Genomic DNA, 144,179 nt, shown 5'->3' on the forward strand with positions numbered 1-144,179 from the left:
ACCAAATCCATTTTAAACATCTGAGCAGTTATATGGCTTGTTCTCGGGTTCTGTTGCTTCTTCGGAATTAACGTGCAACCTTCTAAACGCGTATGAAAAGGGAAAGTTTGCTTCAAAAATTTTCATTAATGAACGGCTTATACAAAAGTCAACCGATATCTTCAAAACAATTAAAAAATTATTATTGCTTACATTTTAAAAAAAGGAAATAAAAGACAAGCAGTGAATGGCTGTTAAGATCAACAAAACATTGAGAGCAGATAACAAAATTGTCGCCTGCTTGTCATAGCCCAGACAAGATAGTTGGTTGCGCAAAAGGCTCTCCAGTTTGAATTAAGTCCTCTTCCAATGTATCTTGCAAACTTTGACGGTACACATGTAATGAAAATTAAAATCTGTCCTGGATGGTCTTTTATAAAAATGGTAATTCCCAATGAAAGCATGTGGATATTTGATGACATGGCAGTTATTCAACCCATTACTAGGATACCAAGCACTTTTTTATTTGGCAATTGTTATTTTAAAAACCATCCTTTAAGTTTCGAAAAGAGGTCCCGCATTGATTTTGTCACTAATTAGTATCCCAAAATATCCATAAAAAAATAAAAAAGCAGGTCCTTGGCAGGGCAAATCATTACGATAAGTTCTAGACCATCACAATCGTGTTCTTTGGAATGGAAGAAATGTTTGTTAGTTGGGGAAAACAAAGTTGCTCTTGTTGAAGTCTTTGTTTCGGAAACGAGTAAATAATCCTATAGATTTACACTTAAATGTATTGGTTTATTTGTATTACATGGAAGTATGTGTCACAAAATAAATGTTGGAAATGAAAAAGCGTAGAATGGTTTTATCTTATAATCAAACAGGAAGAAGCCGATTACAAAATGTTTCTTAATGCAAAAATATGCAGCTGACGAAAGTTACGACTCCAATCTAACAAAACCTTTCTGACATTGATGTGGAAGTATTGGCTTACTATTTTCCCAGTTGCATATCAATTCTAAAATTGTTAGATTGGTGAGAATATTTGTAGAAAACTGCCAGGATTTCACAGCAGTACAGGTTGTGATTCAGTAAGTGTTTTGTCTGGTAAAGTATTCGGCTTTTTGACACGTTATGTGTTTTCGGAAGGTCTATTCCATCGTGGTGAAACCTTTGAAGAGGTTGACGAAGAGTTGGCAAAACACTCGAGAGGTTTTCGTATTCTATATATGGCTACGAAATTAAAAACATCGATGAAATTAAAATAAAGATCAGAACGTTTTGGAATGCAACCAAAACAAATGTATTGTCATCTACTGCCCCCAATAAAAGATGCAATGTTAAAGCACATTAAACAAGCTAACTTTCAGCCGAAGCTTTGGAAATCTGCTCTTAAACACAACACTGGTCTGTTGCTAAACAACTATAGTTGGATAGTTTAGAACGATTTGATCAGTATCAATTGGCTAGACCAATCACCAGCGTTAATTGCTTTAATAATTCTGAAGTGCTGTTCATTTAAAGCTGGTGTGTGTTCAACAAGGTTTATCCTGAACAGATACCTGTATGTTAATGCTCGAAAGCTTGTAGATATAAGGATTATCAAAACGTTGTTATTGCTAGCGATGACGACGAATATGATGGAAATGATGATAATGATAATTCGGTAGATGCAGGTGACCAAACTGATGATGATTCTATGGATTGACCTTCTGCGTGACCTTAAAATGTAGTGATTCGGTTGAAAAAAATTTAAAAAGAGAGATCTAGAAACCCTGACAGTTTTGTGTGTTTTAATATGTAAGTTATTTCATGAATATGATGTATAAATTTGTGCTATAATCGTGCATTTCTAGTTGCATATGTTTGTGTCTGTCGTTGATTCTATGTTTTTGTTTCTTACTTTTAAACATTTTTTTTCAACAGCCTTTACATTGTAGTTACATTATGCTCTATGTTTCAATATAAAAAATATACCATCTTATCAAGAAAATTAGTACTTTTGCTTCTTTTCATTCAAGATCATGAATTTTGGAAATTACCCTCCCCCTTTCTTCTTGGTCCTCTACGATTTAAAAATTAATTGTAAATTAGCCTGGGTTTTAATAAGATATGATTTATTCCATTTAATAAAAAGAATAGTACTTAATTATTGGTTATTTTTACATTTTTCTGCAAATATGTGCAAAACAAAATTTTTGATTTACCCTTAAAAAGGTCCCCTTTTAACCCCTTTTGGACACTTTTTCAAAAGTCTAACACCTCTTAAAATATTCATCATATATTACTCTTTAAATTTATACCAAAAAATTGCGGTATCCTGGGGTGTAACACAGAATTGAAATTTTGCCCTACCAGCTGATGGACTAACAGTGTAAAAATGAACTAACAACGACAACTGCAAGTTGAATTCGGGGCTTTGCTTTTGCGCCAATTGGCATTTCATTTGCGCCAATGATACAGATAAATATAATTAAATAGTATGAAAAAATTACAGACGCGTAAAATAGTGTTATTCCATATGCACTTTTAATAATAGTAATAACTTTATAACACAGTTTTCACGGATTGCATGATTTAACATATTCCTCCGAAATCAGTCATCATAATCACAATGAAAGAACTACTATAGTATATATCACTTATACGTTTTTAATAAGAAACATTTCGTAAGAATGTTAAAACACAGTTCGGTTATAAATTAACAAATTGATAAAACCAGAAAGAAAGTACTATACGCTAGAGATAAACTAATAGTTTTTTTCTGACAATAGACTTGTCAACAGCGGCTGTACATTGGATTACCGATATGTGTGGTAATAAAAACAATATGTTCTATATATAAAATAATGTTGTATGATTGCCAATGAGACAACCATCCACCATGCAAAGTTCATGATGAGGTGGATTAAAACAACCATGGGCCACAGTACGGCCTTCAAAATGAACATCAGGGCCTTTTATAGCTGACTATATGCGGTATGGGCTTTGCTCATTGTTGAAGACCGTACGGTGACCTATAATTGATAATGTTTGTGTCATTTTGGTCTTTTGTGGATAGTTGTCTCATTGGTAATCATACCACATCTTCTTTTTTATATGTTAATTCTTAAACTATATAATTTTGAATCTAAGTGAATCTAAGTGACTCTTAGTGACTCTTAGTGTTATATCTAATCATGCTAAGAAATCGTCGCTAAAAAATCAGGTCGATCTCCTACGGCACCCATTAGTAGTTATAGCTTTGGATTCATTCAACAAATTAATTTATGACCTTCATGTACGTGTCGTTTAGAATACGGCAATATACCAAATGGTCAATATTAATCATCCATGTAATTTGCTCCAGGGGATATTTGCAGAATTCCAATGGAGACAATTTCCGTTGGCATGACTTAATTACCCATGGTGAATACATTGCCAGGCTCTAAAAAAATCTTGTTCACGATGCAGAAATGAATATTTAAACTTGTTCGTTGTATATATATATATGTGTAAAATGGCTCTTGAAAATGTATTTTTTTTGGCGCAAATGAAATATTACCTTGTGGCGCAAATGAAAGATTATATATTGTATCAGAATTGGCGCAAATGCAATGCGCCTGTTGAATTTATATACGTAACTCATCAAAATTACAGGTAGACTACTAAAGGTAAAAAGCGCAAATGTCCGGTCAATTAACTTCAGGTGTATCAAATTTTATAGCGCAAATGTCCATAGTGTTTGTATTGCAAATGTTCTATCGTGTTACAGGTAAATAAGCGCAAACGGCACGTGTCCGTTATCATATAGTCTCCTGCGGTTAATTTCGTAGAACCTGCATGCAATTATATTTCACAGATATTATCATTTTTTTTTTTTTTAGGTAGACACAATTAGAGCAAACATCATGATCATACGTGAAGTCTATGGAATAAGTCTGCAGACCCCAGCCTGAGGGCTTATGCATGAGTTTCAGACAATAACAGAATGTCTTTATCCTGAAAATAATGCCGAATTAAAGTCTACTTGGTACTGACTAAAATATAGAACAGTTTAGTAATCAGATTAAAAAATATAAACGTAATAATGAGTCAATAATTTTTAAATATATAGTATACGGAAAACTGAACGTTTCCATACCGGTATCGGTGAAGAATTTAAAATACAAAATTCCAAAAATGGCTGCCATCATTAGAAACCAATGTAAACATTTTTACCAAAACCCCGTCCTTTTAAGCGAATAATGAATAATAATGGATGGAAAAGTGAAATCCAGAGGAACAACATCCGTACCAAGTTCTGTAGGTCGGCAGATTGGTGTTCTACCTGTTGGCAATCCACCGGTTCGTCCCAGAAAACCTAAATCGAGGTGTGTTACAGATTGAAATAAACAATTAATTTTCCCATAGTCGACAATGGTAGCCTTTTTCGAGATACAGACTTTAGAAAGTTGATTTTTTTAACGAAACCTTGCTAGAATCAAAGAAAAGTTATTAGGACAGTATTTTTTGGTCCCAAAAATATAGGTTCGCGTTGCTTTTCTTAGCGTATTTTGTACTTATCTCCCATGCCTATCAATTTTGGGATCTCACTAATTAGCGACAACAAGCGTCAAGTGTAGGATTTAATAATGTCCCCCAATCAAAAAGTGTCCACTGGACATTATTTCCTAGTAAATACGGTCTTGGGACATTATTAACTTATTTATATGTGTCCCGGACACATTTTTCTATGAAAAATTGTCCTCAGGTATGAAAAAGTGTCCCTGAAAGTGGACATAATTAAATACTATACTTCATTGATAAGATGTCCACCTGGACATTTTTTCACAGGACATTTTTGTCCTCCTGGACTATTTACTTACATGTTCTATAATGTTTGGAATGTAATATTTAGAAGTAATTTAACTAACTGTCTTCTTAACACCAAGATGGCATCCACTTTCATCATGACATAAGAATAAAACAGCACCTAGCTTGTCACAGTGTACCACTAGTTTTTCAACATTTTCTTTTGCCTTCTTGTCATACATAGTACACGTAATTCAGTTCTTCAAATTTAATTTTAAACTTTTTGCATTTCCTTCTTGTAGTTCTTCTTTTATTTAGATTTGTATTATCAGGATATTTCTTATAACTTATATAGTTGTAAATTTCCATCTATTTTTATTTTGTTTATATTAATCAATTTCTAATTAAACTTTCTTATTTTATTAAAATTCTAGCATAATAAAACATTATGATGACCATTGTATTACTTCCCTTGGATGACATAATTTGTTTATAATTATAGTAGAATTTGATAATGTCCACCATGAAATAATGTCCTCTATTTTTTAACATTCTGTAGTCAACATTGTCAAGTGGACACTTTTTCATAGATATTGCTATGATAATCTGTCCATTTAGGGGACAATAATCCATGGCAATGGACATTATTGAATACTTAAATTCTAGGAAATAGTGTCCATGTGGACACAATTTCCCAGGACACTATTTTGCCTTACAAAAAAGCAACAACAAGCGACAAGAAGACTATTAAGCGACAAGAAAACATTTTTTTTTATTAGATATAAAGAAATTTGAATGTAATGTTGTTTTTTTTAAATTTACGATCAGATATGTCTTATTCAAATGTTTTATTATATAGATAGACGAAGAAATGAAACATTTGTGAGGAAGAAAGAGATTGTGAAGTTTATATTAGTATATTGGTAGATGAAGAAATTTACATTTGTGAAGAAGAAAGAGATAAGGGGGGATAGGAGGGGTCCTGATTCTGAAATCCTGGGCTTAAAAACACGAAATCCCGAAATCCCAAATTTAAATAAAGTAAATCCCAAATTATAAGATAAATAATATGTTCTAAAACACAAGGAAAAGTAATATCATAATACAATAATTAAACGTTATACTGGCTGTTATACATTATAGATGATAAAATAAATATGTAAATAATGTTTCTTTTTTTTCTATCAATTTTAACTCTCTTGTCGCTAAAATTATTTTCTTTTGCATATTCTTTTAATATTTATTGCAATAATCAATTTTAATTAAAAAAAATATGTTTTCTTGTCGCTAAACAGTTTCTTGTCGCTTGTTGTCGCTAAAATAATTTTTGTTGACGCTTGTTGTCGCTAAAATTCTTGTTGTCCCTTATTAGTGAGACCGCAATTTTTGCGCTTAAAAATATGTGTCTTGTCCTGGCGTTGAAAAGTCATCTCAGTGCCTTTAGGGCTTCAGAATAATTTTTATTTTGCCTTTTGTATAAAGCAGAGTGCAGGAAGTCTCTAAAAATAAAAAAATTACGGGCGCAAATATCGACCAATCAGGATTAGCCATACTCTTAATTCTGAATACCATGTTATGCTCAAAAAATGGCTGCGCCCATAAAATCTAATGGTGTATTGTAACCTACACATGAAGTTGAACATGATTTTAAAATAATCTTTAAAAGTTTATTTAAAGTGGATAATGAATCAAAAAATATGTTTGATTAACAAACAAACCAATGATTGTGTCAATGAAACATCTATTCAGTAAAGATAAAAAGCCAAAGCTGTAAGAAATAACAGGTGCCAGACATTTTTTGTTTGTTTGTTAGGGTACTTTGTGTGGTCTCATTGGGGGTTCCGATCCCGGATCCAGCTTACTGTTTTGTCAGATTCCCGTATCCCACTTACACTCTGTGAGTAAGCAATTCTCATTTTTTTGGTCATTTCCCGGGTCCCACAAGTCCTCATTTCTTGTTTTAACGACAACAATAATTTGAATTTCACGTGTCACGCTTACAAAAAATCTGCAATCCTGTGTCACGCTTAGACCCCAATGAGACCCACTTTGTGTGATGCCGATGGGGTACACCTTTTTGCAATTTGGAAATCTGTCCATGGACCCAATAATATGTCCCGCTAGAACTATTGATGTGGTACTACAATAATTTTTTCGGCATCAGATATTATGTATTAGGCCAAAAACAATAATACATGTGTGATTTGTATGTCTTTAGAATCTTTACATCTTTGAAACAAATAGCGTAGATAGGTAGGAATGTTTTGTTATTTTTTTTTTTTACATTGAGTCAGTCTATGTGAGGGACACTAATTATAAGGTATAGGGCTAAGGCTATTGTTTATCTTTAAAATAGGGACGGTAGGGTAATTATTACAAATTGGAAACACACATTTTTTCATTTGGACTTGTGGTTGTGTACCATCAAAATTTTATGGGGAACCTTTGTGGTGTCCAGCAATGGCGTACAAATAGCTAGTGTATTGCTTTCCTTCAGTAGTAGATACTAAGCCAGCTGCTGAGTTAAAGAAAAGATTCTTTGAGCTCAGATCAGTTGCTTTTACACAGAGGCAGGATACAATTTAGTTTGTATTTAAAAACATGCCCTGTGGTTGTATTTGGCATGTTTGGAGCCCTTTAAACTAAAAAAAAGTAGGGTTAGTGAGGATTTCTAGCATGGATATATGTTGTTAAAAGTCGTGATGTTAAGATGACTCTTGAAGTGATTTACATTGTAAGTTGGTATAACAAATCTTTGTAAAATTTTGCATTGATAAATTTTTGAAATGGTTAGAAATGAAGGCATTAAAATATTCAGCTTTAAGCTTTCCTGATGAAGGTTATCTAACTAAAGAAAATCGTTCTAGAGACATGACATTATATTATTGTACTATTTTAATTTTGGGATACATCAGTCCCCAATTTAGACTTTTTAGATTTTTACAATCTTAAATAATAAAAACATTTTATTAAAGTTCTTAAAGTTACAGTATAAATATTTAATGTTTTTCAGCAATTCCTTTACTCTCCCTATTACTGATAGTGGAAGAACAAAAATAAGCCCTCCAAGTCCTCACAGTTCAAGAAGTCAGAGACTAAGTTATAGAGGACCAATTACTCAGGATGCTGCTTACAGTCAGGGTTTACAAGAAAATGATATCAAATTTGTCAATGTTCCAAACAGAAAAGTTAGTGCACAAAGACTACCACCTTCCAGTTTAGTACAAAAAGCCAGGCGTCCCCCGCTGAATTCAATTGAAACTGATCTTGACCATGTGGTAGACATCCCAAACAGAAAATTAAGTGGCAGTAAACGTCCCTCATCTGGATCTGCTAAAAGACGCAGTCGTCCTTCATCAGGCAATCAACAGACAGATGCACCGAAAGAACTTGATGATGATGATGAAATATCTCATAAGTTTAAGACTATATCTGAGCATGAAATTGTAAGTGATTCCATCAAATGTGTTTAAAGCACTATATGATAATATATTCTTGGGATCAGTTTACTACCATACTAATCTGCCCTTCAACAAAAGGGAAATTTCAATTTGAATGCTACATTTTGTATATTTTGAGCAGAATATACATGCACACAGAAGTTATACATTTAGTGTTTATATAATAAACGGTGCATTTTTTTTCAGAATTATTTGTTCTCAAATTGTATATAATTGAACTTAAATTAAATTTCTAAAAGTTAACATTATACTTGGGTTTTGAACTCTTTATAATATTTATAAAGAGGTAAAGTATCTAAGCTTGTCACCATTGAAGCAATTTAAGTATCAACTGATTTGAAATGTTGTAGCTTGAAGCCAACCATGAGAGAGATCCAGAGAAGATATATGAGATAAACCTGTATGCTGCTGACCTGACAAAGATCAACAATTTACAAAGAGTAAGGCCTAACATTCTTTTTACACTTATAATTACATCTTTTTCAGTATAATGTATTAAAAACATATATATGGAGGGGAGACAATGCAATAACATTAAATTGACACTGGTAAGTTTATATATAATTTAATCCCATCCTTCTTAAAGATGTTTGCTCCTCTTGTTTTATTATTCTTGCCAGATAATCAGAATCCTCTGGTTTTTATCAAGTTATACCATAAACAAAATTGTCCTATAACACCTAATTTTTCTTTTTCCTGCAACTTTTGTAGAGATAAAGATAAGATATAGTGATCCGACATTCTGTCAGTGTTGTCGCTATCTGCAAATATTCACTCTGTGGTTAAAGTTTTTGAAATTTTAATAACTTTCTTAAAATATCCTGGATTTCTACCAGACTTGACAGAAGCTTGTTAGTATGATCATAAGATAGTATCCAGAAGTAGATTTTGTAAAAAATAAATCCTGTTTATCCGTATTTTACTTATAAATGGACTTAGTTTTTCTGCCAGTTAACATTTAATACATGTACATTCACTCTGTGGTTAAAGTTTTTAAAACAAATTTAATAACTTTCTTAAACTATTTTGGATTTGTACCAAAATTGGACAGAAGCTTGTTTTTTTTTGTTTTTTTATCAAATAAAATTGAGAAAGGAAATGGTGAATATGTCAAAGCGACAACCACCCGACCATAGAGCAGACAACATCCCAAGGCAACCAATGGGTCTTCAATGTAGCGAGAATTCCCGCACCTGTAGGTGTCCTTCAGCTGGCCCCTTAAAATATGCATAATAGTACAGTGATAATGGACGTCATACTAAACTCCAGTATCCAGAAGGAAATGTAGTAAAAAAATTGATTTCTGTTTAACTTTTCCATACCACACTAGTCTTATAAATGGACTTAGTTTTTCTTTCATTTAATAGTACATACAGTCTGCAGTTAATGTTTTAAAAATATTTATTAGATTCATAAAGAAGACGAGACACTGGGTTCTGTGAAACCCTTAGGAATTTTATTACATATAGATTAAAAAGCCATATTGGAAAATCTTATTTAATCTATATACTATCAATGTATTAGTTGTTTAAAAAGCTTATTACTTGAAACAGAATAGCAAACAACCTATATTCTTATCAGTTTGAACCACAAACATGTCAGTTGAAAAATGAATATGTACTTATTCTTGATAAAGTTGATAGTCTTGAAACTTCATATTGATAATAGCAAGTTTTATATTATTTGATTCTTAATATTTACATCATTTTATTCTTATTCTCATTTTTTTCAGTTTAAGAAATTGAGAGTGCTTGATTTATCCTGCAATTATATTGAAAGAATTGAAAACCTAAGTGAAAATGTGGTAAGATGTGTATGATATATTAGTCTCTCATGGATTTGATTAACCCCCCCCCCCCCTCCCCCTGTCAAATGGTTGGAAAATACTTCAATGGAGAGGACATGCTGTTTCTTTAGTTATTTATACATACAAATTGAAAAGAAGTTAATGCAATAATTATTTAGATAAGAATACTAAATATATCATTTGCTTTTGCAGTTTCATAAGTTGAAATTTCAATAAAGTTTACCAAAAACTAATACATCAAAACCAAGAAGAAGAGAAAACATACAGCAAAACAAGACGAAAAAGTAAAAAAAATGGAATTTACTGGACGTTGTAAACCTACGTCATAGATATTGCCTTGGAAAATCTATATTTGGGTACACGGACGCTGTTCCAAATCTTATATTTACCTCTCGTGAGTTTTTGCTGCAGTGAATATAATGTTTTATCAAAAAGAATTTCCTATGCTTTTAGCCAATGAGGAAACAGAAAATTTAAAGTCATATAATAAAAGATTATATCATTTACAGATCATATTTGGAGTATCTAGTATTTTTTGCTCTTTTTCTCATATTTGTCTTAGTGAAATCTAAAAATTGAACAGTTTTAGTCAAGTTAGTGCCGATTCAAGGCATCAGAATTATACAATGTATAATATATAGATAAAAGTGGGTGTTTTTTTTTGCAGGATATCAGAGAGCTAAAAATGTATGGAAATAGGATACACCAGTTGGAAAATCTATATAGGTTTGTATTCAAAATACTTTATAACATCCTACTTAGGAGTCATCCATAATTGTCAACCATTTTCCAAAGTGTACAAAACATACACTTTTTCAGAACCCCCTTCCTCCGTCAAAAAGTGTACATCAACCATTTTCATATTTCAAGACAAGTATAAATTATTCTTTCTATTACAGTTTGGTTTAATATAGAAATTTACATTGCAAAATAAACTGAAACATATTTGACTTTTATTTGATGATTAAAAAAAAGTGTACAGTAAAAATGTTGATTTTTAACCCCCTCCCCCCCAAGTGTACATTTTGTACACTTTGGAAAATGGTTGACAATTATGGATGACCCCTTATGTCATTATAAATTAATATTGTCATAAAATATGTGGAATCAATAGTCTCATTGTCAATTGACCCTGTAATTAGCTTTTTGGTTATCTCTCTAATGAGGGACAGTAATTTCTACTTAAAATGGAGAGCTAGCAGAAAGAGCAAATTTACCTGTGTATAATCTTTAAAGTTTTCAAATCTTTTAATAACATTAATTTGTTGTTCAGCTGAATACTTTTGACAGCAGAATTTATTTCTCATGAGAAATAGTTAAAAAGCTGATACATCACTTTCAATTCATCATACTTTGCATTTTGTTCAGTATAGAACCAGTCTACGATTGACAAAGGGAAGTAGATTGTTTTAAAAGTGTGTAATAACAGAATCAAATCAGTAAAAGGCAAATGGATTATTCATGCATACAGTGATTTTCCAAAATTATTCTTAAAATTTTAGTTATCTCCCGTTTTGGTGATCAATGGAGATTATCCATTTAGCAGTTATAAGAAAGTATTGGACAGTGAATATGCTCAAATTTACCAGAAACTACATACATGTGGTTTTTTTTTAATTCTACATTTGCACTTGTAATCATAAAGTGAATTGAAACAATTTTCTAGAATGCTATAAAAATTTATACACAAAAACATGCTTTATTTTTATACAACCGCAAAAATTTTAATTTTTCGTCGTACATTTGTATATTGCTATCATATTGGAGTCGTTGTCGTCCGAATATTTTAGTTTTTGCACTCTAACTTTAGTAAAAGTGAATAGAAATTTATGAAATTTTAACACAAGGTTTATGACCAAAAAAGGAAGGTTGGGATTGATTTTGGAAGTTTTGATCCCAACATTTTAGGAATAAGGCCTAAAAAAAAAGATATGTGTTTCCGGTAACATCATTTTGAAAAATAGGGTCGGTAGGTTGGAAGATCCAATAAAAAAGTTAGGGTCAGGGCTAATAAACAGGGTCGGTCGGGTTACCGGAAACACAGATCTTTTTTTTCTCGGCTTAAGGGGCCAAAAAGGGCCCAAATAAGCATTTTCTCGGTTATCGCACAATAACTTAAGTTTAAGTAAATAGAAATCTATGAAATTTTGAATCAAGGTTTATGACTACAATAGGAAGGTTGGGATTGAGTTTCGGAGTTTTGGTTCTAACAGTTTAGGAATTAGGGGTTAAAAAAGGGCCTAAATAAGCATTGTTTTTGGTTCAATGACTTTAGTTTAAGTAAATAGAAATTAATTGGAGTTATCTTTCTTTGTATATAATAGTAGTTGAATCAACTTTAATCATTGTTTTATACAATATACAATGTATTATCATTTTTACCAGCTGATAAATTAAAACAATCTTTACCATTCAGTGATAAGATGTTCTTTTTACTACATTTTTATATTGTATGATGTATTTAAATGAGCAGTTATTGTCAAAAAGGGCCCAAATAAGCATTATTCTTGGTTTTTGCACAATAAGATAGTATAAGTAAATAGAAAACAATGAAATTTAAACACAAGGTTTATGAACACAAAAGGAAGGTTGGGATTGATTTTGGGAGTTGAGATCCCAACAGTTTCAGAATTAGGGGCCAAAAAGGGCCGAAATAAGCATTTTTCTTGGTTTTTGCACCATAACTTTAGTATAAGTAAATATAAATCTATGAAATTTAAATACAAGATTTATGACTGTAAAAGGAAGGTCAAGATTGATTTTTGGAGTTTTGGTCCCAACAGTTTGGGAATAAGGGGCCCAAAGGGTAAAAAAATAAACTTTATTTGATTTCATAAAAAAATGAATAATTGGGGTTCTTTGATATGTCAAATCCAACTGTGTATGTAGATTCTCAATTTTTGGTCCCGTTTTCAAAATTGGTCTATATTAAGGTCCAAAGGGTCCAAAATTAAACTTAGTTTGATTTTAACAAAAAATGAATCCTTGGGGTTCTTTGATATGCTGAATCTAAAAATGTACTTAGATTTTTGATTATTTACCCAGTTTTCAAGTTGGTCCAGATCGGGGTCCAAAATTAAACTTTGTTTGATTTCCTCAAAAATTGATTATTTGGGGTTCTTTGATATGCCAAATCTAACTGTGTTAGTAGATTCTTAATGTTTGGTCCCGTTTTCAAATTGTTCTTCATTAAGGTCCAAAGGTTCCAAAATTAAAGTAAGTTTGGTTTAAACAAAAATTGAATTCTTGGGCCTCTTTGATATGCTGTATCTTAACATGTACTTAGATTTCTGATTATGGGCCCAGTTTTCAAGTTGGTCCAAATCAGGATTCAAAATTATTATATTAAGTATTGTGCAATAACAAGAAATTTTCAATTGCCCAGTATTCAGCAATAGCATGAAATTTTCAATTGCACAGAATAGTTCAATAGCAAGAAATCTTCAATTGAAAGTATTGCGCAATAGCAAGAAATATCTAATTGCACAATATTGTGCAATAGCAATCAATTTTCAATTGGAGTTATCTTTCTTTGTCCAGAACAGATATTTGTGCAATAGAAAGATATTTTCAATATTCTTTGAAAATTTGAGTTATCTTTCTTTGTCCATTTTTCTCATTTCAGATTTCATAAATAAATAGAAAATCTCTTTAAACATTTTTTGAGAGGGTTAATATTCAACAGCATTGTGAATTGCTCATAGGCAATTTTTTTTAAAGTTCATTAGACCACATTCATTCTGTGTCAGAAACCTATGCTGTGTCAACTATTAATCACAATCCAAATTTAGAGCTGAATCCAGCTTGAATGTTGTGTCCATACTTTCCCCAACCGTTCAGGGTTCAACCTCTGCGGTCGTATAAAGCTGCCCTGCAGAGCATCTGGTTTATCCATTTATCAAAAAAAAAAACACACAAAAAGAGACAAAATCAATATTATCAGTACATTCTGAAGAGACAAGACTGTAATACAAAAATCTGGCGTAGAAAATCGAACTGTTTATAAAACAACAATAAAGGGTTTATACATGTATTAGTTTTGTTTCATCTTTTACAGTTTGAAGGAGTTGAGCAATTTACAGTTACAACACAATAAGATTAAAACTATAGGTGAGAATTAATTTAGTTTTAGTACACAAAAACTTTCACAGAGGAAATAAGATTTTTTTATGTATCTTTTTCATCATTTTTTATTCAAATTATTTTAAGGGTTAATTTTGGCATGTCATAGGCATTGTTATATACTACAGTATACATTTTTATCCGTTTCTCTACCTGAACCTCATATCAGAATTCAATGAAACTTATAATGTCATTGTGCACCTTCTATTTTGTTTTGAATCTTGATTATTTATTTTTTTCAATTAGCAAATCATGGACAAGTTTGCCTCTATTGTAGCAGGTTAAAGATAATTTTTGTGATAGATTGTTCTAAAAATGCTGTAATTCACTATGTATAAATGGTTGAATCTCTTTGTTTAGGATGTTGTAAATCAGCGACAATGTTTTGATGTATGTTTATGAAAATATTTCCCATAATGCTTCAGATTTAGAAGTATCATTTGATTGATAACATAACAAAAATATTTGAAATTAAAGTCTAAACTTTAAGAAGTTTTTTTTTTTTTACATACGAATAAGGTGTAACAAATAGCCTTCTACTTTCTGAAAAGTGAACATTTAAGCTTCACCTGCATAGTCAATATTATATCCATCATAAGGGGCCGATAAATAGCTGACCAGTGTTAAGAGAGAGCCATATCTCTTGCACATTAAAGACACCCTTGTAGTTATTGAAAAAGAGCAGGCGTATGCCACTACAAGGCAGCACTCGCACCCACAAAGAGGAAAGGGATTAATATAAGTTGCAAAACTTGTTTCCCAATCCACTATACATAAATATGTTTAAACTAATAATTAAGTATTTTGAAGCAATGCAATAAAGAATTTTAAACTTTTGTAGGAAAAAGTTTGAGTGGGTGTACAAAGATAAGGACATTGAACCTGAGCTCTAATCACTTGATGAGGATAGAATCTCCAGAACTGTCGTGTTGTTCACATCTCACTGTCCTTGACCTTAGTAGTAATATGTTAGATAACTTTTCTGTGAGTATGAATTAATGTAAGGAATACTGTCTGAACATACCATACAGACTAAAGATTTTTTGTGATTATGGTGGTTTGGTTCTTTGAATATAAGTTTACAAAATAAAATCATTGTTCTATGCAATATGAAATAAAAAGATTTAGTATGATTGCCGTTGAGACAAGTTTCCAACAGAGTTCAAATAAAGCATATTGAGGCAGTTAAAGGTCACTTTACTGCCTTCAAAATTGAGCAAAAACAATATGGTATTGTCAGCCATAAAAAGATTGACTCAACAAAATGTGAAACAATTCAAACTCAAATATAACGATCACCTGATTTATGACAAAACAATTGCTATGAAAAACAATTATGACAGACAGCAGCCATCCAGAAACACTGAATTACAGACTTCTTTCTTTGAAGAGAAACATATAAAATGTAACTAGGTTAACTTGTTTGAGAGCCCTCAATTCTCTCCTAACATTAGATAGTGTACACCAAAACATAAGAACAAACTAAAATTCAGCTTGAAATGGTTTCATTCAACAAACGCACAAAAGCAACTAAAACCAAGACAAAATTTCAATCTTAGAGATTTAATGGTGACGGAAAGGTAGTTTAATGCCAATAGCACAACTTATAGATAAATCTTGTTCTCCCAGACTAACTGGTCAGTTTTAATATTATTTTAATGTTTTTTCTCTTTCAGTTTGTAAACTACTTACCAAATTTAGAAGAATTAAATGCAAGTAATAATCGTTTGCGGACTGTGGATTTTAATCGGTGTAAAAAACTACAAGATATAGACTTGTCAGGAAATGATTTAAAAGATATAAATGGACTTAAAGGAATGGGGAACTTACAGATACTTAATATTTCTAATAATAGAATTACAACAATTAAACCGGTTGGAAAACTTAAGTAAGTAATTTTAAATAGAAGCACCAACATTCAGAAAAGGTTTTGGTTATTAGTTTTCCTTATTATCTTGTCTCAAATTGATATTGTTTCCTTTAAAGGATGATGTATATTTAATTGATTGGTTGATAACTGTTTTCTGAATATCTGATGACAGATTATTTCATGCATATTTAGGCAGAGACAACAAATTAAAATTGTATGATTTAAATGTATTATCTGTATTTAGCTGAAATATATGTGAAGTAGGAGACAGTCAATGGAATATAACAACATATTGGAATAGAAGATTTTAATTTTAGCCTTTCAACACGTCACTTAAGCCATTTAAGGACTCTGTCTGAAGAGTTGATGCAGTGGAGGATTCAACTGTGAAGGATTGGGAGTGTTTCCCCTGGGTCATGACATCGCACGACATGGCATTGAAAATATATACAATTTGAAATTTTAAGCAGTTGTAAACTAAACTTCACATTAACAATTATTTCAATTCCTGAAAAAGCACAAAAAGGGTACTCTTGAAAAAAATATATGATACATTATCATAATAAAAAAACACAATAAGTTGTAGAAAACAAGGCAAGCATAGATTTCACTATTGTTTTACAATTTCAGGTTATTAACAGAGTTATATGCTGCAGACAACCACATATCTGAGTTATCATATATACCACCTTCTTTTCCTGTGTTAGAAATTTTAAATATTAGCAGAAATAATATTTCTTCGTTTGAAGAAGTGGTGAGTACTCTTCTTCTTTTAAAATTTTGCAGATACTACTGTATAAATTCTAACCAATGTAATAAACATTAGTTTTCTGCACATTGAAGCACATGTCACATAAAAGCAACCACATGAAACTGAGCAGCAAGTATTTAGAACTAATGGCCTAAGATCACAATTAATTCCCTTTGTTCGTGGTCTAGGAATATAGTTCCTAATTATTATATGGGGTATTTCTTCCTAGGTAATATGTCTACTGTTATCTTTAAAATGTTTACTATTTAAGTGGTCCTCACAGCTGCATATATATTGAAATAAGTAAAACATGTGGAAAAAAATTATTGTTGAAAGTGAAAGTAGTGATTTGACCAAAATGAAAGTAGGGTAGAAATTAGCCTTCGTCATTTATTCAAGATTCAAATCCTACCATTGGCATGTCAAAACGGCTCTCAAAAGAAAAAGCACTTATGGATTGTCCTGGGACAAGCATATTTAATTGGAATAATAATGGTCTTTAAGAAGTTAAATTTATTTCATGTTTGTGGCGGTGCAAATTTTTTAATTCACTTTGACTTTAATAAAAAAATGCATTGTAGCCAAGGGGGAGAATAATTGTGTTCTGAGGCCTAATGTTAAGGTGGTACCTAACACTACAGGGAAATAACTCTATAAAACCAGCTAAATGTTTTAATTACATCGTGTTGTTAAGGGAATTTTAAGCTTCTCAATGATCAAAATTAGTGTTTGTCAAACTGCTATATAACCAGTGTAATTTTTCTGATAAATTGGTTGGTTCAAATTTTTTGAAATTTTTATATTTTTGTCAAAGGGTCAAAGTAAATACATACTTAAAATTTTATGAAAATTAAACTAGCCAAATTAACTTTAGTGAAAGTGTTGGGTACCACCTTAAGTAGATAGCAGTTCTAAAAGTAATCATCATTACATTACACATTGACATTGCGTTTATCATTCAGAAGAATTGTTTTATTACAATCTGGCTATTACTTGGATATTTGTGAAAATAAAGCATATTTTGTACTAGACCAATTAAATAAGCAGGATTTTAAACATTCTATATAAAAAGAAGATGTGGTATGATTGCAAATGAGACATCTTTGCACAAGATACCAAAATGACACAGAAATTAACAACTATTGGTCACCCTACGACCTTCAACAGTGAGCAAAGCCAATACCACATAGTAAGCTATAAAAGGTCCCAAAATGACAATGTAAAACAATTCAAAAGAGAAAACTAACGGCCTAATTTATTTATAAAAAATGAAAAAAAAAAAATATGTAACACATAAACAAAGATAACCATGCACTGAATCACAGGCTCCTGACTTGGGACAGGCACATACATAGAGAATGTGGTGGGGTTAAACATGTCAGTGGGATCCCAACCCCCCCCCCCTAACCTGGGACAGTGGTATAACAGTACTACATACAAATGACATAAGAACAAACTATAAAAATCATTTGAAAACGGCTTAACTCATCACTGATCAGATAGATAAAAATACAAGTGGATGTGGACGGGTACTTGTACATCCCAACAACAAAAAGACACTAGGTATAGATCTGAGGGTATTGCAGTTAACTGACAGCTAGTTCGAAGCCTCTAACAAATAATAAAAAAATCATGCATCCAATCTCACTGCAGGTAAAAGTCAGTAAGAAGATATGTCACCCTACATAAACTCACGTTTCTGAAACTAGTCCAAGCAGCCTTTACTAATCTTTACTTTGCACCTAAATACTGAGTGTGATGGGGGAGAAGCAGCTAATAACACGGTTAATGACTTAGGTTTTATCTGGTATAAAGGATGGAATCCATTAGCTCTTATGCTAGCAGAGAACAGAATAGCAAGAAAGATTATGCTAAATTACTGTGGATTCGTTTATTTACTTCGTCACCAATTTTTGTGGGTTGCAAAAATTACATTCTTGAGGATATTTGATTACGAGGTTTCGGCAAAGTCTGCATAATATTCCTTAAAGATATTTGTAATTTGTTTAGCATTAAAATTAGTGGTTCCCCTAATCCTATAAAATCCACGAAATATTGGTTTCCAACAAATATTAATGAATCCACATGGTTTCCAACAAATAATAATGAATCCACAGTGTTCAAGTCAAACAATCTCATTAGAAGTCATCTCGTCATTCCCAGATTGAAGTATACTTGATACTTGACTGCAATTTTAGTTTTACCTCTGTTTATTACATTGATATCAATGTTATTTATATTCTTTATTTCAGTGCTCCTTGAACAGTTTAGAAGAATTATCAGAATTATTTATATCTGGAAATCCGTTCTCCAACGATGATGATGGCATTCATATATCATATATGTCAGATATTCAGGCAGAATTTTCTAATCTGGATATTCTGGATGGGGTAGGTTATGAATTTTGTTAGTTATAGATTATCTTTGATCATCTCAACAAGATTGATTTTCTCGCTTGAGCCTGTACAGCCTAATTAAGAAAAGCAATGGAGTTGAGATGACCAATGATAATATGTTTATGATATAAATTATCACTATTTTACATATGACAAGGTTGACAAATTTTTTGACAATGCCATGAACACCCTTAGTTTCTAGCATAACATAACTTTTCATATGACTGTATTGTGCTGAGAAAGGAAATTATCAGTTCATAAGATCAAAGGAAAATTTCGTAAAATAGAGATAATAAATCATATTCTTTTAAAACAGATTCAGTTTTATTCTAACAATGAAACATAACATAATTTCGTATTTGGAGTTTTACAAATGTTGTTCATGAATCATTTTGCTGCATTGTTAATATCATCACCATGCAGTAAAACAAATGCTCTAATATACATGGTGAATAATGGGATTTATTTTTAAATCCAAACTTGCTAAAAATTAGATAAGATATTTTTTTTTATTTCATTAATTAGCACCTAGAAATAAAAAGTATTTAAAAAGTTTGGTAAATGAACTTACTTGAAAAGTTGAAAGTTCTGTAAGTTAGAAAACTATTAAACTCTAGCTCACCTAGTACAATGGAGAAAGTGATCTATGGTCACCAATATGCATTTATTTGTCAATGTATGAAATAGACTATGTTAATATTTTGTTTGTTTACTGTTGATCATTTGATGCTGATTTTTTTACATGCTTGCCATTATTTTTAGGCACATCTGAAAAGAGCTGCTCATAGAGGTGCTCCATTGATGAGGCCAATGACTGCTTCAACTAGTAAGTTTTAACCATAGCTCACATCTCTAGTTATCGGTATATAATATTCTAACACAATAAATTGGTAAAACAGGGACATGGTCTGAATGTATACGAGACAACAATAATCTGATTAAGATACCTTGTCTGACTGAGATTCAATGAAAAGTACACCAAAGATCTGACAAGACTGACTTACTTTTTATTCTGGTAACTATCACACCAGCTAATGAAGAAGGTCGTAAAGGGGGAACCTGCACGGAAGAAAGCGAAATAAAATTGCCATTTCATGATGAACTAACAATTAAAAAATTCTTGTATGTTGATCTCTTTACCGATTTCGGGAAACAAGGCGAATAAAAAACCTTTTTCATGACTGCACGTGAAATAAAAATGGCAAAACATGTTAGATGAAAATAACCTTTTACCACCCTCAATGAAATGTCAGCCTTCATATTTTTATTGGTGTGTATCATGACAAATCAGTTGATCCTACAGACCTTTGAAACAGAATATAGAACAGAGTTGTGTCAGATTCTTGTAAGTGAAGCATGGACACAGGGGCTGTATTTTAATAAGATTGTTCCCTAATAAAATAGGAATGATGTACTGGGATAACACTCTCGTTTCTAATATGTATTGATGATTCATGTACAAGTACTCACAACAAGTATGGCATTTGTGTAACTACTTACAGTTTACATCAATTCATAAAAAAATCTTTGAAATATACTCAGTTAAATAAAAAAAGTACAGGCTGTGAGACAGTGCTCAATCTAATAAAACTGAATCCATCATTGAAACTCTCTTTCAACTGCATGCAGTCAATAGTTCAAGCAACACAGATTCTAGAGTCAACTGGCACAGATTTCCAAATAGCGATACAAAGTATTGTAAAATTAATTGTCTTCATGTTTTGGTCTTTTTTTAACTTGAAATATTTGCTTTTACAGTAATAACAGTAAGGCAGGTAGAAACACAGATGAAACAAATGGACAGTGATATGAAATCTATAGAAAATGATTTTATGGAAAGGTAATATGGACACTAATATCTATCAACACTTTCTCAATATACACCAAGGTGCACTTTAGGCCAACTTTATCATAAAATTAACAAAATAGTCATAATTTAGTTCTTAAATTGTAGTTTTTCAAGAGCCTTACTACTATATTAAACAAATCTCTTCAATAGAGTACATTCAAAGTCAGCACATTATTGGTGTATTGTAAAAAAAACAATGAGTGTGTGCATTCTCAAACTGGAAAGCTTGAGGAAACCTTTGGCCACCATCTAGGAATGTAAATGTTTTGTAGCCAAAAGTTGCCAAAAATGACATTGAATCACTAGGCCTATAGACAAAAAAACTTTCTGGATCTTGTCCTTTTAAATGTAATTTGTAAAAAAAAGTTATTTTTTATTTAATCATTATGTCACAACTATTTCTACATGAAGTTTGTAGTATGGGACCTTTCCCTTTTACACATAACAACTTGCAATGACTATGTTATACACTATTTTAACAGTGTGACATGGAAAGAAACATTTACACAGCAATGACAAACTTTCCACTTGTATGGAAGTACAATATGTCAGTGGATCTTAGATAAACACAAATACCTTTTATTTTAATATTAAAATTTAAACTTCAAGTGTACAGATGATTTTGCTCACAAATATAAAAAAAGCAGAAATGACTATTCCTGAAATCAATTGTAATCACCATATTTAAAAAAGGACAAATAAAGAAATTTTTATAGTCAATTCTACACTATAAACAGAAATCTGCTAAAAGACCCAGTACACTTGTCATACAACAATAATAAATCCACTTGTTTTATTTCAGAATGGAACAGCTGAAGTCCACATTAGACAAATTACCATCACAACCTTCAGATTCTAGCAGATCACCTAAAAACAATGTATCACAGTCTATACACTTTACTAAAACATCAAGGTACTATATTTAGTCTCAGCCTGCCATAATAGTAGCCACTAAGTTTTCTGATGGGTGCATCTGTTCAATAGCAGGTTAAAGTTTTGGTGTAAAGAAGGTTAAGGTTGCATTTTAATATATAGTACATATATATGGCAAATATTTCATGCAAGTTCTAGATGAGAACAATTTAAAAATACATACTAAATGTAGGTTCTAAAATAGGGGCTGATGTCAAGTTAGCTCCACCGGTACCTAATTTGTTGCCACCTGCGTACCCCTCAAAGAGATGTTGCAAAGGTTCATAACACGCAGAGAGTGGCAATATAGAAGTGATAATTATCATAGCATATCACACATTCTTATATGACGTCCTTATTACGCTTTGTTAACAAAGCCGTGTTCTAATGAGCACGAAAAATACACATGCGCATGTACTTTTAATATTAACATTATTTCCATCGTTATCCTTTTAAATATTTGCATTTAAGAAGCTAATATAAACTTTTATTACATATTTTTATCAAACAACATATATTTACCCTGCTCGTAGTTTTTAAACTTATCAAATATGAAATGTAATATACAGACTCCTCAGAGAGGAAACGGGAACAGCCAAACATTCTTACGGTATTTTCGTATGCTCTTCGACCTATAAATATATTGTATTTGTCATGTTAGAATCGAAATAATTCCTTCATGTCATGCTCTATGCTCATTTTCACATGGGTAGGCATTATATTTGACCACATTTTACACCTTGCTAACACTCAGTGTAAAATATCGACAAATATAATGCCTACCCATGTTAAAATGAGCATAGAGCATGACATGAAGGAATTATTTCTTAAACAAGATAGTACTCAAACCATTGAATGGAAAAAAAAGGAACTTGACAGTTTGAAAAAAATGCTCAATAAAACTATTGTTGCTAATATGATCTAATAACTTTTGTAAATTGATAATTGAATGTATGTTGGGTTTTTTCCAGTCATTCCAGAATTAGAGATGCTTTAAAATTTGCTGCTGAAGGCCTTGATGGTGAAAGTACAGAAAACTGACCAAAGTTTTATTGCTAGTGCTTCAGATTAGCCAGTGCAGGTGTTAAACAATTAAAACTGTTGTGTGTATAACTCTTACCAAGAAAGTGTAACTGCCACTTTCATTTGGTTCACTCGGGGGTTTTCAGCATAGACTCCATAAAAAAGGTTGTGATGCAGATATACAGGTCAACTGCTATCAAAGACTCATTAAAAGTGTGTTATATAGGACATGATATTTTCAAATATAATTTATATGATATTATTCAGTCCTATCAGTTACATCTATGTATAAAATGATGTTTTTTTGCCAAGACAGTCTTCTAAAATCCCAATTTATGCTGGTTTTTTATTTCACTTTTGTTGTGCAAAATACTTTCATGTGTGAAGCTTCATGTAGTTCCATTTTTATGGATGCACTGTTCCTGACAAAGAAGGGAAAAGAAAACTGCCATTTTCTATGGAAAAGTATTCAAATAGTTTAGATTTTTTTGTCTGCAAAAAATATGAACCTATGAATTTTAATTAACAGAACTTAGAAAAAAAATCACTACAAAATATGTACAAACTAGTATACTTGTCAAGGGACTATGCATAGTAAATGAAGGAAATGTGATAGTGGTTTTTTAAACAGTCCTCCTAAAATTTAATCGATATCTTCACAGTTCAACTTCCTGATAACGATCAATAATTAATTCTACATTCTGATATTCAGAATATAAAATGTTTGCACATTTATTTAATATGTCATCTTGAAAAGATTGTTGTACATTCTTTTCTATTCACTCATATATATTTATTAATTTATTTTTGTATACAAGATGTATATTTACTGTTGCATTTGAAATAATTATAAATTTTGAAAAATTATTTATATGGGTTAAGTTTATATTTGTAGTGTGGAAATATTATTTATATCAAAAATATAATAATACAAATGTACTTAACAAATGCATAATTTTTTTATGAAAAACCAAAGTTATAACTTAATGTTTAGTGTTTATGTAAAAGTATTCAATTCACTGCCTTCTTATTTATATCCAACACAATATAATTTCAGTATTAGACCCCGTTCACACTAGGACATTTTTATCAATTTAAACTAGACCAGTTCACTTTATATCAATTTAAGGGGTAATGTGAACACTTTGAATCGATCTTCAATCGGTCTAAACTAAAACACCAAAAGAGGTAGTTTAGTTTGAATCGATCTAAAATAAACCGATCTTACTTTAAATGTGAACGCAGAGATCGGTTTAAACTTGTACGATTAAATCGAAATAACTTATGTGCATGTGTAGCGGTAAAACTTTCTCAGTTGGAAATCTTCTTGTATCAAAATATTTAATTCTTAGCTGATTTATACTGATGGTTTAATAGCCAATGCTTGTGGTTTGCTTGTCTCATATTTCCATTGGTCAAAATACTATTACAACCTTTTAAATTTCCCTGTTCGTTACTGGTTCTGCATCACAATTTGGTTGACAGATATGATGCATCTTTGTCCAAATTTGCTAGAGATTTGTTTAAGTCTTATATTCTTTGAATACTAGAATAGTCATCTGATCTATATTTCACTAGTCATTTAATCATAATTTTAACAGGGTTGGTAGGGGTTATCATACATAGCAAGACACACCTACATGTTTGAAGTTCATGGTATTTCCACAGTTATAGTATTGTTCACATTCATTTATTTCTTCTAAAGGGATTTTATGATATTTAAACATGGGTAAACTACTATGACCTCTAATCTGACAAGAACAATGTATAATAATAATAATAATTATATTAATAATTCTTTATCTAAAGAGGGTTACTCTGTTAGCTATTCCACTAATCTTCCCATATACAAGGAAATGTTTTTTCTACCATAACTACCAGTATAAAAAAATCACTGATTCTTTATATTTTTGGAAAATATTTTTAAGACAGATTTCACCTCTTTTTCTAGTGCAATGTGATTTTACAAGTAGTGCTTTTACAGTAATTTGAGTTACAAGTGATGTTATAATTTCAATTTACATGTTATATACATGTAGTACATGTTAGTGGAATTAGCATCATTCTAGAATAGCCTGTCATGTTTAATTTCATTCCTGTTCCATAGATTTTGATACATGTATGACATGTTTTGTTTGTGCTATTATTGTGTATTTTGTTGATTGTAAATGAACATTGCTGTATAATTTAGAGAATAAATAACAGTTTTTAATTTCTTTTGATTTTCATTATACATTGTATTGATTGTAAGAAAGCATGATTAATCTTGAGTGAACTACTAACTTATTACACATTTTGCAGTGTCCAATCAAAGTTTTTTTTTATGAAATACCAAAAGCAGTCTTTTCTTTTGTCAGTAAAATCATGAGTTATCTACCCTTTTCAACAGTATGTTTTATTATTCACAGTATGAAGAAATTTTTTGCTTTTGAGAATTTTCTCTTTATTTCTGAGTAGTTATAATAGTAATAATTTTGGTTCATAAAATATAGATTGACTAGATAGAGACAAACTGGTTCTAGCAGTGTGGTGAGAGTTTTTTTGCTCCATGTTGAAGTCTGTGACCGAGTTAAGAACAGCTGTTTTGTTGTGCATATACTGATTGTGTGTCATGGATGGTTTCCCATACCTTTTTTTTTTTAAATAAGTCTTAAACATTTTTCAATTTATCATTTTGGTCTCTTGTGGACAGTTGTCTCATTGGCAATCATACAACATCTTCTTTTTTTTATATTTTGTGTTTCATTATTAAGAGATACATAATTATAATACCTTCCAAAAGCCAACTGGATAAATTAGCTGACCAAGCTTTTGATCGTCTGTTTTAAGAATGTTATCAATGGTACAGCCATGTTCCCGTAACCTTGACATTGCTGCTGATGTAACCTGGTCCCTGGTTTGACTGGACAACATCAAGGACAACAACACTTGGTATCTGTACACCTTAAATTGAACAACAAGAAATATAAACTTTGGTTTGAATTGATAACATCAAAGAGAAAAAAACTTGGTATCTGTACATGCTGTACACCTTAAATCAAACAGCAAGCAATAAAATATGAGAAACTTCTTATATAGAAAAGTAATGTTAGCAATGACAGACTAGAATGAATTTATATCGATACAGAAAGTTCAGGGGGAGATCTAGCCATTTTAAAAAGGGGGTTCCTAACCAAGGGTAAAAAAGGGGGGGGGGGGGTTCCAGCTTCCAGCTACATGTATATGCTTCCATTCAAATTCATTGATGGGCCAAAAAAAGGGGGTTCCAACCCCCCGACCCCCCCCCCCCTTTGGATCTGCCAATGAATGTCAATTTGTATAAACATGATAAACACTCTATGACAAATGAAAGAAGGAAGATGAATTAAAAGTAATTCCTTGTACATGCTAAAGTTGGATGTCCCTGTTAATTTTAAACAATTGATGTGAAGAATTTTAAAAATTTTAATCATGCAAAGTATACAATGTATAGTTTTTGGCACCATGAATCTTTAAGTACCATGAGCATGAAGAGTACCACTTTAACTTAAGCCACTTTGACATTTGGTTTTCATATTAATTATTTGATCATTATTGATATTTTTTTTGGAATAAATTTTAATAACAAAGTAGCTTTTTGTATGATTATACAACATGTACAATGTATGATAGTTTAAGAAAAAACAAAAAAAACTTTTTTTAAATTAGTGTCTTCTTGTTTAAAGAAAAATAATCTCTGAACTAAATTGTGACGGTTTGTCCATGGCATTTTGTCTATGGCATTTTGTCCTGTGGCTTTTTGTCTTACATTCTTAGATTTCTGAGAATATTATCTAATGCATAATTTTTTTATGAAAAACCAAAGTTATAACTTAATGTTTAGTGTTTATGTAAAAGTATTCAATTCACTGCCTTCTTATTTATATCCAACACAATATAATTTCAGTATTAGACCCCGTTCACACTAGGACATTTTTATCAATTTAAACTAGACCAGTTCACTTTATATCAATTTAAGGGGTAATGTGAACACTTTGAATCGATCTTCAATCGGTCTAAACTAAAACACCAAAAGAGGTAGTTTAGTTTGAATCGATCTAAAATAAACCGATCTTACTTTAAATGTGAACGCAGAGATCGGTTTAAACTTGTACGATTAAATCGAAATAACTTATGTGCATGTGTAGCGGTAAAACTTTCTCAGTTGGAAATCTTCTTGTATCAAAATATTTAATTCTTAGCTGATTTATACTGATGGTTTAATAGCCAATGCTTGTGGTTTGCTTGTCTCATATTTCCATTGGTCAAAATACTATTACAACCTTTTAAATTTCCCTGTTCGTTACTGGTTCTGCATCACAATTTGGTTGACAGATATGATGCATCTTTGTCCAAATTTGCTAGAGATTTGTTTAAGTCTTATATTCTTTGAATACTAGAATAGTCATCTGATCTATATTTCACTAGTCATTTAATCATAATTTTAACAGGGTTGGTAGGGGTTATCATACATAGCAAGACACACCTACATGTTTGAAGTTCATGGTATTTCCACAGTTATAGTATTGTTCACATTCATTTATTTCTTCTAAAGGGATTTTATGATATTTAAACATGGGTAAACTACTATGACCTCTAATCTGACAAGAACAATGTATAATAATAATAATAATTATATTAATAATTCTTTATCTAAAGAGGGTTACTCTGTTAGCTATTCCACTAATCTTCCCATATACAAGGAAATGTTTTTTCTACCATAACTACCAGTATAAAAAAATCACTGATTCTTTATATTTTTGGAAAATATTTTTAAGACAGATTTCACCTCTTTTTCTAGTGCAATGTGATTTTACAAGTAGTGCTTTTACAGTAATTTGAGTTACAAGTGATGTTATAATTTCAATTTACATGTTATATACATGTAGTACATGTTAGTGGAATTAGCATCATTCTAGAATAGCCTGTCATGTTTAATTTCATTCCTGTTCCATAGATTTTGATACATGTATGACATGTTTTGTTTGTGCTATTATTGTGTATTTTGTTGATTGTAAATGAACATTGCTGTATAATTTAGAGAATAAATAACAGTTTTTAATTTCTTTTGATTTTCATTATACATTGTATTGATTGTAAGAAAGCATGATTAATCTTGAGTGAACTACTAACTTATTACACATTTTGCAGTGTCCAATCAAAGTTTTTTTTTATGAAATACCAAAAGCAGTCTTTTCTTTTGTCAGTAAAATCATGAGTTATCTACCCTTTTCAACAGTATGTTTTATTATTCACAGTATGAAGAAATTTTTTGCTTTTGAGAATTTTCTCTTTATTTCTGAGTAGTTATAATAGTAATAATTTTGGTTCATAAAATATAGATTGACTAGATAGAGACAAACTGGTTCTAGCAGTGTGGTGAGAGTTTTTTTGCTCCATGTTGAAGTCTGTGACCGAGTTAAGAACAGCTGTTTTGTTGTGCATATACTGATTGTGTGTCATGGATGGTTTCCCATACCTTTTTTTTTTTAAATAAGTCTTAAACATTTTTCAATTTATTTATACACAAAATATACATTTCAAACAGGTTCTTCTTTTTTGATTTCTGTCTTTGGAAGTTTCTTAGGTGACTTCTTAGGAGATTTGTAACTTCTCCCATACGGACATATCTGTTTATTTAAGCACTCAGAACATTTTGGATACACAGGAAGACAAGTCTGTTGCCCAAATCCAACTAACAAGTGATTTATCTCCGACCATAATTCTCTGTAAATAGATTCATTGGGAAGTTAATTTATGGTAATGATATACTATGAATCAATTGAAAGAAGTATGTACAGCATGTTTATAGGTATTAAATATGTTTTTTTTTTTATGAAAACATGAATGAAAGTAACTCAATTTTCATGATGATAATGAACGTCATGTACAGGTCAGTTGATGTTTCATCCAGTGGCAAATATTTCATACATGATCATGTACGGTACAAGTCTATATAAACAACCCCTGTGTAACCTGAATAACAGTCTAAATGTAACTCTTGTAATGTTTGTTGTATTAACCTGTCTTAACAAACAAAATAATGTTCAGTCCAAAAGGGCTTTGGTGACGACTGGTTCCCTAGCATTTAGTTAAGAAAATATGCCTACATAACAGTGAGTTTATCATATTTTATATGAAATCATTAACCTGATGAAACAGTCCTTGGTAGGATTTCCATTAAAGAAATTCATATTGGAGTTGCATGCAAACAATGTGTTTATGTGGTTGGCCTTAACAACAATATAATAAGTATAAGAAAATATGACATTTCCATTAGCTATTCATTCAATGTTGACTTTAAAATTTTACGTAGAACTTGTCAACTTTGGCTATTGGAATATGTGCTAGCTTCAATATCATTTACAAAAAAGTTGTCATTCTCAAATTTGATTTCTTTCTAAATAGATATAAGAAGATGTGGTATGAGTGCCAATGACACAGCTCTCCATTCAAATCACACTTGGAAAAAACAGTATAGATCAAAGCATGGTCTTCAACACGGAACCTTGGTTCACACGGAACAGCAATTACTGAAATTAAAAATATCTGATGTAAAATTTTATTTAAAAAAATGTTGGAAGAGGACCTCTATGTACATGTACATGTATGACCATGATGACTTCAAACCAGAGACCAGAGATGAAGTTGTGGAGGCATAAACAATTACCTTGGCAACCAATCCTCCAAGCTTTTTCTTGTATCTTCTGGTTGTTTTGTAGGTTTTTGATGCCATCCTAATCTGTTAGAGATCCTATGTACATGTGTATCCACTCCTATCCCCTGTATTTCATTCCAAGCACACTTCATCACTAGATAGGCCATTTTAGGTCCAACTCCTGTTAGTTTACAAAGGTCTCCCACAGTTTTAGGGATATCACCATTGTATTGGTCTAACAGTGTTTGACTAGTCTTTTTAATGTACTCTACTTTTCTCTAAAATAAAAATGTAGATTTAATCATGTACCTGTTATATTCAGTAGATGACCAATTAATTGATTAAATAGTATCTGATACTATCATACTTGACCATGTTGACCAAGAGGAATATTTTTGATCAGTTACATGTATGTCGTTTTATTATACAACTTGCATTTCTTGCATAAAATCTAGTAGCAATATTGCCATCAGTTCAAAACAAGCTGAATTTATAGCAATATTCACATAATCACTTTTTCATAATATATACATGAAGACCCCTAAGAACCTGATTTAATTTAGTATTCAGATAACCATTAAAATCATTGATGAAAAGTATAAAGATTAAGTTTTATGCACCCACCACTAAATGGTCGAGACATATATATGTAGTATGTTACCCAAGTCTGCTATCCGTCCTTTTGGAATCAATTTTTTCACAAGACTTTTTACTTTATATTTGCAAAAATGTAGCAAGAGTCCGTAATTCAGTGGTTGTCGTTTGTTTATGTGTTACATATTTGTTTTTCATTAATTTTTTTATATAAATAAGGCTGTTAATTTTCTTGTTTGAATTGTTTTATACTGTCTTATCGGGGCCTTTTATAGCTGACTATGCCATGTATGTGGTATGGGCATGCCTGTACATGTCTGTATCATTTTGGTCTCTTGTGGACAGTTGTCTCATTGGCAATCATACAACATCTTCTTTTTTTTATATTTTGTGTTTCATTATTAAGAGATACATAATTATAATACCTTCCAAAAGCCAACTGGATAAATTAGCTGACCAAGCTTTTGATCGTCTGTTTTAAGAATGTTATCAATGGTACAGCCATGTTCCCGTAACCTTGACATTGCTGCTGATGTAACCTGGTCCCTGGTTTGACTGGACAACATCAAGGACAACAACACTTGGTATCTGTACACCTTAAATTGAACAACAAGAAATATAAACTTTGGTTTGAATTGATAACATCAAAGAGAAAAAAACTTGGTATCTGTACATGCTGTACACCTTAAATCAAACAGCAAGCAATAAAATATGAGAAACTTCTTATATAGAAAAGTAATGTTAGCAATGACAGACTAGAATGAATTTATATCGATACAGAAAGTTCAGGGGGAGATCTAGCCATTTTAAAAAGGGGGTTCCTAACCAAGGGTAAAAAAGGGGGGGGGGTTCCAGCTTCCAGCTACATGTATATGCTTCCATTCAAATTCATTGATGGGCCAAAAAAAGGGGGTTCCAACCCCCCGACCCCCCCCCCCCCTTTGGATCTGCCAATGAATGTCAATTTGTATAAACATGATAAACACTCTATGACAAATGAAAGAAGGAAGATGAATTAAAAGTAATTCCTTGTACATGCTAAAGTTGGATGTCCCTGTTAATTTTAAACAATTGATGTGAAGAATTTTAAAAATTTTAATCATGCAAAGTATACAATGTATAGTTTTTGGCACCATGAATCTTTAAGTACCATGAGCATGAAGAGTACCACTTTAACTTAAGCCACTTTGACATTTGGTTTTCATATTAATTATTTGATCATTATTGATATTTTTTTTGGAATAAATTTTAATAACAAAGTAGCTTTTTGTATGATTATACAACATGTACAATGTATGATAGTTTAAGAAAAAACAAAAAAAACTTTTTTTAAATTAGTGTCTTCTTGTTTAAAGAAAAATAATCTCTGAACTAAATTGTGACGGTTTGTCCATGGCATTTTGTCTATGGCATTTTGTCCTGTGGCTTTTTGTCTTACATTCTTAGATTTCTGAGAATATTATCTAGTCCTAGGTAAATTATGTAATGTCCATATAGAGACAACAACCCAGAATGCATGTACATATACAATACATATACGTAAAATGAGTATAATTTTGTGTTTGCATAACACACAAGACATAATAATAAGAGTACTTAATAAGTAAGTCTCACTCATTATATGACCCTTTTAATATAATAACAGATGAAATAAATTGCTTTGCCAAGCACAGCTGGATACAACCGCAGATGTCCAACCCTGAAAAGTTTGGGCCAAATGGACACAATATTCACGCTTGATACAGGTATGAATTTGGATTGTGATCAAATTTTTGACACATAATAGGTTTCTGACACAGAATAACTGTAGTCAAAGAACTTAAAATTGTTTATATGATTTGAATTTTTATTTAATGTTTTGCTTTTGTGCAATACACTATTGCATGCTATGATGTTGTGAATTCAAATTTCTAATGGAGTTTGCAACCATAATTACCCATTTAAATACATCATAAAAGTTTTAAAATATAAAAAGACATACATAGTCTTGGCTAAAATTAATATTAATTAATAGTAACTGTTAAATTTAATTGACACTCAGACAGCTATAAATCACCTCAAAACAATCATGATGCCATTTCTTAATACATATTTTACAAGCAGTGTAAGGGAGTAAATCAAATATTGTTTTTTAAACTGATTAGGAATACCTCCCTTACACTGCTTTTAAATTGTTTCAATTGTCCTTAACCAGTGTCCCTTATTCCAAAATGGTTTAAGTCCCAACCTCCCTTTAGTTGTTACTGAGACTACTTTAACACATATATGTGTTATAGTAGTCTCAGGTTATTATAAACCTTGTGTTAAAATTTTATTGATTTCAATTTATTATAGTAAAGTTATTATCCGGAAACCACCTGTTTTCAGACAATGCTGACAACACAACGCTGATGATACATGTAGCTACATTGTATAAACCACTGAAACACTTTTAATTTTTGCGGTTGTATAAATAGTGCAAAATATTGTGTTGTTTTATCCTACAATGTCCTTGAGTGTTATAGAGACGAATCCATTGCTTGTGATGTAACTGACAAAATCAATAATCAAACCTCTGGTTTAGCTGTTACATCGCTTATAACATCACATCCCATGGAATCAACTGGTGCATCTCTGTTTTTTCTCATTTCATGTATATTTTTTAACTGATCTCTCCAAGTAGATGGTTCCCATTTCTCTTTCTTGATTGCTCCTACGTTATTATAACTGGTATCAGTCTCATATTTGATCTCTACTTTCTCCTTCTTCACTTTTCGTTTAAGCGTTTTGATCGCATCATTTGCCTCTTTGTTGCATTTTTGGGAGCTCTCAGTCCTTTTGAAAAGTTGGGATCTGGTAACACTAGGTGAATTGAAATACTTCGATTCATGTGTGTCAGTCATAATAAAACGAATTGTCCTTGTGCTCTGCAAAATTTTGAAGTTTCTAACTGTAAACATGCAGAGAAAGCGAAAATAAATATTGCACGTGTTAATGTTTGTTTACATAATAAAAAAAATATCCCGCGGTAATTTCAGCTCCACTTCCGGTTTTACTTTCACTTTGCGAATTGTTCAAAACCCACATTTGGAGAACAAATTTCCCGAATGCATCTATGAAAACTAAAACTACTCCATCGACTACATAAAATGTGTGATTTGTTTGATTTATGATCACAGTAATTGTTTCTGTTATTCTCCTTAGAATGTCAAGGTCATTCAGAGTTTAGTCTAAGGGGAGATAATTACTAAACCAAGAAAACATGGCATCTTCTGGACCTGGTATAAAATGTCCAATGTTGCTTCTAGCGGGAAATTCTCACCCAGAGCTTGTGCAATTAATAGCAAAGTATGATATTTTAAAGAAGCTGCTTCTAATATGTTTTGTTGTCATCCATTTTCTAATCTAAACAAACACAAAATTATAGCATCTAGATTTTTTTTTTGTGTCTTTGCCTTTGGGCAAGGATTTGTATACAAATCCTTGCTTTGGGTATCTGACTCATTATAGGACATACTTAAAACATTCAAACTACAAGAAGCATGACTAAAATAGAAAACACAACAAATCTTAGAAAAAAAAATGTCAGACCAGGACAATTTGACCAAGTTGATGCTACAGACATGATACAGATAGAATATCATGAACAGCCCATCAGGGCTAAAGGTAGCTGCTGACCCATAGCTCTTAGGTTCTTATTATATATTTTGACTATGTGTGGTTCTGTAACTAGGCTCATGGAAGCCAGCGACTGGACCAAAAATGCCCCTAAAGTGACAGATGCTCCAGAAAAAAATAAGTCCGAATAATTATGATGTCTTGAAAGGAGCTATTTTAATTCTGATGTCACAGAAAAAAAATTGAGTAGCCTTTCTAGAAGTCATTATTATTTAGACTGGGCCATAATATTTTAAAGTATTAAAGGGAAAATTCGCGATTTTTTACTTATGGTTTAAATATGTTCATTATGACAAAATATATATATTCACAAAGTTTTATCGCTATATGTCCAGTAATAAAGGAGAAATTCAACAATTAATGAAAAATTATTAACTACTTCCTGTAGGTCGTGACGTTTTCTCCTGGTTTTTGCATGCCGGGAATTAAAATACAATCAGTAAAAGTCTTGGTTTTTAATGATATTTAAACGTAATCGTAAGCGCGCCGATGACTTATGGTTTATCTAATAAACATCCGATAATAAGAAGATAAGACGCACAGACGTGCAATTGTACACATTCATGAAATAAATTTTCTATGTTAAACGTATATATTCGAATTATTTCTGTAGACAACCAAAAAAGTTATAAATTTATTAATTAATGCATTTTCGGACTGATATATGAGGTGAACAAATTAAAGTACAATAATCTGTAAAGACAATATGTTGGTGTACTCTTATTGACCTTTTACTATCTCTGCTATGACTAGATGTATACGATGTGTGTATTCACGGTTCTGTGGCAAATTGAATACTCGTAGATGGCTTGTTGAAAGGTAAATTGTTATTTGCACTTCGGTATTTAACCACGCCTCTAGGGCACACCTTGCCAGGTGTGACTGTCTATTCGGATCAGTGGATTATAAAACAAGGGAGCATTCAATAAACAATTCTATAATACAAATTCAAGTTTGTGACAAATAAAAATAGATCGCCGTGGAATTATTTAATTATATTTGCTGTATCATTTATTTCAATTCAAATATATTAATTTACTAAGTAATAAACAATTTTCGGTTAAAGACGGGAAACTTAATTCATGTGTCAGAATGAAATGATATACACCTCTTGTCCTTGATTTATGTCTCATTAAAAAGGGGAAATTAGAAATAGCTTTACCAAAGCATTTTGATTTTCTTTATTAGGCAAAAAATGTACGAGAACACTTACATTTAGACTTTTGAAAGCCATGTTTTAATAGATATCTGAAACTATCTGAAGATAAGTAGATAACTCTACCGAAGCGGAGTATAATATGTACGAACAAAGAAAAAAATTGTTTTTAAATCTTTGCACATTTATGATTAATTATTGTTATCTATTACTCATTCAACTACTTAATTGGTACCCAAAATATTTCTACCGCTTGGCATTAAAACTCGGTGTAGTAGGAAGGGGTTATTACATATACTAGATTATATTATTTGGATGAGGATTTGAGCTATCCTATAAAACACATTTATTAGTTAACTACATTCGAGACCAAAGGATATTAACTTAAATGATTCAATTAACTTTACTCACATAGTACTTATATTTCTATCTTATGATTTTTGCGTGCTTGTTTTTATAGAGCAGTTTATAAAATGGTCCAAAAATTTATCATAAAATCATAACTAAAAATGTCTTGTTCGGAGAATGATAGTACTATAACAGTTGTTCCAGTCAGTCAAAAGAGTCAGATTTTGACGAGTATGGTCATTTTGGGTACGCACTAGAGCCAGAGTATACCGAAGAAGAGCTCCATGAAATGGAAGCTGCAGAAAGTTCCCGAAATCAAGATATCCTTAGCAACCATCGCTAGTTTTTAAAACACAGATTGGTGTTCGTGTACTAAATGCATACTTATGCCGTTATTAACGGAATGTCTTTGTTGCCACGAATTTACTCTCTTTGATGGTAATATTGAATTGGGTGAATGCATTAGTAACCGCATCGATTTCAGAACAGTTTGTCTGAACCCGGTTGTTCTTGAAACTAACTATATAATTTTTTTTAAGTACAATCGTATTCATATTATACATGTTAAATGAATGAACAAATATTAAACCTATCTGTTTATTGTTTTCCGCCCATGTCTGCTCATCGCCAGAAATAAAGTTTGTCGCACGAAAAAATGGTGTTAATTCCAGAGTCAAAATTTAAAGAACTTATTTTCCATGTTTTCTGGTATTGTTCGAAAGAGAATTGACCTAACAGAAGAATTACTATCTTAGGCTGTCAGTAACACATGTAGAGCAGTGGGTCGTTGTTGAACATGTAAATCTTAATAAAGTGTATCATCTGTTAAATTTGCAGGTCACTGAAAGGAGAAGTTCCATACGGAAGTAGGTTTTGAGATTGATATTTTTTTAAATCCAGTGACACATTTTACATGCGTATTCTTGAACGTTTGATACATCATTTACTCTCAAATTGCAAAAAAACGAAAACTTCCACTTGTATTTAGAGTATTTGTTGATATAGTCCTCGTCTCACAACGTATAATACTCTATCTATTTGACCAACGATGTTCAAAAACAAAAGACAACGAATTTTATGTCATCCTTCCCTATTTTTGAATGTACTTATAAGGCTGTTCAACTGGCAAGAATATAGCTAAAGCGGACAAGCAGTTTTAAATTGCTATCATATCACGGCAAGAAAGAAAATAAATCCCGAAATTGATTTGAAACTTTAATACTCAATAGTTTTCCTAGAAAATACTCACACCCCTTTGGGATTATTAGTGTACGTCCAGTTGCATATATTTTACTTGAATGTCGGAACAATTGTGATGATGACGAATTTCTTCCTTTATTCGAGAAAAATTTAATTGATATATAAAACTGGGATTTTACTATGTTCATACCTTCGATGAACCAAAGCAAGATATATATCGACCTGTATTTAAATCAACCTGGTTCTCTTCTTCTTTTGGTATACAATATAGTCTGATACATGTATATATTTTAAATTGCACTATAGTTCCGTAACTTTCTATCCAGGCGTATAAGCCAACATCGACAAGTGCGTACATTTTTTAAATCAATATTTTTGGTATGTTCCAGTCTGTCCTTTACTATTGACAAATTACATTTTCCCAAATTAACCCTCGGAAAAAATATGTATATAGATTTTTATTTCTTCAAATCTTTTTTTTTGGTGGTATTTTTTATATTTTCATAAATAATATTCTTTACACCAGAAATGTTATTTATAAACAAGCGTACGAGTTAAGTTATTGGCATCATATCACTTTCGGACACACAAGACAGATCTGATGTGTATTATACACCTGATAGTTCAAAATGGAAAGTTATAAGTCTCCCGTGTACACTGATCAATACCTACAGAAGTGAAACGATGCATGAACTTGCAAGCCCGACAGGAAATCGCTTGTCTGAATACCTGGACGTGTCACCTGAGTCCTCACACCCCTCACAATACCTTTGGGAGTAATACCTTTAGCGATGGTGGTGATCAGATGAGGAAAGATCCGAATTTATTTGAATAAAGTTTATTACTTTAAAGAATTATGAACGAATTAGATTTTTGAAAACAATTTTCACGGAACACTTATTTATTATTTGAACTTTGACTTTTTAACTAATTCCAATATTAACAGTTTAAAAATAACAGATATATAATAATGGTCATTTAAAAAAAAATAAGAACATTTTCCGTATCAAGTTTATAGTTAGTCAGATAAAACGATCGTACGATTGACAAGATATCGACACGCAATTACGACTACATCGGTTACTGTAGTTTTGGTCCTTTGTGTTTTATAGACATATCGTGATTATAATTGTAGAAGGTTACAAAATGGCGGAGCGTAGAATATTGATACTCAAAATTTAAAATCGATGTTGATCTCTTATCTAGCGGAATAAAATTTAATATATATAAATTTGAGCCTTTTTATACAGAATGGACATAATATCAATTTTTGATTTTTTTGCGAAGTTTCCCTTTAAGTTGAAAGATGAAGAGCTATTTACTTAAAAGTATTAAAAAAAAAGTATAGCCAAATTCAGGCAAGTGATCAAGGCTTTGCATGAGGGAGATATATAATATGAATCATATTTTGTTTTATTTTGTTTAGGTTAATATTCATATTGTTTCTAAACATGTATTTATGTTTTGTCTATTATGATTTATTTGTTTGTAATTGATATGCCTATAAGGGCCTTTTGATTAGAAAATAAACATATTTGATTTGATTTGATTTGATATCCATTTTTAATTTATAAGTCCCCCACCAAAGAAGTCAGTTTTCCATACTTTTTTCTTGATGATTGAAGCTATTGATTTGATATTCTGTGTATTATTTTATCATGACAAGTTATAGGTCAATTCTAATTTTCATGAGTCTAGCCTTTGCCCCTGTTCAGTTAAAGCCTTTTTTTCTAGAATCAAAGATTTTGTGCAGAGTTATGGTCTTTGGACATTAGAAAATTCACTAAAATAATCAATTTTCAACAATTTTTCCATCATGTTTGGAGAAATTGACTTGATATTTTTGTGAAGTTTGCATATGACAATTTATCTAGATCAAAGTAGAATTTCATTCTATACAAAGAATGTTTAACCATTAGGGGACTATGTATTGCCATGCAATACTCTCAGAATGCTTGTTTAAAATAATTTTCTAAAAAAATTTAAATACCAAGTTTTAATAACACAAAATCTTTAAATTCATGCAATTACCGAAGTACTGGATACTTGGCTGTTGATACCTTCTAGGGTTTATCAGTCCACCAATATTCTGGGTAATATTTTTCATAAGCAAACACCAAAATAGTGAATCATGGTAATAAACACTCTCAAACATTGTTGTCAAAAAATGAAGTTCAACCCATGTATCTATTTTAAATACTGGGGTACAGAAAATATAAAGATTATCCATAATCCTGTACATTCCTAAACAGCCAATTTAAAGACAACTCTGACATTTCTGACCACTTTTGAAGATGAATCTGATGTCAGAGATTTTTCTCTTTTTACCTAATTTATGTTTTTAATATAAAACTGTGTTCACCATACTTTTAAGGTTTACCTCCTCCTGAAAAAAATTACAATGCCATTCTGCAAAAAAATATTTTGTTGTAGAAAGGTGTATATTGGTGAGATAAGCACATCCTTAAATAAAAAAAAATCTTATGGTGATTCATACAAGTGGCCAATGTCATATGAATCAAAAAACTATTAATATGTTTCCGAACATAAGTTGAAATGAAGATTTTTATTGTAAGAATGCAGTCATGACAGTTGTGCCATTATAAAGACATCATAACTGTTTCACCTGAAGTTCTCTCTAGCCAAACACACAGCAATTTTTTTTTTAAATTAATGGAATTTTATTTAAAGGCTATAAAAAATATTTAAAAAATCTGTTTTGAAAAAAATAGGTGCGGGTGGGTCCATCGAACAAGGAATAAAATTGGTGTGGCCTAATGAAATTTTATTTAAAGGCTAATACTGACCCTTTGTGAACCCCCTCTCCTTTACTTTTTGTAAGCCTTTTATGTAACAATATCTTATGGTTATATACACCTTTAGGAAAAATATGTGCTGTGGTGTTGAATTGATGTTCATGTATTTACACATACTTCATGTCTTTTTATTCACAATCAATACTGTCATGACTGTATCATAGAAGTCCCAAATCAGCTGATGAAGCTTTTTCACACACTTTTATTTTTTTCCAGACGTTTAGGTATCAAGTTATCTGAGATCACAGTTTTTCACAAGACAAACAGAGGTAAGAGAGAGCAGTTATACTGATAGATATCATTTAAGATTTCTACATGACATTGTTGTTTTTAAAAGAACCTAAAATTTCTAAAAAAAAAAAAGTAATGCCTAATGGTTCTAATATAAGTAATAATATTTGAAGCAATTTGTAAAAGCTAATGAGATGATATTAGTGATTATCCTAAAATATTTTTAAATATTCTGAACATGCACGCATCTATTGAAAAAGCAACATAAATTTCATGAGATTTAGAAATTGAATTTGCCTTTAATTTCAAATATTGCAATACAAAGGTAAAATTAAGCTTCTCTTTAGCTGAAGGTTGCTTTAAAAAAAAAATTTTTAATATTCTTGATTTTCCTTTTAGAGACCAATGTAGAGATTGAAGAGTCTGTGAGAGGAAAAGATGTTTATATTGTACAGACTGGTACAAAGTAAGTTGGATTCATTAATTTTCGTTGGACACCAATTTTCGTGGAATTCGTAGGTACAGCAGGTTAACCACGAATTTAAATGATGAACAAATTGCATATTTGCCATTGGTTTGTATGCAACCTTTGGCAAAACCACTAAATTAAATATCCACGAAAGTATAAGTTCCCCGCTATCCACGAAAATTGGTAACCATGAAAATAAATGGAATATACAGCTGACAAGCTCATCATACCTTATATTTTTACTGTTAAATGTGAACTGAATCAAAATGAACTTTATGATTTGTATTTGTACAGGTAAATTAGTCAGTTGTTAAACTGTAGAATGACTTGAACCTCTACAATACAAATAGGAAAATAATACATTGTCCAATTTGTGATACAATACACTGTATTTGTACACTCACGTACATAGAAACTTAATCTTTATTTAAGGATAAAATTGAGAATGGAAATGGGGAATGTGTCAAAGAGACAACAACCCCACCATAGAAAAAAAAACAACAGCAGAAGGTCACCAACTAGTCTTCATCCTTGATTTAAGGATGCCTTTATAGTCATTGAGATATTAAGTTAGTACAATCATTGCACTAACTTGTTGTCTAAAACAATAATAAAAACAACACCCATCAATTACTGCATGCTAAGAGTTTATTTTGGTTGACATGTTTCTTACTTCTTGATATGTTTTATGGTATATGTAAAGCAAAATTATATCTGGGTGAAATTTGTTCCAGTGGAAAGAATGTCACAGTAGTTGTTGTTATTTTTTTATCTGGAAGATCTGGAGGGCCCGCTCCAGTCACGCTTCATTGATTCCCTATATAAGCAACCAAATTTTTTTCTAAAAGGGGGGGGGGGAACACCTGCCCCCGTCAATCCATTAGGTTCTGTAAATATAGAATGGAAAATAATACTGGTACATATACTAGTAAATGTGCCATGCATGACTTTCGCATGTGTATATTATGCGTGGCACTTATGCCTGTATACTATCCATATAAGCCAGAAAGATTTTCACTCTTCTAGAAAAAATCTACCTGTGAAATAAGCTGTCTGGGAAATAATTATTGTGACAAAATGTCCCCAGAGAAAGAAATAAACTGTTACATATATAGCATGTCTTGTACTAGATAAGATATAGAATATAAAAGAGAATATACATTCCCAATAAAAAAATATAACTTTACAGGAAACGTTTTTATTTATTTCATTTAACTCTTATTTTCCAGAGATGTTAACAATGATTTGATGGAATTGATGATCATGGCTTATGCCTGTAAAACAAGTTGTTCAAGGAATATAATTGGAGTTGTACCATACATGCCATACTCTAAACAGTGTAAAATGAGGAAACGAGGGTCTATAGTGTGTAAATTAATGGCTACTTTGCTAGGAAAATCAGGTAAGCTTCTAACAGAACCTTTTGAATTCAGTGTTTCATTAATATTTATGTCATGGCCAGTTTATAAAAAAAACTTTTAACTTAATTGGACAATATCATAATATGCTTAATTTAATGCATTTCGGCTCTCCTATTGGATATTTTTCCAGTCCAAAATCAGATATTTTTACTTTGAATTATCACTCAGTGTGTTAAAGTCATCACTAGCAGTGATGGAGGCAACCGTATTTGGTAAAATCATGTGATTCCTTACCTAGCAAATTTGACTTATATTCAATCTTTAACAAACTCCAATTTTTACCAAGTTATTCTTTTACAAACTAAGGGGCCTTGGTGGCCAAGTGGTCTAAGTAATTGCTACTGTTATTATTAGCCAGTCAACACTGAGGTTGTGAGTTTGAACCCTGCTCGTGTGGGTGCACTGTCTCCAATCTGCATTGACTAGTATTGTCAGTTTTTCTATTGAGGTCAGTTGTTTCTCTGGGCTCTCTCACTTCCTCCACCAATAAAAATTGGCAGCCACTAAATAGCTGAAAAGCAGTGTTTAAAAGTGGCGTTAAAACACATTAAATCAAATAAATCAAATCTTTTACAAACTCTTACTCAATTCATTGTAATTATAGGACACATTTGACTTCCTGTATATTTGTATATCAGAATGACAGATTACCAAAGAGTTTCATGAAAATCGTAAGGTATTTATCCTCTTTCACAGGGAGCACCTGCCTCGTAATACTTTCATTGATTTCAGTCCTTTAAGTATAATGTTGGATTTTTTTCAGGTCTGACACATATTATTACAATGGATTTACATCAGAAAGAAATACAGGCTTTCTTTGACATTTCTATAGAGAATCTGAGAGCCTCGCCATTTCTGATAGATTATATAGAGCAATCAGTAAGTATTATGTGTCTAATGGTAATCAGTGCAACATTTGAAAAAACGTTCAGTGTGTCAAATAATAATTAGTCAAACAATTTGTAAAAATTTCAGTGTGTCAAATAATAATCAGTGCAACAATTTGTAAAAATTTCAGTGTGTCAAATAATAATCAGTGCAACAATTTGTAATTTTTTTAGTTTTGACGAAGTTGACAAAAAATACCTTTATAGCTTGTATCATCATCATCTCCAGTAGTTTTTAAACTTTCGGCAAATTGATTGATGATGTGTTTTAAATTCACATTTATATTGAACAACAAAAGCTACACATGAATAAATCAGAAACTATTATCTTTAATATATATTGCATAATTGGTGCAGTCTATGGACAAAAACTATTTGAATTCACTAGAAGAACTGTTTAAAACTGAATCAATTTCAAATAATTACTACAGATTCCAGATTACAGAAATGCCATTATAGTGGCTAGAAATCCCAACTCTGTTAAACGAGCTACATCGTATGCAGAGAGGTTACGTCTTGGTATAGCTGTTATACACGGAGAAGATAAGATCATGGAACTAGATGATGGAGAAGATGGCAGAAACTCTCCCCCTTTACCAGAGGCTGCTGCTGGGTCAAATGTAGGAATGGGATTTGGACTAGAAAGTCTGCCAGGTTTGTATGGATAGGTCATCAATATATTTTAGTACAGTAGACTCCATCTAATCAGATATCAGTGAAACAAATATATTTCAAAATGCCAAACCCTTTCTTATTTGTCTATAGAAAATTTGACCTCCTAATTAAATTTCTTCCAATCATGTGCTAAGAACAGATATTTCACTAGTTAGGAGAAAAAAAATTCTCACACCAATCAAGAAATGTGAAAATAGCACAAAAATTAGAGATTTTTTTAAATTCTTTTTAAAGACCGAAAGTTAAGAAAGAGAGAATGTCTATTTCTTAAAATCTTGTGTCAATTAACAAACAAAAAACACCATTTATTTTATATTAAGATAACAGCTGTTTACTCCCAAATTTATTTTTAAATAATGTGGATGTATTTAGTAAGTATTTTAAAAATAGTTTTAGCTGCTACAGTAATTAAATTGATGACAAATTCGTTTCAGGCATTAGGTGTAAGTATCACGCTCATTTTGAGGAGTTTAACAGCAGTAATGTTTTATTAGATGTTTATAGTGACTGTTTACTGTATATATTGTATTGTGTAATAACATGCAAATTTACAGTTAAATGTCTGCTGCTACACACTGTCACATGATACAATGAGCCAATCAGAACCAAAGTATTATTCTCATTAATATCTACGTCTAATTCATTTTGTTGATAATTAAGGCCACACCAAATACTGTTTGCCTACTTATTATCAGAAGAGAGATTTATCTATGACTTTGACGAGCATGAAAAGTAGACAAATAGTGTGAATATTTAAATCTTGGATCTTCAATTATATAAATACATTAAGAAAACTAGAAAATTGAGACAAATAGATCACTGCCCCGTCGGCATGGAAGGGCAAAGACGAAAATAAGTTGGTTACCAGAAGATATGTTAAATTTAGATTAAATTCTTTTTTTTATTCAAAATAAAGTGATTCAGCAGCTGTATATTTTATACAAGCATTTAAAAAGAAGTTGCTTAACCATTCTGTAGGTTCAATTTTTTGTGGGTTAAGGAAAACTTGTATCATGTATATGTTGTGGATATTTAATTTCATGGTTTTTCTGAAGTCTACATACAGGCCCTATAGGAAAATTGTTGTTTGCTGAACATTTTGTTTAGTAGTTCATCTGTATCCACAAAATCCACAAAATTGTTATCCACGGAATAAAAATGAATCCACAGTTCTCTACTTTTTCCATCTTGGTAAATAAAAACACAGCATATGTTTTTCTTGGCCTAACTGACACTGCATAATTCCAATGCTTTTAGATTGTTAATTAAAATTATTATATAGAATTGATTTAAAACTGAGTAAATAGAGTGAAGTTTTGTTTTGTACATCTGCTATTTATATAAAGTTCATATGCTGCTAATAACTGCTTGTTCAAGAGAATTTAACTTTCATGATTCACTCAGTTTTAGGTTGTTTTATGATTTCATTCATTCAAACTAAGCAACTGTTAACACATTTCAGCTCATTCAAGAGATAAGGTTTTCAGTGATATCAAGTAGATTCAGTTTGATTATTTTTATCAGTAATTTATGATATTTTCACAGTTTTGTGCCCGATTGGTTGTTTATGTTTTTATGCAGGGGCAGATCCAGACATTTTTAAAGGGGGGTTTCCAACCCCTGGAACCCTCCCCCTGGATCAGCCACTCTTTAATGCCACTTTCAGCACTCAAAGCTATTTAATGGCGGCTAGTTTTTGTAAGTGAGGAGTGCAAGAGTACTTGAAGAGATCCCCATTCTTTGACAGGAAAACTGACAATCTTATTGAATTAAGATTTGAGTCCATTGCATCTGTTCATAAGCAGGTATCTAACTCACAACCTCAGTGTTAACAGACAAGTGATAATTTTAGATGAACCAGTTAAAAATTTGGCTGCTAAAACCTGATAATTAGATTTTTCAAACCTTCAAATGAAACAGAAAGTCATTGGTCAATCTTTAATGGTAAACATATTTCTATTGTGCTGCGATTATTTTATTAGAACTACAACGAGTTGAACTCTTTCACCAGTTAACGAGTTTGAATAAATGAATAAATTGTTCAACCATTCTGATGTGTGAAAATGTCTCTTGCATAAGCACAGTAAAAGGAGTTTTTTTTCTGGTGTGCTCTATATTATAGTATATAAAGTGTTTTTTTTTACTTTTTGGAAACTAATATTTATCATTATCATGATTATTGTCTTTGTATACATATAGAGAATTTTTGCAAATTTAACTGGCAGTGAAACATTTAATAGATGGTACCCATTCATCAGTTATAAAACCTTAATGTCTTTCCACTCTCTATATGAACATTTGTATTTTCAATTTAGATGTAGCCGTAGTAGTTTATTTACACCTCACTTTGTGTGTTCATGTAGAAAAATTATGTAGGTATATTATTAAGCTAATACATGTATCTCCAAAGACAAGACATTTGGGCGATTAAAACGTTTTGGAGTAAAATTTTATTTTAGAAATCAATAGACATAGCACTTCCTTATTAATATCCACTAAAAACCTATACATGTACTATTGTCCTTACTATTTATACTGTGGATTCATTAATATTAGTTGGTTACCAATTTTCGTGGATTTGGTGCCTACTGTGGAACAATGAATCTAGATGTTCTACGAAATACAAGTTTTCTACAGTAAAGTATGCAGAATTTTTCAAAACTACGAAATCAAATATCCACATTATGCAAGTTTTCATCAATCCAAGAAAATTGGTACCCACAAAAATAAAATCCGCAGTAATGCCTTACAAATTATGTTAGATCCTCTTCAAGTGTAAATTAATTTTAGTCTCAGTTCAGCCAGAGTAAAGGAAAGGCCAAATAAATCCAAAGTGTAAACCATCAATAAATTATGTTGGTTCAGTTTATGACTCTTACTTTAGTTTTAGCGACTAGGTTTGTTGCTTACTGACATAGGAAGTATTAGTGACATTTTAAACACTCTAAAGTAGACAAACAGCATGACAGAAGAACAGATTTTTGTTGATTTCTTTGGTTGTGGTGAATCAGGAATTTCAATGTGCATCAAAGCTTAAAAATTTCTAAAATCTTCTATGCAGACTTTGGAAATATCCAGAAAAACACAACTTGTCCTCATCCATTGACGAATTTTCTGAATTTAAATTGAAATGTGAAGTGGCATAAAAGAAAATATGGATCAATAGCTTAACTTAATAATTGTAACTATGATGTGGTTATTGATAAGTTTGCTTTTTATTTTCAGTTTTACAGTGTAAAGAGAAGCCTCCATTAAGTGTAGTGGGTGATGTCAGTGGTAGGATAGCTATTATTGTTGTAAGTATTGGTATACACACTTGTTGTCCATTTGTTTCAATATTTAAAATTGAATTCTAAAATTTGGTTTTCCTGAGTTCTTTCATTCTTGCTTCTTCAAAGAGTAGAAAAATGATTATTAATACTATTTATTTTAAGTTATGATTTATTGTTTCTAGGACGATATGATTGATGACGTAGTGTCCTTTGTTAAAATAGCTGAAGTATTAAAAGAGCGAGGTGCCTATAAGGTATTTGTAATGGCAACACATGGTCTCCTGTCATCTGATGCTCCCAGACTTATAGAAGAATCATGTATTGATGAGGTGAGAAAAGTAGACTTTATTGTTTGTTTTAAACAATTACAATTAATGCACTTAGAACTTTCCAGAACAAAAGGCATAGGCGGTGGGCATGGAAGGCACTTCTTTTGGTCCAAACCACCCTTGGGGGCAAGTCATTTATTATTCATACAAATTATTGGTGCCTCGGTGGCAGAGTGGTCTAAGTAATTATAACTGCAATCACTAGCCAGTCAAAACTGAGGTTATGAGTTTGAACCCTGCTCCTGTGGATTCACTCCACTACAATCTTTAATTGACTAGGATTGTCAGTTTTCCTATCAAAGGTCTGTGGTTTTCTCCTGGCACTTCAGCTTCCTCCACTAATAAAAACTGGCTGCCAAGTATAGTCCAAAAGTGGTGTTAAAACACCAAAAATCAAAAATCAAATCGTACAAAATATTGTAAGAAAAATTCATACATCCATATTTGATTAATTTGAGCACCTGTACGCCTGTTTTTAATTTAGAGCAGCCCTTATTATTATTAGAAAACAAAGTCAGGTTATTTCTGGATTTCATACTTGAAACATTTTTTTTCCATTTGAGAAAGTATTTATTATATCAATAAGAATGAATAAAGTTCAAATCATAACTGGATCAATGTAAAAAATCAGTATCAAGTATGCACCAAACCAAATCCAAACATTAAAAAATAGAAAGCACAAAAAAACAGCCTCATGAAAATTGAAGAAAGACAGATATATCCCTTTGAATCTCATTCAGATGAAAAGAAAGAAATAATTATAAACATATAATATTTCAAAACAAAATGAAAGCAGAAAATAAAATCCAAATTATATTACTTAACAAAAAAAATAAAAAAAATTACCATAAACAATAATCAAACAACCCTACAAATTGAGACAATGATACAAAAGTATACATTTCGTAAAACAGAGAAATATTAACTTACTGCAGTATTCTTTCAATTTTATTAAAATTTCTTCTCAGGTTGTAGTAACAAATACAGTCCCACATGAAATTCAGAAGATGCAGTGTCACAAGATAAAGACTGTTGACATTAGTGTCATGTTATCAGAGGCTATACGTAGAATACACAATAATGAATCCATGTCATACCTCTTCAGGAATATTGCTCTAGAAGATTGATCATAGAACTTACCTGTTAGGTGTCATTACAATGATCATAGTACTTACCTGTAAGGTGTCATTACAACTAGATATACCTGTTATTGCAATATTTCTTATTTTTTTATACAAATGTTCCAAGGGTCAGCACTTTAAAAGGTGTATGAAATGCATAATCAGGTTCTCAGTCCTGCCTGAGTTCGAATAAAACTTTGATTTGGAAATCATATCGTGTATGAATTTAATATAAATATTCTATCGTAAATTCAGAAATTTTTGCAAGTTTTTAGGGTTGAAAATTTCAACTGGATTGTTTGGCAAAATTAAAACTGCAAGTTTAAATTTTAAAGCATTGTTTGTTTATCTGGAAATTTTAATAGAACGTCTCATAGTTCAGTTCGATAATCATCAATCACAATGAAGATTTTTGTTTAAAATTCTGAATAAAAAGTAAATTGTTGTTGTTAATTTTTTATTATGGGAGACAACTCTTAACTAACTGAAAATATGAATAAAATTCTGAATAGCAATTTATTGATGGTTAACATTCTTAAGTGATTTTTTTTTTCAATTGGTCAAATCTGGTGAAGACTTTAAAATACTAGTGCTTGTTGTAAATTTTGTTGATGAAGAGAACAGCTATTTAAAGTTGAAGCATTAAGTACCAGAACTGTTCAAGATAAAAAAAAAATGATTTATATAATATGTATAAATTATTTTGATAGTTCTTAAAACTGAAAAAGTAGATACTTTTAATGGTCATTAGCTGTCAAATTCATGATTACCAATTTAACGCACATTCTCATATTTGATTCAAGTTTGTTTTGTAGTTTTTACCCATGGTTTTTTTTTTCATTCAAAGTATTTTGTTACAATAACTAAAACATTGTATTTTATGCCTCTACTTGTACTGTTATTGTACATACCTCACTAGGTGACTCCATATTAAGCATTTTAAGGATGTTGAGGGGTTTTTGTTAGGTTTTTTAGAATTATGTATTTTGTTCTATATAAATTACCTGTTCCCAGGTTGAAATTTTTTGTCTTTTCCAATAAATAGATTGTTTGTAAATATTGGATTTGAATTTTTCATCGTTTTTCAAACAAAAATTGTTCATCATAGTTGTTTATGTCATTTGTAAACAATATTTTCCTTGTATGTTGTTGTTGACAAAAATTGTGTGGATTACATTACTAATATGTGATTGACATAGCTAAGTATCCCTATATTTTGTTTATAATGATCTCTTCATTCCTTGCGGACCAATCAAGTCCATACCTAGAGTTTTGTTGGATTCACGTCTAAAGTGTAGTGTTAGCAGACCAACCAAATCATTCCTCATTCAAGTCTCTGGATATTTAGTAAGTGTTGTGTTTTGTGTTATTCAGTGAAAGGGTGTTTAAGTCCTTCTGCACACAGGCACTTGTCTCAGAAAAAAAATTCCTATATACCTTATTATAACACAAGGTACTTAACTTGCATTTTAGAAAAATGTTAGGTGGTGACGAAGTTCCGTTACATGCAGCTTTATAGGCTGTCAACCCCACTACAGCTTGTTATATCGTAAATCTAAATTGATTTATCTATACAATGGTGTATAACATGTCTACATTTGTTGTCGGAATCATCCGTAGCAATCCTACCAAAGTATGTCAATCGTAATAATTTTGCAAACCTCTGAAGAATTGGCAATAAACGGCCGCAGTAAATGATTTATTACAAAAATCGTTTTAAAAAAAACTGTTAGTTTTTGTATGAATAGAGCTTATCATACAGTTAGTAAAATTGACTGATATACCGTGAAAAAAATCTAACAAGTGTTGTTTGTGGTATGTCTAATAAGTTACAAATTTTCCCATGTCATTGTCTTTCAGACTCTCTCTTGACTTTACGTATGAAATGAAACAAGATCAGATAATTCGAGAATCATTTAGACTTTCCCATTAAATTGACCAATCGGAAACCGAGATATACAAGGAGCATGACGCGTTTATTGCCAATTCTTCAGCGGTTTGCAAAATTATAACGATTGACATACTTTGGTAGGATTGCTACGGATGATTCCGACAATAAATGTAGGCATGTTATACACAATTGTAAAGATAAATCAATATAGATTTACAATAAAACAAGCTTTAGTGGAATTAACAGCCTATAAAGCTGCATATAACGGAACTTCGTCAACACCCAACATTTTTCTAAAATGCAAGTTAAGTACCTTGTGTTATAATAAGGTATATAGGAAAAAATTTTCTGAGACAAGTGCCTGTGCTTCTGCAGCTTTTGGTTTGTCATTTGATGATTTGTATTGAACTTGAACTTCATACTTTATTTGGCCTTTTTAACTTTTTTTATTGAAGGGTTTTTTATTAGGTAATTTGAAGTAAAAGTTTTATTTAGATTTTTTAATGAAATTGTATATTTTTTTTCAAATACAAATGGTATCAGAAAAAGAATCCTTTTGCTTTATACATAATATCAACATTTTCAAAGTTCACAAAAAAAAAAACATTTTGAGCGGAGCAGGAATATTTGGTTTAAGGATGATATTTGTTACCATGGCAACAGTGCTCTTTGGATCCTCTTAACAATGATGGTACTACAATGTATTTAAAATATTTCAGACAGCATTTAAAGGAAGTCAGTTGGTTTCAATACGGCAAAATATTGTAAATTCAGAAATAATTGTGATTGTATCATTATTGCAAAAAATTGTGAAGTTTTCCAAAATATAAAAATTTGCATTTCAAATTTTGTAAGCATTATTTGTATGCATCATTTTCACAAATTTCAATCAATCACAATTATAGATGCAAACAAAAATTTCTGAAGTTACAGTAACTGAATCATTTTTATACATCAGTTATTGAATCGTAATAAACTGTTCTTGTTTATATTTTTTGTTGAATTAAGTCTTGTCCTAATAAAATATTTGTTATGTATGTTGTCTTTATTTCCAGAAGTATGCAATCCCTGAAGGGACCACTCTGTTCATTATATACTGCTGACTCATGGATATTTGTGGATGATATAAACAAACTAATTATACCCCTGCTTTAAAGAAGGGGATATACTGTTTTACCTCTGTCTGTCTATCCATCCATCCTTCTGTCAGTCCGTCAGTCCATCTGTCCCATGAATATTTTTTTGTCACATTTTTCTCAGGAACTACAATACAAGGATTTCTGAAATTTGGTTTCAGGGTTTATATTAGTTAGCTATACCGTGCGATGCGTTTTTAGATTCATCACTAAACAACTTGTTTACCGAACACTTGAATAATTTAACACATGTTAGCCAAGTTGAAAATTTTCATCACATTTTTCTCAGGATCTACAATACAGAGAATTCTGAAATTTTAGTTTCAGGGTTAATATAAGTCAGCTATACCGTGTGATGCGTTTTTAGATTCATGACTCAAAAACTTACTGGTTACCGAACACTTGCATTTCTTTACACTTATGTGACTTAATATTGTCCACTTGCTGCGGGTGTATCATCAGTGAGCAGTAGCTCACAGTTTCACTTATTTTCACTAACATAAGAACACCAATATAAATCACGGCCAATATGCAAAACTTGTATCTCCATCAAAAATATTTGAGCATCACAAACTTTTGTGGGTAAAGGTAAACCATACATTCATATGTGAAACTAAATATAAATTTATATATGCTTATCTGCACAGTTTGGCAAACCACAAAATCAAATATTGACATCATCAACATTAAGGTTCAGTTTATGGTTGAAGTTGTCTAGTCATCAATAATTTTTTTCAATCTTCATGGCCCACCTTTAGGGGGCATTGTCTTTAGGTCTGGGAGTCAGGTCCTCCGTCTGGCCCTCTCCTGTGTACGTTTTTGGTCAAGGTAGTTTTTGATTAAGACAAAAAGAGTACACATGTTCCTTATGATATGATCATTCTTATTTTAATGCCAAATTATAAGTTTTGACTCTAATTTCACAGTCCACTCAACATAGAAAATGATAATGCAAGTGGGGCATTTGTGTACTATGGACACATTCTTGTTTATCTCCAATTCTACCCCATTATTTTCTCTTCTGTAAACCTCATTCAGACGACCACCTTATGTTGTGTTGTTAGGCTGCTGTTTCATTGAATCATGAGCAGTATTGGATAGAAATCGACAATAAGCAAGTGCACATATAAGACCAATTGATTTTGGAACATTTGAATATGGTCTGTTTTGTAGAGTTACTATAACATCTCTATTTTCAAATTGTTACAGACTTTGCTTAGAAATTTTTTAAACCCAAACTGCCAAATGGGTTAACAGATGCGTTACTATTCAATAGGACGATTTCTATCTGACACAGTTCGTATGTTGCCAATAAAATTATACATACATTCTGTAGAGAAACCTGTAGTACTGAACATAGAAGTTATAGCATAATACAACAGGGGTGGATCCAGCCATTTTAAAGGGGGGGGGGTCCAAACCCAGAGTAAAGGGGAGGGGCTCCAACTATATGCTCCCATTCAAATGCATAGATCATCAAAAAAACAAGAGGTTCTCAAGAACCTGAATCGCTCACCTTAATTCTTTTGGTTAAATCTCTCATCAATGATTATTTTGGCTTTTCAATTTATTTAAATGTTCTTTGGATCATCCTATTTTCTTCAAAAGCCAAAAAAAATAATATGTTCTATTTTAGCCATAGGAGCTATGTTTCTTGACATACAAGGAAATAAAATATAAAATTTATACTAGATACTCTGAAACTCATTTAGCCTAAGTTTGGCTGAAATTGATACAGCAGTTTCAAAGGAGAAGATTTTTTAAAGTGAGTCAACATGATGAACAAATTGTGAAAAAAGTCTTTAAAGGGTAATGACTCCTGAAGGGGTCAATTGACAATTTTGGTCAGATTGACTTATTTGTAGATCTTACTTTGCTGAACATTATTGCTGTTTACAGTTTATCTCTATCTATAATAATATTCAAGATTATAAACAAAAAACAGCAAAATTTCCTTAAAATTATCAATTAAGGGGCAGCAACCTAACAACAGGTTGTCTGATTCATCTGAAAATTTCAGGGCAGATAGATCTTCACCTGATAAACAATATTTCACCAATAATTATACCCTATGTCAGATTTGCTCTAAATGCTTTGGTTTTTGAGTTATAAGCCAAAAACTGTGTTTGACCCCTGTGTTCTATTTTTAGCAATGGCGACCATGTTTGTTGATAGATCAAAACTTCGGATACAATTTACAAACTAGATACCCTAAGGAACATTCAGTTAAAGTTTGGAAGTATTTGGCCCAGTAGTTTCAGAGGAGAAGATTTTTGTAAAAGATTACTAAGATTTACGAAAAATGGTTAAAAATTGACTATAAAGGGCAATAACTCCTAAAGGGGTCAACTGACCATTTCCGTCATGTTGACTTATTTGTAAATCTTACTTTGCTGAACATTATTGCTGTTTACAGTTTATCTCTATCTATAATAATATTCAAGATAATAACCAAAAACAGCAAAATTTCCTTAAAATTACCAATTCAGGGGCAGCAACCCAACAACGGGTTGTCTGATTCATCTGAAAATTTCAGGGCAGATAGATCTTGACCTGATAAACAATATTACCCCATGTCAGATTTGCTCTAAATGCTTTGGTTTTTGAGTTATAAGCCAGAAACTGCATTTGACCCCTATGTTCTATTTTTAGCAATGGCGACCATGTTTGTTGATAGATCAAAACTTCGGATACAATTTATAAACTAGATACCCTAAGGAACATTCAGTTAAAGTTTGGAAGTATTTGGCCCAGTAGTTTCAGAGGAGAAGATTTTTGTAAAAGATTACTAAGATTTACGAAAAATGGTTAAAAATTGACAATAAAGGGCAATAACTCCTAAAGGGGTCAACTGACCATTTCCGTCATGTTGACTTATTTGTAAATCTTACTTTGCTGAACATTATTGCTGTTTACAGTTTATCTCTATCTATAATAATATTCAAGATAATAACCAAAAACAGCAAAATTTCCTTAAAATTACCAATTCAGGGGCAGCAACCCAACAACGGGTTGTCTGATTCATCTGAAAATTTCAGGGCAGATAGATCTTGACCTGATAAACAATATTACCCCATGTCAGATTTGCTCTAAATGCTTTGGTTTTTGAGTTATAAGCCAAAAACTGTGTTTGACCCCTGTGTTCTATTTTTAGCAATGGCGACCATGTTTGTTGATAGATCAAAACTTCGGATACAATTTATAAACTAGATACCCCAAGGAACATTCAGTTAAAGTTTGGAAGTATTTGGCCCAGTAGTTTCAGAGGAGAAGATTCTTGAAATAGTTTACGACGACGACGACGGACGCCAAGTGATGGCATAATAAAAAGGGGGTCCAACCCCTGGATCCGCCACTGATTCAACATATGTACCTGTACATGAAGTATGAAATACAGGTACAAATGTATATTGATACTCATAAACTGCTTATTTACATGACAATAATTTGTAACAAAAACCAATATACTATTACACTTCAGTAAAATTTGTGTACAGCACAACAAAATTTTGAGATTTCCCAAATGAAATGAAACACGTTGAAGCTGCATATATAACAAACATTTGGTTTTATTGTTTGAATGGTTTACAATTGTCATATTTTTGGGGCCTTTAAAGCTTATTTTTCGGTGTGAGCCAAGGCTCCTTGTTGAAGACCGTACTTTGACCTATAATGGTTTTTCTTTTACAAATTGTGACTTGGATGGAGAGTTTGTCTCATTGACACTCTTACTGCATCTTCCAATATTTAAGTTCACAGCAAATGACCCCTAAAATTCAAAACTGGGATAAAAAATAATATCTGTATTATTTTTATTATTCATAAAATGTAACAATAACAAGCATGACAAGTAGGTCTATTAAAATCACAAGAGTATCCAGTTATTTCATACTAGTGATAAATATCTGAACATGTGTGCACCAGCTGAAATATCTTGCCTGCCTTATGGATTACAGAATGATTTAATTCAAGTTTGAGTTTTTAAAAGTAGATCATACCAATAGCATCTTGGTAACATATCAAACCACAAAACTTAATATTGACCATGAAAATGAGGTCATGGTAAGATGAAACCTGCTAGTCAGACATATACAAATTACAATCATTCCATACAACAAATACAATGTAGTTTACTTATTACTCATGGTATCTGAAAAACAGCCCTGACCAGGAAAACTTAACCTTGATCAATGATTCTTGCAACGATCCATTATACCAAATATGGTTATCCTATTACCCATCAAAAGTTAGTATTTCACATGACAAAAACAAGAGTGCACACACTGAAATGTCTCGCCTTTTTAGCTCACCTGGCCCAAAGGGCCAAGTGAGCTTTTCCCATCACTTAGCGTCCGTCGTCGTTAACTTTTACAAAAATCTTCTCCTCTGAAACTATTGGACCAAATTAAACCAAACTTGGCCACAATCATCATTGGGGTATCTAGTTAAAAAAATGTGTCCGGTGACCCGGCCAACCAACCAAGAGGGCCACCATGGCTTATACTGTGAAAGTACTTTTATTCGTGGGGTACCAATTTTCGTGGTTTTCGTGGATGACTTTATCCATGAATTTAAGTGTCCAAGGAAATGAAACAACCATTGTCCAAATCAAGACATGGAGAGATCCCCATCAAGGTTTGACTTCTGATATGATCTTCAGAATATATTGAATAACCTCGAATCTGAGAATACTTTTAAAGCAGTCACAGAACTACAACTGCATGCCGGAGTATACCCATTTAATCTTTAATAACCTAAACTACCGGTATACAACTTTTGATCTTTAAATTCTCAAAAAAATAAAAAAAATCGATGAAAGTCAGATTTCCGGTATTGATATCATATGCTAGTATGATAAAGTGTTCATTTTATATCCTCATAATTCTCGTACATATGGGAATTAGTAATTTCATGCTGGGCTTGATTTTGACAATTCAAGATAAGTTTATGACATTTGTTTATGATATTGATTTCTTCAGGTAACATGTTTATGGCCTAATTAACACCTTTGATGGTCCTTAATCTGTTGATCACTTTATCTTGGGTTAATTAGTGTTGTCACTATGATTTACCCGGGTCAATGTTTACTTTGCAATTTTCTTCAATCCAAACTGTTTGTAACCTTCTTTTCTAAAGGCTTTAATTTATCAATATCTTTTTTTTTTTTAGAAATTTAAATCCACGAATTTAAAAACCCATGAACATGTAAATATTGCTCAAACCACGATAATTGATACCCACGAATCAAAGTACTTTCACAGTAACTCAAAAATCCAAGCATTAAGAGCAAATCTGACTGGGTAAAATTGTTAATCAGGTCAAGATCTATCTGCCCTGAAATTTTCAGATGAATCGGACAACCCATTGTTGGGTTGCTGCCCCTGAATTGGTAATTTTAAGGAAATTTAACTGTTTTTGGTTATTATCTTGAATATTATTATAGATAGAGATAAACTGTAACCAGCAATAATATTCAGCAAAGTAAGATTCACAAATAAGTCACATGACCGAAATGGTCAGTTGACCCCTTTAGGAGTTATTGCCCTTTATAGTCAATTTTTAAACATTTTTTGTAAATTTTAGTTATCTTTTACAAAAATCTTCTCCTCTGAAATTACTTGGCCAAATTAATCCAAACTTGGCCACAATCATCTTTGGGCTCGACAAAAACTTCAAAACAAGAATGTATTCATAATACATGGATGCCCCACTCACATTATCAATTTTCTTTGTTTAGGGGAGCATGAAATTGGGGTCAAAACTCTCTAATTTGGCATTAAAATTAGAAAAATTATATCATAGGGAACATGTGTACTATTTTTCAAAACTTCATCAAAAACTACCTTGACGAAATGTTTAACCAAAGCAGGACTGATGGACAGACAAACAGATCCAAAAACCAAAAAACATGAAGGGGGCATAAAAATTTCAAGCACTCATTTAACTATGAAACTGAGGCCATGAACATATGACAAATGAAAACATCCTAACTTTAGACATTTAGGTCTTCTACCTTCTGAAATATAAAGATTTATACAGATACACCGTCACCATCAAATCATAATACCTTTGTCTCGCATTTTGCCAATTTTATCCCTGGCAAAAATCAGTTAATTTCAAATGACTTTACACTGGTGCCTGCCATGGTATTTAAAATTCTATTAACTAAGCCATAACAAATATGATCACTTATGAAGGTGCAGTTCTTAAAATATCTATATTTTGAATGAATATCTTCATAATTTTTTATATATATCTCATATCAATGTATATGAACACAATGATCACTACCAGTAGCCACACATCCATCAATATGTGCCACACATGTGGCATGAGTTTGTTTTGATTCATGTAAGAGGTCCATGGAATATCTGTCCCAAACATTCAAGATCTGGTTTCTGTCCAGTGTGATTATAACATTGGTTGATGTGTGGTGACTTCTATACCTAAAATGAAATGAATTTCTTTAAATTGCATTTTTCCAAAACACTGTGACTGATATACAATGTACTATAAAAGTATCTGTAATATAAAATGTTTAATAAAACAAAATCAGTGTATCAACCTATTAATTATCAGGGTGCTGTTAAAATGACAGGTAACAGGATGAACTTTAATATTGTTTATGGCTGTATGGAAGCAGGAATTTCATTGAGATGGGGCTTAACTATTTGAAATTCCTTACCAAATTTAAAAGTTGAAAAAAATGTGGTTTATTTTCAAGATTTATAACATTTTCTTCAATTTGCATTTTCTTTCTAAATTTCAGTGGATATATCAGGGAGTAACACTTAAAAGATGCATCAAAATAGAGTACTGTGGATTCATTTATTTTCGTGGATACCAATTTTCGTGGATTGAGGAAAACTTAAATATTCGTGGATATTTAATTTCGTGGTTTTGGAGAAATCTGCATACAAGCCTATAGAAAATTTGGTATTCATTGATCATTCAATTTGGTGGTTTGTCTGTTCCCACGAAATCCACAAAAATTGGTATCCAAGGAATAATAATGAATCAACAGTAGTTCATTTTTCAAATGATTTATTTATTCATGATAAAATTGCAAAATTGAAGCCAAGGACAGGGGATTTTTATATTTGTTGGAAAAAAGATTTATAATGTAAAAAGTTAGGTTTGGTTTAATTTTACTATCGATTAAATTCTGCAATGAAATGAAACTGTATACCCACCCTGACCAGCTTCTTGATTCAAAATGGCTTCCAACACATGATTTCATTGTCAGTGGGTTTATTATCACTTGTTGTCCACCTTGGTCATTCAAGTTAAAAAACTGTAGGAAGAAAAATCCCTGAAATTAAAAGGAAAATAAACGATGTCATTTTAATGCTTTCAAAGTTAATTCTTACTGAAACAGGCTATTTGTATTATAATCTTTGGAGTTGTTCATAACCAGAAAGGGTTTCCCCTGGGTCAATTATTTTTTTCGCCACCTCTTTTGCCAAAACAATATATTTTTCACCACTTTATTATTTTTTTCGCCAAATAACATAACTATATTTTTCGTTTAAAATTTACATTTTTTTCTACCCCCTCCTCCCCCTTTCCCTTAGATAAGATGATTTTGCCCATTGTGTCTATGATTATATGCTCTCAAACTTATTTTATAGTTTACATGTTAATGAATTAACACTAAAAATTTACTTTAAAACAACAGATTTTTTAATTTAAAAGGGAAAACTATTCATTGTATTTTAAACAACTTTTCTAATTGATTGGGCCACTATACTTTTAATAATAAAGAAGATATACGTCCTGGAATATAACAAAATTAATGGACATGTTTTGATAATATAATACCAGTATAGTTCGTAGGGAAAGTTTCCTTAAAAGAAAAATACTGATGTTCCCTTTTGTACTAAGAAGGTGTTTTTACAACAAAACAAAAGCTTTTATCTCATGAAATTGATCCCTCGTTTCATGTGTAGTCATTACATTGAAGGACTACTATCATTCGAGCCAACCTTTTGGATAGATTTCTTCATAACGACAGTTTTCTTTTCTTGACCATCGTAAATAAAAAAATATGAGACGTAAAACTAGGCTTGAAACACGTGTGTCACTCAAACGACTTTAAAAACGTCTTCCTTATCAGTTACCGATATTCAAGTCAAAGGATAATTAAAGTTTTAAATCCGAGATTTTTCTTGCTTTTGGACATTTTTTGTCACAACAACAGCTTTCTATTCTAAACTATCTTTAAAAGCAGAGGAGACGTCAAAAGTTTGCTTCAAACACGTGCGTCGCAAAGTGGTAAATAAATTCTGTATGTGACATTTAGCAGAAGCCATTTAACCATATCATTTTGTCAAACAATTCAATAAACACCTTTATTAATATAGTCCTTTGTTGTCGATAGCTATAAAATGCAATCAGCTGATTATTGATTTTCTGTCCAAACCTTAATGAGGTCAAGGTGAATTCTGAGTATGGTCTGATCGGGTAAAGTTCGAAAAAAGTAAATAAACAAGATGGAGGAAAATAAATCGTTCTATATATTTCTTTCGCCAAATGACGAATTTTTATCGCCACACTTATTATTTTTTCGCAAATTGTGAAAATGGCGACCGCCAGCAGAAACTCTGTTCATAACACAATGCATTCTATTGAAAATGTACTATCTTCTTCGTAATAGAAAGTGGTGTGTGCAGCACAGAACATTAAAGTACAAAATAAACATGGAATTTATTAAAAATTTCAATCACAAAAAATTATGCAAATTCCATAATTAAAAATAATTCCAAGTTCAAATAATAGCCTGTTCTGAGTAAAATTTCTTAAAATGCCATTCAAATGGTCAGCTAATAAGAAAGAAGTTTGTGCTCCAGACATGATCTGACATGTTAAAGACCCAACTTTCACATATTTGTGTGAGGCAAAGAAGCAAATAATCGGATGCCAAAAAAAAAAAACACAAGTTCATCAATTTTTTAAAGTCATCCTAGCAATAGCATATATCTGATCAGAGGTGCTGTAGTAACTTCAAAATGCAAGGTTTCTGCATAAAAAAAAAAGTTTTTTTTCTACATTACCGGTAATGAAACATAAGCTTGTTTTCACAAAAAAACATTAAGCTACCAGTATTCACAAAGTGGTCAGCATGTAAAACACTAGACATATCTCAGATCATTGCAAATTAACTGGTCTCTTCATGAAAGACATTGATTCAGAAAATTTGATCAAATCCCATCACTAGATATTTCACTGACATTTACCTCCTATTTTATATTAAAACAAAGAAAAAATATTTCCCATAGTTTAACCAGAATTACTCTATTTGAAACCAAGCTTAAAAAGTATTCACCTCTTCCCAAGCCACACCTACTAATTTTGGAACATTGTTTAAACAGTCTAATTTTATCTTTAATAACAGTCTCTTGTTTTCATGATTCCTGTAAAAAAAAAAGAGGAAATAAATTAAAGAGAAGACTTTTTTCATAGAAATTACAATTTCAAAGAAGTTGAAGTTTTATGTATCTTATCAATGTTAAAATGTATCTATTTTAGTTGCAGTTACAGTTAAAAATAGGGAAATAGAGAAGCTATAACTTTCACATTTGTGAACAAATGGTGAATGGACTTTTGGTTTTTAATTTTCCTTGGAGTTCAGTATTTTTGTAAATTTACTTTTCACACTGAAAGAGCTAAACGCAAAAGAGCATATTATATAGTATATACACTGTAAAAAAAACAATGTTACTTAATATGAATAATGTCTGGAAATTTCAATCCCTATCCAAATATGTTCTTTTCCCAAAATGTAGCAGTTTAAATCAACTTCTGATCAGTCAAAGTAAAGGAGACTCGAGTAATAACATTCTGTTACATAGCAGTTAATAATTTTACAATATAGTATTACCAGAGACAAAACTCTCCATTACTGGAGCACCCTGAGACAGCAGCAGGTAGATTGTCTATTGAGTACAATGACTGCAGACATCCTTCGGTCCTCTCTAGGTTTTCACTGTTGGCCAGACTCTTCAGGTTATTGTGTAGAACATATTTTGTCACATGAATCATCTTATCTTTACTGTAACCAACCATAATTACTCTGCTACTTACATGGCAGGCTTCAACGCTACAAACAATATTGGTTTATGCATTACCTAAATAAATCAATAAAGATGTATCGAAAAGAAAATTTGATGAAAGGGGCTTATTTTCAAGATTATGATTGAGGGAAAAATACAATTCCTGCTAAATTTTTGATTTTCAAACTAATTTGATAATCAAAACAAGAAAATTGCAACATTGCAAAACAGTTTTGCGTTTTGAAATTGCAAAATGTTCACCAATGTTCACTTTGTATCTATTTAGTTTTGAGACTGTGTTCAAGTACACATTTTGTAAAATATTATGAAATAGTTAATTCCTTTATTTCTTGATTAACATTCATTTATTTGCATCTATATACACTTTTAAGAGTAGGCATAACTTAGGAAACAATACTGTCCATTTCATCATAATTTAGTTTTGGATGTAACATGTCTTCTGATTGGCTGACGTTATTTTGTTATGAGCCCATAGACATACTTTAGTTATGTGACTGTGATGTCATCAACGTTTTCTATGGTTTAAAATGGAATTTAGAATTAAATTATAAGAAATGACTGCAATATTTTTTCTGTCTTTTCGAAATAACATAAAAAATATGGTGCACTCTGTTAAATAACCCGCTTTATCGGTCGTCCCACTGTCTATATCACTCTGTTCAGCTCTTAATATTATTCCGTATCATGTCTTTGTGACGTCAAATACGTTGACCCGGCCTTAATAATTTGACCCGGACATATCAGCGACGTCATAATGTTTGAACCGACGTTAATAACTTTGACCCGAACTTATCAAGTCATCTTTTGTGTGCTGTGAAACAAAGAAAACACTTCTGAAAAACACGCAAATATAGCCCGATAAATCGATTATCAGATTATCTGCATATTGATATTGTAAAATATCAGCTGCTTGACATTATATGAAGGCTTTTTGATCTCGTTCACTACGCTCACTCAACAAAAAGCTTCATATTATGTCTCGCAGCTGATATTTTACGATATCAACATGCAGATAACCTGATAATCGGTACACACACGTTATTCAGTGTGCACCAAATTGTTTATGTTATTTTTTCATAGACAGAAAAAATATTGCAGTCATTCCTTAAATAATTCTGTATTTTTAAATAATTCAGTAAACAAATAACATCCTCTGTCCAAAGCATTTAGAATAACTTTTTTGGAGTATTTTTGAGCTGACACATTACTTGTTTCTAAAAATCATCTAATTATCTAAGTACTACATGTTTGTCCAAATTAATGAAATGCAAACACACACACCATTCATAAAATATGTTCAATGCAAGAAAAACACATTTCAGAAAAAAAAGAATAACTGCATATTACTCATGTTACTCACATGTCTGCTTTTACGTTTGTGACTCTAAATAAACAATTATCTCTTTTGCTACTGTAGTGAGCTATGAACACATCTACAGAGTTATCTCCCCTTCTGACAGTGATGATGAAGAGTGATCTCCCTTCCATAGAAAAGGAACATACTTTCTCTGCTGTCTGATTCTATAAAATAGTTGAATGGAAGTTGACATATTATTGTGTACATACCTTCATAAAAAATAAATAATTGAAATTTTACAAATTTAGAGACCATGGCATTTCACTTCAATCTATTATAACTAAAATATGTCTCTATTATTTTAGTGGGGTTGCTGTTGATATATAAACAATGTAAAACACTTAAATTCTCCTTTTATTCATCCTTTCTAATCATTTTTATAATGAATGGTACATATTGATAATGATATTGTCCACCATTCCAGCTGACAAACATATCACTAAGTTGATTGTGTACTGTATTTTTTTTTATTTGCCATTCCTGGCTTCTTTATACAATATGTAAGATTGAAGGACAACAGCAGTAGATACTTACCTCTGTAAATTGCCATGTATGTAGAGGAGAAAACCCCATTTTGTATCTCCATAGTGATAAAGATTTCTTTTTCAAACAACCAATCACAGGTACTTCCTTTTTTCTAAACTTCATACTACAGGTACATAATGATATCAATGATTCATCTTCTGGTAGCTAAAAAAAAAACCATACATATAATAAGACATCTAAAAAATATAAAACATTCAATTATGTAATAGGTTTCTTTCAGGTGTTCAAAATAATTGTGTAAGTATTTTCCAAATTGGTTGTTATCAAGGCTTCATAGTCCCTATCAAACAGTTATTTGAAAAGTAGTTTTCAGGTACAGGATTTTTTCATTGGAATTTCTGATCAATAGAAGTGGACCAAAGTCAATATTTTTATAATCATTTTGAAATTCCTATACAGACTGAGAATCATTATAACCCAAACAGTAATGGACCTAATTCTCCATCAACATGATCAGTGACTAAGATTTGCTTGTGCCCTAGAGTGTAAAATATTGTCAAAGTTACAACTTCTTATATATTTTAGCACTATATACAAGCAGAATTTCTATAAAAAGTTTGTTTTTCTTTCTATTTCGGAATGGCCATGTTGACCCAAGGTCAATTGTTGTTAATGAAGTCATTGAGATTTCGAGTCTTAATAAGATATTTATGAAGTTCAGAAATTAAATAATAAAATTGAGAATGGAAATGGGGAATGTGTCAAAGAGGCAACAGCCCGACCATAGAATAGATAACAGCAGAAGGTCACCAACAGGTCTTCGGGGAAATTTCACAAATGTGAAAGTCATCTGAAGCATCTTAATTTATTACCTGTAAGGAATTTTGCTGATCAGTTTCTAACATACAAATACTATCTAGCTGTGAATCCATAGAATCAGTTTGACTATTTTCATATATTACTTCCTGGTTGCATTCCAATGAATTCATTCTGTCTACTTCTTTAGGATTTGGTGTAAATAAAGACTGGGATGATGTAAATTTGGGTATAAATAGTTCATCTTGTGAATCTTCATTTGTACCTTGACAGATTTTTGGCAGTTCAAAATGTTTTAATGGGGTTTGTGAATCAAATTCTTGAGAATCACATGAAAACTGATTCAAATTCAATTCCTTCTTTTGTGGTATAATTTTTTTATCAACAATTTCTGAGGAATCTGGATTTTTATCCTTGTTTGTGGCTTTTTTAATCAATTTAGATGCCTCTTTACACATGCTGATATCATTTTTCATGTCCTTAATGTTATTTGCATCTTTTTGTTTGTGATCCACAACTTTATTTACATCTTCAACTTCACTATTATCTACTGTTTCATCACAGATGTTTATTAAAGCTTTTGCTTCTTCACTATCATGATGGTCAATATTTTCTTGATTTCTTTTTAATAGTTTCCCAAACTTTGAGACAGGCAAATCAAACTCCTTAAATTCCTTAATATTTCTTTTTGATTCATCAATGATATACTGAAAGAGAGAAGAAATCATAAAAGGACTTCCCATGGATGACCTCCTCCTTGTAGAATATTCCTTCTTTTCAATAAAACTTTCTTGTAATAGTTTCAAGGTAGATAATTCCTGACTTTCATAAACTAAGGGGTTGCTTTTAGAAGGTTCAGTGCATATATTGTCTAGACCAGTAATTTGACTGTCAAAGTTTTTGTCACATTTATCTCCCCTTGATGACTTATTTTCAGAAAGGCAATGATCTTCAGAATGTTCGTCATGGTCAAAAAGTTCTTGGCTCCCAGATATATCAACAATGTCCTGTGAGAATTTATTTTTCATGAGGTGGAGTGTTGGATCCACTTCTTTGGAAGGTAAAATAGCACTACTGTTTTCCCTCTCAGCTGTTTTCCTGATAGATTTCTTTTTTAAAGGACGACCTCTTGTCTTTCTCCGATTACAGGTGTCAGTTGAATTATTAGATAAAGATGATGAAGTTGATTCTTGTGACAAGACAAGAAGTCTTTTGTCAGTTTTTATTTGAGAATTCATAAGCTCTAATTTATTAAATGTAATTTCTTTCATCTCTATGTCTTCATAATTTGTTTCAGAATTTGGATTCAAGTCAACTAAATTTTGTTCTTTATGGTCTATTACTTGTTGACCATTCATTGCAATCCCATGATGCAGTTCTTTGTTCAAAGGAATATCAGGTGTGCATTCAATAACAGTGTCTTGACTTGAGTGCTTATTTAACGCTTTACAATTTCCAATATTCTCCTTCAGCTCTATGACACTCTGGTTCTCAGCTGTTTGCAACTTTTCATCACCATTTTTGTTCTTTTCAGGAAAGTTAACCCTGGTGGGCAAAGCTGTTTTATTCTGCCTATTTCTTTTTGATTTAGATGGTCTACCACGTCTTCGTGGTTGTGAGTTTTCCTGTGTATGACCCATCAAGGAATCTTGAGATGATGACTGGGTATTGCTACTACTCATACTTATAGTTTTTACAGATGACTCATCATTATCAATCAATATGGCTGCCTTTGTACTACATGTATATAACAATTTGTCGTTAACAGCTGTGTCAGTTGTATCCAAGACAAAAGCTTTGTCCAAATCAACGGCTAGTCTTACATCTGGAGTACATTCAATTATAGTTTCCTGAGAAATCTCATCCTCATTGTTAATTGGAATATCATTTCCTTTTGTTTGAGTAATTTTCAACTCTGGGACCAAATCCACTTGTTCCTTATTTATTTTTGTAGATCTCCCCTTTCTTTTTTGTTTCATGGAACCCTGTGTTTGTGAACATTCAAAAAGTTCCTGAGATGACAAGTTATATCCATCTTTTAATTTGAATTCTGAACTATTTTTGACTTGAGTACCCAGCAAAGACTGACTTGCATTTTCACTGATTTCTGATGCATCAGCTGTTTCTGTGTGGTTAACCACATTCTCTTTCTCTTGGTTTTTATTTTTATGTTTAATTTTGCTTATACTGTCCACAGACATTTGTTTCTCATCACCTTGACCAAGATTTAAGCTTCCGTCATCAGGTTTTGATTTTTTGCTTAAATCAAACTCTGATTTAGAATTTAGATTTTTCTTCCTTTTCAGTGATAATCTCCTCTTACTTCCTGGTGCAGAATTCTGTGAAGTGTCTGTTGACAATGGTGTTGAAGCTGGTTGGGAATCACAAATCAAAATAGGCGATTCCTCAGACTGACCAATAATATCTGTGTCTTGCCCTTTCCCTTTCCCTTCTTGTTCATGGCATGTAGTAATATCAATGTCATTGTCATGATTGTTCCTGGAGTCTTTTCTAATTTGCAGTACAGAAGATTCAAATCCAGAACAATCAGATTCACGTTTGTAAGCAGGAATACTTGGGTGAATTTTATCCTTTTTTATTTGAGATTCAAGTGAAGTTTTCTTTATGTTGGGAGTGACAGAATTATCCAATAATTTTGAAGTAGCTGTTTCCCTAGTATCAATTGGTGACTTTGTCTCTGATATTTGAATTTGTTTAGGTAGTGAATACTTTTTAGGTGAAGATTTTTTTGACGAAACATTATTTGTAATTGTATCCTGTCTACCAGTGTCATGACTTGTGCCTTCACTTTGTATTAACCGCCCATTTTCTTCTGGCTGGTTGCATTCTTTTAGTTTTTTCTTTACATGATCTTTTGCTTCCAAAACCCTATTGAATTTCTAAAAAAATAATGAAAGTCAAAAAGATAATAATATCATTTCCATTAAATTATAAGAATATTCATACAAATGTTTTGTGGATGCATTTATTTTTATTGATATCACTGATTGTGTGGATTGAGGTGAAAAGGTATTTTTTTTGGATGCTTAAAAAAAAGCTTTGGATTCTGGACAATGGGAGATAACTCCACAATTTTTAAGGATAACTTTCACAATTACTTCATTTATATTTTTAGAACAGATATGAGATTCCTGCAGCGAGGGCTGAAAAGCCAGTCAAGGTCGTTAAACACTTCCATATATATATATATAGATTCCTGCACCTTGCAAAAGTTTTGTAATTTTCTTGACATGTTTAACATGGTTTTGTGACTTAAATATCTGAGCATATATTACATCGATAAATTTCTAGAAATTATCATTGATAGGATGTATAAAATGTTATGATCAAAGCACTATGTTTTGTGTATCAAAAAGGTTGTGATAAGTCGTGGTAGATATAGATATCATTTGATTTTGATAGTTGGAATTTTAAAGCCACTTTTAAGCACCGCCTATAGGCTATTTTGTGGCGACCAGTTTTTATTGGTGGAGGAAGACAGAATTCCTCAGAGAAAACCACTGACCTTCGATAGAAAAACTGGCAATCCTAGTCAATTAAGATTGGAGTCAAGCGCACCCGAACGCGCAGGGTTCAGAGATTTAGATATCATTTAAGGGTTTTGATTGCATTTCATGTAATTTTTACCCAAAAACTGGACAGACAAGTGAATAAATATCAACCTGTAATTTCTTTTCCTTCTTCTCTATCTGTTTCTTTAATGCTAGATATTTCAGATATTTCTCACTTAATTCCTGAAACAAACAAAAAAACAAATCAATCAAATTTTAATGGAAAAGCTATTGATATAAAAATGTCTGAGTGATAGGAGGCACATATAGGGACTCAAAGTCAAAACGCCATGACAACCAATAAAATAACAACTTTCTTTTCACTTATAAATTAATTTATACAAGATTCGAACAAGTCTTAGTTTTTTTTTACTTGTATAGATGATTCCAACAAAAAAAATCAAAAGTAGAAGCAAACCTTGTATAGGGTATAAACAAATATTTATATACTTTTTTAGGGCTATTTGATTATATGTTTATCTTAATCAAATGTGTACTTAATTAACCTGATATAAGAATGCTGAATTTAATTGGTTGGTAGCCAGTGTATTATTCATTTTTTCTAACATTTTTCTTATTTCAAACAAATTTGCATGTTTTTCACCACTGCCTCAAATTCCTCTCTATGCCGTGATATTTACCTTTTTGGATATTCCTTTTTTACCCCCAAGAGCCTCTTTCTGCAAAAAATTTCCGATATAACGTTGCATAAAGACAGCACTTACGTGCATAAGAACATGTATAATTTCCTCAGTATTATGATAGTCTAGATACTTCTCCTCAAAATTATGCGTTTTTTAAACATGTAGACATACATGGATACCATCTTATACAAGTAACAAACTATTTCCTTTCACCAGTACAGTTTCAATCAAAATCTATTCAGTGTAATTAAACAAATAATGAAATATATCATGTAATGAAGGGGTATTTGCGAAAGATACCAGTCTTGGGACCAAATTTCCCTTGCCTAGCAGCACAAGAAAATTTAATCGTGTCTCGAAAGGTAGTTTTCACACAAATACCTCTGTAACATGATATATCTGTTAAACATGTTAAATATATATATGGAAATTTATTTTTGGCTGTTTGTTTGTTATCTATATCAACCACACTTGCATCATGTGCATTAAACATTGTAATTATATTATATTTATTTAAAATTATAGTTTTTTTTATCTACATGTATCTATATTACTTGAAGAATTGAAAGTTCTTTACTTTGTTTTTTTATCTCATTGTTTACATGTACATAGTATTGTGAAAATTGTTCATGTTGTAATGTTTATGCCCTTTTGGGTTCATAATTGGCAATAAAATCTTTTTCTTCTATAGTGTTTTGGACAAGTGGCAGGAAACATGTATATAAATTATCATGTTTATTTGGCCTTTTAACCAATAGAACTAGAGTATTTTTATTTTTATGAATATTATGCAGCAATTAACTTTTACTTTTTATACACTCACATTCACGACATTACTATTTACTACATGTAATTTTACCTTTTTTCCTTCCATACTATCTTCATCTGCTTCCTTGATTATCCTGCAGTTTGTTGTTATTTCTGTACCATAGTCATGATAGTATTTTAACATTCACGTGCATGTGATGCGATTGAAAGTCTGTAACAAACATGAACAAAAATATTGAAATATGAAACTAAGATTTTGTAAGTATTTTTTATGTTGTTTAGGGCCAAAACGACTCATACAAGTTTATTAATTATACAGTACTCAATAAGTAAAACTAGTCATAAAAAAAAAATTGTAAGGGTTCCACTGAACCCAGTGTCTCAACCTACTTTTTCTGTTAATCGCAGGCTGAACAAAAAATAAGGGCAAAAATCAAGAAAAATATTCCTCTTCATGCTCTTTTGATTGTAAGAAGCTTCTGTTCAAGTTTGGTAACGCTTGGGGCTCAGGGTAAAATAATCAAATATAAACGCCCAAACCCATGGTTAAATGAAAACAAATTTATGGCTGCCATGAATTATTTCTTAAGTCTACTCTCACAACTAACAGTCATGACAGTATATTTGAATTGAATTATGTAATTGATATAACACAATTTAGAGAACAATTATTTTCAATTTGAATTTATAGAACATAGAAATTACTTTGAATATATTTTTTTCTTTTTTTTAATCTTTTTTGCATTTGTAGTTATTGTTTTACAGTTTAATAGCAATGCAACATAAGTCTTTGAAGGCTGTAATATGTAAAAGAGCAACGCACTCTACCAAAGGGACAGTCAAACTCATAAGTCGAAAATAAACTAACAACGCCATGGTTAAAAATGAAAAAGACAAACAATAGTATACAAGAAACAAGAAAACTAAAGAATAATCAACACGAACCCCACCATAAACTAGGGGTGATCTTAGGTGCTCTGGAAGAGTAAGTAGTGGCACTCGTCATGTTGCTTATGAGATAACAAATCCGGTAAATAGTCTAATTTAGTAGGTCACATTCATGAAAGGGAAGGGGATTATAGTTACAACGTAAGGAACATATCCGACATCATTTGTGAAACAGTTATTCCATAACAGTCAACCAACTAGTGATGGGGTCCGTAAAATTTATGAAGGAATGATTTTAACTTCACCATTTAGAACTCTTGGTTTAATATCTGCCTTTTGAGCAGCATCCCTCTATCAAGAAAATCATGATAGGAATGGCAGCACAGGAATATCTTTTGTTGTAAAGTTTAGTTTTCAAGACGATAAAAAAAGCAAGATAATTTTTTTCAAACGATAATTATTTGAGACATCTGACGAATCAAGATAAGGACATGAAGGATATTTTGACAAAACATGATAAGGATATTTGAATGAATCACAATAAAATTTTATCAAATTTGAAGCTATAAATAATTTATGGTAGGCAAAAATTATAACCATGCATTTGACTGTTTGACGCCTGACGGTAAAGGACATAACAACTCTCATATAGGGAATCACTGAAACATGACAGAAGCGTGCCCCTCTTAAGCAGTCAGTTGGCACCTAAGAAAAATGCTGGATCGGCCACTGTCACTGGCTTGCCAAAACAAGTGCCTGTGACTGTGTTACAACACCCCTCCCCCTTTTTTCGTACACTTCCCTCTAAAAATTTGTGGCACTTTTGTTCTCAAGTCTTCACATGAAGTAAACTCTCAAAATAAAAGAAAGGAAGAGTTTTCATTCATGATACAAACAAAAACAAAAACATTACGTATCAAATATTCCCGCAATAAGAAAACATTGACTTCCCATGCATGCGCTTTACTGACTTCCGGTGTAAAGAAAATGGATGTTGATTAACAGATGAAACTGTTTATGTTTATTTGACTCTACAATTTGTTGCTTGCATCCTTGAATTTGCAGAAGTAATCGAATGCCTAGACCATCATGTGATTTCTGTAAAATGTCATGTACACGAAGAAGTCATGTCCTCTTTGGAAAGTTCACCTAGCAATAGTCTGAACAGATCTGTTACTGGGCTGGGATCTCCTTCTCCAAAATCATATGACTATTTACTTAAGTTTCTGTTAGTTGGAGACAGTGACGTAGGAAAAGAAGAATTAATTACCGGGTTAGATGATGGTGCTACTGAATCTCCATATGGTGTTTCAACTTGTGGTAAGAAACCTCCCATATCATATGACACATGAATGAGGTGGGATAGGACCTTTATCGGGATACTGGGATCAGGTGTTTTTAAGCTCCAGATTTCAGGATTGATCCTATTGGGATCCGCGAATGCTTTTTTTCAAATTTCGGGACTTCAGGATATCATGTTTTTAAGCCCGGGAATTCTGGATTTTGTGTTTTTAAGCCATGGATCTCGGGATCAGGACCACTCCTATCCTCCCTCATGAATGATGTATTGTCATCCTTCCCTACGTCTCAATCACTAAAGCTCTATCATCTATGTACATATTTTTGATACATTTTACTATACTCACACCTGTTTCTTGTGTATTTCAGGTATAGATTACAAGACAACCACAATACTTCTAGATGGCAAGAGAGTAAAATTACAGCTATGGTAAGATACATCAGTATTGAGGGGGGGACCTCTGGGTTTTTATGTTTTTAAGTTCCCTCCTCCTCTGTATTAGTGATGGAAATTTACATTTATCCAGAATAATGAACAGTTTAGCCTTTTTACACCACCAAGCTCACCAGGGTGTCATTTGCTTGTTCTCAAAGATATTTTCACTTTACTGAAGAAAACCAATAAACAAAAATATTTTTAATAAAACTATAATGTGTGCATCTAAGATACATCAAACCAACAATATAAATTATCCAAAGTTAAAAAGACTATAAGGAGATTTACGGTATATTTCAATGAGACAGAAACCCAGCAAGGCATCGAGACATCATGCTAGAGGTCAACATAGTCTTATATGCATTTTATTCGTAGGGTATGACTAATGTATTTTACTCTTTTTGCTTCTATGAATTACAAAACAATTTGGAAAATACCAGCACTGTTATGTGGCCTGTATGATCGTGATGATCATTTCTCATATTTATTTTCAGGGATACTTCAGGCCAAGGAAGGTTCTGTACAATATTTAGGTCATATTCCAGAGGAGCCCAGGTAAATTTATATAGAAAAATTTATCTGAATATATGAACATAATTAACTCTTCAGAATCTTGTGAGTTTATGATAATTTCACTTGTTTTATATTCTGTTGGGTTATTAACATTTCATCATTTTGTGAACTTAAAATTTGTACAGCATTATCATGTTTGTTAGCCATACATGTAGATTATGATTAGGTGTACACTTTTGTTTATGTTAGCGGCATTAAGTAAAATTAGGCATTAAGCTTAAATCCTAGGCAATAAGCTAAAGCCTAGGCAGTAAGTCTATTGCCTAAATGATGTTAGGCATTAGTCTTAAATCCTAGGATTTAAGCTTAAATCCTGAAAAATGTGTGCAGGTATATGCATTAAGCTTAATGCCTAAAATATAAATGCGAGTAAATAAAAGACATTTATTCATTTAATTAAAAATATATTTGTTACATAATAACACTATGAGAACTAGGTTTATCGAAATTAAACTGTCCTAAGATTGGTCCTATAAGATTATATTCTTAATAAAGAAATTATGATAAAGTAAGGACCGACTTGTGACATGTCTCAGCATGAACATCGAAGCTATCTGAGCTTTATTTTTGAGGATTATCCTAGATAGTATGTTCTAACCGTGTAAAAGAAAATAGCAAATGAAAAAAATGAAATATTGTATCAAATTGAACCAACAACTTTAATTTAAAAATAGATTATTTATTAGAAAATACTTATTTAAAATTTAAAATTTAAGGGTAATATGGACCATAATTTGGTATTGGGCCTTTGGTTTCTTTTTGAATCCTTTTTAGCTCACCTGGCCCGAAGGGCCAAGTGAGCTTTTCTCATCACTTGGCGTCCGTCGTCGTCGTCCGTCGTCGTTAACTTTTACAAAAATCTTCTCCTCTGAAACTACTGGGCCAAATCAAACCAAACTTGGCCACAATCATCATTGGGGTATCTAGTTTAAAAAATGTGTGGCGTGACCCGGTCAACAAACCAAGATGGCCGCCACGGCTAAAAATAGAACATAAGGGTAAAATGCAGTTTTTGGCTAATAACTCAAAAACCAAAGGATTTAGAGCAAATCTGACATGGGGTAAAAATGTTTATCAGGTCAAGATCTATCTGCCCTGAAATTTTCAGATGAATCGGTCAATGGGTTGTTGGGTTGCTGCCCCTGAATTGGTAATTTTGAAGAAATTTTGCTGTTTTTGGTTATTATCTTGAATATTATTATAGTTAGAGATAAACTGTAAACAGCAATAATGTTCAGCAAAGTAAGATCTACAAATAAGTCAGCATGACCAAAATGGTCAGTTGACCCGTTTAGGAGTTATTGCCCTTTATAGTCAATTTTTAACCATTTTTCGTTAATTAAAGTAATCTTTTACAAAAATCTTCTCCTCTGAAACTACTTGGCCAAATTAATCCAAACTTGGCCACAATCATCTTTGGGGTATCTAGTTTAAAAAATGTGTGGCGTGACCTGGTCAACCAACCAAGATGGCGGCCACGGCTAAAAATAGAACAAAGGGGTAAAATGCAGTTTTTGGCTTATAACTCAAAAACCAAAGCATTTTGAGGAAATCTGACATGGTTAAAAATGTTTATCAGGTCAAGATCTATCTGCCCTAAAATTTTCAGATGAATCGGTCAATCGGTTGTTGGGTTGCTGCCCCTGAATTGGTAATTTTGAGGAAATTTTGCTGTTTTTGGTTATTATCTTGAATATTATTATAGATAGAGATAAACTATAAACAGCAATAAAGTTCAGCAAAGTAAGATCTACAAATAAGTCAACATGACCAAAATGGTCAGTTGACCCGTTTAGGAGTTATTGCCCTTTATAGTCAATTTTTAACCATTTTTCGTAAATTACAGTAATCTTTTACAAAAATCTTCTCCTCTGAAACTACTTGGCCAAATTAATCCAAACTTGGCCACAATCATCTTTGGGGTATCTAGTTTAAAAAATGTGTGGCGTGACCTGGTCAACCAACCAAGATGGCCGCCACCGCTAAAAATAGAACATAGGGGTAAAATGCAGTTTTTGGCTTATAACTCAAAAACCAAAGCATTTTGAGGAAATCTGACATGGGGTAAAAATGTGTATCAGGTCAAGAACTATCTGCCCTGAAATTTTCAGATGAATCGGTCAATCGGTTGTTGGGTTGCTGCCCCTGAATTGGTAATTTTGAGGAAATTTTGCTGTTTTTGGTTATTATCTTGAATATTATTATAGATAGAGATAAATTGTAAACAGCAATAATGTTCAGCAAAGTAAGATCTACAAATAAGTCAACATGACCAAAATGGTCAGTTGACCCCTTTAGGAGTTATTGCCCTTTATAGTCAATCTTTAACCATTTTTCATAAATCTAAGTAATCTTTTACAAAATCTCCACTGAAACTACTAGGCCACAATCATCTTTGGGGTATCTAGTTTGAAAAATGTGTCCGATGACCTGGCCATTCAACCAAGATGGCCGCCACGGCTAAAAACAGAACATAGGGGTAAAATGCAGTTTTTTGCTTATAACTATGAAACCAAAGCATCTAGAGCAAATCTGACAAGAAGTTAAATTGTTAATCAAGTCAATATCTATCTGCCCTGAATTTTTCAGATGAATTGGACAACCGGTTGTTGGGTTGCTGCCCTCCAATTGGTAATTTTTAAAGAAATTTTGCCGTTTTTGGTTATCTTGAATACTATTATAGATAGCGATAAACTGTAAACAGCAATAATGTTCAGCAAAGTAAGATCTACAAATAAGTCAACATGACCTAAATGGTCAATTGACCCCTTAAGGAGTTATTGCCCTTTATAGTCAATTTTTAACAATTTTCATTAATTTGGTAAATTTATATGTAAATTTTTACCAAATATAGTTCTCTGTTACTAATGGGCAAAGTTCATGATAGATATAATTGTAAGAAGCAAAATCGTTCAGTAAAGTAAGAACTTCAAACACATCACCATCACCAAAATACAATTTTGTCATGAATCCATTTGTGTCCTTTGTTTAATATGCACATAGACCAAGGTGAGCGACACAGGCTCTTTAGAGCCTCTAGTTTATAAGTTCTAAAATTTTAACTTTTATTTTGTGGGTTGTGTTGGTGTTAGAATAGTATGAATGGAACAATTCAGTTTTTTGAGAAAAAATTAATTCATTTTGATTCACCGTTTACGTGACATGAAACCAAACAGGAAACCAATCTTTATTTTCTTTATTTTGCACAATATAATTCAAAAGGCATAAATAAACACCATTACTGGTGTTACTTGCTTCATGTTAATATTTAAAATCTATTTTCATTGTTATATTAAAGTTTTTTTTAAACCTGACAGGAAACCATAAGAAACCGAAAGCATTTTTTTAGTTTTATTTTATTGCAAAATCTGCTTAAAATTATCTGAACAGTATACTTTTTCTTAAAATCCATCTTAAATGTAACAGTATTATAAAACTCCTAAATATGTGCTTGTTTTGAAAACAATTAGTACAATTTATTCAGAATTTTCCATATTTTCTTCATTGATACAGGATACCATAATCGTTGTATCTTGATGTTTAAGCCAAAAAAATGTATTTATATTTGGTTTTGATATTCCAGTTATATACAATTTATTCCAAATCATTGGCAATGTAACATTCTTTAAATCCAGTTAAGAAAAAAACTTTTAACTTGGAATTAAAATCTTTAAAATAGGCACAATGTGATACTTGTGACCTGTACACCATCTACATGGTTTCCACATTTTAACCTACTTTAGTGGGCTAAAATCAATAAAGTACTTCCTTTCAAGTCATGCATGGTAAAAGTTTACTTCTCCTTTGACAAGTTTATTGCGTTTCTGATAAGTGTTTGCAGAACATGAATAAAAAATATTAGTTAAAAACTGTGACAAAGATTCCACATATATAATTTTGATATTATAATTGTACATTTAAATTCTTTGAATCAAAACAATATGTAAAATACATATAGCTACGTTTGATATTAGATTTGAATTGTAAATAGATAAAATTAAATATATAATCGTACATCTTTCATATAAATACTGAGTATTTTATTTTATTACTGCAAAAGAAAATAATTATTTTACTGATGCAAAACTACAGGGCCCAGTTTCATCCTAAATATACATAAAAAAAAGAAGTGATATGATTGCAAATGAGACAACTTTCCACAAGAGACCGCAAATAGAATCACTAATAAAAGATGTAAAATAAATATTAAAACGCATCTAATAATAATTTAAAAATATAAAAACTTGATAGAAACTGTAAACAAAGAAGGTGTGAGCAAACAATCATATCTTAATGTTGTCTACTTTTAAGCAGTTCAAACCAGCTTGACTAGTGAAGTGTAAAAATTTTCAAATAAATATTAAAAATAATTCTACAGAATCGCCAGAATCATAACACTGATATAAGTCTTGGTAAATATTTCAGGGTATCCTGTTGGTATATGACATAACAAACAAATGGTCATTTGATGGAATTGACCGCTGGATAAAAGAGGTCAATGAGGTAAGTCAATTTACTATGCAACCTAGCGCCTAAATGTCTATATTACACACACATGGTGATTTTGTCAAATTTTCATATTTAATCATCTTGATTGTTTTGAAGGTCACTTATGGAATGATTGAAGAAATATAAAGTCAACTTAAATAGGATTAATAAACAAAATGAAAAAATGTGGGGCAGTCCAAGAAAATAAATCATGTTCGAAGCAGCACTATTTATATAAAGTTTATATATTTATTTTCAAATAGAACATTCCTCCACGTATAAGTGTTTTACCTTGAGATTTAAAACATAGTGGTACCCAATGCATAAATCTATTCTCCAAACCTTCAAAATTTGAAATTCTCTATTATTCATCCTTAAATATGTATGACCATTATCTGTCATTTCCTCCCTGATCCTTCAAAAACATGTCTGGGAAACATGTATGTTCATATCTTTGCCAAGTCAGGCTCTCTGAACCTTGTGGTATTCATTGATTATTATCTATAAAAAAAATAGAAATGTGGTATGATCACCAATGAGACAACACTCCACAAGAGACCAATTGGGGGTAAAAGTTAAAAACTATATGTCACTGTGTGTACATTTATATTTTGAAAGCATTCAGGTGTTGGTGGTTGAAGTGGTCAGTTGGACTGGTCAGTTGGACTGGTCAGTTGGACTATGGTCCAATATTTGTGTTAATTCATGTTATCTATTTGAATTATTAAACAGAGTTTGGCAATTTATGAAACATTATTTGTAGGATATGTTTTTAGGTAAAGATTGCATGAACTGGGACTGACTTGATATCTAAATGTTCCAAGGCTTATCACTACCTTTTTTATACACAAAATATAGTGCATTGATCATAACATTTTATTCATCCTATCAATGAACATTACAAGAATTTTATTGATGTATCATATGCTCAGATATTGAAGGCAAAAAATTATGTTACACCTGTCAAGAAAATTACACTACTTTTGTAAGGTTCTGGAATATTATTATTTTTATCAAATATCTTTTCTAAAAATAGAATGATGTTATTGTTAACATTATCTTTAAAAATTTTGATCTTCCTTTGTCTAGAGTTGCGTTAAATTAACTACAACCAATGCAATATTTAATTTTACTTCCCACTGATAAATTGAAGCAATCTTTACGGTTCAGTGCTTACAGGCACTTTAATTAATGAATGGTTTTACTTTTTAGCATGCACCTGGAGTACCTAAAATCTTAGTTGGAAATCGTTTACATCTGGCCTACAAGAGACAAGTTAGTGAGGCAGCTGCTGAGGCCTATGCCCTGAGAAATGATATGGCATTCTTTGAAGTCAGTCCACTCTGTGATTTTAATGTGACAGAATCTTACGCTGAATTATCCAGGCTGGCATTGAAAAGAAATGGTGTCAGTAGATCATGGGGGCATAACAAAGGTACAAATTAAAATAAATCAGCTGATAAAAAAAGGCTATTTAAGTGCACTCAGTTCTTTAAAAAAAATCATGAGGTCTAAAAATATATATTCTTATTATCTCCTGCGGGTAAAAATAATTTAGGTACATACCCGTAGCCAGGGGGTTCGGATGAGCCCCCCTTGAAAACAAATAAGCACTGTTAAAGTCATTGTTCTGATCGAATTGTGACTGTTAAAGTAAAGTTTGTGAATCCAAATACCCCCCCCTTGGAAATTCCTGGCTAAGGGCCTGAAGTACTGGTAGTTTAGTAAAATAAATTATCTTTAAAATATTTCTTGTAGAATATATTTGAAAGCTCTTGAGTTTAACAATGCTTAACCAAAAATTGTGGACAAGTGAGAATATAATCATTCACCTTGAAAGTTTGTCATGTCATTTGATAACATTTACAGAACCAGTTTTAGGGCACCAGATGTGCATTTCAACCATAAATGTCTCTTCAGTGATGTTTGAGTCCACAATATTTGAAAATCCAAACCTTATTATCAAAATGAAGAGCTGATGAAAACCCAAAAGAGACAAAGAATTATTTAACATTCTATTACAGATATTGTTTATTTCTTCTCTTGCAGTGCTGAGTTTACAGGAGTTAGCCTGTCACACGATTGTTTCTAGTACGACTATCTATATTGTTTATTTCTTCTCTTGCAGTGCTGAGTTTACAGGAGTTAGCCTGTCACACGATTGTTTCTAGTACGACTATCTATATTGTTTATTTCTTCTCTTGCAGTGCTGAGTTTACAGGAGTTAGCCTGTCACACGATTGTTTCTAGTACGACTATCTATATTGTTTATTTCTTCTCTTGCAGTGCTGAGTTTACAGGAGTTAGCCTGTCACACGATTGTTTCTAGTACGACTATCTATATTGTTTATTTCTTCTCTTGCAGTGCTGAGTTTACAGGAGTTAGCCTGTCACACGATTGTTTCTAGTACGACTATCTATATTGTTTATTTCTTCTCTTGCAGTGCTGAGTTTACAGGAGTTAGCCTGTCACACGATTGTTTCTAGTACGACTATCTATATTGTTTATTTCTTCTCTTGCAGTGCTGAGTTTACAGGAGTTAGCCTGTCACACGATTGTTTCTAGTACGACTATCTATATTGTTTATTTCTTCTCTTGCAGTGCTGAGTTTACAGGAGTTAGCCTGTCACACGATTGTTTCCAGTACGACTATATATGGCATAGACAATCTTCCTTTACCACAGACTCTCAAATCTCACCTCAAGTCTTATGCATTGACAAACAAGACTCGTGCACGCATGCTGAGTTTTATACACAGAGACAAGAGCAAGAAACCAAAATACTTAAATCCCAGCGACTCTCCACCTATGAACTGTCGCAAAAGTTGTTGTATTAGCTAGCAATTCAGGATGGTTGTTATTTAAATGATGATGACTAGAGAAGAAAATCCAAGTGCAGTGTGTGAGGGCAGTGTTTTGTATTTAATAGAAGGGAGCTCGAGTTAGTTGTGTTGTTGAAGTTTACTGGGTTTTAGTTTTCCATGGGAATATTATCACTTGCTAACATGTCTCATAATCTTTATGATTTATGATGATATTGAAAGATATTTGTAGGTGGGTTTTTTCACAGTGAGAAATTATTGTTTTGACACTCAAAACATAACAATATTTTAATGACCAAGATATAAAAATTTGCAAAAAATGTAATTATCTACTTCCTTAGCTTATTTTTTCATCACAAAAATTTAATTTACACTATATTTTTGGTCTTTTTATAGTGCACATAAATTTTTAAGGAAATATAGGTATCATATAAAACTAATAAAAGCGAAGTTGTAATTTCAGAATGAACAATGTAATCATGTTAATGACATGAATGAGACAGAAAAACATAAGAATATCAAGTGTTTTTGTTTCCATGGTTTATTTCAACTGAGTGTATCTTGTTTTACGATCTTTGTATATGTTTGAATGATGTTTAGGGATGTTTGTACAGTTATTGATTGTATATTAGTTTTGATATTGGTGCAATTGTAGGTGAAATAATATTATTGTATGCTATCATGTTAATCAGTATACATCTGATTACATTCAGATTATTCAGATCTGTGTTTAAAGGACAACATCACCCACCCTCCACTCCACTCGAAATAATGAAATAATTTTACATGATATAGAAGGTGTTTGTTTCACAGATTTTACTACATTTAAACAATTGAAAGTGTCACGTTAAAAAACTACAATTAGTGCTATAATCTCCGTCAAATAGTTTTATTGTGTGATTTGTTTCATGTCTGTAAATAAGACAAAAATGTCAAACAGCTGATCATGAGTGACAATTTTCTGGTGCCCTTGTAAATTAGGAAATATTTCTTTAAAGATGTACCTGTACTTTATTATAGTGTGAACAAAAGATGATAAACATTATCTTCATGGGAAAAAACAGATTTGGGAAATGTATATTGAGTGAAGTTATTGGGAGTTATTGATGTTGTTATATATAATACTTTTTTGGTCTATAACAAATATTCTGAAAGCAATTACATTTGAATGGCATGAAAAAAGAAATAACATGCACTTTTAAAAAAATGCAAATGTTTTAGAAACGATTTATAAAATAAGTTGCATGTAGTTTTACAAAAGAATTAATTTGTAGCATCTTCAGAGAAAAAGTATAAAAAAACTTCTTTTTTTTAAACAAGGTCTCTTACTTGTAAATGAAGTTATAAGTTTTTCACTATTTCTGTTTGAAATAAGTATGTGCCATAACTACATGAGAGTTGTATTTATTTAAAACGAAAGGTTACCTGGTTGTACAGCAATATAATTTCTGTTAAAAAAATTTACTATATGATCAGGGATTGACTGTTTATATCTATACCAATGTAATTTGGTTTGTTGATAAATAAAGATATAGAACTGTTTAGAGATAATTAACTCATAGTTTTTTATATGTTTTTTGTTGTATGTATATTTTGTACCACATAACATACAGTATCGAAGTTTATATTTTTTGTACAGAGAAAAGACATTTGTACATATAGAATTTAATGTTGTATTTATTATCAATCTGAAGGAAATACAGATCATGTGTCCAGGATTAGCTTACACGGATCTGACAATATTCCATTCTACTTCCTGTTTTAAAGACCATTCAGGATTTTCTGGTTTTGTTCAAATGATGTGATAATGAAAATGATTGGCTGATGTGATGATGAAAATGATTGGCTGATGTGATGATGAAAATGATTGGCTGATGTGATAATGAAAATGATTGGCTGATGTGATAATGGCCAGAACAGAAAGTAGAATAGATTTTTGTCTGTGTTCTACTTTCTGTTCTAAAGGACTTTCGGGATAAACATATTTACTCTTTTGGTATTCAGCTGAATTTTGTCCCAGAATGACCTTAGATCTACTCTGAATAACCTTCTGAAGTCAAGAAACAATCAATTCTTAAGTGTGACGTCAAATTTTTAAATTTAATGGGAACCTGGGTAAATTTACGTAATCTTGGTAAGGTGGACAAATTTGCATATAAGTGTAAATATGTCTATTATCTGATGTGATAATGACCAGAACAGAGAGAAAGCTTTGTGTAAGTGAAGCGCTGACACATGATCAGTATTGGAATCAGATTGTATTTATAATAGGTGTCACATGGTTGTGCTGTATTGTGATTATGTTCAAATTGACTAGTCAAACATTTTTTTGTAAGTTTCATAGTTCAAAACTTTTATACTGTTAAATATTATATGAATAATAGATAATACATACAGTGGTTACTAGATGTAAACTATATTTGAGTATGTTCTGTATGTTAATTTTTAGATATATTCTAAATTATTGAAATAGTGCCAATATTTTTCTGTCACAAGTTATTCCATATTAAGGATATAATGCCAGTAACCGTAGTACTGTGGATTTATTAATATTCGTGGAATACCAATTTTTATGGATTTTATGGGTTTAGGTGAACCACAAATTTAAATACTGAACGAAGGTAGGAATTTTCTATAAGATTATATGCAGACATTGACAAACCACAAAAATATGATTTTTCAAAAATCCCAAAAATTGGTACCCACGAAAATAAAAAAATCCACAGTAACTCAAAAGTATTAATTACATGTAAGTTTATAATGTAGTATATCTTTTTTAAGATATCAAAAACTTACTTAATTAATGTAATGCCAAATTAAAATTGTAATTGACATTTGAGTATAACGTCAGTTAATTAAATATTAATAAAAAAAATCATTTTCTCCTAATAATGAGGAAGAAAGACATGTTGGCATTTTAAATTTGCATTATAAAATTTATGTACATTGTCATTTACCTGTTTTGTCTTGTGAGTTACCTTTTAAGTGACAGGGCTTATTAAGAAAAGATGTCATTGAATTTATCTGTTTTTTGTCCCCTTCAAGATTTTATCATATCAGTCCACTTCAAATCATATATTGTCTTATTGGTGACTCTAGTCATTACAAAATGAGAAACATCAAATTGGTACTGAAAGTTTGAGATTAACATAGGTAATGATTATACCCCCGCTTTACTGAACACTTGTATGATTTTACACATGATAGCCAAGTTGAAAATATTCGTCACATTTTTCTTAGGAACTACAATACAAAGATTTCCGAAATTTGTTTCAGGATTTATATAAGTCAGCTATACCGTGTGATGCGTTTTCAGATTCATCACTCTACAACTTCCTGTTTACCGAACACTTGAATATTTTTACACTATTTATATTATCCACTTGCGGCGGGGGTATCATCAGTGAGCAGTAGCTCGCAGTTTCACTTGTTAGAATATTAATTAGAAATTACTAAAAACAAAACAGCTTTGAAATCATAGCATCCATATAAGTTTTTATTTAGATTTCTAAACTTTTTGTATCCATATTGTATGGCATCATTTCCCAAAATTTTTAATGACTGATGAAACTTGTATTTATCTATTACAAATTTTATACTGTTTGAATCATATGACTTATTGTTAATTGATGCAGATGTACATAAATATGTATATAATTTAATACATGTAAAAATGCATGTAACTTAGATCTGCCTAAAAACATCAAATGTTTGTAATGGCATTAAAAAATAAATAGAATCTCATTTATTGTCTGTTTTTTCTTTCTTTCTAAATACAGGTTTATTCATATACAGATTCTACCATAATCAATTGTAATATGATATTTGTCCACATAATTCATTTGTATTGCAAGGCTTGCCAAGATTTTTAAATATCTTCAAAAAATTAGCTGCTGGATAATATGCTGAGATTATGTGTTGGAATTTGTTTCTCTTATGACTTTAAGACAATATGCAGACAATCTTAATCCTTTCAAAAAGATGTGTTCTTTCAATGGTAAGAAATCCAACATAGTAGCCTTTTTAGCTCACCTGGCCCAAAGGGCCAAGTGAGCTTTTCCCATCATTTTGCATCCGGCGTCCTGTGTCTGTCGTCCTTCGTCGTTAACTTTTACAAAAATCTTCTCCTCTGAAACTACTGGGCCAAATTAAACCAAACTTGGACACAATCATCATTGGGGTATTTAGTTTAAAAACCATCCAAGATGGCCACCATGGCTAAAAATAGAACATAGGGGTAAAATTCAGTTCTTAGCTTATAACTCAAAAACCAAAGCATTCATAGCAAATATGACGAGGGGTTAAATTGTTTAACAGGTCAAGATCTATCTGCCCTGACATTTTCAGATGAATCAGATAACCCGTTGTTGGGTTGCTGCCCCTGAATTAGTAATTTTAAGGAAATTTTGCTGTTTTGTGTTATTATCTTGAATATTATTATAGATAGAGATAAACTGTAAACAGCAATACTGTTCAGCAAAGTTAGATTTACAAATAAGGGATGATGACTGAAATGGTCAGTTGACCCCTTTAGGAGTTATTACCCTTTATAGTCAATTTTTAACCATTTTTCATATATCTTAGTAATCTTTTACAAAAATCTTATCACCATCATCAAAACACAATTTTGTCATGAATCCATCTGCTTCCTTTAATATTCACATTGAGCAAGGTGAGCGACACAGGCTCTTTAGAGCCTCTAGTTTATTTTAGACTATAATCTTGTAAGCTGTGAAAGAAAGGTAGAAACTTTTTAAACAGAAAAAAACCACCAACTAGACGATCTTCAAAAAGGTCAACATGACCATTAATTATCAGTACATATGTACTTCTTTTATACTTTGTGGTGTAAACTCTTGCAATTAGAAAACTATTTTTTTCTCGAATGTTGTATTTCAGAGCTTTCTCTACCCTTGTTATCAGTATACCTAACATGGCACGATGAGGTGAATATTCATTATAGCCTGTCCATGCCAATGGCAAGCAAGTTATTAATAATATGTACTCTGATATTCATGTTGCCAATTGATTTGATGTGTATTTTTATAACAATACTTGCCAAGAAAATCATCACAAGCATACATGGAAATGTTGCGGCCACTGTTATATTGCCATAAATATAATGACTTGTGTTGCATATTTTTGTCTGGTGAGCAATTTTAAAAGGCTCACTGTTGACAATATTAACTAGAGGCTCCTAAGACCCTGTGATGCTCACCTGACTCGACTTCAGTTTTGGAAATAATGTAAAAATAGATACAGAATCAAAACAGATACCAAATAATGATTGAGGCCAAATTGGATTAAATATTTATTAAAAAAAAAACCAGGTGATCATCTAAGCAATAAATCAGTAACAAAGTAGCAACACTTCCACGTTACATAATCAGGAACATTAATGCATTGTTTGGTTTCAATCCATTTAGTTGTTCTCTATTTGAAGACTTTTGAAAGTATTGTCCACATGGTCCCATGTTAAAAGTAGTCCCCCACTGGCGGCCATCTTGGAAGATGGATCAGCTTCAAAGTAACTACACTTGGTGAGCACCTCATGAATAACATTCAGGCCATGTTTGGTTTCATTCCATTCAGTGGTTCTTTAAATAAACAATGTTTGTATGTATTTCCAATAGGGTCCTATTTTTACAACTAAGTCCCCAGCTCGTGGTCATCTTGGATGATGCATCGGCTTCATAGTAACAACACTTGGTCAGTACCTCATAAGGAACATTCATTCCTTGTTTGGTTCTATTCCATTCAGTGGTTCTCTCAGAGAAGACATGTATGTATTTCACATACGGTCCTATGTTAACCTAAATCCACATCTGGTGACCATCTTGAATGATGGCTCGGCTTCAAAGTAACAACACTTGGTCAACATTTCATAAGGAAGATTCATACATGTTTGGTTCCATCCCATTCAGTGGCTCTCGAAGAAGTTCGATATTAACGACAACGACGACGTATATTGCCAAGTGATACATTTCGGGGACATTTATAGCTGACTATGCGGCTTTGATTATTGTTGCGGCAAGCCCCATAGTTGTAAATTTCTATGTCGATCATTTGGTATCTTAATTTGTGATCACGAAATCCTTGACTTAATAATTTACTAGTTAGTAAGCCATCGAGTATGTATTTTTTGGGTTATGTTTGAGAGATTTTAAAAATTTTGTATATTAAAATAGAAGTCATAGAAGTGTTTGAACAAAACTATTGGATAGGAGCAGGAGATTATTTGAAGGAAGGAGACTGGAGATGGGTGAGCGATCTGTCTAAAGTACAGTATACCGGGTGGCATCCCGAAGAACCCAGCAATTCAGGTGGTAATGAAGATTGTGCGCATTTTTATCAGCCACGAGGATTTAACTGGAATGATGGTGGTTGTAGTGCAAGATGTGGATATATCTGCGAAAATCAACATGTATGTATGATACGTTCCTCCTTTAAAAGTGTGCATAAACAAAAATGAATATCCTGAACGAATTTATTTGACTCTCCGACTAATTAATGTATCTTAAAAAAAGGCAAAACTACAGACTGAGTGCACAGGGAAGGTTAAAAATCATATGATATACTAGGTTTCAACTCCTTGATTGATAAGACCTTATACCTTGGAAAGTGACTATTTCGCCATAATTTGTCAGTTCACTGGTATTTAAATGAGATTTATAGGATGTCGAGTATTTGTATAGAAAAAGTTTAAATTACGATTGGCATCAAACAAGAAATACTTATATTTTTATATATAGCTTTATGAAGGGGCACATTTTTGTTTTCTTAGGAAGGAATCGTTGCTATCAAAACCAGCAACGTTCTCCATCAATATCAGTGGTGATATCTAAAATTTCACTTTATTTAAAAACAAGTTGCTTTCTTTAAAAAAAAAAAGAAAAGCAATACATGAACCCTAGACCGCTGACTGCCGGGTCACCAAAAGATTGTTGCTGAATTTGTGTTTGCTTTTGAATTGAAATAATTGACTGTAAATAGAAGAAGCCAGTTGAAAGTATATATTTACAGCTTCTATTTGAATAGTTATGTTAAAGCTCGACTATTTTATTTATTACATGGGAATGTACATAATGTTTCCGATTATAACTCTTTGGCAAATCCTAATTTCTACTAACAGGATGATTTGTGCAAATTGCAAAAACCTATCGCAATATAAATTTATGCACTCAGTTTGCTTTATAATCTAGAATTCTGGATGCATTTATTTTATCTATATCATATCTTTATATTTTGTTTCCTACATGAATGCTTTTATATTCTCAACTCGTATTTGAAGCTGTCTTTACTCATGGTAGATGTTGTATGCGGTGAAACCTGTGGCATGCAATTGATTGAGACCTCTTATGAAGAGACTTATTTTAGGCTCATAACACATCTCAAATTTTAAGTATTTCCTGATTTTACTAAATCAATTCAAACATTACCAATTTATATAAAAAGGTACCAGAATTAAAATGATGTTCGCTAGACACGAGTTAAGTCTACAAGAAAAGCATCAGTGACGTTTGAATGAAAAAAGTTAAAAGGCTAAATATATGTACATTACAAAAATAAGGAATCTATTCTTTGTGTAGACAATCCATTCTTTGGGTAGACAATCCTTAACTTTTCGAACAGGTCAAAGTTTATAATAGAACATTGACTCACAAAAGAAATAAAATAGAAACAACTCGCGGTCAGAATGCCGTTAGTAATGATGACCGTGCTTGAAAGTCACATGCAATTCTCTCTGTCGTTTCCTGTATTTAGATAACAAAAACGAACATCAGCTTTTACGAGTGAATTTAACAGTATTGCATGCAAGTAGTATTTTAGCGCACGAAATAGTATATAGAAAGCATCTCACTGATACTCAGGAAAATCTAATAGTTGAATTCGAATCTCAAACGGTCTACATTAAATGTTTTGACTCCGGATTCATTGACATTTTATCCAGAATGTTTGAGAACGCAAACCGATAGTGTGCTTTTGAAATGTGATCTATAATGTGAATGAATCAAGACATGTCGGATAATTGGCAACACAATGAATACAATTTTCAAAACCGTACCATAGTACAAGTATGTAGATGCTATAAGGTTAAACTATTAAAACAAACAAACAAAGTTTGAATTGAAATTTCATAATAAACTAAGGTTCCTGTCAGTATTTTTTTCAAATCCTTTGAATATATATAATATCAATAAACACGAACGTCTTGAGTATTTTCTGATAGACATTTTATTTATCGAATGAATTTATTTTCAAAAATCATATATCACTATGCAAAATATAAGCAAAGGCTTCTAAATCCATACTAAAACAAGTATAGAATAATCAACTTTATGGTCGTAATTAAATTTTGTTGTGATAATTGTAAATTATTTTACAGTCGATGTGAGCTGCACGGATTTAAAATCATGCTTTATGAATTGAAAACACACTAGTATTTTTATTCACGACCGTTTAAAATTTGAATATTTAAAGTAATAAGAAACCTCAAATTCAAAAAAATATGCATATATAACTAAATGGATAGTTTTCATTATACAACTTATGTACATATAGTTTTTTTCTGTGGACAATTCTTTAATTTGTCCACATTTAGAAGAAGTTCACTTATTCTTAATTGCTTGCTTCCAGGAAGCAATTCGCCGACATAATTTCCGTATGCATAGTGACCCGAGCTTAACCCTCCTCGTAAAAATCCGGTGAACCCAATACGCATGGATCTGTCATTGAAATAAACAAATATCTGATTATACATGTTAAACACGTGCTCAATACCCATGCTTTTTGTGATTTGTTTACTATAAGGTGACAATCGGTAAAACTCGGCTTCAAAACACGGCATTTAGGGACCGGTCAAAATTTATCTACACATAGGACCGGTGCAAAGTGCAGTAGGACAGATACTTTTTTCCGGAATCACTTTTGTTGGGACATCACTTTTTTCACAGATAATATCCATAGGACACAATTTATTTTTCAAACGATTACTTTGAAATAATTTTATTAACATTTACAACAAAACTTGAAATAACAAGTATAATATACAATATGTAAAAATAAAAATTATTATATAAAAATTCAGATATGCATCTTTAATTTTTTTATAACTTTTTCAAATCAACTTGGATTTTCATTAAATTATGCAGCTATCTTAGATATATATATCAAGCTTACTGAATCCCATTTCATTTAGTTTTTTGTTGTATTGCTGTAAAATTTAAGAATTAAAGTAATCTTGGTAAAAAAAAAAGCTAGGATTTGCTATTCGGACAAAATAGAGATAGTACACTTTAATTTTTTTAATAACTTTTTCAAATCAACTTGGACTTTCATCAAACTATGCAGCTATCTTAGATATATATTAAGCTTACTAAATCCCAGGCCATTTTTTGTTGTTGTTTTGCTGTCAAATTCAATAATTAAATCAATCTAGGTCCAAAAAGCTAGAATTTGCAGTTCGAACAAAATAGAGATACATGTAGTACACTTTAATTTTTTTTATAATTTTTTAAATTCAACTTGAATTTTCATCAAACTATGCAGCTATCTTAGATATATATCAAGCTTACTGAATCCCATGTCAATTAGTTTTTTGTTGTTTTGCTGTAAAATTTAATTTCACTTATGGTGAAGAGCAACAAACATACATCATGTACATCATGTACATTACATCAACCAACAAAGTAGCAAAAAATCATTCGGGGGTCACATCAGGTACATTTTCTGTAAATGGGAAAATGTTAAAGCAATTATTACCATTCCTAAGAAAAAAAACACATTCCAAGGCAACCTATGGGTCTTCAGGTTAAAATATATATAGAGATTTAAACCAAATGCTATTGAGTTTCATGTTTCTCTTGGAGCTTGTTTTTATAATTAATATTTAAAGGTATTGATAAAAAAATCTATATAAGATACATGCAGCTTCATTAATTTTTCAGTTTAACAAACACCTTTTTGTGGTTTGATTGCATTATGCAATGTCTTTGTTTTTTTTCAATGCTATATTCATAGTATAGTTTATGATAATGCCATGCCTGTAATTGTATGTGAATCAACAAAATAAAACATGAAACTGTTGCTTTTGATCATATTATAAAGACAACATATGTTAAATGCCTTTATTAAGTATACTTTTATTTACAATACAATGGAAAAGTAGGATAGGACACCAACTTTTTTATTACAAAGTTTGCATAAGACATCATTAACCGGATTTTTGTGACAAAAATGTCGGTTATTGATTTGGGGATGATCGGCGGGCGGCCGGGCGTCAATCAAATGTTGTCCGTGCCTTTACTCATGAACCGTTCAACCAAATACAATTATGATAAGCTTAATCAGTATGTTTTACTGCTCCGATTTCTGACATTTTTATTTTAAACAAGTTGCTTTCTTTAAAAAAAGAAAAGCAATACATGAACATAAGACCGCTGACTGCCGTTTCACCAAAACAGTGTTGCTGAATTTGTGTTTGCTTTTGAATTGAAATAATTGACTGTGAATAGAAGAAGCCAGTTGAAAGTCTTCAAATAGATACTTAAAGCTTTTGTTTGAAAAGTTATTTTAAAGCTCGACTATTTTATTTATTACTTGGAAATGTACATATTTTTTCCGATTATAACCCTTTGGCAAATCTTAAGTTCTACTAACGGGATGACTTATGCAAATTTCATAAACCTATCGCAATATAAATTTATGCACTCAGTTTGCTTTATAATCTGGAATTCTGGATGCTTTTTTTTATCTGTCATAAATTGTCTTTATATTTTGTTTCCTACATGAATGCCTTTATATTCTCAACTCGTATTTGAAGCTGTTTTTACTCATGGTAGATGTTGGATGCCGTGAAACCTGTTGCATGCAATTGGTTGGGACCTCTTATGAAAAGACTCATAAAACATCTCAATTTTTAAGGATTTCCTGATTTTACTTAAACCAATTTAAACATTCTAAAGGGAAACTTATTTTTGCCGAAGAATTTCGGAATTCAGAAGTTTATGAATACCTGAACACACTATCAAAATAACCAATTTATATAAAAAGGTATGTGTATATAAAAAGATACCAGAATTAAAATGATGTACGCCAGATACGAGTTAAGTCTACAAAAAAGCATCAGTGACGCTCGAATGAAAAAAGTTTAAAGGCTAAATACATGATTACAAAGTTAAGGAACCTATTCCTTGTGTAGACAATCCTTAGCTTTTCGAAAAGGTCAAAGTTTATAATAGGACAGTGACTCAAAAAAGTAACAAAAGAGAAACATCTCGGTGTCAGAAAACCGTTAGTAATGATGACCGTGCTTGGAAGTCACATTTAAAGCTCTTTCTGCCGTGTCCTGAATTTAGATAACAAAAACGAAAATAAACTGTCACGAGTTAATTTAATGGTATTGCATGCAAGTATAGTATTTTAGCGCACAAAATAGTAAATAGAAAGCATCTCACTGATACTCAGGAAAAGATCACATATCTAAATCGAATATTTGAATTCGAATGTCAAACGGCCTACATTAAATGTTTTGACTCCGGATTCATGGACATTTTATCCGGAATTTTTGAGAACGCAAACCGATAGTGTGCTTTTGAAATGTGATCTATAATGTGAATGAATCAAGACGTGAAGGATACTAGTAGTTGGTCAACAGAATGAATACAATTTTCAAATCCGTACCGTAGTAAAACTATGTAGATGCTATGAGGTCAAACCATTAAAACAAATAAACAAAAATTGAATTAAAATTTAATAATAAAGTAGCGTTCCTGTTAGTATTTACGGATGGACAGTTTATTTGTCGAATGAATCTATTTTAAATTCAAACATTCCACTATGTGAATATATTACTATACAAAATATAAGCAAAGACCTCTAAATCCATACTAAAAAGTATAGAATAATCAACATTATGGTTGTAATTAAATTTTGTTGTGATTATTGTAAAATATTTTTACGGTTGTTATGAGCTGCAAGGATTTAAAATCATGCTTTAAGAATCGAAAACACACAAGTATTTTTATTCACGACCGTTTAAAATTTAAATATCTAATAAATGTATCTTACTCTCCGTTTTGGATATATATTCAAATACACAAAAAAAAATAATAATTACTCATAAAACCGAAACACTAAAATGGTATGAAATAATTAACGTTAAAATATAATAGTAATTGGTATAAATATTTTTTGTGTAGGATTATCGATACAAGAATTTATTTAGATTTAATTTTTATGCTTCCTTTTCAAATGAATATTTAAAAATACCAAAACAGAGTATCATGTCATATAAAAAAAAAACTTATTTCTTAATTGCAACTCTGAAAATATTCTGATTTCAATCATTGTTAGTTTCTTCAGAAACACAAATACAGTAATATTTTGTATATATTTCTTTGATTCCGATTGAATTAAATACTTTTGATAAGGATATTATCTTTCAGTTTTCCGATCTAATATTAATATTTGTCCCGTATATTGTTACTATGATAAAATACACAGTATCCCTAGCCTGGGGTCCTGGCTAATCTTATCAGTATTACGACGCGCAGCTAGATTGGGCCGGATCCCAGGCTAACAGTATCCAGTGGTTAAATATTCAAACATAATTAGTTTACATGTTATCGAGACAACAGACAATACCACGTTATAATTGCCCCAGATACACACAGTACACAGTGCACAGTGGTCGTTTTAAAACAAATATAATTACGTCGTCAAGGGCCATCAAGGGGCCATATCAAAGACGTAGATAACAACCTGTTAAGACCTGTATAAATGACCAAAACTTTCGAAACGTTCCGAAAATTTAATTCTGACTTCCGGCCGAGAGATATCGAGTGGCCCATAGACACATCCAAAACTCGCCAATATATAAGCATGAACCCCTCAGGGGGTTCATGCAAAAATGCGATTAGTTGGTTCGAATAAAAAGGATGGAAGTCCAAATTAAACACCTCAAAGTTGGTAGCCAATCATAAGTGGTTAAAATAATCAAAAGATTAAAAGAAAAAGTAGAAAATTTACAGCAGATTACCGTTTGAATAATATTTGATTTCAGCAGAAAATGCTAATTCTTGAATTGGTAATACCCTTAGAGACGGACGAAACATGGCATCGACCGAATGGTTCGGAATATTTATCATGGATACATGACTTATAATTTGCTACAACTCGTAGAACTGAATCTTCTCATCCATCTGGATCACATGAGATCACATCCAGTTTCTTGTGGGATTAATGTTGCTCAATCTTTAATTTTCAATGTATTGTTTTGTGGACTTGTTTATCTTTTAATCGTAATTATTTTTTGCCATTGTGCTGTCACTTTTTCTTCGACTTGTAAGTTTTGAATGTACACTTTCTTTTGTCCCTTTTTTTCACCAGACGATAGTTTCGTCTACAAAAAACTCGAATATTCATGTTTAATTGCAAAATCAAACACGGAGTTGAAGAATATTGTGCAAAACAGGTTGAAGTCGTCTATGCTTATAAATTGTAACGCATGACATCTCCGCCGAATGATACTCAACACCGAATGTTTAGTTATCATGAACAAACTTACGGGTAGATATCGGGTATAAACTTCTGCGGCAAATAAGAATTCCTCCTGTTAACTTTTACGTTGTTATGCTGTTTCTCTTTCAATAGTATTTGTTTTTTTGCAATAGCGTTGTCAGTTTCTCTTCAAATAATGATTTTGGAATGTCTGCTTAATGTTGTCCTCCATTTTTGCACATTTTTGCAAAATTTGCTTTTTGTCCTCAAAGAATTATCAATGGTGCGTGCATAAATAAGCTGTTATATACTGAGAAGAATAACTTTAATAATTTAGCTGAAGAAGAAAAAGAGCATTATTTACTATATCCATCTACGCTTTAAGCTTTACAGACAAACAATGTTTTTTTTTGTTTTTTCAATCGGCAGATGGAATCGATTCTCATCGAAATACATCATAAAAGATGCAAGGCTTAAACTGTGTAACCTTAAAGGTAAAATTCGAAACCACAAAAACCAGAGTCCGTAAAGCCAAAAAGTTCCCTAAATTATTTCTTCCAAAAATCCATTAATAATCCGATAAACTTGACATCCAAAAAACTATGTGTTTTTTTTAGGCTGTGTTTTCTATAAATTTGTCAATAAAAACTTAATGAAAATGAAATCTGCTCTTTCTTTTCGAGGATTTGAACATCATCATATTTGGATCACACTGCATGTTTGGTTGTCCGAATGCACCCAGTGATTGTTTTGGGAGAAATTAATTCTACTTTGTAAAGGAATCAAACAAAAAGTTCACTGAAACTGACATTATCAAGATGCTTGATTTCTTGATTGACAACATTTTTGTTACGTTCTAACGTTTTTTTCAACAGACTTTCCGCATTCCATGGAAACAAATGTGCCCCTCTTCTTGTGGACTTGGTTCTTTATTAAAATGAGACTAACTTCATACAAGAACTTATTAGGAAGAAAGATAAGAAGTTAGCAATATTCTTTACTATATAGATGATGTTCTTTCATTAAATAATTCAAAATTTGGTGACTATGTTGAACGCATCTATCCCATCGAACAAGAGACAAAGGATACTACAGACACAGTTAAGTCTGCCTCATATCTTGACTTACATCTAGAAATTGACAACGAGGGTCGGTTGAAAACAAAACTTTTCGACAAAAGAGATGATTTCAGCTTTCCAATTGTGAACTTTCCATTTTTAAGTAGCAACATTCCAACAGCACCTGCATACGGGGTAGATATCTCCCAATTGATACGATATTCCCGTGCTTGTATTTCCTACAATGACTGTCTTGATAGGGTGTTGCTGCTCAGAAAGAAGCTATTACACAGCCAAATTTTGCTCACGTGGATTTCATGTGAATTTCACATGAATTTAACGTGGATTTCACGTTAAATTCACGTGAACAAAATTTGCCTGTGTAAATCAGGAGTTCCAAATAGTGAAGTTGAAATCAACGCTTCGAAAATTTCACGGACGCCATCACGACTCGGTTGACCGTTACGGAATAACCGTTTCACAAAGGATATCGGATACGTTCCTTACGTCGTAACTACAATCCCTTCCCTTTTCTAAATGTGAACTACCGGATTAGACTATTAACTGGATTTGTTATTACTTAAGCAACACGACGGGTGTCACATGTGGAGCAGGATCTGCCTACCCTTCCGGAGCAACTGAGGTAACCCCTAGTTTTTGGTGGGGTACTTGTTGCTTATTTTTTAGTTTTTTATGTTGTGTCAAGGATGCTATTGTATGTCTGTTTGTCTTTTTCATTTTTAGCCATGCCGTTGTCAGTTTGTTTGATTTATGAATTTGAATGTCCTTCTGGTATCTTTCGTCCCTCTTTTACGAATTGCATGGACCCGTAACAGTTGCATCAACACTTACTCAGAACAAAACAGAGTACGACAATTTTTATTATATTAGTATTTTTTTTGTTTTTAAGGATACAGCAGGAAATAAAGCCATGAACTCAAAAACACGTAGAAAATCATTTATATTCCGAAACTATCGCCCTTAAATTCATTTAAGCTGTGAATATTTATTCGCAGTCGGATGTACTTTTGACCCTTTTCCTTACATAAGCTCTCTAACGTTCGTATTTTGGCTTCGGATTTAAAAATTCTTCTTTTTTCATAAATTTTTATAAATATAACCAATAATCCAATCCGTACATGTTTTTACTGTATCTATCGATGAATATTCAGATATTTTTTACTCGAGCATCAATGAAGAGACATTGATTGTCGAAATGCGTACATGGCCGTTTGATGTTATACACTAAGTAAACGATCAATATAAGAAATATTGCATTGTTATGTTTTGATTTTATATAAAAATGTTTTATTTCATTTCACATCAAAAGTTACATATTGATGTCAAAAATCAACAAAAAGCACTACATTTCTGATTTGATATTTCAGAAATATAGGATAACTAAAGGAAGATAGGATTAACATAACATCTCCTTTTTACCATATTGAAACGATATGTCTTATATAAAAAATGTTCAGAACAATAAACTATCATTTTCCATTACAATTGAGTCATAGTCAGTATTTCTTAACTCATATGTGAACTGCTCATATAACTTTAGGTCAGCTGTCTTGAAGATATAAACTCTGTGGTTTGCATGGATGTGGATACAGTATCTACCTGAAATAAGAGAAAAGAGACATCATAAAACACCAATAGTTTTCGCTGTAAATGAAGATGGATTCATAAAAACAAGGGTTTGTAAGGTCTGGTTCATCATTGGAAGTCGAATAGGTTGCTGCACCCGTTGTCAGTTCTAGTGCTTTTATGATATTTTGTACATTTTACTCCTCTGTTTTTCATTTTTTTTTATACCTGATCGTTCATGTATTTCAAAAAATGTTTATACCACCAATATATTTGGTAATGAATTAACTTTTCTATGCTTTTCTCTTTATCATTTTTAACAAATCGCCATTGTACGACAGGGTCTTTGGTCAATCTAACAAAAAAGGATTGCATGAAGACTACAGGTACTAAACAAATGATGAAAACTCCTTTATCAGATAGAAAACGCGCCATATATACCAGACGCTCGTAAGTAAAGTTCTAATCAAAAGATAACTGTTAATCGTTCATTGGTAATTATACAATGCTAATTCAATAGACATTAAAATTGACATTGAACTGTTAGATAAACGCATAATGTATCATAATTCGTTGCCACCTACCATTTGTTTCAGTCGTTTCTACTTTTTCGATGGTACTCATTGATAAGGATTTCGTCATTGTCTTTTCCAAGAATCCCCAGTTCAAGGTACGCCCGTTTTCCTCTTCTTTGATTGACATTGTCACTTGGTGATCCCAACCATGTGTTGTCTGCTTCATAAATTGACCAATAACTGAATCCATATAAGTGAAGATTAGAAAGAAATCAATTTTATCTGTTATAAAGAGTAGATTATATGACAAATTTGTGATTGCCTGAACTACCACAGTTGTTGACCCAATGTCAGTTTCTAGTGTTCATTTAATTACTAGTATATCCAAATTAAGAAAAGAAAAGAAAATAACGAAAATACCGAACTCCAAAGTATATTAAAAGAGGGGACAGTCCATAAATACGGACACAATTAAACGTTATTAAACAACGGTAGGAGTGGAAATAACTGTCATATTCCGGATGTCTCTTTTATTATGGCTTTCAGTCGTTTCTTGACGTCAGTATTTTTCCTTCGGTACATGTATGTAGATTTTTTATATGAACGCTGAAGTTTCGAATTCAAACTGTGTTGGTCTGTATTTAAGTATCATAAATACATTGATTATGTTATAATGAGGAATCTAGGAAAATGAGTAAATTTTACCAATTGATTTTAATACGTATGACTATAAACGTCAGCTTTGACCCATTCACACACATATGTTAAAATAATACTACTGAAACAAATCTAGACACCCACAATGACTAAAGATTTAGATCATGACATATTGCATATATGCTTGTCTATATTGTTGAAGACAGTCTGTTACATTAAAACTAAGTGGCTTTTGATTTCTTTTGTTGTTGAACTGATGAATCATAAGTGAAAGTTTTTAAATATCAAAATCTATTAGCGATTAATAGTCCTTGATAAGGAATGACGTGTGATCCACTCAAATATTCATTCTCTTGTTCAATTTTTGACGATTGTAGATCCCGTCAGAAAGAGTGTTATGTTCTGTCACAAAGACCTAAATTGGAAGTACTAAGTATGAGTGGCTGTGCATGTGCATGGACACTAAGTTTCATAAAGTTATGATATATAAATTGGCTGACCATGTTAAATGTACTGTTATAGTTCATGTCAACTTGAATCATGTATTTTATCAAAATAACCAGTAAATTTTATTTACCTTTATGTAAATCTTGGTTCTTTATAGCTAGAGAAGTTTGACTTCTATAGTTGACATGTATAGTATCAATCTCATTCTTTGTTGTGGTATCCATGGCGCGTTTTCTATCTGATAAAGGAGTTTTCATCATTTGTTTAGTACCTGTAGTCTTCATGCAATCCTTTTTTGTTAGATTGATCAAAGACCCTGTCGTACAATCTGGATGTTTAATTACGTGCTGCACAAATTGATAAAGCATATTCAAAATATGTCTTGCTCTTGTTTCATCTAGCATCAGTGTACTGTAACCTAGCTCGAAATCTAGTTGGCCTTTTTCCAAATCATGCCATACCAATAGAACTGTTTCCTTGTTGTAGTTACCAGTACAAATACGTTTTATCGTAACGTCATTGGTAATCTTCTGGCTTTCTCCAAAGTCTTTAATAGATTCCATAATGATTAGGTGTCTAAATACGTCTTCGGGTTTTATGTTAGTTAAGAACTCGACAATTTTATCGCATGGTAGTAAACTGTTTTCAATAGCACTTGCAATTGTTCGCTTGTTCTCACCGAGGAAAAAAGACAAATTTACCGAATGATCGACGTTTGCGTAAAATGGAACATGGTTTGTAAATCCACAGATAGTTTCTTTCAATTCAGGAAAATGTATTCGCATATCGACCGTTCCAAAAAGGGATACTGTTTTTATTTTCAATTCAGTGGAAAGTAGGATTTGATATAAACTGACAACAAACACAAATAGTTTTACGTTTTGCTTCTTCAAACATTTTGTTAATTCTAGTGCAATATCTTGGTCAACTGTGATTTTGGTAAAATCAAACTGCTTTGGATTCAAATCTATTCCTGATCTACCCTTAAATGACATTGGCAATATAACGGCGGGTGTTTGATGTTTCCAAAATCTTATAAGTTCGTCTTTCTGTGGTTGAAATTTTTGCTCATATAGTACAGCAACGTTGTCTAAAGAATAATTACCATCACTTGATTCGGATTGATCTATGTCTAAAATGCTTCTTACTACAATCATAATTGACGTAAGGTCAAATGATAAATGATTAAAAACTAGTCGAACGATACATTTGTTCGCATTCCGAGCAAATATAATTCTCAATGGTAATTCTTTTGACGGGTCAAATAGGTATGGTTTAATGTCTGAAGGAATTTTATTGACATGGTCTAAAGCTTTCAATGGAACTTCAATGAAATCGACAGTACCTTCGTCTGGATCCATTGTATGTTTTCGTATTCCATATCTAATTCCTTTTTGGTTTGGTAGGAAAATAGTTCTTATTGCTTTATGCTTGGCATGGAGCTGAAAAAGGAGGTATTTCCATACATCAGGATTTACAAGACGACCAGATACTTCAAGATCTACATAAATAAATAATGTCGGGTCCTCCGAGTTGAACAAAAAAGCATCATATGACTTTTTTTCCATAGGGGTCATTGATTGAACAATCGAAATGTCCACAATTGATTTGATTGGCATCAAATGTTCGCTCTCTGAAATTTCAGAATTCAAAATCAAAATTATGTTTTCAAATGATATTTCATCTGACATCAGTGTGACAGCAGGAATCCTGACGCCAGTTATGTTGTAAATTGCATTAACAAATGACATGGACTGCATCGAGTCTATTCCTAATTCCTGCACTAGTGTTTCGTTTTGTAGAATGTCTATATCTAATGTGAATACCTCGCTCGCCACCCTGAAGACTACCTTTGCAATTTTTTCCATCCTTTCATGTCCTAGTGCTTTTGTAATTTCAATCAGTTCGTCATTAACAACTCGACTGTGCGAATTTTTATAAGTTTCTATCTCATGACTATATAAATTATGAAATCTTTGTCGAACATAATCCGTTTTCATTGATTTCAAATTTGTCCCTATTAAATTCCAATCAAAATTTCCTAAAGTCACTTGGATTGAGGTACTGTGAAGGTTTTTCTGAAGACAGTTCATAATGTCGGGAACATTCAACGGAAAATACCCTTGTTGTTTTAATATTTCTTCAATATTTGCTTGATCCTTCAGCATACCTACATCTAATGGGCCCCAATTTAAACTTTGTCCACTCAGTCCGTTCAATCTCCTGTAGTGCGCAAGGCAATCCATAAAAGCATTGGCAGCTCCATAATTACTCTGGCCTATGTTTCCCATCACTGATGTCATGGATGAATGCATAACAAAATAATCAAGAGGGTATTTTTTTGATACCAAATGAAGGTTACAGGTTCCAAGTACTTTTGGTTTTAGTACATCTTTTAAATGGACTTCTTTCATTCTAGAACTAAGAGTATCTTTCAATATACCGGCACCTTGAAAAATGCCCTTGATTTTACATTGTGAGCTCTGCTCTATATCAAAAAACACTTTCTGTACATCATCCCAAACAGTTATATCTGCTACCATTGCTCGAATACGACATCCGGTACTTTCCGATAGCATGTCAAATTTATTCTGCTGTTGAATAGAAACATTTCGACGTGACAAACTTATTACCTCACCAGCTCCGTGACCTGCAGCAAAATATACAATTTCCAATCCCAAACCGGTTAAACCACCAATGACAATGTAACAACCGTCTTTTCTGAACAAATAGTGTTGAGGTATTTTAACGTAGTTGTATTTTCCAATGTTATCAAATTTCATGGACAACGTGTTGGTCGGGACCTTTAGAATACCATTAGATTCATGTTGTCTATTGCGATGTTGGATGATTTCATTATTCTCATGTCTGAATATTTCAACATTTAGACTGTGCTTATTCCAAAACTTGAAGACCACGGGAGCGAATTTTACAAAATTTTCTTTTGATAAGACGTCATCAATTTGTATCACTTGAACTTTAACATTGTTCATTTGCAGAATAAGTCGAGCATCTTGGTTCAGAAAAGGAGAAAGAGCTATAACTAGGCCCGTAAACCTCATCTCTATTAATTTCAGTATATCTTTAGGAATCATTGTTTTCAACATGAAGACTGTATTAAATGAATCTAAATTCCAATTGGTACCTACGTGTAGTCTAGAACTTGATCTTTTAAATTTTGTCAAGAACATTTGGAGTATTTTACCTGTAAATTCATTTTCTAAATCGCATAATATGTGTGCATGGCTTCCTTTTTCAACATGATGAACCAATGAGTACATTAGAAAACTAACGAATATAACACCTGGTTTATAACCTGGCAGTTGTTGTAAGGGATAAATTGTTGTTTGTGGAACTTCAACTATACTCTGCACTCTCATAGGAAAACATGCAACGAACATATTTTTATTATCAGATGCTGCATTTGATTTCGTGATTGGAGTTAATTTGGATATTTCTTGTATTGTCGCAGTTGATTCATATGACAGTAAATCAAATTCAGAACACCCAATCTCTTGGAAAGCAAAGAAAGTCTGATCATGATTTACACATGGTAAGGTAACTGGGTACAAACATTTGCTGTGCAATGATACTTCGTGAAGACACAATGATATATAGTTCTTTGAAATTTCTTCTGGACCATTTTGTAAAACGCAATATGTCTGCCTTATATCATTTGCTATTTCAGTTTTTATTTCCACTTTACAGTAATCATCAATGCTCCCATATCGATATTTACTTATTGGTTTGTCAGAATTTTTTTTCTGCAGATGATTTGTAAACAATTTTCCTTGATCAAAAATCAACTCCCCGTATTTTGGTATGCTTTCGTCGATCAAAAGTTGAGAAATGAATTCCATAGTCTCACTGATAGATGGATGGCAATCAATCAAACGAATATCAAAAGATATTTGTTCCCGTATGATCGATCGTACCTGTCCCCAGAGTTCGGAACCAACCAGATTTACATATGAACAAGAACTAATATCATGTACCTGGGTAGCTTCTGTGATGACTGTAATAAATGCCTCATCTTTACTGTCTGTAATACACTGTACAATAGCTAGTAAGACTACACAGGATGTATTTATTGTCTCTAAAAGGTCAGATCCCGAAATCAAGTCTGTAATCTGTTTACCTGGTGCAAAGTAGATTTCTACAAACCCTGGATTTTCTTTCAAAAAAGAACTGAATACATCTTTTTGTGAACTGAGGGATGATTCCTCTTTCAGCAAAAGGGATTTTACTTCTATGTCTGGGATGTCCGTTATCTGACACAATATTTGTCTATCAAAAGAACAGAGGAGTATTCTCTTTTTCAATTTTTCTCGATCCGTATTTTTAGATAGACGGTTTAATTGAATATTTTCCCACGTCAATGTGTACTCCTGTGAGGTATTAGACAACTCATCGCCAATAATTTTTAGCCTTAAGTCTTCAATTTCGGCGATGATATTACCATTCACAGTCAACAACAACATATTGTAAAGAACTTCCGATTTGGATCGATGCTTCAATTCAGTATACGCAATCATAGCTCGTTCGATCCCTCGCCTCAGGATCAGTTTCCCTATTCCCGCCGGTAAGACTGTAATTTCATCAGAGGCGTCTAAAAACAAAACACTTGACGTTTGAATAAGACCGTCCAATATAGCTGGATGGAAATGGGTCATCTTTACATCACTCCAGATTACATCTGATACATGCATTTGAACAAGGCATTGCTTACCATTTTTCCATGAATCCCCAAGAATTTGTAGGTTTTTGCCATATGAGAAACCCATGTTGTTCAGTGAATCATAAATATCTTCTGATGATTGGAACTGTGGGCAAACTTTGTATATGCAATCAATATCTATATGTTCTCTTTCTGTTCGCTCTTCTATGTGTCGTATTGTAAATTTGGATATAATTTCCTTGTCCTTCGTTAACAAAAAGATTGGTGATTTCGATGATAAATCATCGATTGATACATCTACAGTGTACGCTTGACCAGGAGATAGAAATATTGGTCTAATGAATTCTATTTCAACACAGATATCTTGAACTCTTCTTTGTAGATGTGATTGTCCTACTTCAAGAGCCACCTCGGCATAAAATGCACCAGGAACAATCGGAGTGTTTGATACAAAGTGTTCAAACACAAATGGTGTAACTACATCGTTTATTTTTACTTTAAAATTTGCTGTTGAAATAGGCGATTTCGAAACAAACAAATGGTTTCCTACATTAGGGTATAATCCTTTATGTTTCAAAAGAGTAACATCTGATATGAATAATGACTTTCTTTTCGGGTTGAATTTGTACTTTGGTATATCACATAAGTTACCTTGTCTTTTACACACTTTGTGCCAATCTAAATCAATTCCATGCTCGAATAATTCTGTAAGTGACGTTAACAAAGTGTCTTCCTCGTGTCTTTCTTTCATCGAAGGAAGGCAAATTGCTTCATTGTGTGCATAAGAGTCTTGAAGATGAGCCCTTAAAACCGGTTTTGGTCCTATCTCAAGGAATATGTTAAACGTGTTCATCTTTCCGGCAGTGGACACTGCATCTTTGAATAAAACTGGACAACTTACATTTTTGTTCCAATAGAAAGCATCAATAACATTGCCATCAGTTATTGTTTCGCCAGTTACTGTTGAAATATAGGATATGGAAGGATCAGAACTTACAAAATGTTTAACGATTTTTTCTAAATCTTTTCCTGCTTGATCTGTGTGTTGACTGTGATAAGCGCATTGTACATTTAAGTCTGTCAGCCAAAATGTATCTTGTTCAGCCTTGGGTAATCCATCTTTTACTGCTTTTTTAAACGCATCAACGATATCAGCATCGCTGGATACAGTGCAAGATGTAGAACTTATATAAACCGCAATGCAGGCCTTTCCTTGAAATTTGCTACAAACAGACTCGATGTATTTCGTGTTACAGTTTCCTATGACAAACATTTTGCCTCCTGTAACAGTTGATAGTATTCTTGATCTGTGATATATCACCGCAACTGCATTTTCCAATGTCAAGCAACCTGCAGCATACACAGCAGCAACTTCCCCAACAGACTGACCAATAATTGCATCCACCTTTATCCCCCAGTGCCTCCAAAGGGACCAAAGGGCTATCTGACATGTAAAAATAGCTATATGTCCAGTAAAAGGATCAGAAATATCTTTGCCATTAGCTAAGATATCATAAATTGACAACTCAACCCACTGATTAAGGATGCTATCAATTTGTTGTACTACTTCTTTTACTACAGTATATTCTTTCAACAACTGTTTGCACATTCCCTTCCATGTCGTCCCTACACCACAAAAGACAGCAATGATGTTTGGTGCTCTCAATCTTACTTTTGATGTCGGTTCATTTGAATTTTGTCGGTTTCTTAATTTATATTTCAGATCGTCTAAACTGTTGGCAACAATAGCTATACGATACTGATGATGGTCTCGTCTGCATAGAGATGTGTATGAGATATCACACAAACGAATGTCGATACTAGTGATCTTTTCTACCATTTCAAATAAGGATATCTTGAGTCCGTCTAGGTCTACCGAGGAAATAAACACTAGTTGTAACATGTCTTGATGTTCCTCCTGACGGCGTTTCTCCTGCTGAAACTGCCTTACTATCGCATGTGAGTTTGTTCCACCAAATCCGAAGCTGTTAACACACGCCATTCGCTGATTATTTACATCTGGTTTCCATTGAATAGTATGTGTTGGAACAATAAAGTGATACTTCTCAAAATCTATTTTTTCATTAGGCATCTCAAAATGGAGAGAGGGAACAATTGTTTCGTTTTTCATCATTAATAAGACCTTAATTAGCCCAGCTGCCCCTGCTGCTGATTCTAAGTGACCAATATTAGTTTTTACAGATGCTATATAAACAACATGTTTCTCTACAGATTGATCGTTTGGTTTTTTTCCAAAAAATCTGCCCAACGTATTCGCTTCTATCGGATCTCCAACCGGTGTTCCTGTCCCTATAAATACATATACCTAGTTAGGATTATATTATTTATATAGAAGTGCTATCATTTATCTGAAAAAAGTTTCAGATTGTGGCACTTAAAACAGACAAAAAACAGTGATTTATATCGAAATACAAAAACAGTGATTTATAATGAAATACAAAAACAGTGATTAAGTATCAATTTGATGACAGAATAATCGACGCATTTCCGATTTCATTCCAAGTCCAAACATACAAAATATCTTCGGAAAGTGTAATTGCACTTTTCCTCTTTAACGAAAATAGAACTTAGAACAAGAGAAAAGATAAAACATTTATCTTTTACTTCTATTAAAATCTGATGCAGTCGTCTGTTATTTTATGAGCTATCGACGCTAAGATATGAAAAGCCTACATCTTATAATTCATACATTGTAAAATGTTTTCCGTCCGTACGTGTATATAGGTTTTTTTGCTGTAATGAATCATGGAGCAATATGTATTTACATATTTTATAATTAATATTTCTCAGTGAAAAATAATAAACTAATATTTAATATGTTCTCAAATTGTAATATTAACTTACCATGCGCTCCTATCACTTGTACGTCATGAGGATTTACATTATTTGATAAATAAACTTTATGAAGAAGATTTTCTTGTTGACTAGCAGAAGGAGCTGTTATTGGGGTCGCTGTGTGGCCATCTTGGTTACAATCAGTAGCAATTGTTGCCCAAATTTTATTTGAATCTCTTTTAGCCTGAAAATAAAGTATATGCAGTTTTTATTTTAGAAGCTGGTAAAGAAAGGACATTTTAAACAAATGTATTTCTTATAGAATTTCGACTAGTCATAAAAAAGATCTTTTGTTTTTTGAAGGATGTCGTTTCTTGTCAGTTTGTTCATATCTTGTTAAAATATTTTCCAATTTGCTGTCGTATGGTTTAGTAAAACTTAGTTATACAATAGGTTTTCGTCCAAAACGTTTTTCACTAGATAACTATCATTTTTAAAATAATTTTACGGCACATTATAAGGACAAATTCATATAATGTTTTAACAAAATATGCAATTTTATAGATGTTCTCATTCGAAAATGTTATTTAAACATTTCTGCAAATACTCATTATACATAATACCTTCCATCCGGCATGATCGAAGAAAGTTTACAGGTCGATTTTGATAATGTTATAATACTTGTAGAAATTCAAACAAATATGTCATCATACAGGATAACCATTGTACATCTCAAAACACACAATCGGCAAGGAATAGTGAACATTGCAAGGTATTCTCTTTGTTGTAAGAATCTTTTTAAAACAATTTTGAATTCCATTGACACCTACACCAGAGCATGGGCTAAACGTGAAGAAGTTGAACTGCACACTGTCAGAATGGATCAAAACAATAAAGTCTCTGCGAAAACGTCGCATTCATAAGTGGAAAAAACTTGTGAATGATCAACCAAAGACCGTTTCAGAATCAATGAGGCTGTGAAATTTCTATCAATTCTTCACGATGAGTATTTTGTTGTTCCTGCGGACAAAGCTTCACATAATATTGTCACTGTATGGAATCCTATCTTGTAAAAGAATTAGCAATAAATGAGCACTCAGGTAATCCCACATACAAAAAATATCATTTGTCAAGGATGATATTTTGGCGATTCATAAGTCCTTCATGGCTTCAATGAACATTACATTGAACAACAAATCTGAGGACTTAAATTATTTGTATTGGATACCTAAGCTTCACAAAATTCCGTACAAACAACGGTACATTGCTGGCTCATCTATATGTTCGACTAAAGAATTGTCCATTAGATTGTGCGCAGTGAAACAGGGTCTTTCGAAATACTCACTGTGTGCTTGCGTAGTGGTATTGACCATATGTGGATTCTAAAAAAAACCTCTAAAGAACTTATGGATAATTCTATATCTCATTCTTTTTCTGAATAAACTAATAATATACACAAAGTAAAAAAAAAAAGTTAAGCACCCCCATGTGTTTTCGAATTGACAAATATTACGATAAGGGAATGGGATCCTGGGACAATTGGTCCTATAATTAGTAATGCAGACTGTAAGGACATAACATAAGCTTTAAGAAATACGCAAAAAATTGCTAAAAAAATGATAATTTAATGAACAAATTGTCACAAAAGCACAAGTCTAGTTTTTACACTAAAAAGTGTCCATTTTAAGTATGGACCTTCTGAGTTCGTTATGCATGATACTTATGTCATTTCACTTAGAAAACGTCCATTATAAGTCTGTTAACGTTATCCATAGTTCAGTATTCAATATCGGGTGAAACCACCACGTGATTGGATGCAGGCCTCAACCCTGTGTCTCATCCCTCCAGTTAGTCGTCGGATTTCCTGCTGTGGTATTTGCCGTCATTCCCGGTGCAACGCTCGTTCCAACTGACGTAAATTTTGTACAGGTGGTTCGGTTGCCTGTACCCGACGGCCTAACGTGTCCTAAATATGCTAGGCTCATGGCAGGCCATGTAAGAGCAGTTACTGCTTCGCTTTGCAGAAATGCGATAACCGCCCTTGAACGATGCGGCCTAGCGTTTTCATCCATAAACACAGGTCTAGCAGCTAATGGCTGGTTATCAAAATGAGGTACAACTACTGGCCGAAGAACTCTTTCTGATGCATTGATCACCATTAAGGTTTCCTCGTATAGTAACCAAGTCTAATTTGCAGTCATGAGAGATGCATCCCCATACCATCACAGAGCCTCCACCGTAAGGTACAGTTGCTTTGGTGTTCCTTGTGGTATATTCTGTATTTTTATGTCTCCAAACTCTCAATCTTCCATCTGTTACATGCAGAAGAAACCGGCTCTCGTCTGACCAATGGATCTTGCGCCAGTTCCTCAAGTTCCAACCACGACGAGCTAAGCACCATGTCAAACGCAGTTGTTGATGGCGGTCAGTTAACATGGGACGTCTTATCACCCTTCTTGACTTCAGTCCTGCTGATTTCAACCGGTTCCTCAATGTCCTGGTTGACTTGTTGCGAATGGCATTCGTCTAACCAGCCAATGCAGTGCCCTGTCTTCACGCTGTGATGTTATCAATGGTCTACCGGATCTTGGCAAGTCTTTAACGTGATTGGTTTGGATGTGTTTCCGACTGACTGCTTACTACAGTATAATGGTAGCCCATCTGACGTCCAATAGCTTTATAAGATAACCCTGATGACAGCATGCCAATAATCTGCCATCTTTGAGCCTCCGATATTCGTCTTCGTACAATGTCACAGAATGTGAATTAAATTTTCAAATCGCTGGACTTAAATACTCAAATTTGAAGCGCGGGGAAACTGCATTTTGTAATTGACATGGGAGGCATGGTTCACGTGCATAATACGTCGATATCTTAATAACCGGTCAAACCTGTGTGGTCACACCTTTTTAAAGGAACATTGATCTTGTTAAAATCTATATTTATATTCAAATTAACATTTTGGTAAAAATAAATATAATGCAATATATCAGGGTGTGCTTAACCTTTTTCTTTGTGTATAGATACCTTGATTAAAATATGTATATACGTCAAATGCGGGAAATAATTCTATCAAATCTTTTGATTGTTCAACCCTGTATACCACCAATTCCCTATGTGATATTAAAATATCTTCTAATAGAAATAATCCACAATGCTTTTCAACATAAAAATGTTAGCATATAAATTTATTACTTTGGGATACTATACGGTTAATATTTTGATAATAGTGAACAATAAGATAAAACACAGAGGAACAAGTGATAAGTATGCTGGAGTTTCTCATTGACAACATATATGTTGAATTTGGAGGTAGATTTTTTCAAAATTAAAGAGCATTATTTGAAATATCGTGAATTCAATAAAACTAACATGTCCTAATTTTTTCAATATAACTATTCCACATCCTTCCCCTCTAGTATATCCATCTGCATTTGATGAGAATGTATGGCATTGTCCACTTGGTGATGCCATTCTCGCTCGGCTGAGTGCTATAAACATTGACGGCGATAACATACTATTTACCCCTCCACAGATAGCCATTGAACTGCGCCCTGAATAAAAATAAACTTTCATGAGAACGGTCGGATAAGTATTCAAACCTTTAACAATTTGCAATTTATAAATATGTAATATTGAGGCTGTCTTTTGCCTCTTTTAGTGTTTTTTTGTGTGTACTATATGCAATTGCTTAGTCAGTTCATCTTCGACTAATAATGTTGAATATCCCTTTGATACGATATTCTAGGGTTTGTATTTCCTATCATGATTTATTTGATAAAGGGTTATAAGAAAGCTTTTAAACCAAGAATACCAAATGGTGAATTTGAAATCATCCCTTCAAAAATTTTGCGGACACCATCCCGAGTTGATTGACCGTTATGGAATATCGGTTTCACATATTATAGCAGATATGTTCCTAATGTCTTAACTATAATCCCGCCCCCTTTTTCTTAATGTGACCTACCGAATTAGACTTATTACCGGACTAGTACTCAAATGAGTAACACAACGGGTGCTACATGTGGAGCAGGATATGCTTATCCTTTCGGAAGACAAGAGATCACCCCAGTCAGTTTATGGTGGGGTTCGTGTTGTTCTGTCTTTAGTTTTTAGCTTTCACTGTTAACTTTACTGATCGGTGAATGATAGACTATTATCCATCTTGATGACACAATTTGATTGTGATGTAATGTCAGTTTTTCAACAAATTTATTACAGTTATAAGAAATAAGCTAACTTGAAATAGAATATAAGTGTTGCCCAAAATAATTGTTCTGCTAATAAGTAAAAAACACAAGCAAATACTTTTATTTAATTATCTTTTTGGACGACGCTTGGGGTCTAAATTGCAGGTACAATTCAATTATTAAGATTTTGAGTAATCATGCCAGTTAACTGAATTTACTGTCATTTTTTTTTTTTTTTTTTGCCAAATAACACCAATAATTAGAAATATGGCAAAAAACATAAATTATACTGCAAATTGTTGAAATTTGCTGGATTTAACAATTGCACACGCTAAATGGTCGGTATTCTACATTGACCCCATCTGTTCAAATATTTTAAAGGTAATACTTAAAAAAAAACTGTTTCGTGTGGTAAAATAATGCATACTTTGGGACAGATTGTAATGAAATTGCAACATTTTTCTAGTTTTGCCTATGTTTTAATGATAGTCAATAAGGGGATGAAAATATGTATTTTTAAGGTACTTTTAAGGTACGTTCCTTCTTCCTTTTTAAAAATTTTGATATATAAGATTAAATATTACAGACGTTACAAAAAGGAGTTGGGTCATGTGATTCATCCACGAAAAACATATTGGAAGTTTTGCCTTATGCAAAAAGTAACATACCCATTAATAAGCTCTGAGCAGCAACATCGATTGCAACTAAGGCAGATGAACATGCCGTATCTATTGACATTGATGGTCCTAGCAAGTTATAAACATATGATACACGAGCGGAAATAATGCTTGGAGGATTTCCAGTTATATCGTAGTTTGTCATTGTTGTAAGGTCGTCATCGGCTACACCTCTGTAATCATCATTCATAAAACCTGAAAACAAAAGGTTTTTTTTCCAGTACTCGTGTCTAAATTGTTTTATTTTTTTTGGATCGAATTACACATGTTCGGAAGCACTTTCTAGTGGTCTTGTCTCTGTTTATGTTATTCAAATATATAATCCTAAGTTCACTCTCCTGTGTAAAGGTTAAAAGACACAATTAAATGTGTATAGATGTTGATAGAGGGGTCTTAATACAGCACAAACATATCCGGATTTCGATACTTAATGTCTCTTCAGTGATGTTTAGTATCAAAACAGTATTTGGAAGGCCATATGATTTACCTCAATTTTAAGGAGTCGAAATAGGATGAACGGATTATATAAACCGGAGGGGAAATATAGTACAAGCCCACACATAATAAATATACACAAGTCGTATATGTATATATTTGAAACAGTCATGTTTAAAGCGACTGCATATCAAATATTGAGTCAAATCTCCGGAAAATATTAATAAAATCTCAGGTTTGTCATTTCATTCAGTTTTGTCTTGTTCAATATGAAAATATCATTCATTGTACATTAATATTTTTATCCGTATCTCCTATTATATGAAATGATAATTTTCTCATTATATGAAGACCCTGTAGAGACTTTCTTGATATTCATGAGTATTTAATTTATACTACTTAAAGTTTATTTCATCCAATTTTTATTTCAATATAAACCATTAGTTTAACAAATTTGTTTTACCAATAAAAACTCCGGTGTCTGATCCACTCATCATATTTCGTGTGAGGCCGCCATCTTCCAAAGCCATATGGACGCATTCAAGCACATATCGTTGTTGAGGATCCATTCGTTCTGCTTCAAGGTCACTTATCCCAAACAACTTGTTATCAAATTCGTCATGGCTACAATACATTTTGTATGTTTTATCAAATATAGATATTTTAATTTATCCTCCTTTATGTAATTGAAAAGACATTGACTATCTATTATTTCGTGAATATTTTGCAAGAAAATTGATGTCAAATGTTCGTGTGAGGAGTTTTGACAACCAATTTTATTATTTGACTGAAAAAAATCTCTATTCTCATTGCCTGAGTCTTCTTCAATAAACATTATAGTCACCGCGTAAAATATCACGAGTGGTTAATAAAAGATTTGGAACAAGCTAACGTGTACCTAGATATATATATTCCAATGCAACTACAATGTCGTAGGCTTATGACGCCAAGCAAATTCTAGTTTTTTTTTCTTTTTCGGTGTATTTGTATTAGTAAACTTTATTGAAGATTTAAACATAAATAATTAGCATCTGCAATTGCAGAAGATATATTTAGTATTAAAACAAGGAGCAGTTTAAAAGTATCTTTAACAAATACTAGAAAATCGAAAAGGTTAATATCTATATAATAAAACAATTGTTGAATTTTGATATCACATGGTACAATTAGTACGGCGGCTTAGTGAAAAATTGTGCAAATCCTGCTACAAGCATGAAATTTGGCATAGACCTTTCTCAGCTATTACTCTTTTATTTCAGATAGGGAGGCATTTGAAAAAAATGTCTCACTTCCGGTAAAATCCAAAATGGCGGACATCATACTTAAATCACCCCAATATCGAAGGCTAGTGTGTAAAAAGGTGTTATTATTATGCTACTATCATAATATTTGGTTAAAACCTTTGTTTTTTTCACTACTTTTGGATAAAATAAATAGATTAGATTTCATTAATAATCCTACTTCCGGTAAAATCCAACATGGTGGACATTGTACTAAAATAAGCTGATTTCTTAGGGAGGGTAATAAATGTGTTTTAACGTTTTGCTACTATCATTACATTGTACAGGAACCTTTCTTTGATGCTTCTTACATTGATACAAAGTATATGACATGTGTCTTTAAAACCCTTACTTCCGGTAATATCCAAAATGGCAGACATAGAATACTCAATTTCTTATTGTAATATTCAACTTTTTTACAAAATGTTTTTTTTCTGTGAATTCAATTTTTTGGCTTTAAGTTATTCTCAAAACCACTAATTAAATTCTGTTGTAAATGTTTAAATACCAAGTTAACACTTCCGGTAAAAAAACACAATATGGCGTTAAATTAAAAGAGTCCTCAATCCACATCTTCGATGTAGAGTTTTGGATAGATTGATTAAAACAAAATAAAATCACAAAAGTACTAAAACATTTTTAAAATGTCTCCCACGCAGTCTTTTTTTTTCTTTTCAAGTTTGATTAACTTGTGTCTCCTCCCTTTTGCACATTTACGCAAATAAAATATGTTTAAACTAAGTAACGACTGGTCGAATCATGACTCGTTTGAGTTCGTGTTTCACTGCGTCAGACACATGCACCAGTTATCAGTTTTCAGGGAGATGACGACAATAAGAAAAAACTTTTAAGTTTTCATTCACAGCAGCTTGCTCAATAAAATTTTGAGGAAAAGGTAGTTGTAGCAACAAATGCTCAGGATGTTCAGTGTTATCCAACACTTGATGGTGTTTCATGTTAAGCACCATATTAACACGAAGAAATGGCACTAGAATCAAGATCGATATGACTGATGCAGTGAAACACAGACTTAACTGAGTCATGACTCGAACAGTCGATACTGATGTCATTGCTGTTTTTGTATTCCGTGACATAGGGGCAGACAAACTTAGGTTTGCATTTGGAAGTGGAAAAAGGTTTAGATATATATATATATATATATATATCTATGACCTTTCAAATGCACTAGGCATTAAGAGATAGCACGTTTTCTGGAAAAGGAACTGCGTTGGTGACGTTAATGGCGTTTGAAGATGTGACTTTAACATAAAGAATGATGATTAATCAAATTAAATCACCGGGGTTTTACTGTAAGATCGCACAAGCTTATCATATGGAGCGTTTAAAATGATGATTGATCAGCCAAAATCACCAGATATGGATTTGAAAAATTTAATGTCATTGAAAACGATACGTAGTTTTGTTGTAAGATCGAAAAAAACTTATCACACACACTTATTGTGACCCATACTTTTACCGGGTGTGATACGGTTCTCTCTTTGCTTGAAAAGGAAAAAAGACTGCGTGGGAGACATTGATGGCATTTGAAGATGTGACTTTAACATAAAGAATGATGATTGATCAAATTAAATCACCGGGGTTTTACTGTAAGATCGCACAAACTTATCAGATGGAGCTAACATGATTAACGAAGCAAGAAAATAACTATTTGCACAAAAGGGAGGGCTAATTATAATTGAGGCTATTCCCGCAACTTAGTCTAGTCTTTTCATGTAAAACGTGCAATATACTTACATGACTAATGCAGGTGTTTAGGAAACGAGCTTGGGATTTGCTCTTATGCTACCCAATCCAGGGACAAATGGATGGCGAAGGAACAAATATGATCCCTTTTAAAAAAAACTCTTTCTGAGGCCTCATCATTTTGTCAGAAGCTTGTACATTGTGGATTGAGAAAGGATGCCGCGGTCATTGTTAGTGTGGAAAATCTGGTCTCCCGTGCACTACCTTGTGTGCATGTGGTGGTGACTGTGAATAAACATGTAAACTTAGGCAAATAGTAGTAATTTAAAAAATATTTTAGTACTATAGTGATTTTATTTTGTTTTAATCAATCTATCCAAAACTCTACATTAAAGAAATGGATTGAGGAATCATCTTTAACATTTACGTCATATTTTTACCGGAAGTGTGAACTTTGTGTTTAAACATTTACAACATGATAGAATTAGTGGTTTTGGGGATAACTTAAAGCCAAAAGTTTAATGAGCTGCACAAAAAAAATTCGTTTTCTTTACATTTTGAAAAAAAATAAAATATTTGAATAATAAATTATATTTATATGTCCGCCATTTTGGATATAACCGGATGTATGGGTTTTAAAGACATATGTCTTATACCTTGTATCCATCAGAAGCACCAAAGGAAGGTTCCTGCACAGTGTTATGATAGTAGCAATACGTTAAAACACATTTCAATTACTCTTTCTAAAAAATAAGTTTATTTAAGTACAATGTCCGCCATGTTGCTTTTTACCGGAAGTAGGGTTTTTGAAGACATATAATCTATACAATATATCAAAAAGTAGTACATAACAAAGGTTTGTACCAAATATTATGCTAGTAGCATGATAATAACACCTTTTCACATACTAGCCTTTGATATTATGCTGATTCAAGTATGATGTCCGCCATTTTGGATTTTACCGGAAGTGAGACATTTTTTTTGAAATGCCTCTCTATCTGAAATGAAAGAGTAATAGTTGAGGAAGGTCTATGCCAAATTTCATGCGTGTAGCAGGATGTGCACAATTCGTCTGAAATATGCTTGTAGCCGCCGGACTAAATGATTTATCAACCAGAGAGATATTGCATATATTTAGTGCAGCACAATTGGTACCCTGTCGAATATGTGGAGTTCATATTTGTAAATACAAGGCTCCGTGTTAAACACCGTACTTTGACCTATAATGGTTTACTTTGACAAATTGTGACTTGGATGGAGAGTTGTCTCATTTGCATTCTTATACCTATCTTTATACAGTTAACTCTCGCAGTCTCGAACTCGGTTGACTCAAAATACCGAAAAAGTGTAAGTGTTCTCGCGGTCCCGAATTTTGCATATGGATGAGTCAAAGTTGGATAAGGCGATATTTCGATTGACTCAAACTAAATTAACGGTCTGATGATTAAGAAAATCATTCTTTATTCATTATTTATCTCTAACTAATACACATATGTCAAAACATGACCTCGGGGATTTAAATGGATTGTAATATTACAATACACGTGTAATTAAATTTCCGGTCACTGACCACTGAATTGATTTATGACATTATAAGTATAGAGTAAGTACTATAAGTAAAGAATATATTCAGGTATTTTTTATTCTGTACTTACATTTTCATTTTAATCGAAAAATAATAAATAAATAAAATATTTTTTTCTCAATAATTTAATATCAATTCAATAGCCTTATTTAACATACAAGTACAACTAAGTACAAAACAATGACATGCAGTAACACACGTGTCTTCATAATTCAATAGTTTCTGAATGATTTTCTTGATATAAATATCGTAGATGTTCGGGTTGGCATGTTCGAGTCTCTTCTTAATTTTATTGTGCAGTCCTTCCAGGTGATTGGTGGTGTGTGGTCCTTCTGTGTAGTAGTGGTTCCAAAGAAAGCGGCGTCCATCAACCCAGTACTCATGTCATGTTATCAGTAAATTATATCGTAGAGAATATGGTGTTAGCCAAACATACTCAACAAGGTTGGGTGAAACAAAGAATAATACTGCGGCTTGTCGTATACGTTAAGTGATGTTTTCATTTTCTCTATAATGCGACTGTAGTCCATATTTCTGTGCCTTTCGTCAAATACTATAGGTGAAGTGGAAGAAGCAGCCTTTCACGGTTACTCCTGGGAATTTTGTCCGTGCTGCGTTGTTGGTTGCTGTCGCGTAATCGATAAATACTGTTTCTGGTTGAAGTAGTAACTGGTGTTGTTGAGCGATGTATCGTATGTGGCTGAAGAAGCGTAAATAGATGACCTTGTCCTCTCCTGGTAGTAGATCACACACTAGTGGGAAAATAGAACCATCTACCATTGCATAAACTGTGTATATCTGATGGACGAGCATTGGACATAAGTAGAATGTGCCGTCCTAGAAGATCGTGTTGGAAGCAGCAAGGTGGGTCAAGTTGTTTGTTGTTGAGAAGATCTGCATGGATGAGTAGATGTTGTCTGACGGTACAAGGAACTGTTGTCTTGTAGTAGAAAGGCCCCATTCATCCTGCAAGTCGATGTGGTTTAAATGATTTGAACGTATACGGTTATTTGTTTGTGTGGACGTCTTACCAACTGGTAATTGCTACATGGTAAGTAACTTTTTGGAATTAGTCGATTATTTTATTATCAATATCAATTACCCAATAAAAACTTTATATAAATATTACTTTGAAGGCGACTATCCCTGCTTTGTGGTAATTCGTCATTTTGCCCTAAAAGATTAAAAATTATCTATAATACTAAAATAACGAGTTCCAATTTGTCAGATGTCATGGGGTAAAAACGACAAATCAAAGAATTCAACTTTATATGCAGCTAATATAGGACAATGGTGTAGATTAAAAATTAAAAATTTCACCACTCCAGACCCTTTTGTTTTCCACATAATTAATTTTGCCAATAATTGACAAGTTCCAGGTCGAGTCCGATACCGATACCACTAGTATATTCACCGGTTACCGATTGTCTTATCTGTACGTTCCGCATATGACAGGCGGACCACCAAACGGTGTATCTAGGATTTTGCTATATACACGGGTCATAATCACAGAGTTGACACTACTAAATTCAATCATTGTCAAATTGTAGTATTTCAATCAGTAAGACTTTCTAAGATAACAAGGTACAATTTTCAATTTGTTAGCGGGCATGACGTAAAACCGCAAATCAAAGAATTCAACTTTATTTATAACTAATAAAGGACAATGCTGTTGTTAAAAAAATACTCCATTACAGGACCTTTTGTTTTCCAAATAATTAATATTACCAATAATTGATAAGTTCCAGGTCAACGGGTTCAAACAGTCGATTTGAAGGCATGCAGAGAAAACTGTGTATCTCATAATCGGCATGACTTTATCAGATGACAATCCCAATACTAAAATAAGGCTTACGCATAGTTATATACTTCAATTCAGTCACGGACCCGCGATATCACGGGTGTGTTCTAGTTTTAATAAATTTAAAAAATGAAGAAAAGATGGCTATATTTATCTTATTTTGATTAAGAAAAAAAGTACTTTATGATAGGTTTGTTTTTTATCTTTGGTTGTGAGTGTTATGTTTTAAAAATATCGTATTGTGTCATGTGTTTATTTTTATTATTATCAGCTGGCTTATAGTATTTCGTATATTCTGATGTAAATTATGTTTGATCAGTTGCCCCTGCCATTTATCCCGTGGGAATCGTGTAATCGCACTATCCCACGGCAGATACAAACCATGATGGTGTAGGTAATTGCACCTGGAACTATATTCTATAGTATATATACTATATGACTGTATAATATGTAAAACAAAATCAGAGTGTAAAGGCGTTGGAAGAATGAAAAAAGCACTTACTGAGATCAGTGAATCAAGATAGAGCTAGAAGTCATGTTATAGATAATTTTATCAGATGGATATGACTTATATAGGAATTTTTGGGTCCTCATTGCTCTTCAACTTTGTATTTGTTTGGCATTTTAACTGTTTTGATCTGAGCGTCACTGATGAGTCTTATGTAGACGAAACGCGCGTCTGGCGTATTAAATTATAATCCTTGTACCTTTGATAACTATTTACACCACTGGGTCGATGCCACTGCTGGTGGACGTTTCGTCCCCGAGGGTATCACCAGCCCAGTAGTCAGCACTTCGGTGTTGACATGAATATCAATTTTATGGTCATTTCTATAAATTTTCTGTTTACAAAACTTTTAATTTTTCGAAAAACTAAGGATTTTCTTACGCCCAGGAGTAGATTACCTTAGCCGTATTTGGTACAACTTTTAGGAATTTTTGGATCCTCATTGCTCTTCAACTTTGTATTTGTTTGGCATTTTAACTGTTTTGATCTGAGCGTCACTGATGAGTCTTATGTAGACGAAACGCGCGTCTGGCGTATTAAATTATAATCCTGGTACCTTTGATAACTAATTATAGAGAGGGATTGGGCAATGAAGCTCCTGCCCATGATGTATAAGGAATCTGAATCAAAGTGGTTTGCCAAAAGAGGAATGAATATAACAGTTTGCAGATACATAACTAATGGTGTTATACACAGTCACACTATTGTCCATATATTTGACAATGCCAATCAAGATGCTATAACATCTAATGAAATTTTGAAATATTCTGTGTTGAAATGAAAAGAGAAAAAAATTGACAAAAGCGTTTATAAGATCAAACAATGCTGGTTGTTTCCATAGTGTGGAAGCAATTTTTTGTATTCCTCTTCTGAATTATGAATCAAGTGAGTGCTTTAAAGGTTGTGCAAGTAGATTTTTCTGACCCTTAAGGTGGAAAAAGTATATGCGATCGAAGAGCTGCACATATCAAAGTGTCCATTAGAAATTATGTAATTGAAGGGAAGAATGTCACTACTTCAAATGAATTTTTAAGTGCTGTCATCAAATCTAACATTTAGAATGTTGTTACAGCAACCCCACCATGTGGAATTGTTGTGAAAAAAACAGTGACAATTACAGATATTACAACTTTAAACAGTTTTCAATGTCATGCTGATCATGTGTTAGCTTTCAAGCAATACCAGATTGGAAAAGCAGTAAAGATCATAAACACATCTTTTCATATCTAAGACAATTTCCCATCTATAACAATTCTGAAATCAAACTCTTCAGATGACGTTGTAAAAATTCCTAAACCAATAGCTGCTACTAAAGATAAAAATCCTGCTGTATCCAACAGAATGAGCAAATACAATGATGGCAACACACAAATTGCAGACAATAGCTCTTTCATATTTACCTGACCGGAACCGCATTGCCTCCTCACTTTCATGAGATATGAAAATTTGAGTAACCATCTTGATAAAGGTGACCATCAAGGCAAGACGGAACTGAAATCCCTGTCAGACAAATCTAAGTCGAGTCTATTAAGTAAATAAATACCAAGCAGTCTATGCTTGTAATAAGCTCGGTAAACCCTTCCGCTGAATGTTCTACCTTAGTTAGAGGATGGGCCTTAAAAACCAAACGTTCTGTTTAGAGATTTTCCAGTGAACAGATTGGGTTTTGGAAAGAAATGTTCCAAAAGGGTGAAATGACAGGACATAAGTATGACCCTGAGGAGGGATGGGAAGAGAACGTTTTCTCAAGATTTATTTCTGACTCCATCACCGATTTCGAGCTTTTTCAGCAGACTATCACTAGAAAAAAAATCAGCACAAAACAGTTACGAAATTGAAGACTTTATTGCTGAAGTGTATGAAAACAATATAAATGAAGGCTTACAATAAATATGAATTTATTGTATATTGATACATGTTTTTTTTAGATTTAGTTATTCAAGATTTTAGGCAAATACCATTTATATACATGTATATACAAAAGAAACATATACTGTAGTTCAGTTTATCTGTCTAAAGTTGTATGATAAATCAAGTTTGCTTTGACTTAATCTCATCAAAAGTAATGACAGTGTCAAGATTGATGCTTGCTGATGGAGCAATAGCCCTTTTGACTTTTCTTTATTCACTTATGTCAATAAAGAATTACAAGATTCTTTCATGAAAAATTATGCACCTTATGCACACACATTTTAATTGTAATCAGACACATAAATGATGTGTATTTTCTTGCATCCTTAATTTTCTTACAATCAAAAATATATGAAATTCAAGAATGTTCATTAATATTAGATAACTGTTGACTGTACAATAGAAAAATTATTTTGATTGCAATCGCTAACGCATTCGATAGTTTCTAACTATTTTTTTTGGAAATCCAAACACTTCTTCTCAGTGTTTTGCTCTATATACATTTGTTGATTAAACTCCAACATATGCAAAAAAAGAGGGACGAAAGATACAAAAGGGACAGTCAAACTCATAAATCTAAAACAAACTGACAACGCCATGGCTAAAAATGAAAAAGACAAACAGAAAAACAATAGTACATATGACACAACATAGAAAACTAAAGAATAAACAACACGAACCCCACCAAAAACTAGGGGTGATCTCAGGTGCTCCAGAAGGGTATGCAGATCCTGCTCCACATGCGGCACCCGTCGTGTTGCTTATGTGATAACAAATCCGGTAAATAGTCTAATTCGGTAGGTCAAATTAATGAAAGGGAAGGGGATTGTAGTTACGACGTAAGGAACATATCCGATATCATTTGTGAAACGGTTATTCCATAACGGTCAACCAACTCGTGATGGCATCCGTAAAATTTACGAAGGGATGATTTCAAGTGCATTTTAAAATGGACATGTATAAGATTTTGATTGAATTTAAAACTTTCAAATACTAATTAAAAAATGAGTCTTGGCTTTTTATGTGGTTCTCATTTCAAGTCATTAAGTTCCTGAATTTGCATGGAAAATGTAGGGAAGGTTAACAGATGTATTGATTTTTATTTGAAGCAGTTTATATCTTATGCAACCACTGTTATGTACACACATTTTTTAAAGGGGGGTTGTTGCTATGGTTTGAAAGTGTTTGCTAAGGACTTTTTCAGCAATATTGTATTTTTTATGCAAGTTATCTTTCTTATACAACTATTCCTCTAAAAAGATCATTCTGCAAATGAATTCAGATCTAGCATTCAAAATTTTAAAAATGAAAATTAAGCAAAAATGTGATTTTTAAAAACAATTTTCTCGATATTTTTTATAAAAAGGCTTCTCTATTTTATTTATGATTTTGATAAAAGTACTCTTGCTCATTTGTATGCTTCATACATTTATTGCCTATTTTGTTGCAGAGTTGAAATATTTAATTTTATGTTAGAGGGCTATTTCAGAATTTGGTTATTTTCAAAAATGTCTCAAATATTGTTTAACATAGCAACCCAATAACAAAATTTATTTTTCTTAAATATGTTTGTTTAGAAACTTTGTTTTTGTAACATTTATCTACTTATAAATTGAAATGTGTTTAACTGTAGAAAATGCCATTTAAATATACATGAAAATCATAGAAAATTAGTTTATTTTGGTATTATTAGCCGTTTCCATGGAAACTTTTGAAATCATTAATAAAGGTGACTTTACATTATTCATATGCCAAAACACAATTAGTACAATTGAGATGGTCAATTTAGAATAGAAAAACGGGGATTTTTTTTCAAGTTTCAGAGCCAAGCTTGATGATTCGTGACATTCCCTATTAAATAGATACTACTATTAACTTGTTGATATTATAAAATACGGGACATACTTATTCTAAAATAATTACATAGGTTAATGAATTGTACGGGCTTTTTTGTTAATCCAGTACAATAATTCGAATGTACGAGGATTTCATATTTATAATACAATAATTTGTGAGAAGAGCTCACAAAAATGTAAGAAATTAGTAACAACTTAGGTGATTTGTAAAAATTGATTTAAAACTTAGCAATCATGATTAATAATTGGAAGAGAATTTATTGGTTTTTTTTTAAAGAAGCTAGCTTAATGCAGATTACTGTTAAAATCGTGTCATATGTAAAGCTTGGCCACTGATCAGTTGCATTTCTATACTATTTGTTAGAGTTAATTGAATATTTTTCATATCAAATTTCAGAACAGTGTATTCATTAAAATTTTAACAAAAAGGATTTGAATAAATAACTTGAGGCTCACAAGAGCATGTGTCGCTCAATTATAATTAATAGTATATTAACCTAATACTGATTTAGGCCAATATTGGTTAATTTGGCTCAGTAGTTAAATTGAAAGCAGATCATCCCATTGTAGTCTTACTATTGTTCACCCCTATGTTCTATTTTTAGCCATGGCGGCCATGTTGGTTGGATTACAGAGTTATCGGAAACATTTTGCAATCAAAATACCCTATTAAAAAGTGTAGCTAAGTTTAAATCTATTTGGCCCAGTAGATTAAGTGGAGAAGATTTTTGTAAAAATAAAAAAATACGAAAAATTGACAATAAAGGGCAATAACTACTGAAGGGGTCAATTGAAGACTTTTTTGAAGATCGTACTTTGCTGAACGTTATTGTTGTTTACGGTTTATCTCTATCTATAATAATATATACGATAATAACCCCAAACTGCAAAATTTCAAATGACATTTATTCTAATCTTTAGTTTCATTATTTTACTGTTTACTTTCTTTTCAAAACATACCAATTATTAAACCTATTTGTTGATAAATTGTAAAAAATAATAAACATTATTTTAACATTATTGATAAATTGTAAAAAATGATAAACATTATTTTAACATTGTTGTATTGATAAATTGTAAAAAATAATAAACATTATTTTAACATTAATTTATTGATAAATTGTAAAAAAAATAATAAACATTATTTTTACGCACATCTTAATCTTTTTGATTTATATTGTCAATATATTTTCCTGCTAAAAACTATATCATATTTTTGTACATTTCCCTTGATTAAATAGAAGAATATAATATCTTTCATCAAATTTAACAGGTAAAATAAAAGGGAAAAAAATACGAACATAATTCAGAAATAAACTACAACTGTTAAAACAACAATCCAATCTATGTTTACCTATAGATATAAGAAGATGCCAATGAGACAACTATATATCCAAGACACAATTTTTAAAAGTAAACCATTGTATGTCAAAGTAAGAGCTTTAACACGGAGCCTTACACAAATAGCAGCAAGCTATAAAGGACCCGCAAAATGACTAGTGTTAAACCATTCAAACGGGAAAAACAATGGCCTAATCAATATAAAAAACGAAAAACGAAAAACGAATAACATATATGAACCATATTAACAAACGACAACTTCTTAACCTTGTGAACATCAGAATCCTGAATTAAGAATGGTGTAAATTAATGCAGCGTGTTTAAACGTTTAAATAGGTACCAACCTTCACCCTTATCTCAAATAATAGTGTAACATAACAACATAGAAAGACACACTATAAAATATCAAATGAAATGGCTTAACTCAATCAAAAGACATATTAACACTCGTGAACATACACTGTACGAATAAATTTGATTTATGATACAATTTCAAAACAAAATAAATAAAAACGGGTTGAATAAACAAAGACAACAGTTGTATAATTCCGCTGTGAGATGTTAAACAATTTAAAAAAAAAAAAAAAGAACGATAACCTAGAACAAAATGGCGCCATATACTAAAATATACACAGGTAAATGAAAATAATTTTGTGGTAAAGTATTCAGTTTAAATAGAGAATGGAAAGACTTTTTTTACAAAATAATTAAATGAATATTTATAGTAATACCAAACAATTATGCATGTAATTAAACATTGGCAAATCGTATGACACCAAATTAGGGATAGGCACTTCCGTCGGTGATGAACCCAAAACTGATCAATCGGCGTCTATAGGGACGACATCAAAGGTCAATTTAAGATAAAAAAAAAAAAAAAAAAAAGAAGAAAGATATAAATCAAATAATTTGGGGTGGGGATGGGAGGGATGTTAAAATTGCTGCAACTTTTGTTTATCCAAAATCGATTTAACATATATCCATATTGGTCAATCAACATTTTTTTCTAAATTAAGTTAAGAGGGGGAAGAGGGGGGGGGGGGGGGGGGTCAATGAGAAAACTATGTGAGTTAATTTTTTTTTTTATCCTACATTGAACTTTTGATGTCGTCTCTTAATTGTTGTGTATTTTCTATGGCGCTCAGGCAATTATTGGTCGACGAGAGTTGATACAGCATGCATTACTCTATATGTATCAACTTCATCAACAATTAATTATTGCATATTGTTAAATGGGTTATTATTTCGAGAAATTTCATTTTTAACTTTACTGTTTCGATAAAGATTTTTTTTTTACATTATTGAAATAGTTACTTTTTCAGAAATCCTCCCCTTTGAATATATGTCTTTCCTTTTGTGTCTGGGTCGCTGCTATAAAATGCATCATTGTTCCACCGTTCAGATGGTATATCAATAACATGATTCTCGCCATTCACCAATAATTGCCAAAATTCCTCTTGATTGTCAGCTCCGGGAAACTTACATCCAATACCTATTATGGCTATAGCGTCGTCGTTGTCCATTCTAATGTTAAACCATTCTTGTTTGTATCTGAAATTATTCTTTAAATCTTGGAATATTGTGATATTGGAAAAAAGTAAATAAAAAATACCAGGCCAAATTAATAAGAGTAAGTCCACAAAAGCTTTTAAAAAAGTCAAGCGTTATCAAACAATGAAACGACTGAACGTCTAATGTTATATTCCTGACTTGGTACAGGCATTTCCTAAAAGAAATAGTGGTTTTAAATCTGGTTTTATAGGCAGCCAAACCTTCTACTTGTTTGACAGATGTTTATAGTTCCATCATATTGACAAAACTTGGCGAGCAACCCAAGCAGACACAATATGCCAACGTGACTCCATCTATCATCCAGCAGCCAACACCTTGTAAACACACATCACAAACACACGACACAACTAACTACAAGACGCAAACAAAAATGTTTTCTTAGTTGAAGTAAGACTGACCAAAAAACCCACAAAAAGGTCCCACCTTTCCAGGATAAAGTATAACGTCTTCATAGTTATTACACTAATTCCACTTTGGGTGTTGTAATGTGTCTTTTGATTGATTTGTTGTTACATTATAAAATATTTCAAATAATAATAGTTATGGTAAAGGACTGAAAAAAACAAATCCTAAAATTTAGGCGTAACTAGGTCGTACCAGGAAGTGTCATGTTCAATTATACCATCATACTAATTATATTACTGAGTTAATAAAGTTTATAAGTGTAGAAGACAAATAATCCTTATATATATTGTTCCAAATCGACTGTAAGAAGTCGAATGCAGCTCCTATGTTAGGGAGAAGCTGTTTCGAAGTCGATACGTTTTCACATAAGTTGTTTTATTTTCGGGATTGCGAAATGAGATTTGTTTTTCCGTAATTTACCTCCCCGAAAAGCCTTTTGTGATGTGGCTTTTAGAGGTAAATAATCACCTTTTTCACACAACAATATTCTCTGAAAATTTAGTTGTTTGCATACATTTTATAACTCCATAGTTTTTACAGCTTTATCCTATGGTCCTCTGCTCTCCAAATCAGCACAAATGGTTAAGCACAGCCAATTGTAAAAATTGAAACATGTTTAATATGACTGCTCAGAGTTTATTGTTAACGCACTGCTTTTGTGTTTCTCAATTGTAGAAACATTAAAGATATTGACCCATATGCAAATATATATATCTAAACGAGCACGTCTTATTTATGTTGTTTTGTTTAGTGGGTGGTGAGTGCATAAATCGATTAGTTATTTAGTTTTACCTTAACAGTAAACTTTTACAAGATAACTGGCTGGTTTAAAATAATGTCTGAGTTTGATTACCGTAACGGATGTAAAAAATTCGAATCAACCTAAAACTTATATTTAAAATGCTATGTATTCCATGGTTTGATTTCTGACATTTATGATTATTTTTAATAAAACTCTGCGATAAAACAAATTAGAAACTGTCGGTTCCTTTGATATTATCGAATTGAAATATATTTTAAAAGTGCAATTTAATCCGTTAAAATTGCGCGGTTTATTCCTGTTATAAATAGCATATCAATGGTTTATAAAACAAATACAGTATATCATTTATGATATATTTAATGTCTTCTACAAACTAATCTATATACTGTTGGTCCATTTGATTATATATAATGCAGTTATCTAAAAGGAACGAAAGATATCAGAGGGACAGTCAAACTCATAAATCGAAATTAAACTGACAACGCCATGGCTAAAAATGAAAAAGATTCAAGATTCATTCAACAAAAATTAATCTATATACACTTTCACTTGTGCCCTCTGTTATCAAATAATAAAGCTTATTTTAATAGTAAGGTTTTGAATATTAAAATGAGATTTTCAAGTTTATAAATTAAGATAAATTAGGTATGTTCTCAGCAATTGAAATCGCTACTGATTTGGTTTTCTTTTTTATATGAAATTTTGCATCGTAAAAACAACATAAAGCTTTACTATCTCGAGCGTTAATTCTTTGCACAATGCCAATTCAAAAGAAGAAGCTATTATTCGGTCATTATGTTTGGCCCTTAAAAATAAAAAAGTGTTACAAATCTAAAAATTAGCATCTCCTATGTCACTGATGAGACATTGGTAGACAAAACACACACCTGGTGTACACAACTATAATCCTTGTATCTACATAGATATAGGAAGATGTGGTATGAGTGCCAATGAGACAACTCTCATCCAAGTAAGTCATATAATTATGTATGATTAGTTTATTAATATGTTCAAAACACTATTCTGTCAAAAGTTAGGACTGATTTCTGATCTAGTGCCAATTAAATTATCAATTAAGCATTACATGCCAATTACATACGGACTTTTTTCAATTGAATTACAATATCATTATTATTTCATTTTTAGTTAAACGTTATTAAATTTCAATTACTTTTCTCCTAACAACTATTGTAAGATATAAATGCAACCCTGCTAGCATTTAAACTATGACTATTTAACATGGCTGACCTTTAACACATTTGCACATGTTTTTTCACAAACTTTTTAAAATTTATATTTCATTGTTGCATCTATTAATTGACATATTGACTTGGTTTCAATTCTTTCGTTAAATAAATTCGTTGCTTTTTATTTATACCAATATATTAGTATACATTTCAATACATAGAATTTTAGAGAACTTTTTAAAATTTTCTCTTGTAAATCATTTTTTTTTTCATAAATCATATTTTACATTCTTGTAAAATTGGGAGCAGGACATGTTAAATAAGTAACCAAAACAGTTAGTTTCAATCAAATGTATATTAATTTTAAATGAATTAATGTGCTAATTTAGACGACTTTGTCCTTTCACAATACTAATTGCTAAAAAGATTTTCCGAACTGCAGTTTTTGAAACACCTATACAAACTGAGGAACTGGTTAAACATTTTAGTTTATCGATTTTGGAAAAGCTCACTTATATGAAATGAAATTGTGCCAGCTAATATTTTCTGCGTTATGAACTTGTTAAAAGGCCTGACTTGGATCAATAAAGAAATAAGCTAAAATGTTTACCAGATGATCAGTTTATAGAGGTGTTCAAAGTGTGAATCGGTTAAAAAACACATTTTGAAGACATAATCTTTCATTTAGTTTCATTGAAATCTGGAGCTTGCATGTCAGTAATTTATAGCTATATAGTAGTCCTTTGTTAATTTATATAACATTGATATTTTGCTCAGTTTTCTATTTCCAAATTTAACATCGGACTCGGACTTCTTTTATACTGAATTTTACTGTGCGTGTTGCTGTATGTTGATTTTTCTACATTGGCTAGAATGTTTAACCCCGACGCAAGTCCTGAGCCTCTTGCATTTTTTCATTTATAAGTTTTGAATTTTGATATGGCGTCCAATGTCGATAAAGTAGTACATATTTTTGTTTAGGGACCAGCTGAATCTCGTCTTCGGCTGCCGGATTTTCTCGCTGTGTTGAAGATCCATTGGTGGCCTTGTGATTTGTTTTTCTCCATGGTTGAGTTCTTGTCTCTTTTACACATTGCTCGTTTTCATCCTCAATTGTATTAGTATTGTGAAAGCCTCATTCTGAATAAGCACAGTTTTCACGGAAGAACTACATATTACCTTGAGGTATATAGGGTGTTTTCCTCCATCTTGGATTTGAAAATACCAGAATAGAAAGTCTAGATCTTTAATAGGATGTGCAAATTTTTAGAGAAGTAGGAAATTCATGTGTAAGAACATTCATTTCAATATAGAAAATGACATGTTTTATCATATTTACGGTTGTATTTTCCAAAAAAAAAGAAAACTTTTGTTTTATAAATTTTTTTCCAACTTTGCAACATAAGGGGAGGCAACTCAAATGCAAGGGCAGATAATTCTCAGATAAAGGTACTTTTACAATAGATTGTGTTAGGAATTTACCTGTTTTATTATGTAGAAAGAAAACGGGTCCGGTGACCCCATTTTTTTTCTTTTTCTTAACTGAAAGCATACTATTAAAGCTATCATGTCATATGCTATCTCAAAATTCTATGGTGTAGTTTTCGCTTTATTGCAGAAAATTGTGTTTTCCATGCATAATCTAAACAAATCTGTCAATTTTAAACACCATGTAGCGAGCGTGAAAATAAGCCTGATGATCCATCCTTTTTAATATTTATTTTTTAAAAGCGTTATATACTTAATATTAAGAGAAATAGAAACTCTCAAGGTAGTTGGATATCAGATCAAACCAATTATGACTGGAATTATCCATACTTTAGATAATATGATTGAATAGGCACATATATGTAAAAATGTAACAAGACTTAAAATAGTTTATTATTTTTGCATTATTATAGATGTTTATATACTTAAAGTGTCCTACATATACATGTACTTTTCTAGTTAAGAATTTAAGTACCATGGTCACTGTTTTCATGATCTGTATATGAATTATTATTTAATTTTTTTAATGTGAGATTAAAGACTCAAAACACTGGTGCAAATGATATGTGGTAATACAAAAGTTAATAATATTAAAATCAGGACAGATAAAGTTAGTTAAAAAGACCATCATGACACTGACTTTTTATTTGCAAAACATGTTAAAACATACATGAATAAGAACTACATTTTAAAGAGAAAAAATTAAATAAATAATTATATTAGAAATGTCATGAATGTATATCATAAGTAACAATTTTTGATTTTTATTATTAACTCTTCTCCTCTACAGAGAGAGTCTGTCTACAATATCTTCAGACATAAATATAATTTTTTTTTATAGAAATACATGTATGTACACACACGCAACAGCTGATATATGTATACATTTCCTAAGAAAATGAACAATTTTATGAATGTAAACAAATGTATTATTATTATGTATATGTACTTTATTTTATACATCACTAATCTCTGTAGTACAGAGTTACATGCAACTCATATTTTTATGACTTATATTTACTGGTCTTAGTGTATGCTTATTTTATTGATCATTGTAAGCACACATGATTTATACAAAAAAAACTTGAAAATTTCAACATGGAATATCAATGGTTATATTAGTAAGGGATTTAACAAATTTGAAGATGATACTTTTGTTGACAATCTTTTACAGCAAGACATTTTTTGCTTGCAAGAAACCCACTGTGATCTGGATAATTGTTTAGAACTTCCAAATTTTCAAAGACCGGTTCATCTTATAAGACCTAGAACCAAACCTAGTGGGAAAAGACATGGTGGCTTGTCAGTATATATACTTAATACAATAAGACTAGGTGTTAAATTTTTAGAACATGCCACAAATGATTTTATATGGTTAAAGTTAGACAGAACATTTTTCGGGTTTCAGGAAGATTTATACATTTGTTTTGTATACAATCCACCTGAAAATTCTTCCTACTATAGAAAATTGAATTATAATATTCTTGAAATGATTGAAAATGATATTGTAAAATATTCCCAATCAGGAAAAATCATGATAGCAGGAGATTTAAATGCAAGAACTGCTTGTGAAATTGATTATATCGAAAAGGATTCAGACAAACATATTCCATTATTTGACAATTATAAATGTGATTCTAGTCTAATTCAAAGAAAAAGTAAAGATATTTCTATAAACACTAGGGGCAGACAACTCCTATCTCTATGTATATCTTCATCATTGCGTATCCTTAATGGCAGAACAATGGGTGATTTAATGGGTGCACACACTTGCTTCCAACCTTTAGGAAGTAGTGTTGTCGATTATTTTTTAGAATCTGAGGAACTCTTACCAAATTTCACATATTTTCACACTCATAATTATTTACCTGATTTGTCAGATCATTGTCAGATCTCATGCATGTTAAAATGCAACACAAAAATTTATGAAAGAAACTTAAATCTAGCTTTAATGCCAGATAAATATATATGGGATGAAAACTCAGTCTCAGCATTTCAAGATGCCATAAATTCAAATGAAATCAAAAATTTTATTAGACAGTATAAAGATAAAAGTTATGACCAAGATTCAATTGATAATGCCGCAGAAGATTTAAATAAGATTTTCCTAAAAGCTGCAGATTTATCATAAAAGAAAATTATTAGAAAACCAAAAAAAAGCAAGAAGAAGAAAATTAAAAAGAATAGAGAATGGCAAGATCAAGATATAATAAATTTAAAACAAAATTTATATCGAAAATACAAATTAATGCAAAATCATAACACAGATCCTTATGTACGAGGGTCCTTTTTTAAATGCCTGAAATCGTATCGAAAACAAAGAAGAGCAAAAATAAGAAAATTCAAACAAGACATCATGAATAAACTCGATAATTTGTATGATCAAAATCCCAAAGCCTATTGGCAACTACTAGATAAAATAAAAAATATCTCAAACAATAGTCAAAACAAATCTGAGAATACTATTGACCCATCTGAATGGCAGGAATACTTTCAAAAATTAAATAAGAATGAACAATATAGTGATGATTTGATTAAGAAGAAACTTGAATCATTTCAAAATGAAAATGTTTTTAATGAACTTGACTACTTAAGAACACCTGAGGAAATAGAAAAAGGAATACAAAATCTTAAGAATTCTAAATCGAGTGGATTCAGCATGATCTCGAATGAAATGATAAAATATAGCCAAACTGTTTGTATCCCTCTAATACAAAAACTCTTTAATTTAGTATTTTCAAGTAGTGTTTACCCAAAATTATGGGGCTTTATCACCCCCTTCACAAGTCTGGATCTAATCATGATCCATCAAACTACAGGGGCATTACTATTGCTGATAACATAGGCAAGTTATTTAATTCAATTCTAAATAACAGGTTGACAAAATTTTTAAAAACTAGAAATATAATTAGAAGTGAGCAAATTGGTTTTACTAAAGGATATCGCACAACTGACCATATGTATGTGTTAAATACCATCATTCAAAAATTTGTGAAAAATAATTCGAAGCCTCTGTATGCATGCTTTGTAGAATTTAAGCGTGCATTTGATTCAGTTTCACATCTCCACCTTTTTTTATAAACTTAAATGTATAGGTGTTGGAACAAAATTTTATAACATTATAAAATGTATGTATGAAAACACAGAAACTTGTGTAAAAATAGACCAACACAGGACAAACCTTTTTAAATCAAATATAGGAGTAAGACAAGGGGATAATCTCAGTCCCTGTCTCTTTAATATATATTTAAATGATTTGCCAACCTATTTTGACCAAACATGTGATCCAATCCCATTAAATACACATCCCTTAAATATTTTAATGTATGCTGATGATGTAGTTCTTTTATCATCATCAGAGCAAGGACTTCAAAATTGTGTTAACAAATTAAATAAATTTACAGTTGATTATAAAATGACAGTCAACACAAAAAAGACCAAGGTTCTTGTATTTAACAAATCAGGAAGACTTAAAAATATTAAAATATCATTAGGAAACCAGACTTTAGAATGTGTACAAAACTACACATACTTAGGTATAAATTTTTCATCATCTGGGAGTTTCCAAAAAGCAAAGAAAGAACTTTATAACAAAGGAATGAAAGCATATTTCAAATTAAGGAAGACCTTTTCAGTGGAAAGCCCAAAACCTAGTACTTTACTACACATCTATAACCATACAATCCGACCAATCTTGTTGTATGGATCTGAAATTTGGGGTTATATACCACATAAGAAACAAACACATTTGGATAACTTTATATCAAAAGAAACTGATTATCTTGTACTAGAGAAAATTCATACTAAGCTTTGTAAATTTTCACTGGGAGTTAACATAAAAACATCAAATATGGCATGAAGAGGAGAACTAGGTTCACTCCCTACACTGTATTATGTAATAATGAATATGATAAAATATTGGATCCATCTTATGAAAGATATTGAACCTTCAAATATTATTCTAAGGGAAGCCATAAATCTGTCTCATTCTATGGACAAACATAACCAGGAATCTTGGATAGGAAGTATTAAACATATATTTAAATTTCTAGACTTAGAATATCTATTTGTTAACCAGTCAAACTTTAAACAAAACCATATTCTAAAAAAGGAAAAAACATCTTTAACTATTAAATTTAAAGAAAGCTGGTTAGCTAGTTTAGAAAGCAATTCTGGGAAGTGTACTAATTTACAATCTGGCAATAAATTAAGAACTTACAGAAATATTTTTATGTTTGAACCATATTTAAAAATGAATTCAAAAAAAGACAGGCAAATAATCACAAAATTTAGAACTAGCTGTCATGATCTTGAAATCGAAAGAGGGAGGTATTTTGGGATTAAAGCTGAAGACAGAAAGTGTAAGCTATGTAAGAACGCAGTTGAAGACGAACTACATTTTCTTTTAAAATGTCCTGTTCTAAAAGATACTCGATCTCAACATCTATCTAATTTAAATTCAAAATTCAAAAATTTTTCAAGATTATCTGATGAAATGAAATTTGTTTGGATTCTTTCATCTGAAGATTTGTTTGTAACTTCAAACTTATCTAATTTATTGCACTCCCTTTTTGAAGAACGAAAGAAAATTATAGAAAATATTGTTGTTTAAAAAAAAAAAAAATAATAAATAGAAGAAAAATATAGATAGATATATAATTATAGGAAATAAAATTGATCAGGAGTTGTCTCCCATAGACGTAGTACTATAAAGAATTATGTTATTTCTCCAGGTCACAGTGGCACCCATAACAACTATGTTTTGTCAATAACTTGGTTTATATCAGGTTAATTAGTGTAAATGTGTATTCATGTGTTGTTTTTGTTTTTTTGTTGTCTAAATGTAATTTAATCATTCTAATCATTTTCTGTGCTTTATTTTGCAATTCATTCATTTGATTGTATAGCTCAAATTTTGGGCACCATGATTGGTAAATAAAAATTATCTTATCTTATCTTATCTTATAAACTACATTTTGGCAAATTATTAAAATATGCTATGGATTAAAATTTATATGCAAAATGTATTTAACCAGAATGAAGTGTTTATAAAGTAATTTTGGAGTAAGGCCTTGGCAAACATTTGTTAGTCTTGTATTAGTTTAATTTTAGTTTCTTGTGTACAATTTGGAAATTAGTATGGCGTTCATTATCACTGATCTTTGTTTAAGGGCCAGCTGAAGGACGCCTCCGGGTGCGGGAATTTCTCGCTACATTGAAGACCTGTTGGTGACCTTCTGCTGTTGTTTTTTTTCTACGGTCGGGTTGTTATCTCTTTGACACATTCCCCATTTCCATTCTCAATTTTATATTGTATATCAATTGGTCATAACACTTTTGATAAATGCCCAGATTATCTCAAAAAGGTCAAAGTCTTTATTGACACCATGATTTACAATTCGGCACTTAAGTGGCCCGATAAAAACAAACCATTTTATTCAACAAAAGCATAAACAAAAGATTTATTAAATTTACAATGTTTGCCATTTCTTTGGCCGAGGTCATGCCTCCTCTTTTAAAAAAATGAAGTTAAGTTCATAACATACTAAGTGATGTATCAAAAACCAAATCAACATTCTGTCAATGCGAAATTTTTTAATGTAAAATAATTAACCTTTTGAAAATTGTTTTATTTGTGAAATAAAGTATGGGAAATGTCCTTACCTCTAAGAAAATTTACCCGATTTGAACTTTGTCTTATTTTTTCAAGGTATCGAGAGTAAAAACAACTCGTGATTCAGAAAGTAGTAAAATACTAAAATGAATGTGATCAAAATAGAAAAATCTACTTACAGGATTTGCTTTTTCTGATGTACTTTGTACTTTGTGTTGACGTACCACTAATTTATACATTTTTGAAAGGTAGACGTGATATCCAATTGATGAATTAAACTACCAATCATAACTTTGAATCTGAATTAGACAAATTAAACTTAAGGTAATCGGTACCACAATAGTATATCCTGTTTAAACAATATTTTTTTTCTCTTTAAAATGCAACAGAATTAGGATAACAAATTAACTAGAATTCTATATTTGTTGATACTTACTGGCTTGAATATTACATATCACGATATGCTAATTTCCCGCAAATGTCCTTTGTAAATCACATTATACGCATCCAAATAAAGCCATGCACTTTAATTAGAGTTTATCGAAAAGTGTTGCACCAAATTATGTTATGGTAATGGTTGAGCCAATACATGTATATTTACATAGCAACGTACTCTTTGCACGATTTTTTCAATTACTACAAATCATTAACAGGTACTGTGAAATCTATTCGTTTGTATCAGTTTTAGTGGTTTTAGCAAAAGTTACATGTACCTTGATCTTATTTTCTACTTTTTTTTTTATTAAATTTTATTAAAATAAGAAGCCATCATAAAAGAAAATTCTTGAAAATAATCATATGCTGTTTTATAATGATTTGTGGGACATTGCAAAAAAGGTGTTCATTTTCATTCACTGGTTTGTCTCTCATTATTCAACATTCAACAAATTTATAGTAAAATAACTGCGTTCGGAAAAAACTAAACAAAGATATTAGAAATTTATTTAATTCCATATTATATTTAATATCATGTAGTTAAAATGAACTTTATATGAAAATTTCAATTAAACAATAAAATAAAATAAAAAAGGGTGTAGTATTAATACAAAGAAAATTATCACGAAAAAAACCTGAACAAAATAATACATTATTATCTAACATGTGGTACAAAGCTTCAAAAATCTCCATTGAGTAATATGGGAGGATGTTTCAGCACAGACAACTATAGAAATATTGAAAAAAAACAATGGTCCAATCTGAAAAAAAGAGAAACGAAAAACACGTATATGAACAGCCACACCAACAAATAACAACTACTGAACATCAGGTTCCTGACTTAAAGAATACCTATGTGTTTAATTAGTATGATTGTTTTATGCTTTTTTGTTGTGATAACTACTTGCACCTATTCCTCGAATGCCAACATTATTTAACAGGTAAATTGTCGGTAGATCAAAGGATGTTGGCATTCAAGGAATAAACCCTTTTATTAACATAAAATCTTTCTGAACCAAGTATAATGAATAGTTCTTGTAGTATAAGTAATATCACTGTTCCAAAGTTCAAAGCTTGATTTTTGACCGTCTACTTTTGAGGTTTTCTTAAAATATAAACAACTGATCTGAAGAAAAATCAGACTATGTATAAACATCATTTATATAACATATATGTGCCCATTAAATTATTTACATCTTTTTACTTTAAATATGCTATTATGTGACTTTTTCAGATACATATATGCATTAAAAATCTAGCATCTAAATAATTGAGACCTTTTTTTCTGTGCATTCAAACATTTATTTGATTAATATATTTCATACATGTAAATTATGACTTTTTCTGCTCCATTTAGAAAACTTTACTCTGTCATATATTGCTACTTTTATCTTGTGATGTTTTTTTCTGTGACTTTGTCCAGTGACATTTTCCCTATAGTATTTGTGACTTTTTTGCTTTTGACTTTTCATTTTAACAAAATTAGAAATCATATCAAAATAGCCTTTTCCTGTAGTTTAGTTCAACTTAAGAATTTTATTTTATGCACAAATTGGAATGTCATTTTTTAGCTCACCTGACCCAAAGGGTCAATGACACTATATTGACCCTTAAGGACATTGAATTCAATTTTTAAACAATTTTTAAACAATTTTTGTAATCTTTTACAAAAATATTCTCCACTTAATCTACACGGCCAAATAGAATTAAACATTGATGCGCTATATACATTAACACAATGTTTACGTTATAAACTAATATATTTACAGCCTGGCGCTTCACTAGGTTGCACATTATTCAAATAGCAATACTATTGTAAATGACCAAATTAGGAGACGTTTTGATAATACTTCGAGGAAAAAGACTGATCGCATCAAATAACGTAGATTTAAATTTTAAAGTTCATTGTTTGTGTTTTAAACAGAAATATTTGATATTAATTTTTACAAAGCGATATGACTCATCCAAATTTCATGTTCTTTGATAATTTAATGACACTTTTAATCAATTACAGACAAATCTCACAAACAAAAAAAATTAGAATTAAATAGTTATTGAAATCTTTGTTTGCACATTATCGGTAATATTTGTAATTTTCAACATGTTACAAAATTTTTGCTTGTATCTTTCAAGTTACACAAAAAAAAGGAAAAAAACATCTGTCTCATCTTTTCTATCATTTCATTAATATTGCCTTTCTGATGCTCATTTTTTGGTTCGATATCTTCTATATGTTACAGAACTCATCAAAGGAACCATGCTCACATCTTATACTCCAGACGTGCATTTCGTCTACAGAGAACTCCAAAGTAGCGCCTAAATTAAATCAGTTTGAAGACCAAAAAAAATAACGACGATAAATACAAAATCATTAGCGACGATAATACCAAATCATTAACGACGAAAATAGCTAAGCATTAACGACGATAAATACCAAATCATTAACAACGATAGATACCTAATTATTAACGACGATATATACCAAACGACGATAAACACTTAATCATTAACAATGATCAAAACCAAAATCATTAACGACGATAAATACCAAATCATTAACAACGATAGATACCTAATTATTGACGACGATAAATACCTACTCATTGACAACGATACATACTAAACGGCGATAAACCCCTTATCATTAACGATGATCAATACCAAAATCATTAACGACGATAAATACCAAATCATTAAGAACAATAAATACCAAACAACGATAACTACCTAATAATTAACGAAGATAAATACCATATCATTAACGACGTTAAAACAAGTCATTAACGAAGCTGAAGACCATTGCAAACCAAACTTTAAACTTCAACTTCTCAGTAGTAATATATCCTCTGTTTCATCGTATGGCGTTTGCATATCTCAGTTAACACGTTAACTTTATCTCATTAATGATGTTGTACTTCTATCACAAAAACTGCGCGAACAGAGTAATAAGGAATATTGATTACATTCGACACACTACATAAGTTTCACGGTCAGCATTATATAAATAACACATAGCTGAGAGAGTGAATGAGCTTGTTGTTAACACGAGAAAACATGGTAAACTGAGGAGAAGCCAAGGTTGACATTGTCTTTTCGTGAGGTAACAATCTGCTCTATCACCCTCTTAGATATGTGTTATTTAATTATACTGAATATTCTGTTATTATTGTCTATTAAAGTTTAAATTCACAGTAATATACTTTGACGTCTTGTACATACCAACCATCCGTAATTAATAAAGCACACACTAATTCAAGCGTCTCCGTGAAGGGCAATAGAGTATTTGCCATGGGATAGAGTAAATTATCTCCCCTGTATTAACCAATCAAAATCTGGCACTTTGACATGAAGTATAATAACATCAGTTGATTGACCGATGAGATGTTTTGGTGTCTCAACTCATTTTGTTACAGTCTCATATCTTCAGACAAATATTGTACAAGAAAAGTCGTGTGGTCTGTAATTTTTACCGATGGTGCCCTATGTCCGATTGTGCCATTTTTATCGACTATTGATTCGCCTGGCCGGCGATACTTACATAGCAGGAGACGCTTACCGTGTCGACACAGAAAGCCTCGTTCCTTTTTGAGTAAATGCGATTCCATCAGTCAATTATTGTTCCCTGAATTTTTTCTCCTTAATCGGTATATGAAAAAGCGTTTATACTAGTTATCTACAACAGGTATCTTCCGCCTATAGATATATCTCAACTTGTTCGATTTGCTCGTGTATGTAACAACGTATTTGATTTTAACGAAAGAAACCTCTGTATTCCTAAACTAAAAAAATAATTACACCAGGGTTTTCGATATCACAAACTAGTCAAAACATTTACTAAATTTTATCATAGATACAAGGACATCATATGTAAATATAAATCAAAATGCAGACATCTTATACGTTCAGGTACTTAACATCAAATCTTTTATGGTATTACAATATACAAAGCGCAAAAATGTCGTCATTCACCTCAAAAACTAACCAAACCTTTAAACAGACATATTCAGAAGGGATATAGTTACGATACTGTTGTCAGTTCATTAAAGATTGCATTTTTTGGAATTGATATTGATTCACTCATAAGGTCTTTACATCGGAAATAAACACATTTATTCTAAAACCAGTTGTTGGCATGCTACGGGTTATGTTCTTCTCATATTTTTTTTTATGATGGTTTGATACTAAACCTCTAACGGGAGGGATTGTGCTTGATTTTCATATTATGAAGACATAATCGTTCAATCAGTTTAATTGAGGTCTCGAGCTGACATGTCAGTAACTGCCAGTAGTCCTTTGTTAATTTATGTATCATTGTCATTTTGCTTAGTTTCTTCTGTTACCTATTCTGACATCGGACTCGGTCTTTTCTGAAAATGAGTTTTAATCTGCGTATTGGTGTGTGTTTGTTTATTCTACATTTGTTGGAGGTATTAGGGAAGGGTTTGGTTGAGATCTCACAAAACATGTTTAACCCCGCCTCTGGTCTTTGTTAGTCTTGTATGGGTTTTTTTAAATTTTAGTTCATTTATATGTTTCGGAGTTTAATCTGACGTCCATTTTCACTGAACTAGTAACATTTTTGTTTAGGGGCCAGCTGAAGCCCGTCTCCGGGTGCAGGATTTTCTCGCCGCTGTGTTGAAAACCCATTGGTGGCCTTGGACCGTTTTCTGCTCTTTAGTCGGGTTGTTGTCTCTTTGACACATTCCCCATTTCCATTTTGAATTTCATCATTATGTAAAAAAAAAAAAAAAAAAAAAACAGGACGAAAGAAAGGAGTTTCACAACTTAATAGCTTATAGAGTATAGTATATCATAAAATGATTTCAAACAAGAGGACAATTCAATTAAAACTGTTTTGCATTTTGCACAACAGATCGCATAGCTCTCCTTTCACAATGGATAATAATTGCAAAACCCTTTCAATGCACTCACAAATGTAACATAATAAGACAGTTAATGATTTGACATTATTCAGGTCTATGGTGATTTATATATTTTTGCCCATTTAAACAGAACTATAAATATGCTGTAAAATGATATAATAACATTAACGGTACCACTTTTTCTGCACCAGATGCGCATTTCGACAATACATGTCTCTTCAGTGATGCCCGTTGCCAAAATATGTAAAATCCAAAGCTTATATAAAAGATGAAGAGCTAGAATCCAGAAGTTTCAAAAAGTATAGCCAAATCCGAGAAAGGAATCAGAGCTTTGCATGAGGGAGATACATTCCTTAATTTATAATATTTTTTATCATTTTGTAGCAGCAAATTTAATAACACAAAAAATCCATATTTTCATGCCAGTACCGGAGTACTGGCTACTGGGCTGGTGATACCCTCGGGGACTAACAGTCCACCAGCAGAGGCATCGACCCAAAGGTAGTAATAACATTAACGGTACCACTTTTTCTGCACCAGATGCGCATTTCGACAATACATGTCTCTTCAGTGATGCTCGTGGCCAAAATATGTAAAATCCAAAGCTTATATAAAAGATGAAGAGCTATAATCCAGAAGTTTCAAAAAGTATAGCCAAACCGAGAAAGGAATCAGAGCTTTGCATGAGGGAAATACATTCCTTAATTTATAATAATTTTTATCATTTTGTAGCAGCAAATTTAATAACACAAAACATCCATATTTTAATGCCAGTACCGGAGTACTGGCTACTGGGCTGGTGATACCCTCGGGGACTAACAGTCCACTAGCATAGGCATCGACCCAGTGGTAGTAATAACATTAACGGTACCACTTTTTCTGCACCAGATGCGCATTTCGACAATACATGTCTCTTCAGTGATGCTCGTGGCCATCATATGTAAAATCCAAAGCTTATATAAAAGGTGAAGAGCTATAATCCAGAATTTTCAAAAAATATGTTTGCGTATAATTAATCACGACATCAGTTTTATATACTTGTCCTTGGTCTTGGTAAATGTACATCGCAGGTGTTTCAAAATTTAGAACGTTTGCACAGCTTACATATTTTCACAATCAATTTAAAATGGAAATCCGCAGTTCTATTATGTTGCAGTTTTGTTAAATGTTTCTCAGATTCAGAATAGTAAGGGGTATAACAAAACCACACTTATTTGCAATTCATGCTTTGTATTAGCATGATATCTCCCCTCCCCCTACACACACATACAAAACACAAACAAACACAAACAAAACAAAAAACAAAAAATTGCAGTCTTTAAATTTCATCTTCATTGTACTTGTTTGGCTATATAAATATTTCTATTTGAGCGTCAATGATGAGTCTTATGTAGACGAAACGCGCGTCTGGCGTTCTAAATTATAATCCTGGTAACTATTAGTAATAATCTTTTGGCGTTGATCGGTACTTATACATCCCGCCATTGTGATATTGTGCTATAGTCATTTGTATACGACCGCAAACAAAAATTGGGGTCGTATGGTGTCCGAAGACATTTGGTTTCCGAACAATAACTTTAGTTTATGCGTATGGATCTCTATGAAATTTAACAAAAGGTTCAATACCACAAAAGGAAGGTTGTGATTGTTTTTGGGGGTGATGGTCCCAACTGTTTAGGAATTAGGGGCCCAAAAGGGGCCCAAAACAAGCATTTTTCTAGTTTCAGGACAATAACTTGTGTATAAGTATTGTGATTGCTCTGAAATTGTACCACAAGGTTTTAATACCACAAGTAGAAGGTATGGATACTTTTTGGGGGTAGTTGCCCAAACTGTTCAGGAATTAGGGGGCCAAAAAGGATTTAAAACAAGCGTTCTTTTAATTTTCAGGCAATAACTTGTGTTTAAGTGTATTGATTTTTCTTAAATTGTATCACATTTTGCAAATAGAAAATTTCTTCAAATGTTTTTTTTCGAATAAGGGGGGGGGGGGGGGGGGGGTAAATTTGTTTTTAGGGGTTTCAATTGTTTGACCTCAAGATTTAAGAAATTGTCAATTTTCCAAAGAAAAATTGGGGGCCACAATTTATTTTGCTAACTATTTGTATATAGTCAGAAAACAGATTTACTAAGTATTGTGCAACAGCACAGTGTATTGAACAAAGCAAGAAATCTTCAAGTGAATATAAATCCAAATCATATAACCAATTTCAAGTTCTTTGATTGACATTTCAACAGACAGTCGGTATTCAAATGTGTACTTATTGTGCAACCCTTCTGGACGATTTGTTTTTCTACTCGTATGAAGCAGAATTCACCCAAAACCTTCTAAAAAAGAAAAAGAAAAAGCACCTTGCGAAATCCTTTAATTTTACTTTCAGATACAGTAATGATGTCCTTACGCGTATTTCAGTCAGTACTTGCATCTCATATATGTCAATGAACTTGAAATTGCCGATACTATTAATACTAGAAGGACTGCTTCATACCTTGATCTTTTCCTCAATATTGACACAGATGGACTACTACTTCACACTAAAATCTATGACAAACGGGATGATTTTAACTTCCCAATTATTAATTTCCCATTTCTCAGCAGTAACATACCCTCTGCTCCGTCGTATGGTATTTACATATCTCAATTGATACGTTATGCTCGTGCATGTTCACACTATACGGACTTCATATACAGGAGTGTGCTTCTTACGCAGAAACTGCTCCAACAAAGTTATGAGGAGGAAAGATTAAAAATGACACTCCGTAAATTATATGGACACCATCACAAATTTGTTGATCTGTACGATGTGTCTGTGTCTAATCTACCTAAGGACGTTTTAACCACGTCTTTGATTGTGGTTTACCATCTACATCGTCTGTCTGCTAAGTACCGAACGTGACCTATTTCCGAATATAACTGTTTTGCCGCTTGAAATTCGCATGCTATACGACGTGTTTCGGTATTTATAGATTCAACATTCATGTATTAAGTTATTATGTTTCTTTTCTAAGTACGGTTAGATATTGTGTTTTATTATACTTCAAAATTCCAGATTTTTATTGGTTGATAGCAGGGAGACAATTACCCTATCCCATGGCAAACACTCTATTACCCTTCACCGAGACGCTTGATCAAATGTGCGCTTTAATAAATACGGATGATTGGTATTGATTTTACACAAGACGTCACAGCTTATTTCTTTGAATTTGAAATTTGATAGACAGCAATAACAGAACATTCAGTATTAAATTAAATAGCACGTATCTGAGAGAGTGATAGAGCAGATTGTTACCCCTCGAAAAGACATTGTCAATCTTGGCTTGAAATTTTAAGGCTGCGATTTTTTTTGGGGGGAGGGTATAATGCATAAACAGAGCATGACTTGCAAATAAGTGTGATTTTGTTATACCCCGCACAATTCTGAATTTGAGAAGGTTATATTAGCTAACTTTTTCATTTAACAAAGATGTAACTTAATAAAAAAAAAACGGATTTCCATTTTAAACCGAATGTGAAAGTACGTCATTAAATAAAAAAAACCTGCTATGCACATTTAACAAGGACGGGTATAGGATACTGATGGCGTGATTATATAAGAAAACAAAATATCACTTTACAGCATTAACAATAGAATATATTTATAGTTCTCTTCAAATGGACGAAAATATATAAATCACCATAAAACTTAAAAATGTCAAATCATAAGATTAACAAAGTACAATACTGAGAATCGTCTTACTTTTTCTGATTCCAAGTATTCATAGAGAAAGTCTGTTCTTATTATGTTACATTTGTAAGTGCATTGTTGGGTAAATACAAATTATTATCCAGAAAACACTTATAATAACATCTCATATACCGTTAAGAAGACACGAAAGCAGGGAACAAGCAAAGACTGATAGAATCGATTGACTTCCAAAAAGAACTATACCGGGTGCTGCGACACGGTAAGCGTCTCCTGCTATGTAAGTATCACCGCCCATGCAAAACAATACTTGCTCAAAATGTCACAATCGGGCATTGGACGACATCGGTAAAATTACAGATCACACAACATTTCTGGTGCAATATGAATCTGAAGATATGAGACCGCATAAACATGTCGAATGTGTGTTAAGACACCGACATATGCATCGATCGATCAATTAATGATGGTGATCGTGAAATCTATGTAGTGTGTCAATTATAATCAATATTCCTCACAACTCTGTTCGCGCATTTTTTATGAAAGAAGTACCACCCCTTTAATATGGTAAAAAATATTATATGTGCAAACGCCAAACGATGAAGCAGAGGGTAGTGCTGACAAATTGGAAATTTTGTCATGAAGTTGAAAGTTTTGTTTGTAGTTGTCTTCTACTTCGTTATTGACTTGGTTTTAATGTCGTTAATGATTTTGTCTTCCAACTAATTTGATTTCAGCGCTACTAAGGAGGTCTATGTAGACGAAACGCACATCTGGAATATTAAATGTAAGTATGGTTTCGTTGATGAGTTCTGATAACTTGTAGAAGATATCGAACCAAAAAATGAGCATCATAAAGGCAATATAATGAATCAGACACAAGTTGTTTCCTTTTTCCTTTTTTCATGTATAATCCAAAAAATCATTTTATCTATGCACACACAAGTACAGAAAAAAAATATGTTACCACACACGGAAGAACGTTTTGTGGGAAAATATGAATGCCTACTAAAATCGAATCGATTAGATAAATCGAATTATTACAGAAAAGTGTCAGCCATGCACTTGCACTGCTCTATTACTAAAATAGTAGAAAAGAATGAAATACAAATGGATGATATTATATATGCATGTAAGTGATATTAAGGATGTACACCTCTGAAGTGCCAAAAATTTCTTAACCTGATTTTTGGGTTTATTAGACTGTAACAAAATAATTGGTGAAGAAAAAATCATATGGTGATGCACTTCTTTTTTTTGCTACGGCCCTTTGAAAATGCCCAATTTTGATGATTTTCCCATTTTTCATCGATTTTTACCTAATGTTGGTCTATTATCGTAAAAAAAACAGTTCCACAATTAAACTTTTTTTCATACTTTCTATAAAGATGAAGTGGACCAATCTGAATAGATTTTACTTTAAAAAAAACTATAGGTACATGTAGGTGTTAATATAAGAAAGTTTTAACATATGTTGTCGCATTTTTGTGTAAAATTTACCATGCTGTCAATTCTGTATTTTTGTGATTTTTCTCAGTTTTAAGAACAAAATGCATATTATTTTTTTTTTTTTGCTATAAATGATTGAAAAAAAAAATATCTAAGAAATTTGAAAAGACCAAAATGATATGGGATGAACAAGATTCTTGTAAAACTATTTTTTGTATCCCTCACCCATTTTCTCAAAAAATTTTGCTAAAAATACAGACTTGATTGGTCGTAAAATTTGAAAATTGGATTTCTCAAAAACCATTCATTGTAAATACACAATTTTTTCACAGAGTTATGTTTGATTATAATATTTTTAAAAGTCATTGATATTTTCCACTTGAATCATATGTTTTGGAAAAAAGTGACTAAACGAGACTGAAAAGTCAGAAGAATACATCCTTAATATAAATTGTACAACAAAAACCAGAGTATACTGATTTGTATCATTAAAATAAAATAGTAATTACGTTGAGGTTGAATTGCCTGTCATTTATTGACCATTTACGCTCGAACTTGTCTCAGAAAAAATATATATCGATACAATAACCCAACTTTCAGGTAAAGAAATAGTATTTTTTTCTGAGGTAAGTGCTTGTGACCATCGGCAAAACTTGCAGCCATCCGGTATTACCTGGTTTACTACTGAAACGGATGTACAATGCAAAAAAATGAAGTAGTCAGACTGATTTGAAGTCTGAACTTTTTGGAATTTTGGGTCCTCAATGCTCTTCAACTTTGTATTTGTTTGGCTTTTTAACTATTTTGATCTGAGCGTCACTGATGAGTCTTATGTAGACGAAACGCTCGTCTGGCGTATAAAATTATAATCCTGGTACTTTTGATAACTATTGAAGGACTGGAAAGCAATTATTTTAGGGGTAATTTTAAAGATTTATAGATATAAGAAGATAGTGTATGAGTTCGAATGATATAACTTTCCATCAAAGTAATAATTTGTTAAAAGTAAACCATTCAAAGAAGGCCTTAAACACGGAGCCTTGACTCACACCGAACACCACGCTATATAGGATCCGAAACATTACTAGTGTTAAACCATTCAAACAGTAAAACCAACGGTCTAATTT

At 31.8% G+C, this 144,179-nt stretch overlaps 6 protein-coding genes across 9 annotated transcripts; 3 read left to right on the top strand and 3 right to left on the bottom strand.

Moving 5' to 3' along the window:
* Positions 1-4,136: 4,136 nt before the first annotated feature.
* On the top strand, positions 4,137-25,162 carry LOC134724744 (protein phosphatase 1 regulatory subunit 7-like). The gene is made up of 14 exons (XM_063587954.1): positions 4,137-4,334; positions 7,769-8,201; positions 8,567-8,656; positions 9,949-10,020; positions 10,691-10,749; positions 14,081-14,133; positions 14,987-15,129; positions 15,822-16,033; positions 16,646-16,769; positions 19,019-19,156; positions 19,925-19,988; positions 20,921-21,002; positions 21,814-21,924; positions 22,895-25,162. Exons 1-14 carry the CDS (start codon positions 4,219-4,221, stop codon positions 22,962-22,964), a joined length of 1,767 nt encoding a protein of 588 aa, XP_063444024.1. The 5' UTR covers positions 4,137-4,218; the 3' UTR covers positions 22,965-25,162.
* Positions 25,163-28,466: 3,304 nt separating this feature from the next.
* Positions 28,467-33,413, bottom strand: LOC134724746 (endonuclease III-like protein 1). The gene is made up of 4 exons (XM_063587958.1): positions 32,769-33,413; positions 30,642-30,812; positions 29,635-29,900; positions 28,467-28,691 (listed from the first exon to the last, which is right to left on the bottom strand). Exons 1-4 carry the CDS (start codon positions 33,153-33,155, stop codon positions 28,505-28,507), a joined length of 1,011 nt encoding a protein of 336 aa, XP_063444028.1. The 5' UTR covers positions 33,156-33,413; the 3' UTR covers positions 28,467-28,504.
* Positions 33,414-33,423: 10 nt separating this feature from the next.
* On the top strand, positions 33,424-49,192 carry LOC134724745 (phosphoribosyl pyrophosphate synthase-associated protein 1-like). 3 transcript variants are annotated; one of them, XM_063587957.1, is made up of 10 exons: positions 33,424-33,543; positions 39,610-39,662; positions 40,024-40,090; positions 41,323-41,495; positions 42,278-42,393; positions 42,833-43,055; positions 46,302-46,372; positions 46,531-46,677; positions 47,646-47,824; positions 47,860-49,192. In XM_063587957.1, the coding sequence occupies exons 1-9, from the start codon at positions 33,458-33,460 to the stop codon at positions 47,802-47,804; spliced, it is 1,095 nt and encodes a 364-aa protein (XP_063444027.1). In that variant the 5' UTR covers positions 33,424-33,457; the 3' UTR covers positions 47,805-47,824; positions 47,860-49,192. The 3 variants fall into 3 exon arrangements, with proteins under 3 accessions (XP_063444027.1, XP_063444026.1, XP_063444025.1); XM_063587956.1 differs by having other exon boundaries at positions 47,646-47,817; positions 47,853-49,192; XM_063587955.1 differs by having other exon boundaries at positions 47,646-49,192.
* A 7,871-nt stretch (positions 49,193-57,063) lies between these two features.
* Positions 57,064-70,402, bottom strand: LOC134724747 (uncharacterized). Of its 2 annotated transcripts, none has more exons than XM_063587959.1 (10): positions 70,343-70,402; positions 68,633-68,752; positions 67,241-67,312; positions 63,614-66,457; positions 62,790-62,945; positions 62,259-62,419; positions 60,706-60,924; positions 60,151-60,238; positions 58,019-58,137; positions 57,064-57,271 (listed from the first exon to the last, which is right to left on the bottom strand). In XM_063587959.1, exons 2-10 carry the CDS (start codon positions 68,723-68,725, stop codon positions 57,088-57,090), a joined length of 3,936 nt encoding a protein of 1,311 aa, XP_063444029.1. In that variant the 5' UTR covers positions 68,726-68,752; positions 70,343-70,402; the 3' UTR covers positions 57,064-57,087. The 2 variants fall into 2 exon arrangements, with proteins under 2 accessions (XP_063444029.1, XP_063444030.1); XM_063587960.1 differs by lacking the exon at positions 70,343-70,402 and adding an exon at positions 70,027-70,336.
* LOC134724748 (ras-related protein Rab-40B-like) lies at positions 70,385-82,795 on the top strand. Its single transcript, XM_063587961.1, has 6 exons — positions 70,385-70,749; positions 71,098-71,158; positions 71,659-71,719; positions 76,163-76,240; positions 77,438-77,660; positions 78,828-82,795. Exons 1-6 carry the CDS (start codon positions 70,557-70,559, stop codon positions 79,064-79,066), a joined length of 855 nt encoding a protein of 284 aa, XP_063444031.1. The 5' UTR covers positions 70,385-70,556; the 3' UTR covers positions 79,067-82,795.
* A 12,245-nt stretch (positions 82,796-95,040) lies between these two features.
* Positions 95,041-123,096, bottom strand: LOC134726216 (phenolphthiocerol/phthiocerol polyketide synthase subunit C-like). The gene is made up of 8 exons (XM_063590617.1): positions 122,888-123,096; positions 110,051-110,211; positions 109,144-109,347; positions 107,658-107,839; positions 104,355-104,529; positions 96,942-103,799; positions 95,773-95,947; positions 95,041-95,221 (listed from the first exon to the last, which is right to left on the bottom strand). The coding sequence occupies exons 1-8, from the start codon at positions 123,094-123,096 to the stop codon at positions 95,080-95,082; spliced, it is 8,106 nt and encodes a 2,701-aa protein (XP_063446687.1). The 3' UTR covers positions 95,041-95,079.
* Between the last annotated feature and the right edge of the window lie 21,083 nt (positions 123,097-144,179).

Source organism: Mytilus trossulus, chromosome 7 (assembly GCF_036588685.1).
Source record: "Mytilus trossulus isolate FHL-02 chromosome 7, PNRI_Mtr1.1.1.hap1, whole genome shotgun sequence".
NCBI classification, from domain to species: Eukaryota; Metazoa; Mollusca; class Bivalvia; order Mytilida; family Mytilidae; genus Mytilus; species Mytilus trossulus.

What these genes read in the sequence shown, in the direction of transcription:
- LOC134724744 (XM_063587954.1), top strand. Translation starts at nt 4,219, where the DNA reads ATGGATGGAAAAGTGAAATCCAGAGGAACAACATCCGTACCAAGTTCT. An exon ending in TTTCTTCGTTTGAAGAAGTG is followed by an intron (nt 16,770 to 19,018) that starts GTGAGTACTCTT and finishes TCTTTATTTCAG; the next exon opens with TGCTCCTTGAACAGTTTAGA. An exon ending in GCCAATGACTGCTTCAACTA is followed by an intron (nt 19,989 to 20,920) that starts GTAAGTTTTAAC and finishes TTGCTTTTACAG; the next exon opens with TAATAACAGTAAGGCAGGTA.
- LOC134724746 (XM_063587958.1), bottom strand. Translation starts at nt 33,155, where the DNA reads ATGTTTACAGTTAGAAACTTCAAAATTTTGCAGAGCACAAGGACAATT. An exon ending in ATGTAACAGCTAAACCAGAG is followed by an intron (nt 30,813 to 32,768) that starts GTTTGATTATTG and finishes GTTCAATTTAAG; the next exon opens with GTGTACAGATACCAAGTGTT. An exon ending in ATCCAGTTGGCTTTTGGAAG is followed by an intron (nt 29,901 to 30,641) that starts GTATTATAATTA and finishes TTTTTATTTTAG; the next exon opens with AGAAAAGTAGAGTACATTAA.
- LOC134724745 (XM_063587955.1), top strand. Translation starts at nt 33,458, where the DNA reads ATGGCATCTTCTGGACCTGGTATAAAATGTCCAATGTTGCTTCTAGCG. An exon ending in CTTGTGCAATTAATAGCAAA is followed by an intron (nt 33,544 to 39,609) that starts GTATGATATTTT and finishes ATTTTTTTCCAG; the next exon opens with ACGTTTAGGTATCAAGTTAT. An exon ending in TGGACTAGAAAGTCTGCCAG is followed by an intron (nt 43,056 to 46,301) that starts GTTTGTATGGAT and finishes TTTTATTTTCAG; the next exon opens with TTTTACAGTGTAAAGAGAAG.
- LOC134724747 (XM_063587959.1), bottom strand. Translation starts at nt 68,725, where the DNA reads ATGTTAAAATACTATCATGACTATGGTACAGAAATAACAACAAACTGC. An exon ending in ATCAGCAAAATTCCTTACAG is followed by an intron (nt 62,946 to 63,613) that starts GTAATAAATTAA and finishes TTTTTTTTTTAG; the next exon opens with CTACCAGAAGATGAATCATT. An exon ending in TAGGTGTGGCTTGGGAAGAG is followed by an intron (nt 58,138 to 60,150) that starts GTGAATACTTTT and finishes TTTTAATTTCAG; the next exon opens with GGATTTTTCTTCCTACAGTT.
- LOC134724748 (XM_063587961.1), top strand. Translation starts at nt 70,557, where the DNA reads ATGTCCTCTTTGGAAAGTTCACCTAGCAATAGTCTGAACAGATCTGTT. An exon ending in ATATGGTGTTTCAACTTGTG is followed by an intron (nt 70,750 to 71,097) that starts GTAAGAAACCTC and finishes TGTGTATTTCAG; the next exon opens with GTATAGATTACAAGACAACC. An exon ending in ATCATGGGGGCATAACAAAG is followed by an intron (nt 77,661 to 78,827) that starts GTACAAATTAAA and finishes CTTCTCTTGCAG; the next exon opens with TGCTGAGTTTACAGGAGTTA.
- LOC134726216 (XM_063590617.1), bottom strand. Translation starts at nt 123,096, where the DNA reads ATGGACAACGACGACGCTATAGCCATAATAGGTATTGGATGTAAGTTT. An exon ending in ACAAGTGATAGGAGCGCATG is followed by an intron (nt 103,800 to 104,354) that starts GTAAGTTAATAT and finishes ATGTATTTATAG; the next exon opens with GGACAGGAACACCGGTTGGA. An exon ending in GAACCAAGATTTACATAAAG is followed by an intron (nt 95,948 to 96,941) that starts GTAAATAAAATT and finishes ATATGGATTCAG; the next exon opens with TTATTGGTCAATTTATGAAG.